The sequence below is a fragment of the Lynx rufus genome, unplaced genomic scaffold (genome assembly GCF_022079265.1).
Source record: "Lynx rufus isolate CCGP_SWC_20201006 ecotype Redwood Valley unplaced genomic scaffold, mLynRuf1.p SCAF_17, whole genome shotgun sequence".
Classification (NCBI taxonomy): Eukaryota; Metazoa; Chordata; class Mammalia; order Carnivora; family Felidae; genus Lynx; species Lynx rufus.
Window position 1 is genome coordinate 15,925,538 of NW_025814831.1, and position 128,207 is coordinate 16,053,744.

General features: G+C 39.9%; 1 protein-coding gene, 1 non-coding gene and 1 pseudogene across 6 annotated transcripts; 2 read left to right on the top strand and 1 right to left on the bottom strand.

The window, feature by feature from the left end:
* Positions 1-34,833: 34,833 nt before the first annotated feature.
* LOC124512732 (U6 spliceosomal RNA) lies at positions 34,834-34,940 on the top strand. The gene has a single exon (XR_006962242.1). It is a non-coding gene; the product is annotated as a U6 spliceosomal RNA (small nuclear RNA).
* Positions 34,941-44,337: 9,397 nt separating this feature from the next.
* On the bottom strand, positions 44,338-103,098 carry TTC8 (tetratricopeptide repeat domain 8). Of its 5 annotated transcripts, XM_047079855.1 has the most exons (15): positions 102,985-103,098; positions 92,074-92,103; positions 86,637-86,757; positions 85,233-85,296; positions 84,966-85,125; positions 84,676-84,765; positions 82,495-82,539; positions 73,582-73,667; positions 69,265-69,352; positions 66,794-66,904; positions 52,703-52,842; positions 51,226-51,400; positions 50,721-50,843; positions 47,515-47,598; positions 44,338-44,940 (listed from the first exon to the last, which is right to left on the bottom strand). In XM_047079855.1, exons 1-15 carry the CDS (start codon positions 103,096-103,098, stop codon positions 44,824-44,826), a joined length of 1,548 nt encoding a protein of 515 aa, XP_046935811.1. In that variant the 3' UTR covers positions 44,338-44,823. The 5 variants fall into 5 exon arrangements, with proteins under 5 accessions (XP_046935811.1, XP_046935810.1, XP_046935814.1 ...); XM_047079854.1 differs by lacking the exon at positions 92,074-92,103; XM_047079858.1 differs by lacking the exons at positions 84,676-84,765; positions 92,074-92,103.
* On the top strand, positions 103,097-120,209 carry LOC124512242 (tripartite motif-containing protein 59-like; annotated as a pseudogene).
* The last annotated feature ends 7,998 nt before the right edge of the window (positions 120,210-128,207 follow it).

Genomic DNA, 128,207 nt, shown 5'->3' on the forward strand with positions numbered 1-128,207 from the left:
GCATGTGATGAAGATATGAGTGAGCTCCGGCTGGTTTCCACTACCTGGAAAGGAAGATCCAGGGTGGTCAGTGTCTCTAAATCTTCAAGAGAAGACAGAAATGTGAGTTTTTATATGCAATCTGCAGCTGTTTTAAGTGTTAGCAACCAACTGAGAAGCAACCAAGTGAGAAGGTCATTTTGACCTTCTCAGTTAATTCAGAGGCTTGCAGATCCTATCCACATCGTCTCCCCACTTACACTGAGAATCACAGGTTTCCAAGCCCAACTCCTGGATCTGCTGCTCCCAGTTCAATTTTGAAAGCACAATTAGGAACACAGAAGAAAAAAGACCTGGAGACATTCATTTAACATGGATTTTGTGCCAAACATTAAAAGGGCTGTGGAGTACAGAGCTTGTGAGGTGGCAGGGAAATGGCACTTGAACTAACATGAGACGTTGTTTCTGGGCAGCCTTTTTATTTCCATCTGTATTTTCTCAGGAAGTCACCGGGGAATCCGTTTTGTTCCCTGCATCAAGTTTAAAGCCCAGCCTATAGAATATATGCAGTGCTCTGCTGTTGCCATGGCAACCATTAATCTCCTAATTCCTTTTCTAAAAATAAAGTGCCCTTTCTCAGAGTGTCTGTTTCCACTTTTTATTTAAATCTCACTGTCTGCAGAGGCTCCATCTCTGTTTGACCTGAATGTTACTTTTGTTTGGCTCCAGAAGAGATGGTGATAACACGCACTCTAGACCTGTTAAGGTAGAAGGCTAATCAGAGCTACAGACTCAGAGGCCATAAAACAACCCCAGTGATTTCACAGAGAGGGGTTTATGGCCATGTTCCTTCAGCACAGGTGCCACCTGGACCAGTGTCTCTCCGGCCCATTATTTCATCTGCTCCTTCCAAAGAACTGTATCTCCGCTACGTAAAGAAAAGTCGGAGAGACAGACAGACAGGCTGAGGGCCCAAAGCCCAAAGCCCTGATGCAGGATGGAGTCTTTCACCCTCACTCCTGATCTGTAACTAGACAATTGTCACAGGCTTTTCTTCACCTCCACACAGGTCTTGATGATCCACTTTTGAGGCATTTGAAGAGCTGAAGGGAAAGGAAATGTTGAGTATTGACAAAAATTCTGCAGCCTTTGTACATCAAAGACCAGGCCTCTGTCAAGATGTCTGCTAACTGACTGCTTGGGACTTCCGACCTGAGAGGGAAATGATCTATAGACTGTCCTTCCTGAGGCCACTTGCCATGTTGAGATCCTACGAAAATAGGGCTTGTCAGGAGATAAGATGAAAAAATCTACCCAAGATGAAATAATAGGTGTGATCCCTGCCTTCTATAAGCCCGCACCCAAACTAGCCCACACTAAAGTGCCCAAGCAAATGACTAGAAGGCATTCATAAAGTCACAGTGGCATCCCTGGTTTTCAGGGGAATGTGTGCTTGGAATTTTCTCCACATGTGGGTGAGCCATCCACATTCCTCCCTCTCCATCCTTGCTGTGGCCAGCCTGCTCCTTGACAATCCAAGCTTGTCTGTTAACTCTGTGATGATGAAAAAGGCATGTTCCTCCCTGCCAAACTAAGTGGCCAAGGCAGAAATGGCAAGTGTGAGTTTGGCTCATTTATACCATACACAGCTTGTGTTTGAAACACAGACTGTCTAATGGGAGTCTTAAAGTTTGCCTATTATAGATAATACAAAGTTAGGTGAAATCATTATTTTCTTTCTCTTCCTCTTGCAATTTTAAGAGCTAGTTTTAGCCGACATTCTATCCTACTATAATGTTGTTCACTTGGATGATGGCCCTTTGGCACTGCTAATGTAGAGCCTCAACTCTGTGGTGTTTTTACTGAGGTAATGTCACCTGCCATGACCCCAACTGTACACAGTGGCTGGGGGTCAGGCTGGAGGTGATGGGTCAGCTATTGGGGACTGAAAACAGTTGGTCAAGAATTGGTCCTTGGAAAATTTCATATGACTTCATTCATATGTGGAATTTAAGATACAAAACAAATGAGCATAAGGAAATGGAAGCAAAAATAATATAAAAACAGGGGGACAAAACATAAGAGACTCTTAAATACAGAGAACAAACTGAGGGTTGCTGGAGGGGTCATGGTTGAGGGGATGGGCTCAATGGGTAAGGAGCATTAAGGAAGACACTTGTTGGGATGAGCACTGGATGTTACATGTAGGGGATGAATCACTGGAAGCTACTCCTGAAATCATTATTGCACTATATGCTAACTAACTTGGATGTAAGTAAGTAAATAAATAAATTAAATTAAATTAAATTAAATTAAAAAAAAAAAAAGAATTGGTCCTCGCAGAAGTCCAGGGCAGCACAAGGGATTCTGGACCATATCTCCAAATGGACAAGTTGCTCACAGAAGAGAGCATTGAATTAGGTGTTGGTGGCACTGGCCAGTCCTACTATGAGGAGGAGAGAGTCCAGGGGCAGGGACTGCCCTGCTGGAGGATGAAAACACCTGCACAGAAAGCAGGAAGATGCCTCCCTCTGACTACTTCCCCAGGAGTCTCTATGATCTGATCCCTAAAGACTCAGACTGACCTTGGCTTTCACAACGCTTTTTCTAAGGTCTCATCACATGCTTGATAATCTTCATGTTAATACTTAATCTTAAAACCCCTGTGCTTTTATAGCAGCATTTTCCCCAGCAGCCAAACTGTAAAGCAATCCAAGTGCCCATCGACAGACAAAAGGATAAACAAAATGTGGCGCATACACACAATGGAATGTCATTTCGCTTTCACAAGGAAGGAAATTCTAGCACATATTACCACACAGATGAACTTTCAGGACATGATGCTAAGTGAAAGAAGGCAGTCACAAAAGGACAAATACTGTATGATTCCATATATATGAGGTCTTTGGAATAGTCAGATTCAGAGAAACAGAAGTAGAATGGTGGTTTCCAGGGGCTGGGGAGCAAGGGCGAGTGGGGTAGTATGGAGTTGCAGTTTTGCAAGATAGAAAGATTTCTGGAGATTGGTTGCACAACACTATAAATGTACTTAACACTACTGAACTTAACACTCAAACATGACTGAGATCATAAATTGTATGTTCTGTGTATTTTACCACAGTAAAAACAAAGGAACAAAACCAAGAAAAAAAAAACATCACTTGTTGAATGGCCTCCCCTCTCCTTCCCCAGCTACTCCCCTGAGATGAGTTGAAGACATTGGGTCCTAATCCCAGAGCTGCTGTTCAGAAACCAAGTGGCCCTGGGAAGCTCACAAAAACTTTGTGAACCTAACTTTCTTCATGGATAATTGGGAATAATAATAAGTACCCTGGAGGATAACATGAGAAAGGGTTTTGTGAATTAAATAGGCAGTACATGAGGGGTAATGAACGTTGTAAAGCCATCGTAACCCATATGACACCCAAAGGAGATCTTGTATCCCATTTCAGGACTCAAATATAGGGACTGAGGGGATGGGTGAAGAAATGTGCACTAACCAGCAACCGACCCACTTTGTTGAGACAGAACAGTGAGGCCCCACCACCTGCTAGTCCCTCAGCGTTCTCATTCTCTCCATACCAGAAAATTAGGTGAAGTTTTACACTCAGATGTTGATTCACAGACATTTTGCAGGGGTATGTGCACTGTTATAAGAAGCACTGTGGGCTACAGAGCACTAACCCAGAAGAATAAATACCAATGATGAAAGTTCAGGCATTAGCTTTTTTTTTTTTTTAATTTTGAGAGTGAGAGAGAGAAAGAATGCGAGTGGGCAGAGACAGAGAGAAGAAGAGAGAGAATCCCAATCAGGCTCCACACTGTCAGCATGCAGCCCAACTCAAGGCTTGATCTCATGAACCATGAGATCATGACCTGAGCTGAAATCAAGAGTTGGACGCTCAACTGACTTGAGTCACCCAGGTGCCCCCAGGCATTAGCAATAGTACAACATGGAATATATACTGGGGCAGGGACAGAGGTTGGGGTGGGAGGGGATTTTTTATCAATCCTTTGTCACATCATGCAGACAGATGCCAGGTACACCACCAGAGTCTGTCAGTGGCTAAATGGGCAAGAAAAACCAAGGTCCTCGTCTTTAAAGCCATGCTTCCATCTTGGTGAGATAAGCAACACAGCTTAGAGTTAAGGACAAGGATATGGGAATCTAACTAACGGGATTGGGATTCTGGTTCTTCCACTTAGCAACTGTGTGGCCTTGTACATGTCATTTAACCTTTCTGTACTTCAGTTTCCTCACCTTTAAAAATGAGGATGAGGATAATAGCACCCACCTCATAGGCTTGTTGTAAGGAATAAATGACTATATAGAGTGAGTACTTAGTGCTTGGCACATAGGAACCACTCTATAAATATTTGTTAAGTAGAACCCAGAAAGATTGTCAACCACCAGGTTTATTCTCTGGCTTCTCCATTTCATCTTTTCTTCTCATTGCTCTTATCACTGTAATTCCCTGCATGGAAAATGTACTCCCCACCCATGCCCTGGCCACAATCATTTAAGTCTCTCTTATATTCCTGGCTCCTAATAAAGCTGGCTTTCAGACCTCATTTTCTAGTTAGTTGTCTAATTTAGAGACCTTGTCAATTTGCATTACATAGAAATAATGCAGTAGGACTTCAAAGCTACTTGGAACTGTGCCCTGTAGCCCATAGCTCTGAACCTTCCAGAGTGGGCTGGAACAACTATAAATTATTTGACTGAACAAAACTTCTCCCTTGCTGATTCTCTTAGGATCACTGGGCTGGAACACTTTTTGGGGTAACTGTATAGAAACAGATGGGCCCAAAAAAAGTGAAGTTTTCTATCCATAGATAGAAGTTGAGTGAAATGTAATGTTTTCATCATAATGATTTGGGTTTCTCTGTCTGTTATCATTGCTGCTCTTTTTCATTTCTTTCTTCTACTTTTTCTCTTATGTTTAATCTAATAAATCCTTGTTGGAGTTTTAGATAAAATAACATGCACAACTGCAATCTATGCCCCAAAATTTTTCAGACAATATTACAAGCCCCTTAGAAGCCCCATCATGACCCCTTCTAGTCACCCTGCACTCCCAAGCATGACCTTACTCCCAAGAGCACAGAATGGTTCTGACTGTTCTGATTCCCTGCATGAATAGAATCCTACAGAATGTATGGTTTCAGGTATGTTCTCACTGAACATTATGTTCGTGGGATTCATCTGTCTTATTCGTGCATGTGTTTGTACTTTGTTCCACATTGTACATTGTACATCTGTACATTGCTGTGTAGTATTCCATTGTGTGATTATACCACCATGTGTTTATACATCCTATTGGACAGATATCTCAATAGTTTCTGGCTTGGCGCTACTTTGAATGGTGCTTCTAGGAGCCTTCTGGAACACGTCTTTTGGTAAATGTGTGTAATTGGTCTTGTTTTGTACAGTGGGTTTGTCTCCCCTCTTTTCCAACAGGGGTCCTCCCCCCTTGGCACAGTGAGCCAGAGTAAGTGGTGGGTAGGAAAGGAGAAGGGAAAGGAATTCTGATAGCCTGACAACTAGCTCCCACCCTCCTTCCTCCCCTACCACCTTCCTCCACCAGCTCCCTCATACCTGGTATTCTACCTACTCCAGCCGGTGGCTGCCTTCCTGCTGATGCACTTGCCCCTGGGGGCTCCAGCTCTTGTGCTGGGGTCCCTTCCACAGACCTACAGGTCAGAGTTCTTGGGCCCTAGGGAGAGCCCCCTGAATCAGACACCTAACCTCTACTGATAGCTCTCTAGCATGCCCCTGTCTTCACTGGGCGACATGACTCAACTGCTTTATTGGACTTCTTACATCCTTAATAGCTGTGTCTCCTGGGCTTTTGTCACCCCAGAAAACTCATTGTAACCTCTTTTAGTAGTTATGAGTGTGGGATTGAAGGGCAGGAAATGTAGATTTGAACTTCAGTTCTGGGTTCTAGTTGTGTGACCCTGGTTAGTCATTTAATCCCTCTACACCTCAATTCTTCATCTATAGTAACAGTAATAACACTGAATTCATAATGTGGCTACCGAGTTAAATGAGATAATACACTTAATATTATGAAGTTATTGTTATACTACACTCTGTATTATATTTTATCTTGAGGAAGTCCCAATAGTTCACATTTGTTTGCCTTGCTTTTGGCAATGTGTCTAGTAAGAAGTTGCTCTGGCTGAAGCCAAAGAGTTTGCTGCCTGTGTTCTCCTCTAGGATTCTGATGGTTTCCTGCCTCACAGTTAGGTCTTTCACCCATTTTGAATTTTTTTGTGTGTGTATGGTGTAAGAAAGTGGTCCAGTTTCATTCTTCTGCATGTCGTGATCCAGTTTTCTCAACACCATTTGCCGAAGAGACTGTCTTTATTCCATTGGATATTCTTTTCCGCTTTGTCAAAGATTAGTTGACTGTATAGTTGTGGGTCTGTTTCTAGATTTTCTATTCTGTTACATTGATCTATGTGTCTGTTTTTGTGCCAGTACCATACTGTCTTGATGACTACAGCTTTGAAATATAGCTTGAAATCCAGAATCATGATGCCTCCAGTTTTGTTTTTCTTTTTCAGGATTGCTTTGGCTATTCGGAGTCTTTTTTGGTTCCATAGAAATTTTAAGATTGTTTGTTTTAGCTCTGTGAAAAATGCTGGCGTTATGTTGATAGGGATTGGATTAAACATATAGATTGCTTTGGGTAGTATCAACATTTTAGCAATGTTTGTTCTTCCAATCCATGGAATATAGAATGCTTTTCCATTTCTTTGTGTCCTCTTCAATTTCTTTCAAAAGTGTTCTATAGTTTTCAGGGTACAAATCTTTTACCTCTGTAGTTAGGTTTATTCCTAGGTATCTTATTATTTTTGGTGCAATTGCAAATGGGATTGACTCCTTGATTTCTTTTTCTATTGCTTCGTTGTTGGTGTATAGAAATGCAAGATTTCTGCACATTGATTTTATATCCTGTGACTTTGCTGAATTCATGTATTAGTCCTAGAAATTTTTTGGTGGAGTCTTTCAGGTTTTTTCTACATACAGTATCATGTTGTCTGCAAATAGTGAAAGTTTGACTTCTTCCTTGCCTATTTGGATACTTTTTATATCTTTTTGTTGTCTGATTGCTGAGGCTAAGACTACCAATACTATGGTAAATAGTAATGGTAAGAGTGGACATCTTTGTCTTGTTTCTGACCATAGGGGAAAGTTCTCATTTTTTCCCCATTGAGGATGATATTAGCTGTGGGTCTTTTGTATATGGCCCTTATGATGTTGAGGTATGTTCCATGTATTCCTACTTTATTGAGGGTTTTTACCAAGAATGGATGCTGTATTTTGTCAAATGCTCTTTCTGCATTTTGTTACACTTTTTAAAAAGAAGCAGGGTACTAATACTTATGTGTAGTTTTTCATTTTAGAAAAATTAAATTCATAGAGAAAGAGATAGCAAAAGGACAACAGTATTTCCCTCTGGATGGTAGTATTCTGGGTCATTTTTATGGTGTTCCTTATATTTTTCTAAAGCTTCTGATACATATACATATACATATACATATACATATACATATACATATACTTTTATACCCACATACACATAATTATCAGAATTTTAAAATAAGCCTAGTTTGAACAATGGAAAGGAAATCAAAATAGTGAACTGGTTATCTGAGGGTGAAGTTAGGAAATGGTTTAGTATTAATTTTCAGGATTTCACTCACTTTTTTTCTGTGCAAAACCTACTAGGGTTGCCACCATGCCATGGGGGCAAGAAGGAATATGTTTCACACGCAGGTGATCCACTTGAGTACCTCTTGGCACTTGCACCATTTTGACAGTAAGTACAGCAAGCCCAACCTGAGAGGGACATGGTGACCTGGGGCAAAGATCCCTCAGGGATACAAATCTGGATCACACCACTAAGTAAGCCCTCTAGATCAGTAGAGGTGCTAGCTGAGGGTGCGAGGAAATGGATGCTAAAGGAGAGAGATGATGAATATCAGTTGTGGTTCTAAGACCAGATACAGAGCAGGGGCTCTAGCTCATCTTACAAACCTTCCTCTTCTAATTTTCCTCCTGGGAAGAGACCCACTGGACCATGGAAGGAGCTGCTTCCAGAATGCATATGAAGAGTGGATCCAAATGAATGAAGGGTGGACTGTGGTGATCACCTAGATTCCCTTTCAGGGAAGCCTTGTTCCCCAGCTGCTGGGAGTGCTGTTGTGACTGCCTTCAGCTGTCATCCCTTCATGGCAGAGAACTGACAGAACCAAATTTGTGATTTGGAAAGATTTCGCTGACAGCTCTTAAAGGGAATGCTCTAGATCCATACATATCCACATGGAGAGAGATCCAAAACAAATCTTAAATGTAAAAATCAAGATGTAGAAAAATAGAGAGACAGTGTAACCATTTGGAACACCTACCAAGCAAAACCATATACTACTTGTGGATGCATATGTATGTATATCAAGATATACAAAATGAACGCATATGTGTATATCAAAATATATATAATGAACACAGTAGATATATTTGCATTCATTTTGTAAACTTCACATACGTAAATATTTTGAATTAGTTAGCTTTTGCTGTGTAACAAATAACCTCAGTATATTGGTAGATTGCAATACCGAATGCTTATTTTTATTCACATTACATAAGGACTATAGGTTGGTCAGGGCTCTGCTCAACTCTGCCCAGCTCTGCTGGACTATGGTGGGTTTATGTTCTGCCTCCAGGGAGAACAACAGGATGAGGAGGCAACAAATTATTGTGGAAAAAAAAGTGATTCAATCTACCCTACACACCAAACTTATGATGGTAATTGCCTCCGAAGGAGCAGGAAGGGGAATACAAAGAGGAGTTAGTGAATAAAGGGGATGTTGTCTAGACTGTTACATAGTTTTATAAATGACTTGATGCAATAATGACAATTCTGGATGATGGAAATATAGATAATTGTTTAAATATCCTTGGTATTTAGCTTTCTATTGTTGCAGACATGATGGATTGTTAAGGGATGAGATTAAAGGTGGAGTTGGGAGGGGGTAGTTAGGAGGTAGAATTCCAGGTAAAATGATAAAGACCCACATTATGACCCTAAGAATAGAAATGATGTGGGGCGCCTGGGTGGCTCAGTCGGTTGAGCGTCCGACTTCGGCTCAGGTCACGATCTCGCGGTCCGTGGGTTCGAGCCCCGCCTTGGGCTCTGGGCTGATGGCTCAGAGCCTGGAGCCTGCTTCCGATTCTGTGTCTCCCTCTCTCTCTCTGCCCCTCCCCCGTTCATGCTCTGTCTCTCTCTGTCTCAAAAATAAATAAATGTTAAAAAAAATTTTTTTTAATAAAAAAAAAAAAAAGAAATGATGTAATAGAGTTATTTAAAAGCTAGAGCTGACCAGACTTGATGATCAACTACATGTGAAAAGTAAAAGAGACATAAGTGGAGCATGCCTACAGAGATGAATCCTGAGTGACCACAGGTGTCCCAGCTCGGGTGCCGTTCTCTGTGCTGGGGAACAGAGGAGGAGCAAGCAGGTCATGGTGTGGGTGGATCGAGAGGAAGTGATGCCTGTCGTTTCAAGGCTTGGTTGATAACTGAATCTTACTATTTTCCTTTTGCCCTGTTTGTTTACTTATTTGTTCCCTTGCTTCCTCTCTCACTACTGGTTTGCAAACCAGGAAGGCATACACCTAGCTTTAGCTGTTATTATCTGTAACAAGGCTCTTTGCTTAAGGATGTGAGTTCTATAGAGATAGGGTTGGTGAGATGGTGTCAGGCTGATCAGGGACTGTGTTGCTCTGAAGAAAGAAAAGTACCACAATGAAAACTCCGTGACTGATCAACACAAACACTTTGTAGACTTCTTAATTTTGCCTGGAGGACTCATTGACCATCATTCAATACCTTTATGTATTTATTTCATATGAACCTGGAGCGTCCCTCAGAGAGGCCTCCATGAGAGCCTGCTAGACAGCAAAACAAGCCTTCTAATTCAGAGCCTCAGTCCTTGTGACCTTTTGATTTGGGGTTCATATCTGAAACCATGGTTCATTTTTCTCTGTCATTTTACCTCACCTTCAGACATTCTGGAGGGAGCACCCTCGCCCTGAATTCCTGGGACTTCCCAGAAGAAATATTTAACCAAGCCAATCAACATTTAATCTCCAAATTGTTAAAAATCTCTGCAACCCTTTCACATGATGAAATGACAAACAAAAGAAAAACAGAGCTGCATATGCATATAAATAGATCCTGGGCAGCAAAATGACCTCCTTCTCTGGTTAAAAGCCAGACTGACATTACATCTAGCCATGTCTTAATTCCTCCTCACTCCATGTACTTGAGGAAGAGACTGGAACTAATAGCTAATTCCCTACCTGCCCCTCCAATTCTATCCCATTCCACAACCCATCTCCACTATCACTTATATCTGCAGCTCATGTTTCCAGCAGCAAAGTGCTGTGATCTTACTCCATCTAAGACAGTACTGGAAGAAACAGTGGTGATGAAATTGCCTGGAACTAGACTGTTCTACTATGTGCAATAATAGAAAAAATGCTGGGCTTGCGGACAGTCTCTCTTTCCCTTTTGTGGTTTTGAGCAAGTCACATAACCTTCCAGAGGCTTAATGACTTCATGTCTAAAATGGGAAGACTCATAACCACAATGTGGATTTTTTATGAGGATCAGGTGAAATAAAGCCTGTGGAAGTGCTACCATTGTTTTAGAGCAGAGCTTCTCTGGCGTTGAAGTGTGTACAAATGCATGTGAATGGAATACAGATTCTGATTCTGTGGGTCAGAAGTAGAGCCTGAGATTTCTGAATTTCTCACAAGCTCCCAGGTACAGGCATGCCCTGTTTTACTGTACTTTGCTTTATTTACTTTGCTTTGCAGATACTAATGCCAGGGCTGCTTGTCCACAGATCACAACTTCAGTTATAAGCTCTTTGCTGTGCTGGCCATTACGGTAGCCACCAGTCATGTGAGGCCACTTCGATTTAAATTATTAAAATAAAAGTAAATTAAATTAAACTTAAAATCCACTTCACTGACTGCAGTTGCCACATTTCAAGTGTTCAGTAGCCACCTGGGGCTAATGGCTACTGTATCAGACAGCACACATATAGACCATGTCCATCATTATAGAAAATTCTACTGGGCTCTGCTAGGTTAGAGCACTGTAGAGATGTTAGAGAGCCACTCTACAACACTCAGACTGTGTGTACTGAGCACCATTCATGGGAGCTCTATGCCTTTTCCTCATACCTTGCCACATGCCTTCTGGCAGCTCCTGAATTATATCATTTTGTACCAAACCAGTAATCCAGTGAGTAAATAGGTTTTCTAAGCTCGGGTAACCGCTCTAGCAAACTAATCAAACCCAAGGAGGGGATCGAGGGAACTTCTGGTTTATAATAGCCATTCTGTCAGAAGTACAGGTGACAACCTGGGCTTGCAACTAACATCTGAAGTTGGAGCATGGGACAGTCTTTGGGACTAAGCCCTGAACCTATGCAACCTGATGCTATCTCTGGATAGATAGCATCAGGATTGAGTTCAATTGTAGGACACCCAGCTTGCGTCTGGAGCATTTCTTGGAGGTGTGAGGACACCCTCCCATCCCACGATGGAATTGGGTTCCGAATCACCTTATGGCCCAACTTCCCCAGCCTTACATCCAGCTATGGCTTTTACTTCTCTGGGTCCTACCACAACTTTAATAAGAGTGAGAGATGAAGTCTGCTTGCTCTGGCATTGTTGACAATGAAACACTGACAGTGTGCTGGAGCCTGCTCACCGTGACTCTCAGGAGCCAACAATACACATCTCTTCTCAATTTTTCATTCAGTGAATTCACATTGGAAGGCTTGGAAGTGGCCATGGTGGGAGTATTTATACCACAGCAATTGGCATAGACTATAAATCCTCTCCCCAACCCCCAGAGAGCCAATGGTTAGACATTTATTAGCATACCATCAGGTATAGGAATTGTGGGGAGAGGATGTGGTGCTCAACATAATTTAGAATTTATTTGGAGGACTCTGTTATTTTTCAACCCAGATGCTTCTTCCCCTCTGTTTTCTCCTATGAGGCCTAAAAGTTGTTTCATTTCTCAGAGCAGAGATTCCCTGGCAATATACAGGACAAGTGGCCACTTTGGCAATTCAAAGACACCATTCCATGGCTTAAGACAGAGTGGTCCCCAGCGTAAGAGAGACATCAGAGAGATGTCTCATGAGAGACATGAGCCAACACCCCCCCCCACACACACACACACCCCACATCTATTGGCAGGCTGCACCTGACACTCACTTCCTTTGGTGGGCTTCCTTCAGTTTGGTGATCAAACCAGCTGATTTCATTTTCCTCTGTGACTATTAAATTAAGAACCAAAGATGTGCAGAAGTGATAAAGGAAAAGTGGGCTTGCTTTTTGTATCTCACAACCATCCTTAGTGGGCTGTAACCACCATGGAAACACTCTGGAAGTTATGGAACACCAAGAACTAGGTGATAGGCACTTTTGCCCAGTGCTGGGGCTGCGGTGGGAAATTAAGTCCAATGATGAGAAAAATCATTTGGAGGACTTGAAAGAAGCTCTGAGTAAGGCAGCTCCTGGGCAAGCTTCTCTTAAGCTCCTCTTTTCTCTTTCTTGGGTCAGTGATTGTTGGTAAAGCCAGCTCTGCGGGACTGCAGTGGGCAGTGCCTCATAGGAAACTCCTACCTCCATCCCTGTTGTTTTTATTCTTCCCTTTTCTGTTTCTTTCGAAGGTTGACTCTGACACTCAGCGAAGCCTCTTTTGCTTTGGATCAAAGTCCTGGAAGCAGAGGGACAGAGAGTAGGAGACTCTCCAGTGATTTATCCTGTGGTTTCAGCAGGGCCTCAGACTCACCCACTCACACCAGCACTGGATGTTAGGTTCTTCCCTACCCCCCACCACACCCTAATGTTTCAGCAGAGGGTAGCATCCATGATGACACTTCCTTGTCTCCTTGGCCTTCAGTTCACTCTCCTGCTCCTTTATTCCATTTGGATCAACTATGGGCTCTTTCTCTCCTAATTATAGTCTACAAAGGCCAATTTTTCAATGAGTTGGCACCTAAATTGAGCCTGTACTTTTTCACACTGCAGTTTGGTTTTTAATAGCTTGATTAAGTAAGATAGCCAACTCAGGTGAATCAGCTTGCTTGGAAGAAGGTATTTAGGGCTACAGAAGAAAAAGTCTTTATAAATGGCCCACTTAAAGGTAGATCCAGATGTAGCATGTCAATCAGAAATTCCAAGTTGGATATACAGAGTTCAAAATATGGAGCAGATATCCCACATGCGCCCCATGTGCAGTGGGGAGGGAGTGTTAGAATCCTGTTTGTATGAGGGGGTCTCACTCTCTTGAAAAAAAAAATAACTCTTCTGTGAACAAGAACAACAACAAAAACCTGGATCATAAGGTTGGTCCAGTAATCTGACCCCACTGATGGATGGAGGATGACTTAAATGTTGCTATTCCCTCACTTTCACCTCATTGGCACCCCCAACCCATTGGTCCTACCTCTCTTCCACTGTTCCTTACCTCCTATTGTCACTCTACCCCTTCTAGGCTTAATTCCAACAGTGCATCATCATCACTGCCTTGCCTCTGCCATTTTCTCTTTCTCCAATGTGCTTTTCTCGCAAAAGCCTGCCCCTCTACGTACTCCGCACCTGCACCCAAACCACTGACTGTGGCCAGAGAGAAGCCCATGGCCACACTGTCTGTTCTCACACTCAAGTCCACATCAGTCCCCAGTGGGGCTCTTGCTGCCAGTTAGCAGTCCCATCTTGCGTTCACCTGAATAGTAACTTCGCACTTTCTCCTTTTTCCTCAAACCTCCAGTATCTCCTTACTTCTCCTTACTCTCAGCTGACGACCCTGAATGGGAAATAAACATTTCCCAGAAACAATGGGAGCAATTAGAAGAGAAAGTCACATGCTCCCACAAACACACCTGTCCAGATGGCGGTGCCTGGGCCCTTACGCTCTGTCTTCCCTCTGGAAGTTACTGTGGTTGGAACTGTCTACGCTTCATCTAAAGCCAAACCCTTCCCTGGAATGCTTCCCCTCTCACCTGCAGTGGTCTCTCTCCTCCCTGCCAGTCAGTGTACAGACATGAAATACAAGCAAAGCAAAACAAAATATAGAAACAAAAACCACCCCTGACCTCCTATCTCCACTCCTAATACTCTCCCTCTCTTTCTCTCCTTTACATAAAAATACCTTGAAAAGGTTATTTACTCTTGCGGGCTCTCCTACCTCTCCTTCCAGTCTTTAGTGAATCCCCTCAGGTCAGACTTTCATCACTACCTGTTTGGTGAGAGAGCTGTAAATCCAATGGTCAGTTTCAGCTCTCCGGTTACTTCAGAGAAGACTCATTTTTATGCCGCCGAGCACCTTCACTGCTGAGACACCCTTCACTAGTTTCCACTGCTCACTCTCTTGTCTCCTTCTTACTCACTGGCAACTCCTCAGCCTCTTTTGCTGCATCTGCATGGTGTTCCCATCCCCAGAGTTTGGAGAGTACAGTCACCAGACATCTTCTCATCTCTATTATGTATTTCCTAGGAAATCTCAGCCTGATGGCTTTAAGTACCACCTATCCACTAACGACCCCCAAAAGTTCCAACCCAACTCTTGTAACCAGCTGTCTCCTCAACAGCTCCATTTGGATGACTGATAGAAATTTTGAGCTTAATTTCCACTCTTGATTTCTCCCCTCCATCAGGTGTCTCAATTGCTCAGACTAAAAAGCCATGGAAGCGTCTGTACCTCCTTTCTCTCACTCACTCTTCTACATCCAATCCACCAGCAAATCCCTGGCAGCTCCACTTCCAAAAATATATCCAGAATCTGCTCACTTCTCCCACATTCCATGGCTACCGCACTGATCCCAGCCACCACCACCTCTCACCTGATTGTTACTCCCATCCTGTGATTCCCTTCTTGGCCTCTGACAGCTAGGATGAGACTTTAACTCAGGATGGATTGTGTCATTCCTCTTCTCAGAACCTTCAGATCACCTTCTGTCTCTCTCAGATAAATCTAAAGTCTATACCATGGCCACCAAGGCCATGCAGAGTGTGCCCTGGAACCTCCCTGTCCTCACTTCATCCCACTCTCCCCCTCCTGCCTCAGTCAGCATGCACTGCTTTAACAGAATACCACAGACTATGCAGCTAAAACAACAGACATTTATCTTCTCATAGTTTTGGAGGCTGCAAGTCCAACATCAAGCTGTCAGTAGGGTTGGTTCTGCTGAGGCCTCTTTCCTTGGCTTGCAAATGGCACCTTCCCCCTGTGTCTTCACATGGTTGTCTCTCTGTACATGCACATGTCTGTGTCCAAATGTCCTCTTCTTACAAAGACACCTCTTCTTACAAAATCATATTGGATCAGGGTCCACCCTATGCACCTCATTTAAACTTAACTACCTGTTTGAAGACTTTCTCTCCAAACACAGTTACATCCTGAGGTACTGGGAGATAGGGCTTCAACATGGAGTAGGGGGTAGCATAACTCAGCCCGTAAAGTCCATGTCATTTCACTCCAGCCACACTAGCATCCAATTGTTTCTCCGATGTGCCAAGCCTTACTCCCAGGTTTTTTGCTCTTCTCTTTATCTGAACATCCTTCACCCTTGCTCATTCCTTTGCTCATTCTATCTTCATGACATATGGCATAACCCTTAAAATCATAGGCTCTGGAGCGAGACTGTCTGTATGTGACTTTAAGTGAGGAACTCCATCTCTCTCTATTTCTATTTTCCCATCATGAGATGGAAATAATAATGGTACTTTCTTCATATAACTGAGATAAGCATAAATTAGATCCTATATCCAAAGCACTTAGAGCAGTGTCTGGCACATAAGAGATGCTTGAAATATATTAGCCATTGGAGTTGTGACCGTGGTTGTCTAATACAGTTAAACCTTGGTTTGTGAGCATAATTCATTGCAGAAACATGCTTATAATCCAAATAATTTGTATATCAAAGTGAATTTCCCCATGAGAAATAATGGAAACTCAGATGATGCATTCCACAATTAATCTGGCCCCCTTATTTCTTCTTCATTCTTTAATATTGTATAAATTGTCAATGTAAATTTCTTATAAAATCTTGCAATTTCAGCCACTTGGATACCTCGTTCATAATTCTTGATGATTTCCTTCTTAACTTCCACTGTAATCATCTCTTTACCACCTTTGTTTTCAACCTGTTTCTGCATGGGGACCATTGTATACACTTGCATGGATGTTGACTACAGTACAGTATTAATAAACTCTTGTCATATACTGTATTTCATGTACCTGGAAATAAGGCATCATAGGGCAGGGTCTATATCTGCAGGCAGCCTGAACTAGAATGAAGCAAAGCATTCCTGAGCTTATTCTTATATTGAAAAGCAAAGGACTGTCCATAGATGCTTTGATGACGTGACCAAAAATACACTAGTGCCAGTTGGGGGTACCTTCCAGACTTCTGAAAAATCACTGATTTCTGCCAAACACTGCAGCCTGAGACTGAGCATCCGAGCATGGGAGATGATCACCCACAATCCCACAGCACAAGAGACAGAGAGAGAGAGAGAAGGAGAAGAACCATTGGCTCAGTTGTGATCATGTGATGTTCAGTGTCACATACTACTCATATTGCAAGACATCACTCATTTATCAAAATAAAACTTGGCGCACCTGGGTGGCTCAGTTGGTTGTCCGACTTCGGCTCAGGTCATGATCTCACAATTCATGAGTTCAAGCCCCGCATCGGGCTCTATGCTGACAGCTCAGACCCTGGAGCCTGCTTCGAATTCTGTGTGTCCCTCTCTCTCTGCCCCTCCCCCACTCACACTCTGTGTGTGTCTCTCTCTCAAAAATGAATAAATGTCAAAAAAAATGATCAAGATAAAATTTATTAGAAGCATTTGTTCATCTTTTTTTTTTTTTTCAACGTTTATTTATTTTTGGGACAGAGAGAGACAGAGCATGAACGGGGGAGGGGCAGAGAGAGAGGGAGACACAGAATCGGAAACAGGCTCCAGGCTCTGAGCCATCAGCCCAGAGCCTGACGCGGGGCTCGAACTCACGGACCGCGAGATCGTGACCTGGCTGAAGTCGGACGCTTAACCGACTGCGCCACCCAGGCGCCCCAGCATTTGTTCATCTTGCACAACACTTGCAGAACAAGTTACTCGCAATCCTAGGTGTTACTGTATTCTATTTGATGAACAGATATTGTGCCCGGAGCATCCCTGAGGACTGGCTGCTGGAGGGTCACTGAGATGATTGGATGCAGACAGAAACAGCATAAATAGCAACAGCCAGTATATAGAGAGCTGTCTCAGTTGACTTTGGCTGCTATCACAAAACCTCCATAGACCAGGTGGCTTACACAGCAAACATTTCTTTCTCATAGTTCTAGAGGCTGGGAAGTCCAAGATCAAGATACTGCAGATTCAGTGTCTGATGAGAGCCCCTTCCCTGGTTTGCAGACAGCTACTCTCTTGATGTGTCCTCTTATGGCTGAAAGAGAAAGAGAGAATCTCTCTGAAGGTCAATTTTATAAGGGCGTTAATCTTGCTCATGAGGGCTCCATTCTTATGATCTAATCACCTCCAAAAGGCCCCACCTCCTAACACCATCATATTGGGGATCAGGGATTCGATTTCAACATATGAATTTGTTGTGGGGCGGGGGGAGTGGAGGTGGGGACACAAACATTCAGTCCATAGTAAAAGTAGAGGTCAGATGTCACTTTATCATGGAGGTCTTCCCTAACCACTGCTAAAATCAACGTCTGTGTCTCTCTGTCTCTCTGTCTCTCTTTCCCTCCCTCCCTCCCCCATTGGGATACATGACATTCATTACCCCTGATATATTGTAAGATTGTTTATGATCTGCCTTTATTATCAACCTCCAACCTGACTTATAAGCTCCACAAGAGCCAGAACTTTGCTCTGGTCATGACTTTACCTCCAGAGCCTAGAATGGGACTGGCAATGCCAGGTCTCAACACACATTTGTTGACCAAAGGAATGGGTGTACTGTTCTGGGCCCCAGGCTCCCATCATCCTGTTCTTAGAGAAAAATCAGCAATGAACTTAAAAAACGAAGAGTATCAAAAGGTCACTTTTCAAACAAAAACGGTGACATATGGTAGTGGGGTTACATGTGGCCATAAATTTGGGGCAATGAAAACAGCCATCTCCGGATGTGCCATATGGGTGCAAGGCCACTTCGGCAACATCCCCAGAGTGTGCTGCTGGAACCAGCAGCAGGTGGCAGGGCTGGGTGGTGACCTGGCCCCGTGATGATGCACAGACTTAGCAGATGGCGATAGCAGTGCCGTGCGAGGGCAGAGCCGTGAGTCAGACAGCCTCAGTAGCCGATACTGTTGTTTTCAGCTGGCATATTGCGGTGGCACTGACACCTCCTGTAGATGGTGGCAGCGGCACCCCGGGGTGACAGGTGCAACCGTAGATGGCAGAACCTGAGCTTTACGGGGTGCAGACCCTGTGGTAGCAGAACCAGCGGAAAAGCCACCGTAGCAGCAGCCTCGGAATTGGCCGGCAGCACAGAACCCCCGCCGGGGCTCCAGAGAAGACCAGGTTAGCGACACGTGGTACCCAAGAACGGTGTGGCCACCGGCCCTTAGAGACACTCAGAAGACCCACAGGAAGACCAGGAGGGTGTCTCAGTGAGAGCTGAAGCCCCCATAATTGTGGAGGGGGCAGAGCCAGAGAAATACTGTCTGGTTTGGTGAAGGGGACAAACCGAGAAAACTTGGATTAAACATTATGCTGGGCATCATTTGTGGCCCTTAACCACACTCCCGACTTGGGATGCTGTCCCCAGCCAAGCAGAAAAATTCTGTTTAGGTGCTGCTGACAAGAAGCGCTGACCAAGGTCAGAAGGGAGGAAGAAAGCAGAGACCGTTCTTCTTCTGCTCGGTTATCAGCTGTTAACCAGCGAGTGCAGAAACCACGGGCCCCTGCTGTGGCCGTGGCGTGTTTGCTTCTGCATTTTCTGGGCTCTGGATCACATCGCCCTTCCCTGCTTCCTACTCCCCCAGCCCTTCCAATAATTCTGTGACCTAAATCCCGTGTTAAATTCCTCTTGGCCTAAAGACCTAGAGCAGTTTCCAGTTGGTCCAACTTTGGCTCCCGTCGCGATCTCGTGGTCCGTGAGTTCGAGCCCCGTGTCGGGCTCCGTGCTGACAGCTCAGAGCCTGGAGCCTCCTTCAGATTCTGTGTCTCTCTCTCTCTGCCCCTCCCCCGCTCATACTGTGTCTCTCTCAAAAGTAAATAAACATTAAAAAAAAAAAAGCGTAGTTTCTGTCTTCGGACTGATAACCCTGACTGATACCAACATGTACCTTGTGTTTGTCTGATGGTTTATGGTTTAAAAATAAATCTAATTCTGCAACAGTTCTGTAAGGTGGAAAAGAGGAATTTTAGTGGCCATTTTTTATACGGGGATAGAAAAAGAGAGTAGCAGGAGCCTCCCTGCTCGCTCTTTTCTTCTCAACAGCTGAGTGAGTAATTTTGGCCAATTTGCTTCCTCTTTCTATGCCTCAGTTCCTTCACCTATAACATGGAGGCTTGAGACCACAATCATTAGCCTTCAAACAGTTTCTCCTGCAACTCTAAGAAATATATTTTACATCACTGCCCAGTACTTACATCTGCATGCATGTAAAAAAACTAAGACTAGAGTTTCAAGGTGTCTGTGTGGCTCAGTCAGTTGAGCATCAGGCTCTTGATTTCAGCTCAGGTCATGATCCCAGAAGTGTGGGATCGAGCTCCATGTTGGGCTCCACGCTGAGAGCGGAGCCTGCTTAAGATTCTCTCTCTCTCCCTCCGCCCCTCTCCCCTACTCACATTCTCTCTCTCTGAAAAAAAGACTAGTTTCATGAAATAAGACCCCTGAGAAGCACAATGTACTCTGATGTCATTCTATTTTTCTGTTAATTCTTTTGAATGCTCTTGGCAGTTATTATGGACTGAATGTGTTCCCCCCAAATTCATATGTTGAAATCCTAACCCCCAGTGTGATGGTATTTGGAGGTGGGGTTTGGGGGTGGTGATTCTATCACATGCGTGGAGCTCTCATGAACAGGGTGAGTGCTTTTATAAAAAGATCCCCGTGAGTTCTCTCACTGCCTTTGCACTGTGTGAGGACACAACAGGAAGTGAGCAGTCTGCAACCCCATAGAAGAGCCTCACCAGAACCCCACTGTGTAGGCACCCTGATTTCAGACTTCCGGCCACCAGAAATAAATGTCTGTTGTTTAAGCCACCCAGGATTGGCTAATTTGTTCTAGCAGCCCCAACAGACTTCAGCAGTGACCTACTACTACCTTGATTTCACAATCCAAGTACTTGGGCAAGTAACACCAGTTTCCTGAGTCTTTGTTTCCCACCTGAAAAGTAGGGAAATAACACCTCCTTTATAGGGTTATTGGTAGAATTAAGCAAGGACTGATTCTAGCTCAGGGTGTAGCCCAAGGTTGATGCTGGCTTTTATCCTTGGAACCCGATCAGCAGAACTAATCATACCTGGTACAATGATTACATTAAAAGCGAAGAACAGGCCATGAACACAGTCCAGGGGAGAAAAAAACCTGAGCTGTTTATAACACAAGAATACAAGCTCTGCCAAGTGGTTCAAAACCTCCCCTTCAGTTGCCAGGAATTCAACGTAGAAACACTCACCATGGCTTTATACATGCTCAGGGGTCTGCAGGCAAAGAGAAACAGCTCATGCTGGAAAAGGATGTAATACCATCAAGCAGCATGCCAGCATAAGTGTAAGTGAGAGAGTAGCCTCATTCTGTGCCTTATCCCACTGGGGTACTTTAACAGTCAAAATGTCTTCACAAGTTTCATGTTGCCAAATACCCACCTCCCGTCTTAAGGCAATGCTATTTCCATAGTTTTGCTCTCCAAGAGGCAATGAGCAAATTGAATTTTTATAAACCAGCTATCATGCCCCCACTGGCTTAAATTATAACTTGCAGAGGTTTTGTTTTTAATTCCTGATTCATTTTCAACCCTAACACTTAAATGAAAGTCTCCCTGCCATCTGCAGCCTGCCTGCACCAGAGGTCTCAGTTGAGAAAAATAGAAGGCATACCGGCCATTTACACAGAAAGGGAATTTATTAAAAGATATGAGATTGCCTACAGAAATTCCTGGAGGGCTAGAGTCAGGCTAAGAGTCAATGAACATGGGAGCCCAGGCTGCAGGGCAGCTCAGACAAGGTCATGTTCCCTATCGCTAGATGCAGATACTATGACTGCCACCTCTTACCCCCGGGGCTGGATGCCAGGCTCTCCCTCCTCCTCTCCCCAGCTTATTGAAAGCTGGATTCCTTCACTGCCCTATCATCTGAGAATTGCATTCTGGGGAACAGCCGTTTCCTCACTGCTTTCTTCCGAATCAAAGTGTCACACGGGTGCATCTGATTGGAGAAGACAAGGTCATGTGTCTGTCTGTACCCTAGATGCCAAAGGAAGGCCAGCTTCTACCTTGGTTAGTGGGGGGGGGGGAGGATTTATATTTTGGGACATTCTCCCCCAAATGCTGGGGGACCATCATTTACTGCACACTATCTTTACACCATCCCTGTCAGTGTAAGCAAAGATTTTTGAAGTAGAATTATTTAGAGACTCAATAAGCTTCAACAATGAAACCAGTTTTGTGCTGTGTGGAAGTTTACGTGCATAGTGATTCCGTATTCAGAACCTACCTTTGAAGGATTTTATAATTTAGTTGAAAAAACAGACAACCAGATTATAACCCAGGTTGGTAAATCATGGCAGAGTAGACCTTTAACCATTCAGGAGGACCATATCTGGAGACTTTGGGGTGTCTAAATTTGCAAATATGGATAATATGTTTGCTGAGAATCCTGTTTGAACATGTTTCCTGTGCGTATCCTCACTGCCTTTTCAATTTTCATTTATACTCTCTCTTAATTTAGTGCCATTTTAAAACAAAGCAACAGTTTGTCTCGTTTGCTAAAAATATATGCAACAATGGTCAGAGATCCACAAAGAAAGTTGAGATGAGAGTGCTTTATGGCCAGCTAGTGTTCTCAGTAGTAGCATCACTTAGGACAGAGACGTCGCTTAGGATTAAGTGTCACTTAAGCAAAATTGTGCCTAAAGAATTAGTGGAAGAAGGTCAGTGAAGGTTCATCAGAGAAAGCGAAAATCCAAAACTCCTTTGATACGTAACACATGGTCTGATCCGGCTCTTACTCTCCGGGCTCATCTCTGTTATTCTCCCCTTCACTCACTGGACGTCGGCCCCCTGGCCGCCTCTCTGTTCGTCCAATGTAACAGGTTTTCTTGCCTCGGGGCCTTAGCACTCGCTCTTCCCTCTACGTGGGATGATCTTCTTCCCTGATCTTTGCACGCTAGTTCCTTCTCTCATTCAGGTCTCAGAAAAAACAGCACTTTCTCCAAGAAAGCCTTCTCTAAACACAAGGGTAAATAGCCACCCTGCCCCCAGCTCTCCAGCACACGTTGTTTTATGTCTTTAAGCATGCTTACTGTTATCAGCCGTTACCTCACTCACTTGTTTCCAATTAATTGTTGGGTCTCTTCTTCTGAAACATCGGATCCATGAGCAGGAATCCTGTCTGACGAGCTCACTCCCCCCAGGAGAGTATGTGACACACATTAGGGACTCAGTAATTATGGGCTAAATGAATGGTAAATCATTTAAGGGTAAATAAGGTAAATCTTTAAGGGTAAATAAGAGTTTGTAAAGAAGAAAGATATGGGCAGGCATTCTAGTCTGGGAGAACACAAAAGCGTACGTAATTGGCACTGAGGAATAAAACAGCTTTAGACTGTGTGGAACAGGCCGACTGTAGGCAGGCACAGGTGCGGAAAGCCTAGTGTACCACATGCTCCATCGGGGAACTTATTCCTGCGGGGAGTGAGGGGCAATGGAAAGATTCCAACCAAAGGTGAAAATGTACTGAGATGGGAGCATGACGTGTGCACGCGAACTTGCGGAGATGAAGACAAGCGAAGGAGAGACACTTACCACCAGGCTAAAGACCTTGTGTTGGGTCTGCCACAGAAATTTTAAGAAAGCCAGGTTGTTATTGGGTTTGGCAAACACCATGTCAGATGGGGTGGATGAATCAGGGCAGGGAGAAACTAGAATCAAGAAGAATGCTTACGAGCTTTATGGATCTCAGGCAACATGTCACTAGGGTCTAAACAAAGATGGTAACATTAACAATGACTAATAAGGAGCCAAGAGACATTTTACAGAATCAATAGAACTTGGCTATTGGGGTCAAAGAAAATGGTTGGGTTCCAGTGAAAGCCCTCTTTTAGACTGCAGACTGCAGACTCCTGGTTGTATCCTCATAGGGCAAGAAGAAAGCTACAGAGCTCTGTGGGGTCCGTTTTTTAAGGGCACTAATCTGATTCATGAGGGCCCCATTCTCATGACTCATTACCTCCCAAATATCCCATGTCCTAATACTACCACACTGGGATTCAACATATGAATTTGGAAGGAACACAAGCATCCGGTCCGTCACAGTGGCCTTGGCCGTCCCTTTCCTCCCCTGTCCCCTACCTGTCCTTCGAGGTTGATTCTCCAGCCATCTCGTCATTTCTGGGCTCTGTCTCACGTCTTCTGACTCACTCTCCACCCCACTCGAGTTAGCCAAACTTGATTTCTGTGGTTCACAACCAGGAATCCTGACCGGCTCAGCACCTAATAAACCGAAGAGACTTACAAAAGGAGATCCAAAACAAAAACAAACAAAACTTGAAGATTTTAAAGCAGTGAAAATAAACATTCTTCTGCGTATACAGTAGTTTCAACTACACTTTTTTTTTAAATGTTTATTTATTTATCTTGAGAGAGAGAGAGAGAGAGCATGAGTGGGGAGGGGCAGAGAGAGAGGGAGAGAGAATCCCAAGCACACTGTCAGCATAGAGCCCGGCTCGGTACTCAGTCCCATGAACCATGAGATCATGACCTGAGAGGAGATTTAAGAGTCGGACGCTTACCCGAATGTAACTACAGTTTAAATGGCTCTCAAGCAGAAACCGCTGCATTCAGAACGAATGTTAACAAAAAGCAGCCGAAATAATCGCAAGATGCCAGCCGCTTCTGCTCCAACACCCCCGATATGGTTGTGTTTGAAACCAGAGCAACAATCTCCAAGTCTTGTGTAAAATGGATACCCATATATGCCCCGAAAACAGCTGAGGTTTCGTTCAAAAGTCATCAGAGGCCCTCAGAGATAGAAGCGGGGCTGTTATATAGCAGTTCAGAAGAGACAGATTGCTACAGAACACAGAAGTAAAGTATTTTTTTTTAAAGAAGTGCTTAATTGGTACAGCATGTGATAGGACACGTCCTCCCAGATTTAATGAAGTTTAGATCGTATGACTCAAATTGTGAGGTCATTTGCAAATCAAGTTACTAGATGGCTTTTTTTTTTTTTTTTTAATGACTCATGTTACCAGGAACTGCTAGGGCACAAGTGATTGCCTGTCTTATCCCTGAAGGGTGTTCCGCTTGTCAGGAAGCAAAACTGCTGGAAAACCCATCACACGTTCTATATAAAATATGGCTTTGTGATGACCGCCTCTAGCAGTGGGGGTAAAGGAGAAACTTAGAGGACATGATTTTTTTTTTTTAACATTTATTTATTTTTGAGACAGAGAGAGACAGAGCATGAACAGGGGAGGGGCAGAGAGAGAGGGAGACACAGAATCTGAAACAGGCTCCAGGCTCTGAGCCGTCAGCCCAGAGCCCGACGCGGGGCTCGAACTCATGGACCTCGAGATCGTGACCTGAGCCGAAGTCGGCTGCTTAACCGACTGAGCCACCCAGGCGCCCCAAGGACATGATAAAAAAATAAAAATCCGGTGGAGGTGGAGGTGGAGGAGGGTCGTAACCCTAGAATCTGACCACTTCTCATTTGCCCAGCTTCCGTCTGGGCTTCTGCAGTGTTCTTACACAAGAACTTATGTTCTTATTTTCACTCTTTAGGGTCTATTCTTATCACAGCAGCCAGGGTTCCTTTTAAAACCTAAATCCAGATTATATTCCTAATCAGAATTTAGCGGTGATGCCCCACCTCACTCAGAAAAGCCCTTGCAGGGGCTTACGAGACCCTAATGATCTCTCAGAACACCCCTCCACACACGTATGCACGGGTGCACACATGGATGCACACACACACACACACACACACACACACACACCCCTCTGACCTTACCTTTGCTGCTCTCCCCCTCATACCCTGCAGCCATACTGGTCTGTTTGCAGCTCTCGAACAATACCAAACATGTTTCTGTCCTAAGGCCTTGGCTTGAGCTGTTCCGTCTGCCTGGAACACTCTTCCCTAAGATACCCACTTAGCTTATTCCCTCAACTTTCCTTATGTCTGTGCTCAAATGTCACCTCCACAAGTCTTACCCCATCCTCTCTCTAAAATTGCAACTCGCTGCTTTCCCTCCACCCTCCTGGTCCCCCTGCTCTTGTTCTATTTTTCCCTAGCGTGTATCTTCTCCTTTATTTGTTGTTACATTTGCTGACTGTTGTCTGTCTCCCCTGGTAGAGCATGAGCCCCATAATCACAAAGATTTTTTGTGTATTTTTTCTCCTACTCTGTCTCCATAGCCTAGAACAGTACTTAGCATTTAGTAGCCGCTCAATAAATAGTTATTGACTAAATGTCTCAAAGGAGAAATAGAGCCGGGCAGAAAATAGTCTTTCTGAGTTTCTAAAACTCTAAGCCCATGGTCAGGAGAAAGGATAGGGTGTAGACAAAATGCATGGGAGACCCTTGAAAGGGAGAGATTCCTTCCTACTCAGATACTAGAAAATATTTGAGGGGACTGAAGGAAACTGATGAAAACTGAGTTTGATGAGTTCTGCAGGACCGAGGACAGCCACGTGGACAGGAAGGAGGGAGGTCTCAGTGGCAACCTGTGTGTCTAGATGTTCCCTCCTCAAACCCGGTAGCCTGTAACCAACCCCTACCCCCCACCTCCAACCCACACCTTCACACAACCCTGAGAAAGCATGGTGATCCCTAAAGACTGATGGGATTTTCACACTATCTCATTGGGATAAAGATAGAAATCATAACCGAGTTGAGTTACGTAAAAATAAAATTCTGTTTCCTTCATGCCAATGTTCCAACCTGCCTCATTTTATATCATGTCAAAACGATCACTAATATTTGAAGGAATGGAATGAATTTCAAAGACATTTAGGTCATGTGCCAGGCAGAGCCCAACTTTGTCCCCAGGAGTCTGGGACAGGCATTGTGTGTCCTCTGCTGACCTTGGGTGCACTTCTGCAGGAAAATTAGACGCATTAGGTGCTGCACACAGCTGAGTGATTGCCATGGCAACCAAAGGCCCATCACCTGAGCTTTAGTCAAACTGCTTTATCAGGAGGGAATTGCAGACCAGCTCAGAAAATGGAAGATGGAAAATTCATATTCTCTCTCATTTTCTCTTCTTTTCTCACGTTTTGGTACTGGAGTTCTAAAAGTGGCCCATCCCGTCTCTTCCTAAAATTATTCTGAATGCCTTTTTATTTCCATCTCTGAGTTGTTGTCTGATTCATGGATCCTTGCACTTGATGAGGTGAGGGATTGGGATAGAATTAGCACACAGCATTTCCCTCAGGGGTCTCCCTGCCATGTCGCACGTGGGCAAGGCTGGCAGAATGACGATGTGTCCCTGAAGAGGCCACTCGGGAGCAAGCATATCTCTGGTCTGTTGAAGGGGATCCACGACCCTGTCATTCTGTTGTCTGGAGGCGACCATAACCAAGATAGAAAAGTTGTCATGTCAGGCTGTTTCTGGACGTGGAGCTGTGTTAATGAATAAGTGATGGCTTGCCCAGATCCTCGTGGGTTTTATTTCTCTCTGATCTATCACTTAAAGTAGGAGACAGTAAACATGAAATCACGGGGAATACAGTTCAGGTGATGGGTCCCTAGGTTACTATGGTGATTACTCTGCTATGAATCAATGTCCTTTCTAAAAACAGTTCTAACGCCTTAATAAGCCTAAGCATCAACCACAGAACATGTCTACGATGTTTATGCCTGGGACCCTTCCCCACAATCTGATTTAGTAGGGATGGATAGACAGCCTAGCAATTTGTGTTTTTAAAAAGGACACCCTTCCCAGGGCACCTGGGTGGCTCAGGCGGTTGAGCATCCGACTTCAGCTCAGGTCATGATCTCATGGTTTTGATTTCGAGTCCCACATCGGGCTTGCTGCTGTTAGCACAGAGCCTGCTTCGGATCCTCTGTACCCCCCCTCTCTGCCCCTCCCCTGCTCACACTGTTACTCTCAAAACTGAACAAACATTAAAAATAAAGCCAAAAAAAAACAAAACCCTTCCCAAGGAGATTCTCATTCAGATGGTCTTCACACAACATTGTAAGAAACACAGCACACTCAAAAGCCTTCCCCATGAGTAAGATTAAGCTGTATTAGTACAGGTTTGGCAACATGCTAATGAGTCTCAGATGACTTTGGGGTAGGACAACATGGCTACAGTAGCGTCAGCTACTTAAGTATGTGTTCTTGAGCCACTTCCAAGCCCTCGATTTTCTTATCCATATTTCCTTTATAGAGGGGATATCTGGTATCTGCTTATGAGTGAGCACCTGATACAAAATGACTAACCCCTGAATGTCAAACATATGCACAGACAGGCAAAGAAAAGTTAATTCCAGATTGGTTCATATGAAAATAGATATTACTATTTCAAAAACCTTATAATAATGATTTGGGCGAGAAGATTCCTATTCTCATATAGAAGGAAAGCCCAATCTCCTAGCTTGATGTTAAGATTGCATTAAAAAATGGATTTTATATTTTCAAGTCTCCGTAGCTGTTGAGATAAGGAGTCATATAAGTTTTATGGAAACTTTTGTTACTTTGCCTTAAGGGTATATACACACACATTTTGGTGTGAAAGACATAAAATCATTACATATATGGTTATACTGGGCTGCAGAACAGTGGATGGAATTGAATTAATTGTTAGAATTTAATCAAACCTTTTGCTAATTATCCCTTGGAAAAGAGAAAACTTGTGGGTCAGTTATACCATGTGAGCAAAATTATGGGTTTCAAAAGGCAAAAAAAGGAAAAAGAAAAAATTGGATCATGGAATTTTAGTTTGGAAAAGCCCTTAGAGATGCTGCATTCCTATTATTTACACTCACAGATTTTGATCGTGACACCTGGGCAAAATTCGCAGCACACCTGGGTTGTAGCATTGCATTAGAGCTTTATCATGCTGATGATAACTTCAAATAGGTTCGCTTGAATTCAAGTGTCTTTGTCATTTAGGTTTTAGTTGTTTGTTGTTTCTTCATTTTTCATTATTTGGATTTGACTTCTACAAGTATATTTCAAATTCTGTTTTGCTTTTTTTGTTTTGCTTGTTTTGTTTTGCTTTTGAGAATGGGGTCAGATGGAGGGAGTTGTTTGAAATAATGGAAAAACAAGCCGATACCAAGACTTTAGCAAAAAAAAAAAAAAAAACCAAAAAACCACAATAATAATAAGGGATAATAAGGCTGTCTTAGCTCTACTGTTGTAACAAAATACCATGCACTAGGTGGCTTAAAGAACAGACGTTTATTTACAGTTCTTGAGGTTGGGAAGTCCTAATTTAAGGTGCCAGCAGATTCCATTACTGGTGAGGTCCCTCCTCCTGGCTCACAGAAGTATGCCTTATCACTGTGTGCTCACATGGTTGAGAGAGAGAGTGGTGGTCTTTTGCTCTTCTCAACCTCATGACCCCATCGAAACCTAATCTCACCTCCCAGAGGCCCCACCTCCCAATACCATCATACTGGGTGGTTAGGGCTTCCACATATGAATTTGGTGGGGAGCACATTCGGTCCATAACAATGGCCTTGCACAGAAAGCATTCAACATGGCTCAGAACACCTGGTCCCTCTGGCTGTGGTGGTGTTGAGCCAGGACTTCAACATCCTGAGCAGTGTCCTCATCTGAGACATGAAGGGGAGGGACCAAACACTTTGCACAAGCTCTTCTGACTCCCAAATGCTATGACTTCATGAGCAACTAGTGCCTGGCTCCTGGTAATCACTCCAGAAACATGTCTGAATGAGTGATTACTTGGATCAGGTGCCCATAAAGAGAAAGAAATCCCCTCACCTCTACAAGCTTCCAGAGCCTGGATCAACAGTCACACTTTTATTTTTATTTATTTTTAAAAAATTTTTTTTCAACGTTTATTTATTTTTGGGACAGAGAGAGACAGAGCATGAACGGGTGAGGGGCAGAGAGAGAGGGAGACACAGAACCGGAAACAGGCTCCAGGCTCCGAGCCATCAGCCCAGAGCCTGACGCGGGGCTCGAACTCACGGACCGTGAGATCGTGACCTGGCTGAAGTCGGACGCTTAACCGACTGCGCCACCCAGGCGCCCCCAACAGTCACACTTTTAAAGGCAAAAGACATTACCCAGCTGCGGAGCACATTGTTAAGGTTTATGTGCCAGGTTGTCTTAGAGGAAGATGTTTCAACTTTCTCCTTTTAGCAATTCTCTTTACATAAACTCAAAAGGCAACACATTTTCTGGAATATATGATAAAGTTTATGGTTTCTTTTTTCTAGGCTTTTCCACAAAGCCTAATGTAACCCTGGCTAAGGAATCATCTTAGGTTCGTAGATTTCAGGGGCATCTGCTCTGGACCCCATGTTGATTTCATCTGCCTTTTGGAGTCTCCTACAAACTCTGACATTTCCCATTTAACTCTCAGCCCAATTCCTAGTTATTTTAGGTCAACATCCTATGCTTTGGTTAACTCAGCTTGAAGCAAAGCTATCTCAACTTCAGATGAGATTTTCCACACATTTTGAGGATTTAGCCATAGGACATATGCCTATACTTCATATTTGAGTTATACTGAAGAAGGGATACAGTACAATACAGCGCCTAGCATAGTAAGGGTTTGTTGAATAAATAACTGCCATCTAAATATTCAAACCAAGACAAACCTTTCCCCGCTGTCCACTAATGTCCCTTCACCTGCCAGCCATTCCTGCCCCAGTTCACCACAAAGGCATGGGCCACTATTCACACAGATTCTGCCACATACATAATAGCCCTAATTCCTCCCAGCAGGCTTCTGTTACTGCCATGTGGACTTAACTGTAAACATGGCCCCTGGCTGCCTGTGTATTTTTCCTCTGAGTCAGAGCCCTTTATCAAGAACACAAAAAAGAGGGTGAGGAGGAGGTTCATTTTTCCAGGCCCTGTGGGGTGTGCAGCCGGTGACTTTCCAATTTGCAGAAGGGAACTTCAGTCTCTCTTTTATTAGTACACTTCCCCGTCATGACCTGCTGTGCCCAGAGCAGCATTCTACCCTCCATAACCTATCAAGATATTTGCTCCGAAGATTACCCGAAAATCCCCTTCCAGAGAAGGCTGGCCCCAGCAAAGTGATGGGAAATGACAGACTTCATTCGGAGAATTAGACCATTATACCCCATCTGCATCATCCTCTGTGGTGGGATGACTAGTGTCTTCCAAATATTCACGCCCACCCAGAACCTCAGAATACTGCCTATGTAGAAAAGGGTCTTTTGCAGATGTAATTGGTTAAGACAAGGTCATGGTGTATTAAAGTGGGTCCTAAATCCAATTACTGATGTCCTTATAAGAAGAGGAGAGGACACGTACAGACCTGAAGGGAAGGAAACCACGTGACAGTAAAGGTGGAGTCTGAAGTGACACAACTACCAGCCAAGGAATGCCAAGGATTGCCTGCCTTTGAGGAAGACTTCAGAGGCAGCAGAGCCTTGCTGACAGCTTGATTTTGGATGTCTTCCTGCCCTGTGGGATCCCCCAAATGAAAGCATATTAAGATAAGACAACATGGTTCTAGATTTTGTGCCATGCCATTGTAGGTCAACAAAGGCTTGGACCTTTATGGGGGTTGGTGTGGATCAAGAGAAGGACGGAAAAGATGGCACACACTGGCTAACTGAGCTAGATGTTACCACGTTAAGACTGAAGGGTTTCAAATTACACAGGCAAAGTCTGGAAAACATTAGAGACTTAAATTGAGGATGCCTCTAACTATTAAGAATAACTACTAAAAAGACACAGATAGAACTTGTAAAACTCCCAAATCAGTAGAAAGAAGCTAAAGGGAATGTTCTCTGACTCTCCTCCGGGACACCTCAACTCCTCTCTGCCTTTCAGTTCTAGTGCCCTCACCATGTGAGAAAGCCAGACCAGTCCTGCCTGGCCAAGGAATTGGCTACTCTGCTCCCAATTGCAAGGAGGGGAGAGGCCGAGGGGATGGGAGGGGAGGGGATGGGGATATGTTGTTTAAACCTGTCTGCAGATAGGGAGCAGATATGTCCAAGAGAGATCATGGGTCCTGCTGGAACCATAAAAATACGTCTATTCATGTAGTTGATCGATGCAGCTTACATGAGGCCCCATGAGTATAAAGATTGTTTCTGTATTTTATTTTATTTTTTTTTTATTTTTTTAACGTTTATTTATTTTTGAGACAGAGAGAGACAGAGCATGAACGGGGGAGGGTCAGAGAGAGGGAGACACAGAATCTGAAACAGGCTACAGGCTCTGAGCTGTCAGCACAGAGCCCGACGCGGGGCTCGAATTCACAGACCGCGAGATCATGACCTGAGCCGAAGTCGGCCGCTTAACTGACTGAGCCACCCAGGCGCCCCTGTTTCTGTATTTTAAAGCAAATAGAAGATATTGATTTCCCAAATGGTATCTACATAGCAACTTTTAGGATCTTCAGATTAATTTGCAATTAAAAAAAAGAATATGATCCCCCCACCATATATACACCTACACACACACACACACACACACACACACCAAGAAAACACTCCGCAGAACCCCAAAGGTGTAATGTGTGTGGCACCATGTGGGCAGAAATGGATGTGTGAACAAAGCCAGCACAGAAAGTGTCTCGAAACACTTATTCATCCTCCCACCCCCTTCCAAACACATTGTGTTGAGTTTACAGCTTTGAAAATGTAATTAACACTTTTATTCATGGGAGAGTAGGCCCTAAGAATTTTAACAGGATGTACTAGAAACAGATTCAGATCTCAATGAGCAATGGTTGACCTGAAGGATAAACCAAGTATAGCCACCATTTTCTGGGCTCCTAGGAACCTGGATACCATCATGGGCTTAGGTCAACCTTTCTTTGAATCCTGCTGTCATTGTTGTCATATCCCTGTATCACATTTGAAAATTAAACTCCACCGAGTACAGCTCCAAGCATACCATGATGAAAGCCCAGAAAAACTATTTGAATAAATGGGATCTAAAGCTTTCTGTCTCTTTGCTGTGATAACTTCACCAGCCACACTCACGGTTTGGGGATCGGCAAGAGCAATGCCCTTGCCAAAGTGGCTGCTTTTATGGTATGAGCTTAGGGATGCCATGGAGTTCCTCTTGCCCCCAGATATCTCTCGGGTAATTCTGCCATAATGCCTGAAATCCCATGTAAAATTACACGTATTTTACTTAGGAGGGAGAAACATATAAACCTCCAACATTAAAGAGAAATCTGACATCATCTTGAGGGAAGACAGAACTGGCAAGTATTGGTGAAGGGACACAAAGGTCTAGAATAGGAGATACTGCCGGGCAGGGCAGGGCAGGACCCCAAGACCTGACTGCTGGGAAAGGAGGCAAGGTGAGCCAGAGCGGGAGGGGAGGCACTAAACAAGGCAAACTTCATCCACTTAATTCTTCTCCCTAGAGCTGAGAAAATAGAAGGATGGTGTGGGTACTGCTGAGGAAACCACAGGCTAAATTATAGACCTTCATCCTGGAACAACTACTTTGTGTGAAGATGTGAGGGATATATTATTTTTGTATTAAAACAAATACAGATATGCTTTGGAGTTAGTTGCAAGATCCACATAGCTATTTTAAAGACAACAAACCAGAAGGCTCCAGCTTCAAATGCCATGCTCACCATGGACTCTTGGGGTGACCTAGACTAGAACTTTCTCAGCTCTTGTCATCTTGCTTGCCCCTATGTCACTGTGCACCTGGAAAAGCTGCTTGCTGAAAATCTTCAAGGATATGAAACTAAGGAGCTTTGTCCTGGGAAATCAGTATCAAGACCTGAGAATCAGTACAGCCCTGAGAATACATGTTCTTTTCAATGGAAGTCGCTGAGAAATTTTTTTCTGATTGGAAATCCATTATAAAGGGGCATAAAACCAAAATAAGCCCTCTATAAACCTGGCAGGTCAGAATGGAAGGGATGTAATGCCTCCTGTCTCTGTTGCAGCCATTTGGGATTTTTTTCTTGCTTCCTTTCCAACGAATGAACATCTTCCATGCTTATTCGGTGTAACGAAACTAAGACGTGCTCAACGCTGGTTGAGGCGACGACTTCCGGTCACAGGACTCCCTAGCCTGGGAAGTTTAAAATATTCAGCTTTGCCTTTCAGTTAGTGTCTACGCTATTAGCAGGCTGCATGGTTGGGAAAGTGGAAATGTATTGGTATAGTGGGGAGTAGAGGTATTTAAGTCCTCAAACTCTGTCTTATAAATGTGTGGCTATGGCAGGGGTGGGGGTGCATTATATGTCTCTGAACTTTGTGTTTCTCATCTGTAAGATAGAGATCCAAACTGCTGGACTGCTAGCCCCACAGGGTTGCTGAGAGTGTCAGAGAAGATCATGAAAGCACATTGTGACTCATAGAACTCATGGAACTATCAGGACACAGTCTGATGGGAGACCTCTCATTGCGTGTGGACCATTTGTTGCATCACATCTTGATGTTTATCGCGTTCGTGGAGAGCTGCCACCTTGTCTTCTACTTTTGCCACCTTATCTGTTCTTAACTGGCTGAAAGGAGACAGCACACCAAGAGGCTGAGATTCCCAGCTCTGCCTTTTACTATCGAGTGCCCTTGGACACAGTATGTAACACCCCTGAGGTTATCGCCAGGAAAATAGGAATCATGACTGTTAACTTGGGGAGTTGTAAAGATTACAAGCAATGAACACTTAATACATAGTCATTACCTACCATTATGATGTCCTCTCTCCCCACCTCTGTTCACAAGTATTTCATGAGGGTCTCAAAAGGTAATCTGGATCCTTCAGTTTGAAGGCCTCTCTCTAAAGAAAGCTGGGACCCTTCCCATTGGAGCTTTACTGGACACCTCCCATTTGAGTGGTAGTAATAGGTGGATTTTTTTTAAATTTTTTAAATGTTTGTTTATTTTTGAGAGAGAGAGAGAGAGAGTGAGCAGGGGAAGGGCAGAGACAGAGAGGGAGACTCAGAATCCCAAGCAATCTCCAGGCTCCGAGCCATCAGCACAGAACCCAGTGTGGGGCTTGAACCCATGAACCATGAGATCATGACCTGAGCCAAAGTCAGAGGCTTAACTGACAGAGCCACCCAGCCACCCCTACGTGGATTCTTTAATAGCTACAGGTCCATTTGGATTATCTATTCTTGAAGGTGCTTCAATAGTTTGTGTCTTTTTTTTTTTTTTGAGAGAGAGAGAGAGAGAGAGAGAGAGGAAGAGAGAGAGAGCATGCAGGTTGGGGGGGGGGGGAGAGAATCTTAAGCAGGCTCAGTGTGTAGCCAGAGGCGAGGCTTGATCTTATGACTGTGAGATCATGACCTGAGCTGAAATTGGGAATCAGATACTTAACCAACTGAGCCACCCAGATGCCCCAATAGTTTGTGTCTTTTGATGAATTTAAAGGTAAAGGTGCTCTTAGAAACCACCTGGCGTACTGGCTTCGGCAGCACATATTCTAAAATTGGAACGATACAGAGAAGATTAGCATGGCCACTGCGCAAGGATGACACACAAATCTGTGAAGCATTCCATTTAGAAAGAAAGAAAGAAAGAAAGAAAGAAAGAAAGAAAGAAAGAAAGAAAGAAAGAAAAAGAAAGAAAGAAACCACCTGGAAAATTGGTTCTCAAACTTTAGATACATCAGGCTACCCACAGCCTTCCCCTAGACTCTAATTCTAATGTTGTAACAAATATTATAATGGAAAAAACTGTCACCTGGGTAAGTATTACTGTTTTTATTTCCCCCAAATTCATGTTTCATGAAATACAAAATATCACATAACCAGTAGCCCTGCGTTTGTTTTTTTTTTTTTTTTTAAGACAGCAATCTTGTTAAAACTGTTTGTTGCAAGCCATGATTAGTGAAGCACCATCTGTGACAGTCAGTGTTCTTTTCATGAGTTGGGACTATCTAGGCAAATTTTTATGCATTTGAGTGCAAATGGGAAAGAGAAAAGGGTGAAACCAAGCAGAGATGTGGCATATACTCTCTGATCAGATGCATGTACTGTGCAGTTGGGAAATTTTTATTTATTATCTAATGTAAATATATTCATTTTCACACCCTTCCTAGAAAACTTAATTTAAAATCTCTGTCTTTATCTTCTCCAACTGATCCTCAACATTGCCTCCAGATCAATTCTTACAAAACACCTGCCTCCTCTTCAACCTGAACTCAGGTAAAGCTTGAACTCCTTAACTAGGGAATCAAAACCTTCTATATTCTGGCACAAGAACAGACACTCGGATCAATGGAATAGAATAGAGAACCCAGAAATGGACCCACAAACATATGGCCAACTAATCTTTGACAAAGCAGGAAAGAATATCCAATGGAATAAAGACAGTCTCTTCAGCAAGTGGTGCTGGGAAAACTGGACAGCGACATGCAGAAGAATGAACCTGGACCACTTTCTTCACCGTACACAAAAATAAACTCAAAATGGATGAAAGACCTAAATGTAAGACAGGAAGCCATCAAAACCCTCAAGGAGAAAGCAGACAAAAACCTCTTTGATCTTGCCCACAGCAACTTCTTACTCAACACGTCTCTGGAGGCAAGGAAAACAAAAGCAAAAATGAACTACTGGGACCTCATCAAAATAAAAAGCTTCTGCACAGCGAAGGAAACAATCAGCAAAACTAAAAGGCAACTGACAGAATGGGAGAAGATATTTGCAAAGGACATATCAGATAAAGGGTTAGTATCCAAAATCTATAAAGAACTTATCAAACTCAACACCCAAAAAACAAATAATCCAGTGAAGAAATGGGCGAAAGACATGAATAGACACTTCTCCAAAGAAGACATCCAGATGGCCAACCGACACATGAGAAAATGCTCAACATCACTCATCATCAGGGAAATACAAATCAAAACCACAATGAGATGCCACCTTACACCTGTCAGAATGGCTAACATTAACAACTCAGGCAACAACAGATGTTGGCAAGGATGTGGAGAGAGAGGATCTCTTTTGCATTGTTGGTGGGAATGCAAGCTGGTGCAGCCACTCTGGAAAACAGGATGGAGGTTCCTCAAAAAACTAAAAATAGAACTACCCTATGACCCAGAAATTGCACTACTAAGCATTTATCCATGGGATACAGGTGTACTATTTCGAAGGGACACATGCACCCCCATGTTTATAAGAGCACTATCAACAATAGCCAAAGCATGGAAAGAGCCCAAATGTCCATTGACGGATGAATGGATAAAGAAAATATACAATGGAATATTACTCAGCAATCAAAAAGAATGAAATCTTGCCATTTGCAACTATGTGGATGGAACTGGAGGGTATTATGCTAAGTGAAATTAGTCAGAGAAAGACAAAAATCATATGACTTCACTCATATGAGGACTTTAAGAGACAAAACAGATGAACATAAGGGAAGGCAGACAAAAATAATATAAAAACAGGGAGGGGGACAAAACAGAAGAGACTCATTAATATGGAGAAAAAACTGAGGGTTGCTGGAGCGGTTGTGGGAGGGGGGATGGGCTAAATGGGTAAGGGGCATTAAGGAATCTACTCCTGAAATCATTGTTTCACTAGATGCTAACTAATTTGGATGTAAATTTTAAAAAATAATAAAATAAAATAAAAATAAAATAAAGTAAAATAAAATAAAATTCTGTGTTAAAAATTAAAAAAATTTTTTTTAATTTCCTTGTTCTATGTTCCATTTCTTTCTGTGCCTCCAAATTTTGTTCTCCTTCCCAGCCTACTCCTGCTGCTACTGCCCAACTCCCATTCAGACAAATTTATATTCTAGCGCCCCCCAAATATGTTCATGCACTAGCATTCCCTGGCCTCTCCCTAGCCCCTCTCTCCTCTGCTCACAGTACTACTCTGCCTGACATTAATATAGTATGGTGTATCTTTTCTTAAACTTGTAACCTACTCATGTCTTCACATTTTAATGTGTGGTTTTTCCAGACAGTAGGTTTTGTGATTTGGCAGGTAGATTGTCCAATCTGAAAATCTCTGCCTTTTAGCTGAGAAAATTGCGTTTAATTTAGACCATGCTATGGACCAAATTGTGCCCTCCCAAATTTAACCCCTGACAAGACTACCTTCCAGATAGGGCTTCAAGGAGGTAATTAAAGTTAAATGAGCTTTTAACGGTGGGACATTAATTCAATACAGCCGGTACCCTTGGAAAACGAGAAAGACACACCAGAACTCTCTTTCTCTCTGCCACGTGAGGACACAGCAAGAAGGCAGCCACTCACAAGTCAGGAGGAAAGCTCTCACCAGGAACGGAATTGGCTGGCTCCTTGATCTTGGACTTCCCAGGCTCCAGAATGGTAAGAAAATAAATTTCTGTTGTTTAAGCCACCCGGTCTGTGGTGGGCTTGTCATGACAGCCATTTACATTTAATACAATTATTGATACGGTTAACTTTAAATGTACCATACTGTTTGTTTATAGTTTGTGCGTCTCTTCTCTGTTCCCTTTCTTCTCTTTTCTGCTTTCCTTTGTTCTCTGCATGGTACAAGCACACTGTTGTGGGATTTCAGAGGCAGGGGACAATTAGGGCGCACTGCCTGAGGGAGCTGGATCTGAAGGCGTCCTAAGCCTTGGACACACAGCTGAGGTTAGGAGCGTTCAAGGCTGAGAGAAAACCACACCTCACAACCTTAATGCACTAAATATGTTGAAAACTAATAATTATGTTTGGCTGAAGTACAGGTGGCATAAAGGGAAGGCATGAAAAGTGCAGAATTCAAAGTAGGTTTGAACCTGATGCCAGGGGGATGCAAATAGTTGAGAGAGTTCAATTTATAACAAACTATTTGCCTTTAAGTTCTATGTATATTTCTTGAAATTTTTGAAAATTAGTAACTTGCCTAGAGATTCCTCAACCAACACATAACCGTGAAAGCCTTTTCATCGGAAGAAAATGCGCTTCTCTAACTTTTCCTTTATTTACTCTGCCAATGCCACCCAAAAGTCTTACTTGCACCTGGGTTTTACCTACACCTGTTTTCCTCAGAAAAGAGAAAGTGTAAGTCCAAATACAATATAGTAGGTAGCTCTTAGATATAAAACTAGCAGGAATAACTAAGTAATTCCTATAGGAAAAATTTACAAGTGTGTTTGATCTGCTAGGATAGGCTTTTAACATGCAAAAGGTCATCATTTCATGATATGAAACATTAAAACTTCCATTAATTTTTTTAAAAATATTGAGATATAAATGACATAGAACATGTTAGTTTCAGACGTACAATATGATGATCTGATATATGTGTATATTGCAAAATGATCACCGCAATAAGGAGTTAACATCACCTCACATAGTAACAATTTTTTTTCAATGATGAGGACTTTTATAATCCACTCTCTTATTCACTCTCAAATATACAACACAGCATTATTAACTGTAGTCACCATGCTGTACATTATATCCCCAGGACTTATTTTATAATTGGAAGTTTGTACCTTTTGTTCATGTTTACCCATTTTGCCCACCTTCCATCCCCATTTCTGGTAAACCCCCCCAGACTGATTTTTTTTTTTTAATCTATCGGTTCAGGGTTTTTTTAGAGGGAGGGGTAAGATTCCACATATAAATGATACCATATGGTATTTGTCTTTCTCTGACTTATTTCACTTAGCACAATTCACTCAAGGCTCATCTGTGTTGTTGCAAATAGCAGGATTTCCTTCTTTTTTAAAGCTGAGTAATGTTCCATTGTATACATAGCCCACATTTTCTTTATCCGTTCAGTGGACACTTAACATTGCTTCCATATCTTGGCTATTTTAAGTAATGCTGCAGTGAACATGGGGATACAGATCCCTTTTTGAGTTGTTATTTTTGCTTCCTTCAGTCAAATACCCAGAACTGGAACTACTGGATCATAGGACCACTCTGTTTTTAATTCTTTTAACAACCTCCATACCATTTTCCATAGGGGCTGCACCAATGTACACTCCCACCATCAGTGCACAAGGGTTCCCTTTTCTCCACTTTCTCACCAACGCTTGTTTCTTGTAAGTTGATAGTAGCCATTCTAGCAGGTATGGGGTGATATCTTACTGCGCTTTTGATTTGCATTTCCCTGATGGTTAGTGATGTTGAACACCTTTTCACATACCTGTTGGCCATCTGTGTGTCTTCTGCGCAAAAATGTCTATTCAGATCCTTTGCCCGTTTTTAATAAGATTTTTTTTTTTGCCATTGTGTTGTATGAATTCTTTATATATTTTGGATATTAACCCCTTATTAGATATATGATTCTCAAATATTTTCTCCTGTTCGATATGTTGCCTTTTCATTTTGTTGATGGTTTTCTTTGCCGTGCAGAAGCCTTTTGGTTTGATGTAGTCCAACTGGTTTATTTTTGCTTTCGTCGCCTATGCTTTTGGTGTCCAATCCAAAAATTTGCGAAAACCAATGTCAAGGAGCTTACTGCCAGTTTCCTTCTAGGAGTTTTATGGCTTCAGATATTACATTCAAGTACTTACTTTGTTTGGACTTGATTTTTGTGCAGGGTTTTGATAGTGGTCCAGTTTCATTCATGCGACTGTCCAGTTTTCCTAACCCCATTTATTGAAGAGACTGTCTTTTCCCATTGCACATAGTTGGCCCCTTTGTCCTAAATTGATCATATATGTGTGGGTTATTTCTAGGCTCCTTATCCTTTTCCATTGATCTGTATATATGCTTTTATGCCAACACCACACACTGTTTTGATTATAGCTTTGTAATATAGTTTGCAATCAGGATGTGTGATACCTCCAGTTTTGTTATTCTTTCTCAAGATTGATTTAGCTTTTTGATATTTTTTTGTAGTTCCATACAAATTTTAGGATTGTGAAAAACGTTTCAATATCTATTTCTGTGAAAAATGTCATTGAACATTTGATAGGGATTGCAAATGAATTTGTAGATTGCTTTGGATAGTATGGGCATTTTAACAGTATTCCAATTCATGAGTATAATATCTTTCCATTTACTTATGTCTTCTGTGTTTTTTGTGAATGTCTTATAGTTTTCTTATAGTTCCAGTGTACAGGTCTTTTAAAATTGATTATAGTTGGGGCGTCTGGGTGGCTCAGTCGGTTAAGCGTCCTACTTCAACTCAGGTCATGATATCATGATTTGTGAGTTCGAGCCCCGCATTGGGCTCTGTGCTGACAGTTCAGAGCCTGGAGCCTGTTTCAGATTCAGTGTCTCCCCCACTTGCACACACTCTCTCTCTTTCTCTCAAAAATAAACATTAAAAACATAAAATAAAATTGATTATAGTGATGGCCGTTCAACTGTAATCATATTAAAAATCACCAAATGGTACATTTTAAAAGAGAGAATTGTATGGTATATAAATAATATGAATAAAAAGCTGTTATGTTAAAAAAACAAACAACTCTGGATTTGCTAAATGGGAGTAATTAGTGACCTCAATGGAAGGGCTCCCAGTAGTGGCTGGATTTGAAGCCAGACTGAAGAGGGTCAAAGAATAAATGAGATGAGGAAGTAAGCAACAAACATCACCTGCCCTTTCATGATGTTATGACAAAGGAGCTAGGGTTGTGCTAGAAAGGAAGAGACTTAAAGGGACCATGATTTTAAAGACAGAGAGAGACAGGGTGCCTGGGTAGTTCAGTGAGTTGAGTGTTCGACTTTTTATTTTGGTTTGAGTCATGATCTCACAGTTCGTGAATTCAAACCCCACATCAAGCTCTGCACTGAGGGTGAGGAGACTGCTTGGGATTCTCTCTGCCCCTCTCCCATTCACACTCTTTCTCTCAAAATAAATAAACTTTAAATTTTTGAAAATTAATTTATTTATTTGAGAAAAACAGAGTGAGTGGGGGAGGGTCATATAGCAGGAGAGATAGAATCCCAAACAGGCCCTGCATTGTAAGTGTGCAGCCCAATGCGGGGCTCAAACTCACAAACCACAAGATCATGACATGAACTGAGACCAAGAGTCAGGTGGTTAACTGACTGACTTACCCAAATAAATAAATAAATAAACTTTAAGAGAAAGAGAAAAAAATTCTATAGAGAAAGAAATTGAAGCTATCAGAGCTGCTATCTGAAATTGAAGCTATCAGAGCAGGTGAGAGGCAGTGGCCGTGACCATTATAAAGTGCTGGAGCCCATAGAAACTTGAGTTTCAAACATTGGAAAAGGGTCCACTTTATTTAAATACAAAAAAAAAAAAAATCTTCCTAAATCTGTCTAGGTTTGGCTTTTCCTTCCCTAGGATAATATGGTTGCTGTCTCCAGAAGTTTCTGTCATTTACGTTTCACCAGCAAACTACTCCTTACTAGTCAGGATGCAAGGAGGGTGAAGGATCACAGTGCAGGAAATATTATAGTCCCTAAGGATTATAATTTAACTTTTATTAATCCCTGTTCTTTCATCTCAAGAATTTGGCTTTAATATCAAGGACATAAAATCACAGCATCTCTCAAAAATGTTGCTTCTAGTCAGCCAAACATAGGACTAATGCCATGTATATGAAAAGATGTACAACTGTTTTCACATTGCTAAATAAAACTTTCCCCCTAATATCTGAGCCTAGGTAACTACTTTGGAACTCTGGAACATATCCATGGACGATTCCAATTTATATGTTCCCTAGAACTTAAAACTATCCAGTAATGGCCTTTAACAAAATTCAATTTCTGGGTTCTTTTCCAATGTTGAGTCCTACACAGAAGTTTGGAAAGCTTGTTGTTTTTCTGAACGCTTAAACTCAATCCCAGTTGAAAGCTCTTGATAGAAAACCCTCATGTTAATAAAGAGTTAGTGGTGGAAACCACATTAGAGATGTAGTGATATGCTATCTTTATTAATTTTCTCATCTCGAGGCCATAAAGTCTGTTGGGTGCTCTGATGCTGGGACATACTATCCGGAAATGTAACAGAACAATGAGTAGGTTAGGATGTGACATATTTGGGAAGGAACTTCCAACCTCAGCAATTATTGTGCAGGCAATGGTCTTGCCAGATCCTATCTTCATCAGTGGGAAGCTGAAGTTAACTTTGCTCGGACAATTTGTAAATGGACTGAACACCTTTTTAGCCAGGGTAGAAGACAACTGTTAGCCTTCCTTCTATAGAGATGTTGGCACAGGTGCTTAGGTGGCTCAGTCGGTTAAGTGTCCGACTTTGGCTCAGGTCATGATCTTGTGCCTAGTGAGTTCAAGCCCCCGCATCGAGCTCTGTACTGGACAGCTCAGAGGCTAGAGCCTGCTTCAGATTCTGTGTCTCCCTCTCTCTGCCCCTACCCTGCTCACTCATGCTCTCTCTCCCTCTCTCTCTCTCAGAAATAAATAAACATTAAAAATAATGTTGGCACAGAAGCCAGTTATGCAGTCCAGAAGTAATTTTTGTTGCGAAGATATATGTAGCTCTTGATGCACAGTGTTCTCTTATGCCATCATTCTGCCTGGAGCCATCCTGACTCATTCTTTGCATTGGTGTTCACATCGAATTAACATAAATTCAAGACGAAAATATCTTCATATTACCTTAGGAATACTGACTCATTTATTTTTTGCTGTTAATATTAGCTTATTACCCAATTTTACTAACGCATACGTCATTCATTTTAAACAGTAGTAGCTTTAGGGGCACCTGGGTGGCTTAGTTGGTTGAGCATCTGACTCTTGATCTTGGCTCAGGTCATGACCTCATGGTTTGTGAGTTCGAGCCCCGTGTTGGGCTCTGTGCTGATGGTGTGGAGCCTGATTGGGATTCTGTCTCTCCCTCTCCTACCCCTCCCTCACTCACACTTGCACGCATGCTATCTCTCTTAAAATAAATAAACTTAAAAAGCAGTAGTAGCTTTATTTATAGAAGAAACACTAGGTGATTTCATATAAGGGGTAAGAGCACATCCTCAAGGACCACGCTGCCTGCATTTGAATCCCACCTCTGCCGCTTATTAGCTTTATAACCTTGAGCATGTTAACTTCTCTGTGCTTCATTTTTCTGATAAGTAAAAGGAGAGTAACGGCACCTTCTAGGACTACAGTGGGAAGGAAAGGATTAATCCACATCAGGTACTTAGAATAGGGCTGGGTGCATACAACATCCACGGTAAATGCAAGCCTTTGCGATTACTTTTATTTTCGATTAACTAAGAAAATGACTCACGTTATAAGGTTTCAGCCTAGATATTGAATACAGTATTAAGACATGTGATCGTGCTTGAGGAAATTCTCATGAGCTAAGAAACAAGCGCTAGCATATATCCTGGGGAACCAAGAAGAGTAAAAGCACAAGAGTGAAATCTTGGGTTCTAGTCATGGCCATACCACCAGCCCACTGGGCTTCGCTTCCTTCATCTGGGCCGCCATGATTCATCTACGTCTTCTCTAAAACTCCTCCCAGCCTCTCATACTCCATAATGCCTCCAATTCACATCTTTTTGTTCTGTCAGCTAAGCAATCCTACTCATACAAATCTGAACAGAAACAAATAGGTATCTGTAAGTTAGTTTTCACAGAATTAAAACCTTTTTGAAAAATCACATGGATGGGTCCCAAAGTCCAAACTACAAATTTGGGTGGCTTTGTTCCTTTGACACATTTCCTTGTGTGAACACGTTAATGAGAATTCCACAACATGTAGGAGAGACAAGTTCAAGAGCCTTTGCAGGATTTTGCAATATGTGGTCCAGTGATCTGGCCTAACCCTCTCGGGGCTGACCGCCCATGGGACTCCGGGCCTGTGACTCCATTTCTAATCCTGATACTCTTCTATTGAAAGTGTGATATCCCATAAATAGCTTCTGAGGAAAATACAAAATTGGTGGTACATCATTTCAAGTAAAATTAAAATAATGACTTGATTTCTAAGATTACTGGACTTCGGAAAAAACTTGTTTTTTTCTGAGATAACTAAAATAAAAAATCATGGAAAATGACAGAATGATGGTGTTTTACACACTGATTTATTTTAAAGCATAATACATAAAATGTATAGTGTCTTACAAAGCATTTGATAAAGAGTTTTAAATACAATTTTAAGCTCTAAGTAAACTCTCTAACTGGAATATATATATACACATTTTTAGCCATAAAAGTGGAATTTTTATAGCAGGTTTCGGACCTCTAAAGCCACATGCTAGCTAATGGCCAGGTCAGGGACATTAAAAATGTGCATTAATAAAAATTTGAGGAAATTCGTGAAAATGTTTCAGAAACATTATAAACAAACACGTACCATATAACGTGGGAGAAGTTTTCACGATCTACTTACAAATAGCACATCCTGTCTTAGAAAGTTGTTATTATAAAGTGTTCATTACGCATTCTTGTGCAAACTCCCTTATGCCATCTTACTAATATCAAGCATGGCGTGTATATCCTATACATACAAGCACACTACTTTTTCCCTTGTGCAATGCCCCATCGTAAGAATATACTTGGTCTCAGGGACAATCAGAGCATAGCAAAATGCTGCTTTAACTGTTTAATTAAATGTTGGGTATCCACATGATCTGGAAATGCTGCTTCAGATTTCTGAGCAGCAACATAGCTTCTCTGGAGATCTCCAATCTGTAAGAAATACCAGAATAAGACCAGAAAAAAATGAGTAAGAAAGTCAAAAAAAGATGTGCTATCTGTACACTGTAGAAAATCAAAGGGGTCTTAAGGGTAAATCGCTCGATTATGCTCTTTGATTCTAGAACCCTTTCACCTAGATTACAATTCAGTCTTGTAAAATGTGAGAAATATAAAATAACCAATCATATAAATTCTGCTCCATTACAGCGGTCTAGTTATGAATTCATAAGCCTGTGTTTTCGTTTCCTATCACAGACAGTGTTATAAAAATAAAATAACATTTGCATACTACAACACCCAGCTCTATAGTGTTTCAGAATGTCTTAGGACAACGATTTGTAATGTGCCACAAAGACAAATTTTGGCTAGGGCATTATCTTCTTTTTTTAAGTTTATTTATTTTCAGAGAGAGAGAGAGACCGTGTGAGCAGGGGAGGGGCAGAGCAAGAAGGAGAGAGAATCCTAAGCAGGCCCCACACCATCAGCGCAGAGCCTGACCGGGGGCTGCAGGAACTCACAAACTGTGACATCATGACCTGAGCCGAAATCAAGAGTTGGATGCTCACCTGACCGAGCTACCCAGGTGCCCCTCGGGCATAATCTTTTAGACAGAAAATTCAAGCAAAAACTATTATATATAAGATACAATAATGGGCACTAGGGTGGCTTAGTCAGTTAAGTGTGAGACTCTTGATTTCACTTAGCTCATGATCTCAACAGTTCCTGGGTCGGAGCTCCGCCCTGGTCTCTGCACTGATGGCACGGAGCCTGCTTGGGATTCTCTCTCTCTCTCTCTCTCTCTCTCTCTCTCTCTCTCTCTCTCTCTCACTACTTCTCTCCCTGACCCTCCCCCATGTGCACCTGCATTCTCTCTCTCTCTCTAAATAAACCTTAAAAAAAAAAAAGATACAATAACATGCTCAGGGAGGTTTTAAAGGGTGCCAGTGATGTGGGGGTTTTAGAAGTTTTTAAGTAATCAGTTGTCTCTGATTTTCAATACACTTTTGTGTTAAAGTCCAGTCCCAAAGAAAAGCACACACAGTATCTGGATCCATCTGAATAGACCTAGATTCATGCATGCGTTCATAAAAAAGTGAGAATTTTTTAGCGTGTGCACACACAAACCTAGATAATTCAAATCTGGCAGGGTTTGTTTTTTTTTTGAAACATATAACGCATATTAAAAACATGAGTTTCTTTTTTAAAAAAATCATAGCATTTCTTTTTAACATACCATTTTCTCTTACAGAAAGTATAGCCTTCTGTGTAAAGAAATCTCTCATTTGAGTTACAGATTATTAAAATGTGATATGGGAAAGGAAGGTATCAACCCTTTGTGGTTTAACTAAGTGGCAGCACAGTGCAGTGGAAAACACCTGGGCATCGTTGGGGTCTGGATACAAATTCTGAACCTGCCATGGCCATGTGACTCCAGGGGAGTCTTTTAAGCTCAAGCAGCCCTGGGTTCCATTAGAATGTAAGCTGCATGAAGTAGACGTTTGTTTTATTCACTAACATCCTGTGCCTACAACAGTGCCTGATACATAGTAGAAGTTCAGTAAATGAACCAACAGTTGTATAAAAACACGAGTCAGGAAGGTGAGGGAAATGTACGTGGCAGGGTTGTTGGGAGAACTCGAGATGGTGTATAGGAGCACCTGGAACAGGGGCTAGCACTTACGAGCACTCAAAAATGACGACTTCTATGGGGCGCCTGGGTGGCTCAGTCGGTTAAGCATCTGACTCTGGATCTCGGCTCAGGTCTTGATCTCACAGTTCGTAAGTTCAAGCACAGAGCATGCTCAGGATTCTCTCTTTCCCTCTCTCTCTCTCTGCCCCTCCCTCCCTCTCAAAATAAATAAACTTAAAAAAATAATGTTTAAGAAAATGACAACTTATTTCCAAGCAGAAATGCAAGTTAGGATAGCTTGATGTTCGTGCTATAAAAAATGACATTTTTATAATGTCTTCTGGTCTATAAAGAGTCTTTACACAGCAAATATTTTTAGCCATTTCCTTACCCTTGAAACTCACCTTTCTTCCATGTTAAAAAGAAAGATTTCCAAGTAAAACTTATCAGATACTTTTTATCTGTTTTTCCTCTTGTTATTGGAAACGGTGCTCCTTTTAGCTCTTGGTTATTAACTGACTTGTAACACAGTATTAACAGTTGTATTTTCCCCACATTGTTCACCCATATCCCTAATTTTATAGCAATAATGACAGACAGGATTTCTTTGCAATAAAAGCCAATTACTAAATCCTTCCTCAACCAGGCGTTACTTAATGAGTATTTTTTCATGACTAAATATCATATTTTAAAAATAAAATAATTCTGTAATCTATAACAGATCATCTATAATGCAATCTACAATATTAAGTTTAGTCCATATCCAGTGATAAATTTCTTTACAGTGTATCAAACTATCCCTTCAAGTGAAAGACATGTGTATATAATGTTTAAAAAAATCGCTTCTTTCAAAACGTTAGAATTTCCTTATCTGTATTTTAAAAACCAAGAAAAAGAAACAGATCAGATGAGGAATTGATAAAGAAAGAAAATACCTTATCAGAGACCGTTGCAAAATTAAAATGTGGCTCGTACATATGGGGTGCTAAGGATGAGGCAGTTTGTAACAGTGCTCTTGCCTGTATTTAAAAAAAGAAAAAAAGGAAAGAAAAGAAAACCAAGGATACATGAACATCTATCAGCACTATATTTGTAATTATGGGTTTTTTTGTTTTTTGGTTTTGTTTTTGGTAAAAGAGTCTTTTATCCAAGATAGGACCTTAATAAACATGATCCTGTGATAAATACAGATGACACGCCTCATGAAACACAACTTACCGAAATACAATACTTATATATTGCCAAAATTATATTAATAATAAAATTGCTTCAAAATATGAAGAAAATTAAGAGTAGTTATAAAGTCAAGAATCATTGTTCTTGTAAAGTTCATATTTTAATACGACAAATGAAAAGACAATCTTCTCAATGCAAAAAAAAGGCTTATTCTAGTTTTATTGCTGTTGATTGATTTCTTAGGCTTCTAATGACTCGTTCTCTGATGCTACAAAAAACAATTAAAAAAAAATAGTAAATTTCTAAGCCCCAAGTTCTGTGCTGGAGAATGGTGATGAGCATTTAATACACTGTTGACCTCACAGTAACAAGTGAGTGCAACTGAAAATGACAAGCTCTCTGTCATCTCATGTACTCAAGAAGCAAAATTCGCATCGTTTTTCATCCCCTACAGGCTCAAACGATCATGCATTGCAGGGACCACTGATAGACAACAGATGCTCACACATTCATTGTTAGAACCACAGACTCCCCCTTCCACACTGCTGAATATCCCTCCAACGTGTAACTAAACCCAAAACCTCCATCCATGACCTGTGGACAAATTGTGCATCTTTTTTTTTTTTTAATGGAAAGTAACACATGGGATGGTAGATATTGATTTGTTTGTTTGTTTTATGATTAGCTATTTTTCTTTCAATTGATGTATAATTTTTAGTAATAAAATAGGGGTTAGCAGCATGAAATCTTTCACCAAAACATTTCAAATTGGTTGAATACTAGAGAAACTGTAATAAGTAGGAAACAAAGATCACTGACATGGGGACAGAGAAAAATCACAAAAGCACTTGCTTCATATGGAGATAGGTCAAGTTCCATGGCAGAATAAGTTCCCATTTGGAGTACAGTTGACCCTGGAACAACACGGGTTTGAACTGCATGGGTCCACTTGCATGTGGATTTTTCCAATACATACAGGACAGTACTATTAATGTGTGTTCTCTCCCTTATGATTTTCTGAATAACATTTTCTTTTCTCTAGCTTACTCTACCGTAGACTACATGTAACATACAAAATATACGTACATATAACACACAAGATAACATATAGTACATATAACATACAAGACAATGTGTTGATGGACTGTGTACGTTCTTGGTAAGGCTTCTAGTCAACAGTGGGTTCTTAGTTAAGTTTTGGGGGAAGGTCAAAAGTAAAACTTGAATTTTCAGCTACATGAAGGGGTCAGCACCCTTAATCCTGTGTTGTTCAAGAGTCATCTGTAGTTAGTTTTTGTTTATAAAATACAAATCTGTCTTATTTGGGGGAACTGATGACATAAAGGTAATGTCCAAGGATGTTCATTTCCTTGTTTTGTTACAAGTTTATCGCTGTACTTAGGAGACCAGGTTAGAGGTTAACATTCCTGCCATGGTGTTCACTATGTCACTTACCTCCTGGAGTCCCTGTTTCTTCATCTCTAAAGTTCGGAATACAATACTTATCTATCCTCGATTGTCACTAGTACTGTATAAGTGCATTTAGCCGTTTAAACTTCTTTTTTATGATAAAGTGATTTTTTAAGCGTCTGCCCCGTGCTCAATACTATGCTACCAAGCCAAGTGCTTTACGTGCATAACCGGCGAATCCTCCCCAAACACCTGCAGGTTCTGTTATTACCCCCATTTTATATACTGTTCATTCATTTCACAAATACTGGCCCAGCACCTACCACCTGCCAGACACTGTTTTTGATGTTGAACATCTGGCAGCTGGAAGAGAAACAAGGTCCCTATTTTCATGTGGCTGCCATGCCACGTTACATATACATATGAACATATTTGATAAAATAAGTACTGTGAAGGAAAAAACAGTACGAGATGTGACAGTGGCGGAGGGCTCCTTTAAACCGATGTTTGAAATGACCTTTGTAGGGAGGTGGCAATTAAGCTAAGACTCAAATGACAAAAAGAAGAAAAAGTCGCCGCAGGATCTGAAAGAAGAACATTCCAAAGGCCGTAAAGTAAGAACAGGCACAGTGTATGTGCAGAGCAGACTTCTGGATGTGTCCAGAAGTCTGAGAGTTGGCAGGAAGGGAGAAGTAACAAAACATGTGGTCTGACAGAGAGCCAGAGGCCAGATGATGCGGGCCCTGTAGGCCAAGGTTTGAATCCATATTTCATTCCAAGCAAAAAGGAAAGCATTTGGAGGATGCTGAGCAAAGCAGTAGAAAATTATTGTTTTATTTGATTTTTTTTTTAAGTAGGCTTCATGCCCAGTGCAGAGCCCAACATGGGGCTTGAGCTCACAACCCTGAGATCAAGACCTGAGCTGACATCAAAAGTCGGATGCTTAACTGACTGAGCCACCCAGGTGCCCCCAAATCTTTCTTGTTTAAAAACAAAAATCCCTTCAGCCGTCGTGAGGAGGATGTGTTATAGGGTACAATTACTTGCTGATGCAAGCAGAGACCAAAAGAGCAGCTAGGAGACTCCTGTAGTAGAGTTCAGGCAGGAGAGGAGTACAGTTTGGAGAAGGGTGGCAGTGGTGGAGAAAAGTGGCCACATCTGGGATGTGACCTGGAGAAAGAACTGACAGGGCTTGCCAGACATGATGGGGTGAGGTGGCAGGAACTGAGCGCTTTCAAGGTTGGCTCTTAGGATTTTGGTTTGAGCACCCAGCTGGTGGATGGGGGACTGCGAATTGTGTCACAGTTCACTAAGACAGGGAAGACTTGGGGCGATGCAGGTTTGTCCTGACAAAACCAAAGGTTAAGAAAAAACCAGAAAGGTTAAGTAACTTGTCCAAGGTCACATCACTAATGTGACAGAGCTGGGATTCAAATCCAGGCCAGTGAGCCTCTAGAGCTCATTTTTATAAACTATAGCATGTAAAGATAGCTACCCCTGACGACGTTTCTGTGGAGAAACCGGGTTAGCCACTGAGCCACTGTAGTTCACTGACCTGCTCCACGTGGCCCTTCCGCATCTCCAGCACGGCCAGGTTGTTGTAGGCCTCAGCGTGGTTATTGTTGTTGACCAGAGCGAGCCTGAAGCACTGATGGGCCAAATTCGTATCTCCGATGCCCTTGAAAAGAAAAGCATACCCGTTGGGAGGAGCACTGGGTGTGGTATGGAAACCAATTTGACAATAAATTTCATATAAAAAAAAAAAACGAAGAAAAAAAAGCTTGTATTTGCACCCGCGGATCCACACGCTTCCTCCCTTCTTTCCTCACGTGAGTCTTTGCTGCTACCAAGCAACAAGTACCAATCATAATCAAGTGTGAATTGTAGGTAAGAGGATTTCACTTGAGAAAATAAAATGAGTTCTGGTGACCCTGAGAAATCGCTACATTGCTACACAAGCCCATAACCAAACCTGGATTGATGGTATCTGAAAATGTCTTCAAACTAATTTATGGCTACCTTTTCTACACCGGAAATAATATTAGAGAGAAAAAACCTACCACAGCCACATGTCCCAAGTTGTACCAGACCTCAGCTGCCTCTTCCTCGTTTTCAGCCAGAGCAAGGGCACGTTCAAATGAGGTCAGAGTCATATCATACTGCTGGGCATAGAAGCAGCAGAGTCCCAGATTGTTAAAAAGCTGGCAGTTATAGACACCCATCTGCAGGAGCCGCCTTTTTGAAAAAGAGCATATATTGGTGTCAGACCAACTTGATAAATATTAAGACCTATTTTTTTTTACAAAGTTAGAAATGAATGTTTTATAATTTTTACCATGCCCAAGGAACAGAAATAGAAAGCATTATAGTAAATGAAAAAACATTCCGCAAATACAAAAGTGTGTCTTTTTTAATGGTACTAGTCACGGGAAGTATGTCCAGAGGACAAAGTCTGAAGCAACATACATGAGTTTTTTTCCTCCAAAAGCTCTGTTAGAGAACCAAAATACAAAAGAGTGACCTAAAGGAAAACCCAAAGCATTTTGCTTCATAAAGTTTTGGTGACAATTAGTAAACCCCTAATACCTCTAATCTAATTTAAGAGCTGTGTTTAGGATTTACCCCCAAGTTTTCAGCTGAATTGAATCTTGGTTTTGGTTATCTGTACTTCGTCATTTAGCTGTGTCTAGGGACCTTCTGATGAGCTTCCATCGAGGAAGACAAGACCATCAGTGGATCCCTACATTATTCACTTAGCTTTCATGCTAGGGCTCAAAAAACCCATTTGCTTCTATGCATCATTAATCCCAAAGGACAATGGACACTAGAGTTCAAATAAGCCAAAGAGAATCCACCCCAGATGCCCTGAGGAAAATCCATGACCCATTTGGGGGATGGAGGTGTAGAGTCAGCTGCATATGCCTAAGGCAGCATTCATTTTATATTTTATGCTTCTAACATATATTTGGAAAGAACTCTCGTCAGCTGCCAGTTATCTCCTGGTATATTACCTAGGGGTGGAAGAGAAAATCAAAATTTAAAAATTAATCTCAGAAACCATCTGTAGGATGAAATAAGGATGTTCTCAAAAGAGAACCAGAGATAAGAACATATTTAGACTTTGAAAAATCATTTGGACAAGAGTTGGCAACACTTCACAGAAGAGGGGAACCTGTTTCAGGTCCTCATCAGAGCTCAGAAGCTGGCATCCACTGCTCTTTGCAAATCTTGTCACTATTTCAGCTTCGGGGCCTTTATATTGTATGTGGTGGGATTAATGGAAGCAGTGGGTGGCTGATTCATACAATGCTATGGTGTTAAAAACTCAATTATCCAGGTATGTTTCTGCAAGATGCCAATATCTGAGCATGTTCAAATTATTAGATGTCCCTTTAATGCTCATCAAACATCTGGGTGCTTGAACTTTTAGTCTCCTATAGACGTGGTCTATGCATTACCTGTCTACATTTTCATTCCATTATAGTTTCACCAGTATTTCACAGGAAAGGAGTTCTACAAAAAGACTGTAAAGCACACCTGTAAAACCGGAGAGCTATTTCTGGTTGATCAGAATAAAAGTGGTTGCTTCCAATGCATGCAATGGCTTCCACATGAGTATTGTCCTGTTTCAAAACTTCTTTGTAGTATTCAGCTGCTGATGAAATATTGTTCATTTCCTATTCTCCATCAAGAAGAAGAGTGATACTTTATTGCTGAGAAAAAAAATTTTTTTTTTCTGGCTGATTTATTTTACTTGATTCAACAAATATCGAGAGCCTATTATGTGCCAGACTCTGTTCTAGGCCCTGAGGACACAATGCAAACAAAAAGATAAAGTTGCTATCCTCAAGGTTACAGTGGGTAGGAAGAGAAGCAAATGAACAAATAGGTAATATAATGTCAGGCAAGTCTAACGGATGTGAATAGAGGCGAAGAGAGAGGGAAGGAAGGATGGAACCAAGAAGCAACATGGTTGTATTTACATTTTTAAAGAATAACTTGGTGGCTACACACAGGGGACACAAAAGGGGAGAAGAGCGGTAGCAGAGAGACCGGGAGTCCCCTTGATAATCATAAATCAATGCATTTAATGTTATTACTGTCTTAGCTCTCAAATCCACCTTCAAGGCCAGTGCAGGCTCCACAGCCCTCATGGAGATATCCCTAAGGCCCTCACTTCACATAACTCTTTCCGCCTCTCAATTTATATGACACTCATTGTGGGAACCTCTCACTCATTCTTATCAGATGACAACTCCTATCTTTTGTTAGATTTTAATCATAACATATTTTATTGTGAGAAGCAAGCACCACACAATGCTTTCTTATTACACAGAATTTTTTTTAACCTCTGTGGACCTCAGTATGGTTTTTTATTTCAGGACTTTATTATTTTTAGAGCAGTTTCAGGTTCACAGCACAGCTGAGGGGACGGTACAGAGATTAAATGCATTTTGTTATTCAGTATCAAAAAATGACATCCATTATCACCAATATCATCAATATTTAGCAACATGAAACCAGTTTTGACCTTGTGGACCCTCTGACAGGGTCTTGGGGATCCCTGGGAATCCCTGGGCCACACTTTGAGAAATATTGATATTAAAATATTTGAGGCCTTTCTTCCCACTCCTACTCACTCATTCCCAGAAGGCAAACTCAGCATGCTTGTCTCAGCCCCTTCTGGACCTCTTCGGAAGCCAACCTGCCTGTCACATGCCCCCCTGTTCTTCCCTGCCAGGTGGAGGGGGCTCTCCCAGGGACAGAAGTTCTGCAGGTTGCACAGTCATGTCTGGGTGGATAAGGCTGTCTAACTCAGAGACTATCAAGTCCTTTTGGTCACACAGCTAAAGCCACATGCTCCAATTCTGCTGTTATCAGTAATAAAGTTAATGGTTTATCTTCCATTTTTCTGAATCTTGTATCTATCACTTGGAGTGATGAAGGGGGGTGATATTGATTAGTTCCATAAAACCCCAGTAAAACATTTCTGAGTTGATCCAAACTCATTCTGGATGTATATCTGTTCCCATACTTTATATTTGAAATTCTTATTCAAAGTCCTGCCAGGATTTAGTTCTTTAAGAGAAGAGGCGTTTTCATTCATTGTTTGTAGCTAAAAAAATAACTAAAATTTTTTTTTTTCAAAACACAAGGCTGTTGATATATTCATTAGTTGTGAGGTCATTCTCTCCTGTATTTTACACTGCTTTTACGTGGAGCTATTCCAAATATCCTTTAATATTTTAGGAATATAAGAACCCATTGAAAAGCATGAATAATAAAGACTTTCATTAGAAGTGTATTTTCTACTTTTTGGTAAAACAAAAGCCTTGTAAGACTTGAAAGAACACATGACATTGAAAGCACCTCACTCCTCACCCCCGCACACACACCAAATCCTTCCTTCCTATAGACTGAATGTTTCTGTCCCCCCTAAATTCATATTCATATTCTCCAAGGTGATAGTATTTGGAATAGAGTCTTTGGGAGGTATTTAGATCATAAGGCTGAAGCCCTTAAAGAAGAGACATCAAAGAGATGATCTCTCTCCCCACCATGTAAGGATGTAGAAAGAAGGAGTTTGTCTATAGAACAGGAAAAGAGCCCTCCCCAGGAAATGAATTGGCCAGCACCTTGATCTTAGACTTTCCAGCCTCCAGAATTGTGAGAAATAAATTTATGTTCTTTAAGCCACCCAGTTTATGGTATTTTGTTACAACAGCCTGAGCAGATTAAGATGCTATCCTTCCAAAGAAGAATCTCCACACCTAGGCAGCAACCTGACCACTGAATTTAATGGCCCCATGAGACATGGGCCCCATGAACATGACTTTTCTGGTTTCTGGGGTAACAACATCCCACAGTGCAGGGCTTCAGTGTTAGAGCTGCCAAAGTTGGTGTATCAGTCTGCTTGGGCTGCTATGACAGAATACCATAGACTAGGTGGCTTAATCAACAGAAATTTATTTTCCCACAGATTTGGAGGCTATAAGTCCAAGATCAAGATGCCAGTATGGCAGGAATCTAGTGAGGACTCTCTTACTGGCTTATAGAGGGTCACCTTCTCACTGTGTCCTCATATGACAGAGAGGAAGGGAGACAGAACTAGCACCAGCACACTCTGGTGTCTCTTCATTCAAGGGCATTAATCCTACCATCAGAGCCCCACCCTCACAACCACCTCTAAACCTAATTATCTCAAAAGGCCTCAACTCTGCCATCACACTGGGGGTTAGAGCTTCAACATAGTAATTTGGGAGGGACACAATTCAGTCCAATCAAAAAGACTCCAGCCTGAATGGATAATTGTTTCAAGACTTTCAGTTCTCTAAAATTAGTCCTATAAAATTATTTGGGAGTGTTTGTACACTTGATTGATGGGCACATAATTAATTTATGTAATCTTGAGGAGTTTTAGACTGAAACTATTTTTTTTTGGCAGTCTCATATGTAGTCAAATGTGTTATTGTAAAATGTGTGTTTATGCTAAATAAATGTAAACATCGCAAAAAGTTGTAAAAGTCCCCTCCCCAAATCCAGTCACAGAGGTTCTGTGAATAGTTTCTTGAGTATTTTTCAAGAAATTCTGTTCATATATGTGCACACATATATATATGTGGGAGCAGCCAAATATATAAATCAATCACAAACATAAAGAAACTCATCGATAGTAATACCATAATGGTAGGAGACCTCAACACCCCACTCACAGCAATGGACAGATCATCTAATCAAAATATCAACAAGGAGGGGTGCCTGGGTGGCTCAGTCAGTTGAGCGTCTGACTTCAGCTCAGGTCATGATCTCACAGTCCGTGAGTTCGAGCTCTGCATCGGGCCCTGTGCTGACAGCTCAGAGCCTGGAGCCTGCTTTGGATTGTGTGTCTCCCTCTCTCTCTGCCCCTCCCCACGCTCAGGCTCTGTCTCTCTCACTCTCAAAAACGAATAAATGTTAAAAAAATTTTTTTTTAAATCAACAAGGAAACAATCGCTTTGAATGACACACTGGACCAGATGGACTTAACAGATATATTCAGAACATTTCATCCTAAAGCAGCAGAATATACATTCTTCTCCAGTGCACATGGAACATTCTCCAGAATAGACCATATACTGGGACACAAATCAGCCCTAAGTAAGTACAAAATGATCAAGATCATACCATGCATATTTGCAGACCACAACGCTATGAAACTCAAAATCAACCACAAGAAAAAATTTGGAAAGGTGGTAAATACTTGGAGACTGAAGAACATGCTACTACAGAACGAATGGGCTAACCAAGAAGTTAAAGAGGAAATTAAAAAGTATATGGAAGCCAGTGAAAATGATAACACCACAACCCAAAACCTCTGGGACGCAGTAAAGGCAGTCATAAGAGGAAAGTATATAGCAATCCAGGCCTTCCTAAAGAAGGAAGAAAGATACACAACCTAACCTTATGCCTTAAAGAGCTGGAAAAAGAACAGCAAATAAAACCCAACACCAGCAGAAGACAGGAAATAATAAAGATTAGAGCAGAAATTAATGCTATCGAAACCAAAAAAACAGTAGAACAGATCAATGAAACCAGAAGCTGGTTCTTTGAAAGAATTAACAAAATTGATAAACCATTAGCTAGTTTGATCAAAAAGAAAAAGGAAAGGACCCAAATAAATAAAACCAAGAATAAAAGAGGAGTGATCACAACCAACACAGCAGAAATAAAAACAATAACAAGAGAATATTATGAGCAATTATATGCCAATAAAATGGGCAATCTGTAAGAAATGGACAAATTCCTAGAAGCATATACACTACCAAAATTGAAACAGGAAGAAATAGAAAATTTGAACAGACCCATAACCAGTAAGAAATCGAATTAGTAATCAAAAATCTCCCAAAAAAACAGACTCCAGGGCCAGATGGCTTTCCAGGGGAATTCTACCAAACATTTAAGGAAGAGTTAACACCTTTTCTCTTGAAGATGTTCCAAAAAATAGAAACGGAAGGAAAACTTCCAAACTCTTTCTATGAAGCCAGCATTACCTTGATTCCAAAACCAGACAGAGACCCCACTAAAAAGGAGAACTATAGACCAATATCCCTGATGAACATGGATGCAAAAATCCTCAACAAGATATTAGCCAAGTGGATTCAACAATACATTAAAAAAATTATTCACCACGACCAAGTGGGATTTATACCTGGGATGCAGGGCTGGTTCAATATCCGCAAAACAATTAACATGATTCATCACATCAATAAAAGAAAGGACAAGAACCATAAGATCCTCTTAATAGATGCAGAGAAAGAATTTGACAAAATACAGCATCCTTTCCTGATAAAAACCCTCAAGAAAGTAGGGGTAGAAGGAGACTACCTCGAGATCATAAAAGCCATATGTGAATGACCCAATGCTAATATCATCCTCAATGGGGAAAAACTGAAAGTTTTCCCCCTAAGGTCAGGAAAAAGACAGCGATGTCCACTCTCCCCACTGTTATTCAACATAGTATTGGAAATCTTAGCCTCTGCAGTCAGACAACACAAAGAAACAAAAGGCATCCAAATCGGCCAGGAGGAAGTCAAACTTTCACTCTTCGCAGATGACATGATACTCTATATGGAAAACCCAAAAGATTCCACCAAAAAACTGCTAGAATTGATTCATAAATCCAGCAAAGTTGCAGGATATAAAATCAACGCACAGAAATCGGTTGCATTCCTATACACCAACAATGAAGCAACAGAAAGAGAAATCAAGGAATCGATCCCATTTACAGTTGCGCAAAAAAACCATAAAATACCTAGGAATAAATCTAACCAAAGAGGTGAAAAATCTATACACTGAAAATGATAGAAAGCTTATGAAAGAAATTGAAGACACACAAAAAAATGGAAAAAGATTCCATGCTCCTGGATAGGGAGAACAAATATTGTTAAAATGTCGATACTATCCAAAGCAATCTACATATTCAATGGAATCCCTATCAAAATAACACCAGCATCTTCACAGAGCTAGAACAAACAATCCTGAAATTTGTATGGAACCGGAAAAGACCCTGAGTAGCCAAAGCAATCTTGAAAAAGAAAACCAAAGCAGGAGGCATCACAATCCCAGACTTCAAGCTATACTACAAAGCCGTCATCATCAAGACAGTATGGTACTGGCACAAAAACAGACACTCAGATCAATGGAATAGAGAACCCAGAAATGGACCCACAAACGTATGGCCAACTAATCTTTGACAAAGCAGGAAAGAATATCCAATGGAATAAAGACAGTCTCTTTAGCAAGTAGTGCTGGGAAAACTGGACAGCGACATGCAGAAGAATGAACCTGGACCACTTTCTTACACCATACACAAAAACTCAAAATGGATGAAAGACCTCAATGTAAGACAGGAAGCCATCAAAATCCTCAAGGAGAAAGCAGGCAAAAACCTCTCTGATCTTGGCCACAGCAACTTCTTATTCAACACGTCTCCAGAGACAAGGGAAACAAAAGCAAAAATGAACTACTGGGACCTCATCAAAATAAAAAGCTTCTGCACAGCGAAGGAAACAATCAGCAAAACTAAAAGGCAACCGACAGAATGGGAGAAGATATTTGCAAAAGACATATCAGATAAAGGGTTAGTATCCAAAATCTATAAAGAACTTATCAAACTCAACACCCAAAAAACAAATAATCCAGTGAAGAAATGGGCAAAAGACATGAACAGACACTTCTCCAAAGAAGACATCCAGATGGCCAACTGACACATGAGAAAATGCTCAACATCACTCATCATCAGGGAAATACAAATTAAAACCACAATGAGATACTACCTTACACCTGTCAGAATGGCTAACATTAACAATTCAGGCAACAACAGATGTTGGCGAGGATGCAGAGAAAGAAGATCTCTTTTGCATTGTTGGTGGGAATGCAAGCTGGTGCAGCCACTCTGGAAAACAGGATGGAGGTACACACACACACACACACACACACACACACACACACACACAATGGAGGATTACTCAGTAATCAAAAAGAATGAAATCTTGCCATTTGCAACTATGTGGATGGAACAGGAGGGTATTATGCTAAGTGAAATTAGTCCATCAGAGAAACACAAAAATCATATGACTTCACTCATATGAGGACTTTAAGAGACAAAACAGATGAACATAAGAGAAGGGAGACAAAAATAATATAAAAACAGGGAGGGGGACAAAACAGAAGAGACTCATAAATATGGAGAACAAACTGAGGATTACTGGAGGGGTTGTGGGAGGGGGGATGGGCTAAATCGGTAAGGGGCACTAAGGAAATCTCCTGAAATCAGTGTTGCACTATATGCTAACTAGTTGGGATGCAAATTTAAAAAAAAAATTAAATTAAAAAAAAATTCTGTTCATATATGTGTACACATACACACATGCATTTTTTACCCATAAACAGAATCATTCTACACATTCTGATACATGGTTCATTGTTTTCACTCAGTGTCTTGACTCTTTCCTTATCAATACAAAGGGCTCTACCCTATTATTTTTTCATTTTTGCACAGTTTTCCACCAAGAAATAGACCACAATTTATTTAATCAGCCCCTTTTTGATGAAGTATTAGTTTGTTTCAATTTTTTTTTTGCCAAAAAAAAAAAAAACACTATAAAACCATCCTTGTACATATCTTTCTGAACTTGTATGAAAAGCCTTAAGGAAAATTCCTACAAGTGAAATTTCTGGGCCAAGGAACATACACACTGGAAATTTCATCAGTACTCGTGAACTGCCTCCAAATGGATTGTGACAATGTACACTCCCAGCATCAGTGTTCATGTGTGGGATTCGTTCCTCCACAACCTTGACAACCCTACATGCCATGGAACTTCTCCATCTTTGTCAACCTGATTAAGGGGAAAAAGTCATCTCATTTTTGTTTTAGTTGTTTTTTCTTTAATTATGACTGAGGTGAGGCGTTTAGTACACCACATATTTATATTTCTTTTCCTGTGAACTGCCAATTCATGTCTTCTGCCTGTTTTCCTATCCTATCTTGTGCTATGTGGGGCTTGGGTGGAAAACTGCCCTCCTGGATACAAGAGAGCTGAGGGCAGAGATGTGGCTCTGAGGGATCTGTGGGGATCCCTGGGCACTGACTCGGCTTTCTCCTTTCAGATTTGACCAGTCTGCTGATGCGACTTAAGTTCAAAACCAGGAAGGCCCCGTGTTTATAAATATTTCCTTCAGAGGAAAAGTACAGATGATTTAAGTTCTTCCCAGATGGGTGTTACAAAGCCCCAGTATGAAAGGTGGTGGTGTGGCCAAAATGTAGCAGGAATTGGCTGTTGTCTCATCTCTAGGGTGACTTTATTTGCATGGAGAGCATCAGCAGCCACTATACAGGCAAGTAGGAAAATGAAGGCCTATGCAACAGCCACACCATGATTTTGACCCACAACTGCTCTAAGAAAATACCTCCTTTCCATAGGGGCTTACAATCTTGACTAAATGCGAACCTGTAAGTTTGTATGCATGCACATTTGTGTGTGTATGTGTGTGCACAGATATGTGTCTAATTCTCCCACCAATCTGCCACCACCTGAAATTCAGCAATTTTTAAGCAACATACAGACTGAGGAAACTTAAAAAAGTAGTCTTCTGTCTGTCTCATGTATGACAAATATTTTCCCTGTTGGGTATTTTTACACTTTTTTTTGTTTGGTTGGTTTTATTTCTCTTTTCGTTTTTATAGAATATTTAACTATATAGAAAACTTATTTAACTATCTAGAAAATTTAACTTTTATGTTCTCAAATTTATTAATCTTTTCTATTATGGCTTTCAGATTTCTATCATGCTTAGAAAGGTCTTCCCATTCCAAGTTTATACAACTAATTCATCTGTGTCTTTTTGTTCTGAAACTTTCATGATTTTATTTATTTATTTTTAAGTTTATTATTTTGAGAGAGAGAGAGAGAGAGAGAGAGAGAGCGCATGAGTAGGAGAGAGGTAGAGAGAGATAATCCCGGGCAGGCTCCACACCATCAGCACAGAGCCTGACGCAGGGCTCAGACTCACAAACCATGAGATCGTAACTTGAGCCGAAATCAAGAGTTGGACTCTCAAATGACTGAGCCACCCAGGTGCCCCTGGAACTTTCATGGTTTTAAATCTTTGAGTCATCTGGCAGTAATAGATTCTTTTAGTATAATCATTATTCATTATTCATCCAGCTCTATTTTTTCAATAATCCGATAATCCAACTGATTCAATAAGCAATCTTTATGATATTATAAATTTTCATATGTATGAACATACATAGACTCTATTTTGCTCCTTTAATCTATTCCTGCATCAGAATTGTTTAAATTACAGTAACTCTAGGATAACTTTTGTTAATGTAGATTTTTTAAAAAATTTTTTAACATTTATTCATTTTTGAGAGACAGAGACAGAGTGCAAGCGGGGTTGGGGCAGAGATAGAGGGAGACACTGAATCCTAAGCAGGCTCCAGGCTCTGACCTGTCAGCACAGAGCCCAACTCAGGTTCGAATTCAGGAACTGTAACATCATGACCTGAGCCGAAGTCAGATGCTTAACTGACTGAGCCACCCAGGCGCCCCTTATTAATGTAGACTTAAAAAAATATTTTCAAATATGTAAATGTCACTTCAAGTCTATGAATAACCATGGTATCATTTAAGTGATGTTTATCGGGGTTGTTTTGGAACTAATTTATAAAATACGAACTACAATTCGATTTTAGTTATTTAAATTAAGTCGCTAATAACTTAAGGAGGTGAATGTTGCAGTGGTTCTCAAACTCCGTTTCTACATCAGAAACACCCAGTGAGCTCAAACATACAAATGCCTGAGTCCCGCCTTCCAGGGCATCTGATTCAGGAGGCAGAAGGTGGGCCATCCTGCTCAACCTCTCCTAAAGTCAGTTTTTCAACACAGTAAACCTCAAAAACCACTAGAATAATATTTGCTAGGGTAACATTTCTAATTTCAAACATCTTTAACAAAGAACAGTTCAAATTAGAGACCTGCCTGTTAAGTGGATAAACAGAATTCCTTGAGAATAATTAAAACCACAGCCAAATAAATTTAGCAAGAATACATTATTTTAAACAAGTTTTCTGTACAAAATAAGCAATGAACAATAAACATGTTCATTTTAAAATAGGAAACACTGGAAAGACACAGGATCAAAATGAAAGAGATAAAAAGAACATGATGGAAGAGGATCCCTCCAGAGAAAAGCCTGATGTACATACAAAAATCCCTAAGGTGTATGTAATGTAGGCTGCAGTGCTAAGGAACAAACTTTACTTATTAACTCTGAATCTACAGTCACATAAAGAGAAAAAGAATACAATGGAAATCTGTCTTTATATGGTAAACTTTGGCACCAGGGAAATTAACTGTTAGATTCCAGGGGAAATACTGCATCTGACTATTTTAAGTTCGCGCATAGTCTCTGATCATGCTTCCTGCGGATGACAGATCGTCCCCACGATTTGGATGCTTTCTTCTCCACTTCGAGTGCCAACTCCAATTCCACTTTCCTCCCCAAACTTTTTCCTGTACACTTAGGAAAGGATATGGCCCTCCAACTCCTGGCTGGACCCAGAGCTGGAAAGGATGAAGGGAGCTAATTAAAGGGTCTATTCTCTGTCCCAGCCATAGCAACAGTGACTATAACAGAGGCTCGGAAGGAATTCTTTCAACCAGCAAACACGCATCAAAGATTCCATAGTATGTCTAGCTGTTTCTGCCAGCACCTCCTGCCTAAGAAGGACAGAAGGACTGAAATATGCAGAAGGCAGATCTTAAAGGTCAGAGAGCTCCGACTGTATTGAGGCAGTCCCCACTATGCCTGAATACCACTGCTCTCAAAAATTGATTCTCTTTTATTTCTTGAGCTTCTTGGTCAAAAGTTTGTTCATGTTCAACTTAGGGTTACACAAGTACAGAGATACTAATACAGTATTTCATTTTTATTGAATCACCAAAGCCACCTACTTATGTGTTTATCAAATTTACATCTCAAAAGGGGAAACAATATTTTGAGACAATTTAAAAGTAAAATTTGTGGGGTGCCTGGGTGACAGTTGGTTAAAGTGTCCAACTTCAGTTCAGGTCATGATTGCACAGTTTGTGAGTTCAAGCTCAGCGTCAGACTCTGTGCTGAGAGCTCAGAGCCTGGAGCCTGCTTTGGATGCTGTGTCTCCCTCTGTCTCTGCCCCTCCCTTGGCTCTGTTTCTCAAAAGTAAACATTGAAAAAAAATTTTTTTAATAAAATTGTTTTTCATTTTATTTTTTTAAATGTTCATTTATTTATTTTGAAAGAGTGTGGGGGAGGGGCAGAGAGAGGAGAGCCAAGAGAATCCCAAGCAGGCTCCACACTATCAGCCCAGAACCTGATGCGGGGCTTGATCTCAAGAACCATGAGATCATGACCTAAGCCGAAATCAAGAGTCAGACACTTAACTGACTAGGCCACCCAGATGCCCCAGGATATTTGTTTTTAATTTTAAAAGTAATGCATGTTCATGACAGAATATCTGGAAAATACAAAAAGTATGAAAAAGACAATAAAAATGATTCACATACTACTACTCAGATACAGCAACTATTAATACCTTCCACTCTTTTCCTAACAAAATAATTTTAAAATATTGTCCCAGCATTTCAAGTAATTTAAGAGAGAACAGAGATGCTTCTTGACAGCATTGTACTGGAAGTCCTAAACAGTAAAAAAATTTTTAAGTGGCAAAATAATTGATGTGAAGAGATGAAACTGTGTTTGCAGATGATGACTAATGTATTTATTTAGAAAATCTAAGAGAATCTATGGGTAAGGTATTAAAATTTAAAAAAGGTATTATGCCTGTTTTCTAATATCAAATCAACTTTAAAAAATTAATGTATTCCTACTCACCAGAAATAGTCAAATAGAAAATAACAACAACAACAAAAAAAGGATTCCATCCACAGTTATACTTAGGAATAGATCTATGCAGGAAAGAGCAAAATGGGTCTGAAACTGCTATTCTTAGAAAGGCCTGCTTGTTATAAAGAACTTAATCAAACTCAACACCCAAAAAACAAATAATCCAGTGAAGAAATGGGCAAAAGACATGAACAGACACTTCTCCAAAGAAGATATCCAGATGGCAAACAGGCACATGGAAAAAATGCTCAACATCACTCATCATCAGAGAAATACAAATCAAAACCACAATGAGATATCACTTCACACCTGTCAGAATGGCTAACATTAACAACTCAGGCAACAACAGATGTTGGCGAGGATGCAGAGAAAGAGGAACCCTTTCACACTGCTGGTAGGAATGTAAACTGGTGCAGCCACTCTGGAAAACAGTATGGAGGTTCTTCAAAAAATTAAAAATGGAACTTCCTTATGACCCAGCAACTGCGCAACTAGGTATTTACCCAAGGGATACAGGTATGCTGTTTCTTTTTTTTTTTTTTTTTAATTATTTTTTTTCAACGTTTATTTATTTTTGGGACAGAGAGAGACAGAGCATGAACGGGGGAGGGTCAGAGAGAGAGGGAGACACAGAATCGGAAACAGGCTCCAGGCTCTGAGCCATCAGCCCAGAGCCTGACGTGGGGCTCGAACTCACGGACCGCGAGATCGTGACCTGGCTGAAGTCGGACACTTAACCAACTGCGCCACCCAGGTGCCCCCAGGTATGCTGTTTCAAAGGAGCACATGCACCCCAATGTTTACAGTAGCACTATCGACAATAGTCAAAGTATGGAAAGAGCCCAAATGTGGTGTGTATACACACACACACACACACACACACACAATGGAGGATTACTCAGTAATCAAAAAGAATGAAATCTTGCCATTTGCAACTATGTGGATGAAACTAGAGGGTATTATGCTAAGCAAAATTAGTCAGAGAAAGACAACTATCATATGACTTCACTCATATGAGGACTTTAAGATACCAAACAGATGAACATAAGGGAAGGGAAGCAAAAATAATATAAAAACAGGGAGGGGGACAAACCATAAAAGACTCTTAAATATAGAGAATAAACAGAGGGTTGCTGGAGGGATTGGGAGGGGAGATGGTCTAAATGGGTAAGGGGCATTAAGGAATCTACTCCTGAAATCATTGTTGCACCATATGCTAACTAACTTGGATGTAAATTAAACAATTAAAAAAAAAAAAAAAGGCCTGCTTATAAGGTTGGCCCTTGGCTGGCATCTGAGAACTTGGAGGGTTTCTTATATTGATATAAAACTTCCCTCAAATGATAAGAGGGGCTCACACACCTAAACTATCTGTGTAAACAATGTGGTGCATAAATCTGATGTGGTGTGTGAATACCTGCTTTATTTCTTGGAGTCTGGGATTTCGGTACATGGTGGGCAGAAGGTGCCCATATGACCAACCCCCAGTAATAACATTGAGTATCAAGTCTCTGATAGACAATGCTTCATACATGTTGTCACAACTTGTTACTAGAAGAATTAAATGTGTCCTGTGTGACTCCACTGGTGGAAGACTCCTAGTAACTTGTGTGCCTGATTTCCTCTGAACTTTGACCTGTGTGCCTTTTCCTTTTACTGAGTTTGCTTCATAGCCTTTTGGTATAATAAGTCTTAGCTGTGAGTGCCACTGAATGCTGAATCCTGAGTCCTTCTAATAAAGCACTGAACCTCAGGGTGGTTTTGGGAACCACCAAAATAACATCTTCCTGGAGAGAATTACAAAATATTCACTGAAGCACAAAACAAGATCTAAATAAGTGGAGAATTATACCATGATGGAGAGTGGGAAGAAAGGCAGCCCACCCACCCCATCATTCATATATCCAATGAAATTCCAATCAGTATGCCTGCAGGAGTTATTCTGATTATTGGTGGTTCTCAATAAGTCAATCCTAAAATCAATATGGAAAAACAAAGGATCAAAAATAACCATCTGTGAAGAAGAACAGGTGGTAGAATTTGTCCAACTTGGTAGAGGAATTATTGTAAAGCTACAGTAATTAGGCAACAGGAAGGTATCTCAGTGGGGCTTCCATAGAATCTGACAACATGATTCCAAAATTTGTAAGAATAAGCAAAAGTCCAAAATGGACAAAACATTCCTGATAAAGATGAACACAGAGTTGTGCCAAATGGCATTTGAGGCTTCAATACATAGGTGGTATAATATTGGTACAAGGATAGACAAACAGAAGAATAGAATAGAATAGAATAGAATAGAATAGAATAGAATAGAATAGAATAGAATAGAATAGAATAGACAGCCCCCAAAACATACCTACCATGTATAGAAAAAAAGTTGATAATTTGACATTACAGACTTTGGAGAAGGATCAAAAGATGTGCTGGACAAAAAGCTATCTATAGGGGGAAACTCATTTAAACCCCTACCTCCTACCACACTTTATAGTCTTTTGTATGTTTTAAATACTTCATAATAAAAACTTAGTTGACTAAACACATACACTAAAACTCTCTGACTCTGTTAGTAAACCACAGGCCAGTGATCATAATTTTATAAACTGTTCTCCTTCCTAGGATCCCAAGGGCCTATGAGCTTCTTAAGTAGCGTTTAACTTCAATTTTACACCAACTTTTTGAATAAGCCTTACCTCATAGATCCTGGCAATTCCACAAAGTAGGGTTACTTCTCCTGGAAACTTATCTAAGCCTTGTTTGAAAAGATTTAAAGCCGTCACTGGCTGATCCAATGAGACGTAAACCTAAAACCAAGATACATTTCAATAAAAGTACTGGCACTTAAAATAACAGTATTTGTTACGACAAGTTTATAATTACTGCTTAGTGACACATGATCTCCTAGATGTTACAGTAAGAAGTTAATTTCCAATAGTGATGTTACAGTTTTACCTTCACGTGTCGTATCTGAAGCATTTATTCATTTATCCCTTCAACAAATGCTCATTGTGGCCTTGTATTGCCACAGAGACTGAGCAGTAACTCAGCAAGAAAGGAACAAGGGAAAATCTGTTTAGGATAGGACAGATACAAGTATGTCTATAAGCGGGCACTAAGGAACCAAATTCGAGACTGAAGTTGAAGACGAAGAAAGAGGAAGGACCCAAGGAACAACAAAGTCTGCAAGAGAGCAGCAGCAGAGACTCTGTGGAGAAGCTGATTTTCAAAAGGGGTCTCCAGAAATAGAGGACGAACGGACTTGTGAAGAATGGCGTCAGGGAGTTGAGAAAGTCATCACTTGATGGCTTCCACTTAATTAGCAATTAGAACAGTAGCGTGGATAAACCACACACTTCATAGAAATTTCTAAAGTAGAGAATTATAGTTTTAGGGATGGAAACATAAGATTATGACATTTTTTTCTTCATGATCTTGGATCCTCTGTTTCTTTCCAAATTGTGTTTTGAAGAAGGTCTTCATGGGAAAACTGTGTATAGCGTCTAATGCTTACGTATGAGATTAAAAGGAGAGGTATGGATGAAAAATTTTCAATATTTACTTCATACACTACTGAACTGCTTTTTTAAATAAAATAAATAATTTAATATACTAAGTAATACAAAATGTTTGATAATTTTTTAAATTAACAATCTAATATTTGCAGAAATAATACTGTTCCTAATCAGATTGATGTTTATTACCTAGCAATTACTCTTTTACATATTAAAGAAAATAAGAAAATTTTACTTTTATACAGTCATGAAGGCAACAAGAGATTTAAGCAAATCAATTTATGGAAAAATATGTCAAGCCATGTACTTAACAATAGTTAAAAAGCATATTTTTTTTAACCACCGGGCAAGTGATTATCAGTTAAGAAAATGACAAATAGCGTGACCTAAGTTTTCATTTCAAGGTGTCAGAAAAGTTTAAAAGTCTACTGTGATGCTTAGAAGCTTCCTTAAGAATTTTAATATGTAACGTACCGAAGGTGGACTTAGTTTCAAACATCTCTGAAAACTACAGTAAATATATCAAGATTATTTGGCACCGTAAGATTATATGATGTAACTTTCATTGTGTCCTTTTAGGACACAAATTCTTAAAACCGTATTTAGGAAGTAGTTCTTCCTTTTATATCTCTTCTTTTCAACCTCCTTTACCACACTTTTTCATTTTAAAGTGTTTTTTGTTTTCTGTTTTGTTTTGAGAGAGCAGGGGAGGGGCAGAGAGAGGGGACGACAGAGGATCTGAGGCAGGCTCCACACTGACAGCAGAGAGAGCCAGATGCAGGGCTCGAACCCAGAAACTATGAGATAGAACATGACCTGAGCCAAAGGCAGACGCTTCACCAACTGAGCCACCCAGGAGCCCCGGCACTTTTTAATTTTTAAAAAATTCTTCAAGATACAGTATGATGATGTCCTAACTGCCACTTCATCAAATGTTTCTAGAAGCCCTGGTGAGGGGCCAAGATGTAACTTTTCTCCCAGGACTGAAAATTCTAAGTGGCCCTTCACCTCTTTTGTGGCTGTGGGGGGCAGCAGGGGACAGTGAGTAGGAAGACCTGCGTTTCAGTGCTGGCTCTAAATAGCCAAGTGACCCTGAAAACCCTACTGGAGCTTCTTTAAGTCTCTGTGGCCATAAAAGTACAATGGAAATGTGAAACCTACCTTGTAGGGTTGCTACGAATCATACATTAAACTGTGTGTGGAACAGACCTGATATAATACCTTGTACTGAATAGGTGTTCACTAAAGGGGAAATCTTTGTTGTTATGGCCAAGCCAGGAAATGAAGGACCTACGTAAAAACAGTCCCCGTTCTCTACCGTGTGCTGAGGTGGGAGTCTGGCAGGTTGTAGGAACTATGGCCTCTCTGGGGCCTGTTACCCATGAGGGTGGTGACAAGCCTACGGCAGCTTCTTCTACTCTGATGGGCAATCTTTCAAAGGGGTTTTCTTATTTTTCATGGCAATCAATTTCTCCTGAGACCGTTAGCCTCCATATGTTCTCACTTTTCCACTTGCTATAAAGAAAAATATGTCTGAGCACATTAACTTGCCAAATATTCCTGAAGAAACTGGCAACTCTCCGTGTATACTGGCCAGAATTTGAACCTTTATTTTGAGAAGACAGATTTCACTCTGGTTTAAGAATACTTACTTTTGCCAAGTAGAGAAATGTATCTACCATTTCCTGCTGCTTCAGGGCTGATTTAAACTGTTTTTCTGCTTCACGATACATTCCTAACCTAAGAACAGTCATTTAAAAAATTAGACATTCAACTTAAAAATACTCTAGCACTTATTCACACACTGAGGATATGAATAGAGACAAGTTACATTTCTATCTCGAGGAGTGAGTGTGTACTAAAGAAGGTAATGTCAAACACACATATAAATTAATATTCGCATTATGTTTATACAGTTTAGCAAAAAGTTGCCTATTTCCCATGTTCACGGCCGTGCAACCCTCAAACGGTGTGTAGAAAGTCTGTCTGGACAGCAGGGCTAACAGCTGCCGGTGAGCCAGGTCATACCAGTTTACCACCCAAAGAGCTTATGATCAGCTGGACATATGGCAAGTGACCTGAATAAATGCTTAAGGTCTCCATTTTATTAGAAGAACTTGATGGCATTTCTATGAAAATATTACCTGCTCTGGGACAAAGGCCCATTTTTAAAGCCATTCTTAAACAGTTTTGATGTAAGTAGTAACTGCTACTTGAGGGAAACAGGTATGCCATGTTGTGATTCTAGAAACATTTTCTTCTCCTTTTTTGTCTTCATATCCAATACAGATTGTCCTAGTCTACAAATCTGAGATCTGTTCCTTGTCTCACTGAAGCCGTCCTGATATCAGCCCAGGGAACGTTCTATTACCACTAACTCAATCGTGGAAGCATACTTGAGCCTGTCCTAGATCTGTCGGGCTTTCTCATAACTACTCATTGCTCGCCAGCCAAGAGCTACTTGGGCACCTTACGATGCTTTTACTTTGTGAAAGTTGGAACAGTACACAGTATGTTCCCTCAGTCTACTTCCGTTCATAGTGAATGAAACAGCTGTATCCTAACAGCTGTTGGAAGATATAAGATTAATGGGGTTCAAAGCAACCTCCTCCCAAACACTGCCCTAAAATTAGAGAGAATGTGTTAAACGGCAGAAGCCCCCATATAACTTTTACAAGAGTATTCATAAAATGTTACCAAAGAACTCTAAAGTTCTGAAAAACGGCATAACTCTCTACACAGCTTCGACTGAACATTCAAGTCTCAAGCATATGGCTAAAGTTCAGCCACTGAATTCTGTGAACACTTAATTATCCACGAGAGTCTGGATATTTTTATCTAATATGATGTCTCTTCCCAAAAATGATTTAAAAGGGATTACAATGTAATCCTATAAAACACATGCAAAACAAGAATGAGAAAACAGATTTTTTTCAAACAATGGTGATGGAAAGATAAACAAGTTAAAAAACAAAAAAGCAATCAGAGCCATTTAACTTCCCTGGAAACCAAAGAAAGGAAGGATGGATCATACATATTTTTTTATTACCACACCCTCAAGAGAGAACTTCTAGTACTATCAAAAAGGAATAACCACATGGGTTCTTGTGCAAAGGAAATTAACTGGGCCATGTATAAAGAAAGACTAGGAATAATGAAAATATCAGTCAGGTTCAGGAACAACGGCCAATATCAGAGAGTCAAAGTCCAGAGATAACCCACCAACTGCTGAGCTTTTCTCTCCAATTTAATTCAATAAATACTGTCAAGCACCAACTGCATGCACATTTCATAACACAAAAATGAAGATCGCAACAATGTCCTAAAGGCACAAATAAGCATGAAACAAAACGTTCACAAATAAATGGAATCATATTATGGCCAATAAGAGGAAAAAAAAGTGTTTTGAGAGCACAGAGGAGGAGTGAACCAAGATAGTTTCAGGGAGGAAGAGACAGGCAAGCCTTTGAAGGCTAGAGAGGGTGGGATGGGGGTTGCGTAACATCTCTGCTGGAAACAAACTAAACTGTCAGCACAGGCACACAGAGAGCACAGTGCACAGCATGGTAGGGGAATGCTGAGTTGTCTAGGGAGGTCGGTAGGGTGCAACTGGAAGGAAGGACACAATAAGTAATGGGGGAAGAGAGAGAGATGGGCAGGCGTGTGGACTGGACAAGATCAGGCGTGCCACATTTAAAATCCAGATTTCATCCTCCAGGTGGTGGAGATTAACCAGAGAATCCAACCAGAGCTGTTTTTTTCACAACACTGTTCTGACGGTCGTTTCTAAGAAGGGCTGATGGAGCAAGAAAATGGGGGCAGAGAATCCAGATTAGAAGCCAATGGAACAATTCAAACAAAACGAAAAGCCAGAATTCAGGCACTGGTATGAGAATGGGTAGTAAGGGAACAGCTGTGAGAGCTACTTGTAGACAAAGAATTGGCAGAATTTACTGATCAGAGCAAAATTTGGGGCTACATCCTCTGGTAATCCACCCTTGACCTCTCCAGTCCAACGTGGGAGCTCTTTTTCTGGGCTTGCTTCTATCATGGTGGGAGCTAGGCTTATAATTGTTTACTGTCCTCTCTTCCCTCCCCTTTCTGCCCTCCCTCCCCTAATCCCCTATGATTTTTTTAAATCATTTATTCTGTTTATGTTTGAGAGAGCGAGTGTGCGTGGGGGAGGGGCAGAGAGAGAGAGAGACACACAGAATCCAAAGCAGGCTCCAGGCTCCGAGCTGTCAGCACAGAGCCCAATGCAGGGTTCGAACCCACGGAATGCAAGATCATGCCCTGAGCCAAAGTCGGATGCTCAATTGACTGAGGCACCCAGGTGCCCCAACTGTAAACCATTTAAAGGAAAGACTGTCTAATAAATATTGGTAACCCTTGTACCTGGCAGGGTAGCAGCTCGTTACATAGCTTAGTGAGTGAATGCAGGAGTGCTGAGCACAACAAAGATGAGAGGTTATTAAGGGACAGAGAAGAACTCTGACTAATACGGCAAGGTGCACTCATTTAAATGCCATCTTACACGGACGGCAGAAGGAGTCCAAATTGTGCTTGTCTTTAATTATTAAAGATTTCTTAAGTTTTTGTTTAGAAGCTCAGGATTTCAAGCTTGCCTTCAGAAATTATACTCATAAAAATTTAATGGTATAATGCTACAAAATTACCTTTTAGTAGAAAATACTTCCTCAATCTAACAGCAGAGAAAACACGTAAGTTCTATGTAAAAATACCTAAGTGGAAAGTAGTCTTAATTTCAACCGAAAAAGAATAAGCATTCTTTTTATTCCATTTATATATTTCCTTTTCCTCACAGTGTTGGACTGATAAGTTCATCTGAAGGATGCTCAGAGTAACCGGTCTACCTGGTTTTGAATAATGAAAGACATATTTATCTTTATAAAATACAATTGCCCGTTTGTCTCTATTTTTCAAATGCTTCAAATGCACTTCAATTGTAGAAAACAAGTTTTAGATCATTTACTAGTTGCTGTACAGTATTCATAAAACTAATTACAACTTTCCTGACCTCGCAGCTAATTTGCTTAAAAAACATGTTTAAACATTAAGTGAATTAATGGAAGATTATTCAGATCCTAGAGAAACACCATGGAATTGTGCAAATAAGAGAACTGGCCTCAGAAAACTGAGCTCTAATTCTTGTCCTGCCACTTACTAGCTGTGTGAATCTGGACAAGTCACTTTTTCTGAGGCTCAATTTTTCCCATCTGGACAAAGGGCTAATAATTGCAACTACCTCCAGGTGCTGTGAGGTTTAAGGTAAAGTAACAAATGGACAAGCTATCTCCCAACTGTAAAGCACACTACAGATGTGAGGCATTGGGGGAAATAAAAAGACTTGAGAGCAAGAGGAGAAGAATGGGAATCAACAGCCTCAGCTCTAACTGCTCCGTTACTGACTGGTCTCGTATTAACTAGTTCCTGATGCAAATCACAGGCTCTCTCTGGCCTCAGCCTCCTCATCTAAAAAGTGCTGTCGTATCTGATGGTCTCACAGTTTCCCTGGCCCGGCACTACAATTTTACTATTCTAAATTTTCTTTAATGTTTGTTTATTTTTGAGAGAGACAGAGACCCAATGCAAGCAGAGGAAGGGCAGAAAGAGAGGGAGACACAGAATCCGAAGCAGGTTCCAGGCTCTGAGCTGTCAACATAGAGCCAAACACAGGGCTTGAACCCACGAGCAGTGAGATCATGACCTGAGCCGAAGTCGGAGGCTCAAACGACTGAGCCACCCAGGCGCCCCTACAATTTTATTATTCTAAAGGTATCAGTTCTTGGTGTTACCATGTGATTGTTCAGGAAGTGCTTTCTCAAGTAAGTCAAAGGCCCAGTTCTTATTTCTTCCTGAGGAAATCTACCCAGAAAAATAATGATCAGAGTTGAGACTCTAAAATATGTCACTACATCTAAGGCCTTCACAAATCATCAAAATTTTACCTGTAGTAACACTTTCCAATCTGCACTTTCCACCACCAGTCCTTGTACTGAGAGTACTCTGTGGAGAGGGCAGCCAAGTCCAAAGCCTTTGAAAACAACTCATTTTAGATTAGGATTTTCTTTTCTAACAATAAACAGAAACAATAAATAATGAAATGAACCATGTAATTAGCATCAATCAAAACATGCATTAGAAATCAGACAGAAACTCAAGTTGTTCATGTTTCCAGATGGCTCCACCAATTTTCCCTAAATAATCAGTTCCAGACCAGAGGGCTGACAGCAGATGAATAGTAAAAACTGATCAAAGAAAAGAAGATGGACAATATGTTAGAATACAATGCTAATATACAAGGCTTAAAATGGATATTTAAAAATCCCCCAAGTTGTACCCTCCCCCCACCCTTTATCTACCATCCAATGATCCCTGTAAAGTCAGTGGTGGTCAAGTCTTTGGTGTGTCAGCCAGGTCCAACTTCAGGCCCCACTTTATAGACAGATGTAGAGAAATAGAAAAAGGTCAAGTAAGCAGACAGAAGAAGGCCTGGAAAACAGGATCGTGAAGAAGAGTCAAAGGACAAGGGCACTTGGGTATCTGCTGTCTTCAACCACCATTGTTCCATCATCCTGACCTCGCCTCACGTCCAGTGATGCTGAGGGTCAGACCTGCCTTTGCTGCAGACTGAAAAAGATCTGAGTTGCTTGCATATTTTACATGGGTTTATCCCTCTCTCTCCAACATCTTCTAGTTTGTTCCTTCCAGTGTTTATAGATGACTAAATAGGAATTCAGATTTTATACAGAAGTAGAAACCATTTGGACAAAAAGGAAAGCAAATCAATCTTTCCACAAATTTGAAGCTCATGTAAAGATCTAGTGAATAAAAACTCAAGTTATTAGTTAAAAGAGAATTCTCACGTTTTATGATACGAGTCTTTCTCTCAAGATTGGAAAACTCTTACTCTTTAGCCAGTGTTAGTATAATCATTATATCCAACAGTTAAAGTATCTCTCAGATTTTCAGTTCTGTGATCTCAGAATATATCCCATATTACTGTCCATGTCTTAATGTGAACTCATTGCTGAAATGCAAGCCAGATGAGTTCCTTTGATGTCCCACCACAGAATTAATAACTTTTCCTTGTGTTTCCTCATCTTCCCTTACTCCAGGGGAGACTTCTAAAGATGCAAACTCTTTATAAAGGAACCGTGTCACCATGCTGAGGTTCTAATGCACCTGAAAATCAAAACCTCTATTTGAAAGCTATGTGAATTAAAAACAAGCCACATGCTACTCTCGTATGCTTATTTTTCTTTTTTCCTCCAAGCCAGAAATAAAAGTGGAAGCAAAAAATGGGGAAAAATTATAACGTCAGTTAGATTCTCTCCCAAAATACTTGAAAAACATATTTTCAATCAGCTCAATTTGGGACTGCATTGTAAATATCTGAACATGTTAATTTTAACTTAATCTTTATAAAGAACTTTTCTAGCAGATAGATCACATACACTCTCATGTTTAATATAAAAGACCTTCTATTTTTTCAGAAAAATATGTCTTTCTCAATTTGCTACATATTCTAATTTTCCAAGGTTAGATTTAGTGCTTGTTACAGGCTGCTGATTTTGTTTATGGTCCTAAAACAAGTCTTCCTATGTAAGACCTCTGTGTTTGTTCTCAACTGATTAAGGAAATTAATATGACTTATTGATATGGAATAAAAATGTAAAAAATATACATTTTAATGATCATTCCTCAAATGAACACTGAGGCTGCACTAGACAAAACTATTTATGACTATTTCAAATGGGCTTTAAGTTCCCTGAGAACAGGCACCCCTTCTTACACATCTCTGTGGTTCTGATATGTTGCCATGCTGTTAAGAGGCACTCAAGGATGATGTGTTGAGTGAATTAATTCTATTCCTTATTTCTGACTTATACTGAAAATAACTTAAGAGCCAAACAAAACTCATAGTAGTAAGATTTATAATTAAAAGAAACTAACATTTTAAAATGTTAAAGTGATGACAGATCTTTATTTCTTTAAAGTCTTTCTCAATTTTTCAAAATAAATGACTATGTAACATTTAAGAATCTTTGAAAAATCAATCTAATATCCAGATATTCATAAAGGCCTAGAATGTCATATAAAAGCCATAAGTTTATAAAAGTCCACAGGAGAGGGGACCTTGGCAGATCTAGGCTACATAATGTTTGTGAATACAACCAACCGAGCATCACAGTGTATTTCTTTTTTTTTTTTAATGTTTATTTATTTTGAGAGAGAGAGAGTAGGGTAAAGGGAGAGAGGGAGGATCCCAAGCAGGCTCTGCACTGTCAGCACAGAGGCAGGGCTTGATCCCACAACCGTGAGATCATGACCTGAGACAACATCCAGAGGTGGACACTTAACTAAGCCCCCCAAGGCATCCCATCCAGTGTATTTCTAAGCGACAGTGCTCCAACCATTAATATTTTTAAAAACCAGTCATCCTTTAGCTATTGTTATAGTTGCAACAACTTCAGGATGATGAAATTAAAGAGAATATGGAAATAAAGATTCCAGAATCAACCCACATGCCACTTTAATTTTGCCAATACTGCCAATATCACCCCAAAAGGCACAAGCGAGGAGGGAAGGGAGTTATTAAGAACTCAGAGGCAGAAATACGGTTTTCTATAAGTCAGCTTTACTTCTTATCATTTAGCCATTACTTCATAACATTCTCTATATTTACCTCCAGTATCCTCCATATTTGTCTGCAGATAAACACAGAATCAACCACCCACATGGCACTTAAGTTTTGTCAACACTGCCCCCACAAATGGAAAAAGCATTAAGAACGGAAAGACACAAATATAGTTTTCCATGGGAAGATCAATTTCATTCTTTCTTAAGTACCACTTCACATTATCCTCATTTGTCTATTGTATGTTCGTGTTTGTGTGAAATGGTTTATTTAAAAAGAAATCTGGAGGCCACCCAAATTAACCAGTATAAAAGCACCTCTGATTTCTTAAGAATGTTAAAAAAAAAAAAATTCCTCTTTTCTTTTTCCAGATAATGTCATAAAACAGAGTTTGTGGAAAAAAGGCATGAAAATGCATGCTTTCTGCTCATTACCTAAATCCTTCTTCCTTTCAGAAAATAACATTTATGATAAAAATCTAAAGTGACATCTTAATGGGACAATCTGATCCATAGCAGAACTATAATGCAATGAGTCCATAACAGAGTAAGAAAACAGAAACGGGGCATCTGTCCTGCTCGATCCTCCTCACATCCGTCACAGTACCCAATAATTATTTGTTTCAAGAATAACCCAGTCGAGAAATAAACCAATCAATAAATTCATGAATAAAAAGGAAAACAGAGGAACCAACAATTTGTGCTTTTTGCAAAATAAAAACAAAAATTTCTTAATTTCATGTTCTATAAAATATATGTATTGAGGGTAAGCAGATGAAAATAACAAGCAGGATATAATTAATTACAAATATTTTATTTTATTACTGCCCCTAATTTATAGCTAAACTTATAAATGAAAAGTTGCTATAACATTATTGAAAATTTTGGAAAAAATTGGATAAAGTTTTGGTAAAACTGGATACTTTCCATTACTGCCACAAGGTATAGTTTTTCAATTTACTGTCGTACTCTTTTCAATTTACCGTTGGCACCATGGAGGCATTTAACAAATATCTGTAGAATTAACACACCTTCGTTCTATAATACTTTTATTTCCTTTTTTTTTCTTTTTGGTAATACCTTCTAGCATATGTTATAGTATATATTTAGACTAATAACTATTTAACATACGTACTAAATGTTATACTCTGTGGGCTTAACATTATAAACACTTTTCTGTTTCTGCCCGAGTTTTGTAATTATGATTTTTTTAATGGCTGCATAAAACGCTAGGATGCAGTGTAGTGTAACTTAGGTTGTTAATCCGGATTGCTTAGTTACTACGGCTAATGCTACAATGAACATCTGCAAATAGAGCACTTGTGAAATTTCTTAAGAAGTTAAAATTACATACACAATAGGAATATGTTATCTTATTCTGTTTTATATTACCATACTCTTTTCCAAATTATTGTACCATTTAAAATACCATCTATGGGGCGCCTGGGTGGCGCAGTCGGTTAAGCGTCCGACTTCAGCCAGGTCACGATCTCACAGTCTGTGAGTTCGAGCCCCGCGTCGGGCTCTGGGCTGATGGCTCAGAGCCTGGAGCCTGTTTCCGATTCTGTGTCTCCCTCTCTCTCTGCCCCTCCCCCATTCATGCTCTGTCTCTCTCTGTCCCAAAAATAAATAAACGTTGAAAAAAAAAAAAAAAAAAAAAATACCATCTATATCAGGGTAACAATTTACTCCACTCTTTCCCAGCATTTTTTTTTCAAATTTCAGAAATGTGAAATTGAAAGTCCAAATTCTTTAAGTTACTTTTTTGTGTTAGAAAGTGCATCTCTAGTGTGCTTGTTTACTGGCATTTTCTCTAATGTCAATTTTCTGTCACTGGATCATTTCCATTTCCACAAAAAATTTCCTAACAAATTTAGATAAGCTTTTTCCTATTTAACAAACACTAACATTTTTAAATCATGCTTATGTACATATTTCATCCTTCTGTTGTCCTTTTACATTTGTTTGGTTTTGTTTCTGTTCACTGTGCAGAGATATATATAAGTCAGTATATGAATATATACTGAGATATATATGAATCAGATATATATGAATCCATAAGTCTCTATTGTTTGCTAGTTTAAATTATTTTTCATTCTTCACTAATCAAATGTCTAAAAGAAAGTCTTTAAACAAATTTTCTCAACAGTGTTGTTTAATGAAGCATAAGGATCTGTTTCCAAAAAAGTAAAAAATTGTGCTCAATGTTGCTTGTTTCTAGAGTATTGAGTCTTTCGCTGTTCTTAAGAATAAAAATACAGGGGCACCTGGGTGGCTCAGTCGGTTAAGCGTTCAACTTCTGCTCAGGTCATAATCTCCCAGCTTGTGGGTTCAAGCCCCACATCGGGCTCTGGGCTGACAGCCCAGAGCCTGGAGCCTGCTTCGGATTCTGAGTTTTCCTCTCTCTCTGCCCGTCCCTGGTTTGTGCTCTTTCTCTTTCTCAAACACAAATATTTTTTAAAAATTTTTTTTAAAAGAATAAAAATATAAAATTTGTAAGTGGGGACTCCAGCTCTCAACAGTAGTTTGTATCACTTCCTTGCTACTGAGATCTATTTGAGAGTCATTTTTGCTGTGCTTTTTCTCTTAATTTATGGACTTCCTTCATTGAGCTAGGAGACACACACCCTCCTATTTGTTTGTTATATCAAGCTCTGGTCCTCAAGTCCTGTTCATGCTCCCAGTTCTATTATCCTACACTAGGAGGCCTAGCATTCCAGCCTTCGATTTTTAATTTTTTAAATGTTTATTTATTTTTGAGAGAGAGACACACACAGAGACAGCATGAGCAGGGGACAAACAGAGAGAGGAGGAGACACAGAATCCAAAGTAGGCTCCAGGCTCTGAGCTGTCAGCACAGAGCCCGACACGGGGCTCGAACTCACAAACCACGAGATCATGACCTGAGCCAATGTCAGATGCTTAACCGACTGAGCCACCCAGGTGCCCCCCAGCCTTCTATTAATCATCGCCTTTCAAGCTATATTCTTCAGCAGTAGTTCCCAATCCTGGCTGAAAACTAGCATTGCCTGTGGAGCTTTTACAAACAACAGATTGACCAGACATACTCGTGGGGATTCTGATTCAGAAAGTCTAGCAGGGATCCAGAAATCCATGACATTAAAATTCACCAGGTAAGCAGTGCCTGGGTGGGTCAGCTGGTTAAGCGTCTGACTTCAGCTCAGGTCACAACCTTGTGGTCCATGAGTTTAAGTCCCGCATCAGACTCTGTGCTGACTGCTCAGAGCCTGGAGCTTGCTTCTGATTCTGTGTCTCCGTTTCTCTTCTGCCCCTTCCCTACTCACACTCTGTCTCTCTCTCTCAAAAATAAACAAATGTTAAAAAAAACTTTTTAAATAAATAAATAAAATTCACCAAGTGATTCAGAAACAGCTGGATTTAGGAACTACTTAAGAGCCCTAGGATTTGAGGGGCAGGAGCTCAGAGAGTGGAGGAGTAAGGAGGTGGCCCAGTGGGTGTATTCTTGGTCTGTTACTTCTGCTTGAACTCCTGCAGCCCTGCTTTTTGTCTGTTTTCTACAGCAGGGTCTGGATAAGATTTTGTTTGAAGAAAAAGGTTTGTGTTGTTTAAATAAAAAATTTGAAAGTCGCTGCTCTGTTTAAGATCAAATGTTTTTAATCAATGAATATGAAGAACTGTGAAAGCATTCTATAATACATCATACGTAAAGGTTAAAGTGGTAGAATCTTTAGAGTCTTTAAGATCCTTAGGATCTTTAGAAGAGAAGCTCAGTTAGTGCAGAGAATAAATCCTATTTTATTTCACTGTGGCTCCTATTCCTCAACACCATTATATCAATGCCAAGATGTAGAATGACATCCTTGAGATGAATGTATTGATAAAGACGTCATCCCTGTGATCTCCAAACAGCATACGATCTGTCTTTCTGAACCCATGGTCTGCAACTCCTCCCCTCACAGACCTCACTACAGCCACCCTTGCCTCCTTCCTGCTCCTCGAACAACCCACGCATGCTCCCACTCAGGGTTTTTGCGGTTATTCTCTCTGACTTACATATTCTTCCTACACAGAACTGCACGGTCTGCCCCCCACCATCAGGTCTCCGATTAAGTGTCTTTTCAGAGTGGATTTCACTGACCACCTCCCACCCCATCCAAAATGGCATCTTCCCCCATGTCACTGTATTCGCTTCCCTGTTCTTTCACTTCTGTAGTACTTACTATCCCATGACATGTTACGTGTTTCTAAATGTGCTAATTATCTCTATTCCTTGCACAACCAGAATATAACCTCCAAAAGAGCAGAGATTTTTGTCTGCTTGCTTCACTCTGTAATCTCAGGGCTAGATCAGGGCCTGGCACACCACAGTGGCTCAGAAATTTGGGGATGAAAGAACAAAGGTCTCTTCAATAAATAAATCCTCCAAAAGTCAAGATACAGCTTTATGTTATGTAGAGATCGACTCATTTATGAATAGGAACGGTGTTTGGATGTTTCTTTATAATGATGGTATAACTCTATGATTTTACATGTCATACTGTGACTCTGACCAGCTTTACATGAAGTGAAAAAGGCGTGTACTGACTTATTTACAGAAATGTGCATGATTTCTGCTCCAACCTTAGCTTCCTCTCTTCCCTACGTGGCCACGTCCACTAGCACTCATCACAGACAACTTCTACATTCTGTGTATTGGGCCTAGGCTCTCACCTACATTTAGTACCACATCTTCCAGTACATGCAAGTATCTGCACTTGGATAGCCTGTCATAGTTTCAAACTACAAATGCCTTCAAGTGCATTACCCAGCTTCCTTAGAAACTGACTTCCTTCCCTAATTATCCCATTTCTGTTAGTAAAACAATCATTCTTCTTGTAGCATCTTTAGGAGACAGGTTTGACATGTTTCTTTCCTCTGTCCTCCACATCAAATCTATCATCAAGTTCTGCCACTGCTTTCTTTAAAAATGTCTCTCTGATGCTCCCACTTCTTAGTATATGGCCTATTTATTTCTCACCCCGTATCTTGCTCGTGTTTTTAACCCTTTCTTTACGTTTATTTCCCCTCCTTCCCAAAAATCTGACTTACTTTGTGGATCTTTACTAATATCACCCTTTTGAATTTTTTTTTCCCTTTGCTACCTGGTGACAGTTTCACAGCTTGGCAAGTACCTCTTTAATTGCCTCATTATGCCAATTTTATTTTCTCAGCTGGACTGCATGCCTGATAGAGTCAGGAAAAAATATATTTTTATTAGTTTTCCTAGTATATGGCATTGTGGCTGACACACAGAAAACACAACTGAGGAAAACGTTTTTATTTCCCTGAATATTTAACATATGCATATAAAGCTTTTTCCCTAAACTAATAAGAAAATGAGGGAAAGTACTATCATTAGACACTGCAGAATTAACTACGTTCAATTTGACAAAATTTGTGAAGTTACTGGTCATTTGCATATTAGCATGTAAAAAGTGAGGGGGCGCCTGGGTGCCTCATTCAGTTAAGTGTCTGACTTCAGCTTAGGTCATGATCTCATGGTTCATGAGCCCCACATTGGGCTCTGTGCTGACAGCTTGGACCATGGAGCCTGCTTCGGATTCTCTGTCTTCCTCTCTCTCAGCCCCTTCCCTGCTCATGCTCTGTCTCTCTTAAAATAAATAAACGTTAAAAAAAAAAACAACTTTTTATAAATGAAGAAGTCCTATGCATATAACCTTAAAAGTCTGTTAAGAGACTACAAAGATGTTTAAGTATTATTGAAGCTGGGTGATGGGTGATACTGGCTCATTATATTATTCTCTGCACTTGTGTGTTTGAATTTTTCTATCATAAAATGTTAAAGGAGGGATAAGGGGCGTGCTACAAAAAAAAACAGAAATACACATATTAATAAACCTATAATTCACTATATGGACTACAGAAAAAAATGGATCAATAACGCTATTAGTATAAAAAATAAACTGTAGCAAAAGCACATTATACAATATTCTCAACTATCTATATCTTGCTTTTTAGTGGAAATCTATGTAGTCTATGGACTAGGCACAGTTCTTACCTCTTCTATATTTATACAACTTTTCCTATTGAAAATAACAGTGGATTTGAAAGTATTAGTAATGCTCCAATTTTTAATAATTCCGTCTGTTTATAAGGTCAGAAATAGAACATTTCAGAGTTGAAATCCCCAAAGTCAGAAAAATTACAATAAAAGAAAAGAGCATGAATTCAAAACTTACAGTCTTAACATCATTTTCATGATGAAAGATATATTCAAACAAAGCCTATGAAGAAAAAAAAAGGCCAAAAATACATTAGATTTTATTTTACCAAAAGCACTCTATTGGTATATCTGATACGGATATACTCAGACCATTTTGACAGCAGCTGGGTTGAACCAAAATAACAGGTACACTAAACGTGCCTTCATAAGTAAAGGGTCTATCCATCATTTGTTATAATCAGCATTTTAAAATACAGTGATTTATACTTGATTCTTGTTTTTACAAACTGGAAAACTGAAATAACTGAACAAGGTTTTTCGTATTATATGCACTATTTTACTACAAAGAGAGATGAAAAGACCAACTCTGAGATTATCCTAAAACAGATTCAGCCCATTTTTTTATACACTCTGCACATGTTATACAGTCATTATGATAATGATAATGACACTTTAGACATGGGAAAAATCCGGAAATTCCTTCTGAAACAAAGTAGATCTTAGGCGTAAAGTGGGATGTGTACATGACTCTAATGTGCAGCTAGGTCTGAGAACCATTATTTTAATACTTCTCCCAGCTCATCTGGATAAATAAGCATTGACCAAATTACCTCTTAGTGGTATCATGTTTGTCCATAAAACCATCAATGTACCCTTGCAAAGAGGTTAGCGTATCAAGGTTATTAACAAAGAAGACTTAAGAGGCAACCAAAGGAAGAAAAAAGAAATCAGGACAAGGCCCTTCTTTTAAAAACTATACCTGACCCTCCATTCGCTCGGTGATCAAGAAGAAAAGTTAAGAGTACAGCTTGTGCTCCCGTTGCTATGAAAGGAGTAGAGACTCAAGCAATCAATGCTAGAAATGAGTCTTGATGAGTAAAGGCAAATTGGAAACCAAAGACAGAAAAAAAACCTGGCATTACTTCTATAAAAAAGCACAAAATCTGATTCAGTTTAAATCTAGTAACAGACCAGGTCTGTCCTGGAAGCATCATAGTTTGAGGGAGATGCCTCCATGGGCTACACTCCCTGAATAGAAAACAGCAATGGTACCAACCAGCCATCCAGCCACCTCAAATAAATGGCCGAAAAGGGCAGGGGAACTGGATACTCCTTATGAGTTGCTGTTAATACTTCACTCTCATGAAGGTAAGGGAAATACACATAGCTTTACAATTTTGCTAAATGAAGTTGACAGGATTGCTGTCAAATGAGAAATTAAAACATCACAGGCATTATTATTCCCTATCATATAATTCCCTATCAACTGACATTTCTTTTTCAGCTTTTAATTTCAAGTCTGTATGGCTCATGTCCATTCTTATATAACCTCGTGTTTGACATTTAGTAAATATATTAAATGCCATTAGAATTCAGATTCAGAATGAGCTCAGCACTGATGCATAGAATTCACAGACATTACAGCTAAAAACTTGAGCTAGGGTTAGACCAGTTTCAGCAACAGCTAAGCGCTCATGTCTCTGAATTATTCCAAGCTCAACTTCAAGTTTATTTTTACACTAGAAAGGTCACGGGCCCCACCTTTCCCTCTCAGTCTCTCTTTTTCTCACTCTCACACATACACACACTTACTTTCACTCTCCCTTTCTCCTTAACATAAAGGAGCATCTAATCTTTGAGTAGTTAGAATTAGTAAGGTAATTCTCAATGAGGATCACTCAAGCCAGACAATGGCTTATGGAGATGCTTGCCTAATTAGTAATTAAACGAACATATTTTTTTCATCTTCTTTTTGACAGTCATAAAATTCTACAAGGATAGAAAATTATTTTTCTGAGAATAGTCCAAGAGGGAAAAGGAGAAAACACACACACACACACACACACACACACACACGCGCGCGCGCACACACACACACACACACACACACACACACAGATGACCTTATAAATTTCATTCCATGAAGATGATGCTGCTTGTCTGCTTTGTTTATCAATTACTATTTTTTGTTATAAGTGACTACAATTTCCTATGCAATGGTATTGTATACTTTATTTCTGACTGACTTTCCTTAACTCAAAAGACTAAGAGAAATTTTATACAGTAATTAAACATTTCCATTTCAAGCAAGATATGGCCTTTCCTTCACAAAAGAAATTTTTATTTCCTACAATGTTATCAGGATAACATATCTAACATTACTACTTCATAACATAAAATCATTTTAAGTACATACCTTTGCCAATTTAGGTTTCTGGGCATATTTTGTTAAATTCAGTCTAGATAAATTTATAAAAGGTCCATCAGGACTTGTAAGCATGGAAGCCTATGGGGAAAAATGACAGAACAAGAAATCTGAAACTCCCTCTGGAAATATAAATTGAGTGTAATGAGCATAAGTAAAAAGAACCACCTTCAAAAAATCTGCCATGTGACTTTCCACTATTAACAACAGCAAAATAAGATATAACGTAACACCAAGCTACTCTGGTAATACAAAGATAGGGTAAAGCTGACAGAATTTACCGTTCCCAGCCTGACAAATCTTCCAGTTGTGCTGGTGACTGGGCGAGCTGTGTAGGCAGTTCTGGGTGTTCTGATGGCCTGTTCCATAGTGCCAGGCCTTCCGCTCTGTGTGCTGGGTCTAAGGAAACCTGTAATGGGCCTTCCAGCTTGAGTGATTGGCCTGTGAAGAGTGTACATTGTGAAAATACCAAGAAGATCAATAAGGGAAGATTCTCATACAATCTGGTCAGTATTTAATGGCAGAAGGTATGAAACAGAAGTACATACCTGATGGCTGGACTAGGCCCTCCTGTCTGATTAGTTCCAGGCAGTTTCAAGGATGTTCCCGGGCCTACGACATGAGATGGCAAATTCAATTTATAGATTAGTTATTAATCTGTAAAAACTGTCAGCTGTTGTAATTTTCAGAAATGTGCCGGCCTGGTGAAAAAGACGTTAATAACAGGAAATATATTAGGGAAAGGTGTTTGAGACTGATATTTATTAAAAATCATGGTATTTTATGTTCTTACTTTAATCTTCACACTAAGTCTGTAAGGTAGGCTGTATTCACCCATTTAGCAAAAGGGTTTAGTAAACAGGTCAACCTATTAATAGAGGTGGGTTTCAAACTCAAGGCTGGCAGACTCCAGAGCACCCAAAGACGGTTCTATGCTCATAGTGTATTTCTGATACAAACTTCTCCCAACAAAAGATCATGTACCCACAAGATACAGAATTTAGAAATTTTAACTCCAAAAGAACAAAATGATGGGGGGAAAAAGGAATTTTAGCATGAACCATATGTATTTTGTTTCCTCAATTTCCATTTGAAGCTTTAAAACAGTTATTATCTTGGGGCACCTGGGTGGCTCAATCAGTGAAGTGTCCGACTTCAGCTCAGGTCACGATCTCGCAGTTTGTGGGTTTGGGCCCCGAATCGGGCTGTGTGCTAACAGCTTAGAGCTTGGAACCTACTTCAGACTCTGTCTCCCTCTCTCTCAGCCCCTCCCCTACTTGCATTTTGTCTCTCTCTCTCTCTCTCTCTCAAAAATGAACATTAAAAAATATTTTTAATTTATTATTTTTCAAAACATAAAAATGACTGACAACAGTTATAACTAATAAATACCAGCAAGACCACCATACATTACGGTAATCACTAAATACCATTTGCTCCAACACATCTGCAAGCTGGGGGCTGGGCCTCTGCGGCAATCCCAGTGGGCATTCACAGGCCAGTGTATTACCCCATCACCTCATATCATGCATTAGAGCAAATCACCTTCAATTATTACAGTGAAGTGATGTTGTCCAAAGATCCTTTTTTTTTTTTAATCCTTTTAGAAGACTTGAGTTGTTTGGATGCTTCCTGTGTTTCGACTCTCGGATAAACAATTTTCTCTTAGATAAGCAGTTCAGCTAGAATCCATTTTAAATATAAAATCTGTTTAAATGCATAACATAGCTTGTATTGAAAAATTGTTTTATACAGCAATCCCACATCTTAAGTTTAAGATAGTGTAATTGAATTGTGGAAGGAAAGTCTTTGTACTATATGACAGGATAGAGACCATTAACCTGAAGCAGTGTTTTTTTCATGTATATAATGTCTTGTGTTTATTTTATACACATGTAGTATTCTTCCTCCTAATGGCATTTCATTTGCTTAAGTGAAAAACCAATACTTACGTGGAACTTGAGCAATAGCATTTTCATCCAGCATCATTTCTGCAATTCCTTCCTGATCTACGTCAATTTCATCTACATATACCATTTCAGTGAGTGCCCGTGCCTTCAAAATCCAAGCTGCCTATAAACATGGATAAAATAAAGCACACATTAAGTAGTATTAGAAGTACTGCCTAGCCTATAGAAGATTTATTATCATCTAAATTTTATTAGACATGTTTACCGTTTAATACATTATGCTAATTTAAAGAGCTATTTCAAGAAACTAATACAAGGCAAGGTCATTACTAATCAAGAAATGCCCATTAGATCAATTACCTAGTAGTCTTCTAACATGCCTTTTTGTAAGTAAAAGAAGAACTTCAGAGAAAATTTTACTGGAATAATAATTCGAAAATCAATTAAGAAAGCTCTGACCACAGTGCTCTTTCTGCCTTCCTCCTTCAGGACCAAAGTCCCTCATGAAGACCTCCCTGATGGTTTAGTTCTAAACCTACTTTCCTCTTGTCTTTCTCACAGGGCATTCTCTTTACACTTCCATCAAATGTACTCACATATTCGAGAAACGCTGTAATTATCAGGCATAGGTTAGCTCCCTTCCCCAAAACACAAGCCTTTTTACCTTGTTCAGTTCTGAATTTTCCGTAACACCTATGGTTTTTGCACATAATAGGTATTCCAAAAATGTTGAATTGAACTAAGAGCAATTTCTCCCAATTCCCAAGAAGCTAATCAACACAGTCTTGGCTGCTTCGTGATCTAGCCAGTAGAAAACCTGCTAGAAAGTGGGGGGGGGGGGGGGGGCAGGGAATGGAAAAGGTAATTAAGGAATCTGGAAAATATCAACTTCACTCTACCTTGAGAAATTAGATGTCAAGGTGTGCACCATTAATTAATATCTTGCTCAACATTTAAAACAGCTTTATCAGAAATGTTTACCTTTCTGCTTCACTACAGAACAGAAGCAGAGAACAAGAAAGCTCGGTGTCCTTGAGCAGCAGCACAGACCTGATACTCTATAGTGCAGAGGAAGCAGCAGCAAGGGAAGTTTGGTGGGAGGCAGGGTAGGGCTCACCATACTAGGGAACCGGCTGTGAAGCCGGCTGAAGGAGGAACAGACAGAGAGGAACAGACGAAAGCTACAGAGTTCCAAAAAGTCCTCGCGTAAAGAACCCAAGATGCATTCAATCAGTCGGTCCATACCTACGGAGCACTTCCTAGTTACATAGCATTGGGCTAGGTTCTGAAGAGGAAGCATGAGAAGATTAAAACTTGGATCCTAATTTCCCTGAACACATCACCTACTGAATTAATTGACAAGGCAAAGCAGGGCATGATAGGTGGCAGGTGTGTGGTATAGACAATAGTTTTATAGGAATTAAAAAGTAGAGATCCTTTTGTGGGCTAAAATAACTGGAATGCATGCATTAGACAAAAGTTCTTAAGGAAAAGGAAAATTCTTCATGCTTTCACTTTAATGGGAATAAAAAAGGCGGCCTTCATAGCCGTAGGTTCCTAAAATGAAATTATATTTGGTTAGATGATTGGGTTTTTTAGCTTCTACTTTCCTGGGTGAGATTTACTGGATTCAGATAACTTAAAATGTTTCAACTGTGTGGATTTAACACAATTGAATAAGCAGAATATGGAATCAAAGAATTCATTTGTTAAATAAATAAATAAATAGATAGATAGATAAATTCCAGTCGTAACTGCATCTAACTGTAAGAGCCACTAAAGTGTGGAAACAATTGGAGGTTTTCATTCATCAAAGATCAGGAAGGTCGGCAGATCTTTATAACTCTGCTCAGGGGTCAGGGAAGTCATCTCTGGCTTCAACTCATGGTTTAATTTAACTTCAAAGATGGAAATAAGTAATCCTGATTTATCTTGAGTCTCCACAGCTCATACTGCCCTGCAAGGATCTGACAGCTTTCATTTCTCAAAAGGGCATTCCTTGCTCAGCATGCTGGTGGACAGGAAGGATTGCAGCATTTTCTTTGAAACAGTAAAGCAGGATATGGGCGCCACTGGTTCACTCCCATATTACTAGGGAGCACCAATGGCATGCCAGGTCCTGGCGACAGAGAAGTAAGCCACGGCTCAACTAGCTTACACAAATTTCGGTGTTGTAGGGAAAGCGCAGTGATAAAAGTCTGGAGCATGCTACGGGAGTACAGAGAGAGGCACCCAGCCGCCTGGGAGTAGAGGAAGGGTAGGAGAAAAGAGTTTGCTAGTGGCAAAGACGGGAAAGCATGTATTAGGCCAAGAGAACGGGACAAGGGCAGGCTAGCTTGAGGGCTCAAGGCATGCTTGGTAACTCCAAAACAGTTGAGTACGGTTGAAGAATCAGGTTCAGCTGAGGCAGCAGTCAGAGAAGAAGCTAGAGAAAAAAGGCAAAGGGCAGTTGAGGGACCCTGTATGCTCCAGTAAGGTGTAGGGACTTTTATCCTGATGATGAGCTAATGAAACTTTAAAACTCCAACTTGGAATCCTAGTTAAATCGACCTTCTAAAAGTCAACTTTTTATTATTATCGTATCACCTATATGGCTGGGTATTAATTATCCCTGCACATATCTTTTTAATAATTAGCATGTACATACCGTTATCTCATAGTTAACTCCATCATTCTTCCTGACATCCAGCCTCCTACTAACCTCTCAGATATTACGGAGGTGCAAATTTTTTTAATATTAGGCTAAGTAAAAGAAAAGAAAGTAAATCTACTTTTCCCTCACCACCAAATGAATAAATGCTTCAGAAGCCAAATAGGAACATCTTTTTTAAAAGGTTATTCTATAAGATTTCACTTTTTCAAAAAGGTAAATGGATCTATATTTCAGTTTCTAAAATTTAATTCTTCAGAAGTAGAAATCGTGGTGGGAATCTTTTATATTTAAAGATCTATAATAAAATCTACTTAAACTATTATTTAATTTTAAATTTCATCATTTTTTGAGAATACTAATCTTCCTGACTTTCCTCTTGTCCTAACACAAATGACCTTGAAAATCACATATCACTGCTTGCTTAAACATCAGATTGTATTCAAAGAACTGCTCTTGGCAATGTGAACAATTCTTGAGATTTTAATGAAAACAGCAGATGGGGCTTTGGCTTTAAAAAAAATTTTTTTTAATTTTATTTTGGAAACAAGCCAAGTATGTTTTACAGCCCTAAAATCCTGTTAAAGTTTTTCAAAAAGTTCAAAACTAATCAGTGATTACATTAAAATGCATAACAAAGCACAAGGGGATGATCCCAAACTGGTCCTTGAATCTAAATAAAAAATACAAATTGGTTTTATTAAATATGTTTAAGTTGTTACTACATGACAGGGTCATGCAGTTTATGTAAATATATTTGAATGCCTATATATTGGAAAGTACTGTGAAATCAACAAAAATCACAGAAGTGCAGGAACTTTTTTCAAGGGAAAAGCATGTGAGTCATTTATATCGTTCTTTATCTGTAAAACATAATCCCATCTCATTCACCTACTGAGGTAGTCTACAGGACATTATTCTTGAGGCAATGATGGAAAGGAAAGGAAAATAATGCCTTACTTGTACTACCTTTGGTGAGGTTGATTCAATTTTAGTTATGAAAGTAAACATATGAAAAGTGAAAAAGTCTACTGACTGAGCAAAACATGTTGAAATTGTCTCATTCCTTTTAATACAGAATTGGAGGCCAAGAGTTTAAGACATAAAAGAAACAATTTTGCTAGATTATTAGTAGAATAAAGCTACCAAGGAACAGTCTGTCTAACCTGAGCGAGCCATCGTAAGAATCGGTATAACATCTGACACTCTGCCTACTCTAGGAAAATGAAAACTTAGCACAAAATATTGAATTGTTATTGTAAAGCCTCATTTATTTTGAAGTTGTGCAAAAGAGGAAGGCAAAATGTATGACTAATGAGTTCAAAAGAATCCCATCAGCCTTGTTCCCTTTTTATTCTTTTAGATCACTATCCAGATAGTGATAGATAATGAAGTCTACAGTAACAGAACAAGAAAGTAATACTAAATACAGGTCCTTCATGAAGTCCCTGCATGGTTTGAAACTTTCAAATGCCATTTACAGTTTTAAAACCATAACAACAATGTCAATTATTGACATTTTAATTTAATTTTAACAAAACCAGGGCACCTGGGTGGCTTAGTTGGTTAAGCATTCGACTTCAGCTCAGGTCATGATCTCACAGTTTGTGAGTTCGAGTCCTGCATCAGGCTCTGTGCTGACAGCTTGGAGCCTGGAGCCTGTTTCAGCTTCTGTGTCTCCCTCTCTCTGCGCCTCCCCTACATTCACTCACACTCTCTCTCTCTCTCTCTCTCTCTCTCAAAAATAAATAAACGTTAATTTTAACAAAACCTTCCAAAATCACTGAAAAGAAAAAGCACATTACTTACTCTATTTATAATTTAGGTCCTTCTCAAACGAATTGTGCATATATTACGCAAAAAATAGTTTAGTACCACCTATCAATTTGGAAATCAAAATTACGAACACTGCAGACAAATTCCTTTAAAATCCTTTTCAAGAACAGAGTGCTTCATTTTAACCTATTTACGGTGCTTGCTTGATAATACTACACAGGCCTCCATCACAGTACTTTGTATTCTGCTCTCTTGGAAAAGGTTGAATGATTACTCAAAGGAACCACATATGAGGTTCAAATTGTTTACTTACTGAAAACCACTGTTAGCATTCTCTCTCATGTGGCAGGGCCAACACCTGGCAATATTTAGGGTGATTTATAGCACTCTCATCCCTTCTTATTCCCAGACTTACTGGAAACTCCCTTGTGTTAAAAGCTTCACTGGCCCGCGTGTCCCCCTAACCACACTTCCTCTCCTTGGGCTCTCTCCAGACTCATTCACTGCGTCTTCTCCAGTTAGCAGGTCTCTCTGGCCACCTCCCATCTCTAACCAAGATAGTTTGGTAGACAAGGCTATCTGGCCAGTGTCTCCTCCTGTCTTCTTCACGGTGGCAGGCACCTCGCTCTAAAATCGAGCCCTTCCCAGGCAGGGTGAGCCTACTCTTTACTCAAGATATACCATCCTGTCCATCACAATCTTTTCAGACATTTGGGGCTCTGCTGACTTCTTGGCCCCATTCCTAAGCTCCTGGTTTCCCTTGCTTCCTTCTCTATTTTTCTCATCTTTCTGGTCAACATTGGTCACTTCAAGTCTTAAGACTATAAGACTACTCACCCATAGACACAAAAATATTGGAAATAGAATACTCTACATAAAAAAAAAATACTCTACAAAAAAAATATTGGAAATAGAATACTCTACAGAATGGTAGAGAAGGCTGATTTTATAAAAGCATTAATAGATATGCAGCAGGTTTTCTAATCTATAGGAACGAGTAAGCAACAGGAATTATTGTATTCTCTAAACTAACAGTTGCAGCTAACCCTTTACCTGAGTCACTGGCAATTCAGGATCCGGTTCCTGGAAAGCATTAAGAAGGTAGTAAACATTTTTAGGAAATACAGTTTCTAAAATAAAAAGTCTTAGTGATGAATTAAGTATTTGTAGACGGACTCAAACTCATTGAATAAAAATCCGAATATCAACTTTAATCTTTCTCCACAAGTACTCAAGAGTTCTGCATATACTAATACTAATATTGGTATTAGTGTGTAACTAATATACACTGAAGAGTGCTGAATTTGCTATGATCAGAAAATTCTAATTACTCGAACCTCATTTAAAGCACAGAGAAGTTATCTTAACTACTTGTTTAATGAAGACACAAAATCTCAGAAATTAAAAACAATTTTACAGCTATACCAAGGAAACACTTCCTTATATTCATGGTGGTTAAAGCATTCAGACTTTAATCACTTGGGGAGGAGGAAGAAAATCCACAACATACTATAAATCTTTCTACTCCACATAAATGGGATTAGCAGCTGAAGATATAAAAAAGTAATTCCAACTGTAATGTGCTCCGAGAAATGTGTATGAATAGACTATGTCATATATATTAGTGTCGGGTGCTAACAAACTCAGGGTTTTTTCCTGTCCAAATTAAATAGAAATCCACTGGGGAAAAGTCAGACTTGTAACAAATTTATTTACGAAATAATCTATACTTCTACATCTACAGTTAGCAATCTGTGCTGAACACTTAACTGGCAGCATGTTTTATTAGGGAAGCTACTAAGAAAAAAGGGAAAGGGGGAAAAAAATCCTTCCTAGCCTTGCTTTCTACAGCTCTAAAACCCAAGGAGAATACTCAAAATATTTTTTAAAGAATATATTATGTGTGCAAGCAATGTTGAAGCCATCTGGTCACCATGCAAGGATAAGCAATTTCTATAGCACGATACACGGTAGGAACACGAGAAGCAAAGATGAAACTAGGCTACAAAAGCAAAGGCCCTGGAGGGTGGGATTTAGAGAATATTCGGCAAGCAGCTGAACCGAACACAAAACAGCAACTAAGAATACATGGCAGTTGGAGGTTTTCAATTCCAGCGTGCATCAGGAAGATCTGGAAAAGCACAGATTGCCTAGAACCCACAGTCCAAAATTAAAGAAACACACCGACACAGGCAATGAGATGACAGAGGAGTAACCCCTTCTATTCCTTCTTCTGTTTATTTGTATACATGTCTGTATGACCCATTATCTCACTTGAGTCTCATAACAACCACCGGAGGAAGGCAGGTGTTATCCATTTGACAGATAAGGAAACAAATTCAGAGATGTCATGTAATTTGCTCAAGGTCACACAAAGAAGCCAGGCTCTTCCTTGCCAGTGCATCTAGGAGATTAAAAAATGAGTTCAAGATAATAAGGCAGGATTGAAGCGTCAAGTGTAGGAGAGATAGAAGATAAATTCCACACAGGGAAAAAAAAAGTTTACCCATGGTCACTGCAGACAATACTTGAAAAGGAAAACAAAACACACAAGGGCTGGAAGCCTCTAATAGGAAGGAAAAGCTAGAGGCCTGTCATTCTGCCAAGGACAGGAAGATGCTTCCCAAAGTCAAACGGCAGCTCAGCCTCAGTGTTCTGATCACTGATGAAGGCCTTCGTGCTCTATCTGGTTCTTCTGCCCCACAGGAACACATCTGTGATTTGCCACACCATGCAGGCGAGGTGAGGTCAGAGAAGATGGGCAAGTATAAAGACAGGTGAGGTTGTGCAGATGGAAGATGGAGACAAGGCCCAAACAGGAAGTGAGGCCGAGATCACGATCACGTTAGTTCCACAAGCTTCCCCAGACATTCCTGCACCCTGCTAGGTGCTGAAAACATTCTGTGGGGAATGCACATAATTAAATAAATGCCAATACAATGTATGAAATGCTATATTCAAGTTATAGACCAGTTATAGACGACTTAGATGGAGAGAAGAAAAACAATAAGGGAGATAAGAAGGGTGTCAGAGAAAAAGAAAGATATTATTCCAGAAATTACTGAGTGCCAGTGATCTATGAACTATATTCATCATCATTTTTTTTTAATGTTTATTTAGAGAGAGCTTAAGCAGGGGAGGAGTAGAAAGAGAGGGAGAGAGAGAATCCCAAGCAGGCTCTGCACTGTCAGCACAGACCCTGACGCAGGGCTTGAACTGGCAAACAGAGAGATCATGACCTGAGCTGAAATCGAGAGTCGGATGCTTAACCGACTGAGCCACCCAGACGCCCCTGTTCAGCATCATTTCATCAATTTCACTGAACACTTTCCTCACAGACACTTTCCAGATTACCAACAATCTTTTCAGAAAAAGATCAATGCCCAAATCCTACATGTAAATATCTCTAGCTATACAGAGACAATAGCAGCTAACATTTTTGATCACTTACTATACATTAATGAGCTTAACCCTCACAACAACCCTTTGAGGTAGGTGTATTATCATCCCCATTTTACAGAGGAGAAAACTCTGAAGTCAAAGTGTACAGGCAGTATTTGAACCCAGACACTCTGCATCGAGAGCCCGCACTTTGCTGAGTATGTGAGATCATAGCAAGGCATGAAAACAGACTGCTGTAGGGTGTGCCAGACCAAGGCTGCATATGACTGGCCTGGAGATCCATCAGGAGTAGCAGGATTAAGAAGGAAGAGTTGGGATGTTTTAATTTAGAGATAGGGCAAAACTTTTTTTTTTTTTTTTTTTTTTTTTTTTTAAAGCACTGAGACTTTCACCTTTGGGTCTCTCAACTATAGTCTGTTATTTAAATTAATCCAACCAAATAGGGAACGGCAAGTTAGGTTCATTTGGTCTAGCAAATCATTTCCATGGGTATTGACAGAGTTGAGTACAAAGTAGTTGGGTACAAAATACCCTGGAGTCAGAAGGGCTGGGCTTGATCCTCAGGGAGCCACTTAGCTACGTGACCTTGAACGAGTCACACGACCTCTATAACCTAGTGCTCCTCTCGAATTGGAGCAAATAGTGTCTACTTCATAGCATAGTTTTAAAAATAAACCTTGGGGGGGGGGGCGCCTGGGTGGCTCAGTCAGTTAAGTGTCTGACTTCGGCTCAGGTCATGATCTCATGGCTCATGAGTTTAGCCCTGCGTCGGGTTCTGTGCTGACAGCTAGGAGCCTGGAGCCTGCTTTGGATTCTGTGTGTGTATGTCTCTCTCTCCTTCTCTTTCTCTGCCCCTCCCCCACTAGTGCTCTGTCTCTCTCAAAAATAAATAAACTTTAAAAAATAAATAAATAAAATAAATAAACCTTGTATTTTTAAGAATATTTCATAGTTTTGAGGTCTTCCCCATATGCTATCATAATTAGTGAAGTGTAAGGTGGTAGCACTTTCAATAAGAAATATCAGTTGCACAATTTCTTTATAAAACCATTTCTATAATGACCAGAAAAGCCCCACACTCTCTATTACTTCCCTTTCCCAAACCCAGAACTAACTCCCACTTGTGTCTCATCAAATTAAAACTACCTTTTGACCCTCCTTCAAAGCAAGTGAGTAAGGGGACAGAGTGGAGTGACACAGCCTGGAACCAACAAATGCTCATTAGCATCAACTTCAATTCACATCAGTTTACTTCCTTCCTTCCTCCCCAGGGTAAGGCTTACTCTTAGGTCGTTGCTATTACTTCAGGGTATCACATCTCTAGATAATTCCGAATGCGACTTCTTAATTGCCACCTTACTTACTCTGGCTCGTGAGTCTGACCCAGGTTGGCCCTGAAACTTCTGAGACATTATTCAGAAGTTAGCAGTCACATGAAGGAAAACAATGAAAGAGAACACAGAAATTGATGGATATCAGAAGGTTTAGGGAGAATCCAAGGACCAACCAAGAAGCCAAGTAGGAATGTCATCTGTGTAATTCAGCAGGAATACAAATTCATAAAATGAACTCCACATAGAATCAAAAGATTAAGTCTGGCTTAGTCTCCATGGCCCCAAAGAGGAACTAAATTAGATAATCACACAGAAAGATTTGTTTGTTTGTTTGTTTTGCTTAGAGCACCAGATCATTGTCTCAATCAACTAATAACACAGAGCTCACTAGGGACCCCTGGTTCCATGTCTTTCCCTTAAGCCAGTGGCTTTCAGCCTTTTCTCCATCTTCAAATCATTTACAATAATAACCCCTTCCTCTCTGTAACATATCTCATTATAAGTAGAGACTGGGGAGGAGAATGTGAATTCTTCCTGTTCTGATATATAGCCCCCGCTCCCACTCCCAGAATCACTGATTTTCATAACTTGAAAATCTATCAGAAATCTACTCCATTAATAAAAGCATATTGTCTTAAAAACCTCACTGCCTGAAAAACCTGCACGTTTTATGAACTGTTTAATTATAGTGGAGCTAAAAAAAAATTGGGGCTGGTTTTAAAGCCATGTATCTGACATATGGAACACAAGGAACAGTAATCAGATTAAGCAACTAATCGGGATGATGGACATGAGCTGTAAAAGCAAGCATTCCCTCTAGGTCACATTGCCGTGTGGAAGACCATTTTGCCTTTCTCCCTTTTATATCTTACAACTTATAACCACTTTTTCAATCGTGATTTAAAGAACACTTTGAAAAAAGACAATGTATCTCGATGAACTTCTTGTTCGTGCTGTATTTTATCAAACAGGGAAGCTACAATAAATTAACCAGTTATCTTTCTTTCTCTATATTCTCAAGAGATCAGAATCTTAAATGTCCTTCATGGTTAGACACCCTGCCCTTTTAAGTCTCACTATTCTGAATCTGGGAAAAACAGTTTACAATCCATCTTCTTCAAGAACCTTTCCACATTACCAAATACCATATTATTACAGTCAACAACCTATCCTTAAGTCTCTTTGTGTCCAAATAAAAATGTATGACTCTAAAGAAACATGCTATTTCATTGTATATCATACCTCTCTGGCCAACCTGACTACCCTGACTTTGGCAAGAATCAAAATTAACTAAAATCCAGATGTCCTAATGGAAAGTACAAAGCACAACCTAAGTATTTTTGATGATACTATACCAAAATTGTATCTTATACAGGAGAAATAAATGTAGAAGACATAGTCTCAGAGGTGGACTTATCCCAAAAGGTTGATATATCACAACCAAAAGAGGTTTTTTGGGAAGCTCTGTGGACCAACTTAAAGAAAGATTAACACATAACAAATCACTTTAGAGAGGCTCTCCTCACCTGGCACAAAAATAAGCAAAACCAAAAGTGAAAAACAACATCTAAAACAAAAGCTATTTGGGGCATCTGGGTGGCTCAGTAGGTCAAGCTTCTGACTTAGGTTCCGGCCATGATCTAGCCGTTAGTGAGTCAAGCCCCGTGTCAGGCTCTGTGCTGACAGCTCAGAGCCTGGAGCCTGCTTCGGATTCTGTGTCTCCCTCTCTCTCTGCCCCTCCCCCACTCACATTCAGTGTCTCTCTCTCAAAAATAAATAAACGTTAAAAAAAAATTTTTTTAAGCTATTTTTGTTTTAGGGGCAGGAAAAAAAAAAGCAAAAATGAATCCATTTGGCCCTCAGAAAAAAATATTTTAATTTCCTTGCTCTTCCATGTGTCCAGGAACTGCTTCAGAGTCATTCATTTGTACTAAAATCAGTTTGGTGGCACAGGAATGGTAATCGGAAGTTGTGGGGGAAAAGTACTCTAAAATGTTGAAGCCTCAAAAAATTCGTAAAGGTTAAAGGAGGATGTGAAGATAAACCATCTGACTGCAGAGCTGAGGACCATCTGCTTCTGCTCTGATCACATTTCTGTTAGCTTTTCATAGATTGGTAGTCTCTCCGTCAATTACCTTCCTCCACTGAAACGAAGACAGCATCACAAGAAATCCCAATAACAAAATTACTATCAGAAATGCCCTCCTGGGGGCGCCTGGGTGGCCCAGTGGTTTGGGCTTGATTTTGGCTCAGGTCATGATCTTACGGTTCATGGGATCAAGCCCCAAGTTGGGCTCTGTGCTGACAGTGCAGAGCCTGCTTGGGATTCTCTCTCTCCCTCCCTCTCAGCCCCTCCCCTGCTCTCGCTCTCTCTCTCTCTCTCAAAATAAATCAACTTTAAAAAATAAAGGGAAGGGGCACCTGGGTGGCTTAATTGGTTAAGCATCCAACTTCGGCTCAGGTCATGGTCTCACGGTTTGTGGGTTCAAGCCCCGTGTCGGGCTCTGCGCTGACAGCTCAGAGCCTGGAGCCTACTTCAGATTCTGTGTCTCCCTCTCTCTGACTCTCTCCTGCTCATGCTCTGTCTCTCTGTCTCTCTCTCAAGAATAAATAAATATTTTTTTAAAAATTAAAAAAATAAAGGGAAGAATATTTCATTGTCCATTTTTAACATCTAACAGATAAAGAATAAATAAATATGAAGAAATACATTTTTCTCATATCTCTTCCCAATTTGTTAAAATCAATTAAAAGCTTTTAATTCTGAAAGAATTCAATGTATATATTTCTGATAAACTGCATAAAGAAATCTCAGTGGGAAAAAGGAAAAAAGAAAGGAAGGAAGGAAGGAAGGCAGGCAGGCAGGCAGGCTCTCCTGGAGGAATCCAGGAAGAATTTCCTTAATTGATTAAAAAAAAAAAAAAAACTGGCCCTCAAATCAAGAAATGAATTAAGAATGTCCATAATGCAATTACATTTATTTGAAAAGGTAAATATATGTTTAGGAACCTATGGGGCTGAGAATTAAGGATGGGAGTGGAGGGACACAAAGGTCAACTCTCATGTAGTGTTGGTAGGAATGTAAGTTGGTGCAGCCACTGTGGAAAACAGCATAGAGGTTCCTCAAAAAATTAAAAATAGAAATACCATATGATCCAGTAATTCCACTACCAGGTCTTTACCCAGAGAAAATGAAAATACTAATTTGAAAAGACAGATGCACTGCTGTATTTACTGCAGCATTATTTACAATACCCATGATATGGAAGCAACCATATAGATAGGTGAATGGAAAAGGAAGATATGGGATATATGTACAATGGAATATTATGCAGCCATAAAAATTAGATCTTGCCATTTGCAACAACATGGATGGATCTTAGAGGGTATTATGCTAAGTGAAAAAAGTCAGACAGGAAAGACAAATACCATATGATTTCAGTTATATGTGGAATCTAAAAGACAAAACAAAAAGCAGAAAGGGACCCAAATATAGAGAATAAACTGATGGTCGCCAGAGGGGAGGGTTGGAGAGGGATGGGCAAAATGGGCGAAGGGGAGCCAGAGATACAGGCTTCCAGTTATGAAATGAATAAGTCATGGGAATAAAAGGTACAGCATAGGGTTTATGATCAGTGATATTGTAATAGCATGGTATGGTGATGGATGGCAGCTACACTTGGGGTGACCACAGCATAGCATAGAGAAGTTGAATCACTATGTTGTACACCTGAAACTAAGGTAACATGGTGGCAACTATATTCAAATTTTAAAAATTTAAAAATTACCTAATTAAAAAGGAAAAGCACACAGTGAAAAAACAGTGTTTAAAGGCTGAGTCAAAAAATAACTAACACATAAGTGAACCCTATAAACTTTTCAGCAGCCCTATCCAGCTATCAAAAGCCCGGTTTGGTGGGGTGGCTGGGGGGCTCAGTTGGTTAAAAGCTTCGGACTCTTGATTTTGGCTTGGGTCATGATCTTACGGTTCATGAGTTCGTGGAGCCTGCTTGGGATTCTCTTCCTCTCTCTGCCTCTTCCCTGCTCATGCTCTCTCTCAAGATAAATAAATAAAACTTAAAAATTTTTAAAGCCCAGTTTGATAAGGTAATATCAAGTTAAACTTCGATTCCCAATGAAATACTGCTCATTGTTCTGCCAATATATATATATAGTTCCTACTTAAATAAACTACCTCAGCAAAACAAATAAAAAGGATTAGAAAGGAAAGGAGTATCATAAATTTCTTCTAGATCTGGTACTCATTCTCCTAAGCCTACTCTGATATTTACATCAAACCCATTAACAACCCCTGCTCATAACAAGAAAATAGTAATAAAGCATAACATTTTTTAATGATTATGGCAGTATACATTAATTATGTATCACATTATGGACGATTATTTCAAATCCACAGCAAATAGGACAATAGAATAGGCCAGGACCCAACAAAATCGACTGCCCTAATGATCTTAACCATGTCAAATGGTTAACCAATGACAACAGAAGTATTTCCCAGTATAAACCTATGTCTTTTTTTTCTTCATTATCATTATCAAAATCACGGTTCTACCAAACATGCCTTGTAATAAGTCTTTAATCTTTCAAGAGGGCCAATAAGGCCTAATGACAGCTGTACAAGAAACCAAGTAAAAAGACACAAGCCCTTACCTTATTTAGCTGCTAATTCAGGAGACTGCAAAGCCCTAAATCTGTTTATCTTACTCTTCCTAGATAAAAAGGAGCAAGGTCCCTCTATGGCCCCATCTTCACCATTAATGAAAACACTTCTGCTTTGACCATGCACTTTCCAAAATGGCATCTCTCCAAAATAACAAGGGAGAAATCTATCTCTCTGTCTCCCCCATCCACCCCCCACCCCGAAGGCACCAGGGATCAAGTAAGTTTCAGAATACTGTCTTTATCAAAATTAGATAGGTCACCTTCCTTCAGGACTTTCTAAAGCCTTTAATCCACAAGTATGTTAAAATTCTTTACCATTTAGCTAACATCTTGAAAAAGGCACAGTAGATGGGAAAATGTACTGGGAAAAGTTGAGAAACACACAGCTTTGAAATATTAGGCTACATCAGGGCCAAAGAGGGAGCACAGTATGGACAAAGTAAATGGATTTATCAGCTTTGTAACTTTGGACAAATTACTTAACCCTGTGCCCCAGTGCACTTAATCTGTAAAACGGGTGAAACAGTACCAATTTCCTAAGAGGGATGAGGATTAAATGAGATGACTTCTAAAACCCTCCGAACCAAGCCTGACATAGAGTAAATACTCAATAAATGTTAGCTACTATTTTTGTTACCTATTTTGCAAGGTTATTCTAAGCATACAAATACCCATAATTTACACAACTTAGTAAGCAGTAAGCACTCAACAAAGGTCATTTGGTTGAACACATATAAAATCCTGCTCACAGTGCCTAGCACAAACTAAATCTGAATTCACAGGCACAGTACTCTACTGAATGTGCTATGATTATATGTTATTAAGAGTATAGGATCTTAACCATTAATAAAAACACTGCTCCTTTGCTTATAACATCTCACCATGAGACTACATCTCCCTAGTACGGTAACAGTGAAGATACCCGACCCTTGCCCACTGCCAAAAGAGTAACAGAGGTCAAATAAGTTTCAGAACTATTGTATTGCCAAAATTACATTTCTTTTCTTCAGAACCCAGAGGCTTTCGTATGAATCTTGAATCTTCAACTAGGAAATATACTGTTCCCAGATGAATTCACTAAGCAGCTCTTGGGCAACAGCTCTGTGGAACACAGAATGGAAACTACCCTAAATTAATGGAAAAACAGAAACAGCATGTAAAGCTGTTGCAAACCATTGTGCCTAGAGCAGTGCCCTACATCATAGGGTTTTAACAAACTTGTTGTACGAAACGAAAAGGGGTCAATGTATTGTAACAGTTCCCAGACATAGTTGATTGTGGAATCTGGAACCTTGTTTTTTGTTTGTTTGCTTGTTTTGTTTTGTTTTGAGTACCACCTGTGGGACTAACTGTGCCAAGAAACACACTTGGAAAAATGCTTCCCTGTGGAAACACAGTCCTATTAATGAACACGAACTAACCCAAAAGAATCGAGCTTAGCATTCTCACTAACATGGATTGTTACAGGAGAGATGTTCTACCTATCTGAAAGTCTGTATGTTCACCTCAACAGGTTATCTGTCATCCACTTGCTCACATGCAACAAGGCAGAGCCTAATAACAGTATTCACACATAGGCCTCCACTTATGTAACTCCCCTCAATTCTCCTTTTTTTTTTTTTCCCTAATATCTCCAAGGCAACACTACTAAAGGAAAAGCTGGGAAACCAGCTTTTACTAGAAGCACTGACAAACTGCCACAGCTCTCTCCTCTTCTCCCTTTTTCTCCAGGAACTACCTGCCACCGGTGTTGTTCCTCTCACACACAGTATATGGCCATCCTCACTCTCTTGATTTAATCTCTCACTTCATTTAAGAGAACAAAACTAAACTAGCACTGTAGTTTATTTAAGGTCTTTTAATCAATGCCATCATTCCTTCTTTCAGGGAAACTCTTTTCTCATCCCTCCCTCCTAATAGTAAATGTATCTCTTCCCCTCCTAGATTCTCATTTCTCTAACTTTGCATTACCTGCCTCAAATTGCACTCATGTCCGAGAATCAAAGCCTCCTTCACTCCTGGGCAACAATCTTCACATGAAGTGGGAGGATCACAACGTTTGATCCAAATAACAACAACAACAACAACAACAACAACAACAACAAGGCAACTATTTCAACAAGAGGTGAGAAGTTACAGATCTTTATACATAATTGTTTTAGAAATTAATAACGCACACGCAGAGAACTTAAGAGCCCATCCATATGAAAGTATAAACGAATCATCAAAGTTCTGCACCAAAGTGAAATTCGAGACTTTTAAGTGTTCCTTTAAGGGACGCGTAAAGGAAAGGGGCTGCTGAAGTTTGAGGAGGGGGCGGTTCTGGCACAGCACTCGGGGGTTCCTTGGGGACACGGGGACGCCGCCGGCGGGGAGGTGCCGGTCACGGCTCTAGGGGATCTCGCGCCAGATGCCTGTGCTGACCACACGATCAACTTAGCCCCGGGCCTTTCACCCCGGAGCCCCCACGGGGCGGCCCCGGGACCCCCCCAGGGCCCTCTGCCTCTCGCCGGGATCCACAGGGCTGACGGGATCCGGCAGGTACCTGGTCATAAGGGGACTTCTCCAGCATCTGCGTGCACAGATCGGCGCAGAGCTGGAACTTCCTGCGCCTAAAATAGCTCCAGGCCAGGAGCAGCGGCTCCATCTCCGAGCCCATGGCGGCCGAGGGCGGCCCGCGAAGGACCGGGGCCGGGGCCTGGGAGGGCGGGGTCGAGGAGCAAGAGGCGTCCAGCTCTGCCCGGCAACGCGCGGAGGCAGGGGCCTAGCCTGAGAGGTGCCCGCATCGCGCCTGAGAACAGGAAAAAGAAAACCCACCACGAGTCGAACTCAGCTACGAGGCTTGTCAAACCTTGGCTGCAGAAAGTGTGTACTTTTAAAAGATACATATTTCATTAACCTCGAGAAGAAGGCACCATGGCTAAATTAAGAGGTAGTGACTTAGACACCTCCGACTGGGGTCCTCCACTCTCCCAAAGGAGGACCGGTTGCCTAGCAGCGAAACGCTCTGCTTCCTCTGCCAGGCTGAGAAAAATCCCAGGTGTTGACCCTACAACGGGTGTCCTACTCTTCCTTGCACGCTTTCCTGCCCCTATCATTTATCCTTCCAATTCTAGAAACACAAACATGAGACCAGTTTCTTCAATACCATACTGCCCACCAGAACCCAAGGATTCTAAAAGCCCTCAACAAATCTCAGTGTTCGAATAGAAAGGGGTATTGGATACTGCTTAGTCCTATCGAGGCATTTTACAGATGAAAAACTGAGATCGGCTCAGAGAAGAGAAATTATTCACCCAAAGTCGCATGAAGTTAGGGAGCGGGACTGTAATCTGGGCTACAGATTAGGCTGTTACAGATAGGCTGTTAATGCCGCTATTATACAATGCATAAGGATTCTGGATTACAAATTGGTGACTTTTTTACAAACAAAATAACATAACACAAAATTTTAAAAAGGAGCTTTTTGAAATGCCATCTCCAACCAATTGCTGTTTGTCAAATGCTTACTCGTGCGGAATGATTTCTTTAGGCACAATTCTGGCTTCTCTCTAGAGATTTACACAGATATGAAAAAAGAAGTGTGACTGGGCTAAATCTAGGTAGACTTCGTTAGGAAGGGTATCTTTTTTCCTTGCCTCTTTCCTACCACAGTGGGAGAGGCAAGAGGAAAAATAATACTGAAGAACTTTCTGGTCAGGTCTAAATCTCCTTTTACAGATAAGAAACAACAACTCTTAGCAAAAATAAATCACTCACAGTTTTCTCAAACCACTAGGGTACCATAATGCAGACATTATATTTAATCCCAATATTTATATATTTCATAAATATCAAAATAAAACTACCTTTCTAAACTGACTAATGGGTTGGGAGTAGTTTTCTTCTCCTTACTAAGCAGTATTTCTTGTATTTCTTGAATTTTTGCTTTTTAGAAGCAAATAGTAATCAGGGTTTTTTCTTTTTTAAAAAATGTTTATTTATTTATTTTGAGAAGGAGAGAGAGAGCATGAGTGAGGAAGGGACAGAGAGAGACAGGGAGAGAGAGAATTCCAAGCAAGCTTTGTACTGTCAGAGCAGAGCCCTATGCGGGGCTCAATCCCACTAACCATGAGATCATGACCAGAGCCAAAATCAAGAGTCAGATGCTCAACCAACTGAGCCACCCAGGTGCCCCTATCCAGGTTTTGATTATTACAGTTATGTTTATTGTAATTAGTCCATTTTTGTTTCCCTCAAAGTGCTTCTAGAAACGTATTCTGTCCTAAGACAATAGCCTGTTGTTTTTGAGAGTCAGGTTGTAGGACTACACATGCTGGCAATTGCAGTTGGGCTCAATATTTCAAAAGACTTTTTGTTTTCAGATACAATGTTGCTATGTAAGTGAGTCTCAACTCCAGCTCCATGTTAGACAGATTTTTAAATAAAATTTTTATTTTAGAACAGATTTAGATTTGTGAAAAAGTTGTAAAGAGAGTACAGAGAGTTCCCATATACTCCTCACCCACTTTCTCCTATTGTTAACATTTTATGTTAGTACAGTACATATGTCACAATGAAGGAACCAATATTGACACGTTGCTATTAACTCCACGGTATATATGGATTTCAATAATTTTCCCCTGATATCCTTTTTCCATTCTAGGATCCCACTTTGGATACCTTATTACACTGAATTAGTAATGTAAAGGTTAAATTGTAGTGTTAGGGCTAACCTGTAGCCTTGAAAAATAACAGCTTTGTTTTAACACTGTAGGTTAAGAGATACCAGCCTTATCCTATCAATCAAGGGAACAAAAGTTCAAGGAAAATCAACTGGATTAGTGTTTGATTGGATTGGGGCAAAGGCATGTCAGAACTGTTTCCACCCCCATCTGGAAACTATTTCTTTGTTCTGTTCCCAGGTGATGATAAGACGATGTGGTGGGCTATAAGAACTCTGTACCCAGCTGTTCAGGCCGCACTCTGGTCGAGAGTGTCAGGCCTGATCGGTCTGCCTTGCCTCTCATTGCAATAAACTTTGTTGTGACTGTCACTGGTGCCCATAGCATTCTGTTTCAGGAATCGTGTGGATGCAACAGTATGTCTCCTTCCTCTGGTCTGTGGCAGTTTCTCAGGCTTTCCTTGTTTATGATGACCTTGACAGTTTTGAAGAGTACTAGTCAAGTATTTTGTAGAATATCTGGAAAACTTTTAAAAATACAGATACTCAAATTCCATCCTTCAAGATTCTGATTTAAATAGCTTGATGTAGAGCTAAAACATCAGTTTTTTGTTTTTCTTTTTAAGTTTCCTGGTTAATTCTACTAGGCAGCCAGGGTTGAACAACTATCGTGTTGAGTTCCACATGGTCTTGCATATATTGAGATTATTGCCAACTTCCTAGACAAGAACAAGATTTTTATAAGTGGTAAAAATAAAGAGACATATAAGTATGGAACAAAAAAGAGGCATTAAAAATATTGTAGGACCATAATAATTCATATTAGCTTCTTTCAGAAGGCTGTTAATTTTTTTTTTCCTTTTAGAAAAGTCAAATGGAGGGGCGCCTGGGTGGCTCAGTCAGTTAAAGTGTCCGACTACGACTCAGGTCATGATGTCTCAGTTTGCGAGTTTGAGCCCCATGTCAGACTCTGTGTAGACAGCTCAGAGCCTAGAGCCTGCTTTGGATTCTGTGTCTCCCTCTCTCTCTGCCCCTCCCTGCTTGCACGCACTCTCTCTCTCTCTCTCTCTCTCTCTCTCAAAAACAAATAAACATAAAAAAATTTAAAAAAAGAAAAGTCAAACGGCTTGGAAAATTGTAGAATACTTAGCAAATTGCAGGATGTGAAGCATGTCTAAATGTAGCATAAACTGAGCCTTTAGAAGATTATAAATTGTGTAAATTTTTAATTGTGTAAATATGTTAATTGATTATGTGAATGTGTAGATAGACTTTATTACATTTTTTATAATTTCTAATCCATAATGCAGAAACCATTTTTTAATGTTTACTTATTTATTTTTGAGAGAGAAAGACAGAGAGAACGCGTGCACAAGTGGGGGAAGGGCAGAGAGAGAGAGGGAGACACAGAATCCGAAGTAGCTCTGGGCTCTGAACTGTGAGCACAGAGCCCGACTCAGGGCTCAAACCCACAAACCTGTGAGATCATGACCTGAGCTGAAGTCAGACACTTGACTGACTAAAGCCAACCAGGCACTCCAGAAACCACTTTTTTAAATGGCATGCTAGTAACAGGAAGAATAGTAAATGTAACAGCTCCTAGTGAAAAGGGTAGATAGGACTTACTAGGGCCATTTTCAAACTGAGGAAAATGAAGCACAGAGAAACAACTTAATCCCTTTGAAAGAAAGGGTCAGTTTCACAATCAGAGCTAGATCTCAGTTCCTGGATCCTTATCTTTTGCTCTCCAGCAACTACATATCCCTTTAGGTTAATTCTGTTTAAAGTCAAATACTATAGATATGTAACTTTAATTGTCAAAAGTTAACTTTTCTTAAATGTTACATTGGTATTATTCAGGCCATTTAACGTTAACCCAAAAGAAAAGCAGTTAAACTGGGATCTTCTCTTAGTCAACAAGTATTTGTGTAGGCCCTATGCTTGGTGATAAGAACAGCAGAGAGGAACAAGAGAGGTCTCCAGTCACAAAGATACTTAGAATAAAGAGTAGTTAGGGGAAAGAGCATTGAATTTGAGGTCAGACTTACTGGCTGTGTTTTCTCAGACAAATTAGGAATCAATATAGGATGGTAGTTAAGAAGTCGGCTCTGGTGCTACAGTTCCTATATTTGAACCCCTGACTCTCCCATGCACTAAATGTGGGGATCGTGGGCAAGTGGCTTAATAGTCCCATGCCTCAGATATGTGCTTCATCCATAATGTAAATGTTTTTTAAGAATTTTTTATTCTGCATTAAAGGACTAGAAAAACACACATGATGGATGAAACTCATAAGAAATGTTAACTATAGATAGTAAGTATGTCATAGACCTATAGGACATGCTAAACATAGAATAGACATTTATGTGTTAAACACATTAAGAGAATGAAAAAATGAGTGTTACTTGTAGATAGAAAGAGATGGAAAGCAAAATAAGCCTTAAATACTCATAAAGCATGGATCAGCTTTATCTACCTCAAATTGGCCACCCGTTGGTATCATCCATTCTAGCCCACTTGTCCTCTGCTTAAAATACATACCGTTGCTCATAAGGTTATCACAGAGCTATAACTGTAGCTATGTATATTTGCCTCTTCTTCTCTCCAATAGAGCAAACATCTGGCACCACAGATCTTCCATCTCTAAACTTTCTTGCCTGCCCTTGACTCTGGTCCTTGTAACAACACCATCTGTGATAAAGAAAGGTGATGTAAAGAGAGTCAGGACACAGGCACTTTGAGCAAACCACAGGCCATGCGGTCCTTTCACCTACTTGCACTAAATATCTTAACCTATTCAATCCCATTCCCTTTGCTTCTCACTGTAGATTTTAAGTTGATTTAACAAACTAGCCATTTTGGTCTATGAGCCTTTCAATTTCAGGACTTCCAGGATAAGCCCACTAGTTAGTGTACTTAGAAGCCACCATAGCATTTCCCCACTACATATAAAATGGGAATGAGGATGATGACTACGAGAACAATGATGATGATGGAATGACTATTTTATGGGATGGTTGTAGAGATCAAGCCAATTTCATTTAGGCAAGGCATAATTACATTGTCTATTCAAAAAACACAGAAACACATTGGGATGGAAACCAACAATGTATGCAACCAGGGATTGCCTCAATTTTCAGTCAGACACATTTATTACATCCTAGAGAAAGAGTATTTTGAGACAATACCAAAGAAACTGGAAGTCGTTCTTTTTTACCCATTCTTGAGAAAGTGCTTAATAAATATCTATTGATATTTTAGCAAAAAATTCTTTTGAATACATAGTATGAGATGCCAGGAATACAGACTGAATAATGGAGGTGAACAAACAAGTGCAATAGAAGGAGGTGGGAGCCATGATAAACCCAGGAAGGGACAAGGGTACGAGTGAAGGCACGGGGCTGGGTGATTTTACATCTTCTCCATGGTTGGTAAAGAGCTTTGTGGTCAGCAGGTCAGGGAAAGCTTCACAATATGAAATCATGTGATCAGGAAAGAAGATGTGGAAGGAAAGAAGCAAAGGTGGGCTCAAGCCAGATCATCAAGAGCATGGAACATCACATAGTGGAACTTGCACATCCAATGAAAAACCACCAGGGAAATTTTACCAGAGAATAAGAACAATTTGGCTGATTTAGAGTGAAGGTAGGAAGATCACTTAGGATACTCCTGTCATAGTTAAGGTACGACATGCTGGAAGTAATGGGCATGGACGCAAGAGGCAAACAAATGTCGAAGAAATAAAATCAGTAGAACTTGGACACTGATTGGATATGTGGAGGGCATTTGGCTAAGGAAAGAGAGAAAACTAGTCTAGTTCTCAGGCTTCCAAGTGGTGAGTGTACGGATAGGGGGGCCAGTCACCAAGATCAGAATGAAGGAGAAGGAATGGAGTGAGAAAAAATGAGAGTAGTTCAGTCTGGGGCATAATGATTTTATTGCCTCTGGGACAGCAGGATGGAGATGTTCTGTTGGTTACTGGAAAGAGATGCACAGAAGAGGCCATGAAAACAGTTCAGTGATGGAGATAAAATTTGAGACTCACATAATTATATATCTGTTCATCAAAGGCAATAGAGAGAATGAGATTACCCCCATGGAGAGTTTGTGGAATGAGAAAAGAAAAGAACCAAAGCAGAACCATGCAGATTACTAACATTAAGAGACAGGTAATGGAAAGAGGAGAGATAAAACATACCAAGAAGGAATGCTCAGACATGTAAGAAACCAGATCTAAGAAGACAAGATGAGTGTGGGATCGTGAAGCCAAACTATAGAGAGAATTCCAAAAAAGAAGAAGCAGTTCAACCAAGTTAAATTCTGAAAAGATACGATGAAAACTAAAATAAAAAATAAAAAAAAAAAATACCAGGTTTGGCCGTAAGTCACCCATTTACAATATTTGTCTCCATTTGACTACAGTGGAGTCAAGAGAGAACAGGCAAAGAAATCTGCGTGTAATTAGCTGAGGTGAGAATCAGACCTAAGAAATAGACACACGAATAGAAGGTATTCTTTCAAGGAACAGTCACTCAAGCAAATGATTTAAAAATATTTGCAAAGCCACATGCATGTGTTTGAATTAACAGAAGTTTTATACTTTGTGGTGGTTCACCATATAATAGATGCTGTGTTCAATTTTTTAAAGCTATAGGGCTCTGGGGTGCCTGGGTGGCTCAGTCAGTTAAGTGTCCAACTTCAGCTCAGGTCACGATCTCATGGTTTGTGAGTTAGAGCCACACATCAGGCTTTCTGCTTTCAGCCAGAGCCCGCTTCAGATCCTCTGTCCCCCTTCTCTCTCTCTGCCCCTCCCCTGCTCTCTCACTCTCTCTCTCAAAAATAAACTTAAAAAAAAAAAAAGCTATAGGGTTCTACTACTGACAATTGCATAAACCACTGATTCTGGGGTAGAAACTTTTCTCTAAAATGGATGTGATTTGAGGTAACATGTTTTTAGTCTTTTTGCTCAGGAAGAAGTGGTACTTTTATACTCCTGGACTCTACTGAAAAGGTGAACTCATTATTAGTACTAGTATGGGACTTATTCTACTATTTAAGCTTTTTTTTTTAAAGCCATTGAATGAATAATTCCCAGGAATATACAAGCAAATGCCATTCAATATTAAAGTAGGAGTCACTAACAGATTTATCTATTTACCAGTATAACAATGGCTACCATTTATTGAGCTCTTATTCTGGGTGGATTGGGCACAATATTAGGTTCTACACATGTTCTTAAGTCTCCTCACTAACTCTGCAAGCTTGGTTCTATTATTGTCCCCATTCTACAGAAGAAGAACTAAGACTTGAACTTAGTTGTTTGCTCAGTTATCCAGTGAGTCTGTGCACAACGAGGATTTGAATTTATGTGGAGTCAAGATCCTACACCCTTCACCGGATGAGCAACTTGTATTTTTTCAAAAGTACAAGATGCTCTAGTCACACTGAATTTCTCCCTATTCCCTCTACACTTGATGTACTTGAAGCATTCTGTGCCTTTGCACATAGCTGCAGTGTCTTATCTCCATCCCCCATGCCTTTTGTCTGGTTGGCATAGATCCAAGCCAACTTTCAACCCTATTTTGAACTCTACTGATTCTCCAAAGACCTATCTGCAAGATGCTCTCAGTACCCCTCTTATAAAACTTCTTATGCTACACTATAATATCTGTCTCCTTGTAGACTTTAATGTTATTCATCCCTTTCCCAGAAGCCTAGCATACGGTGCACACATGGCATAGACATTTCATAGATTCTTGGTGAATGAATGGCCGAATGAAGTTCAATAACTACTATACCAAATTCAAAATTGATGGTTATATTTTGAAATAAATAATTTAATCTTTGAATATGCATTGTGGCATCTATCTAAAGGCTTAGGGAACCAATTTAACCATGCCAAAACTTAGTGTCAAATAACTTGTTTTCATTAAAATACCAAAGCCTTTGGAGATCAGTCTATATTAATAGAGTCTACCTAAAGCAATTTGAAATTTCTTTTCAAAAAGAATTAAAAAGGGATAATCCTTAAAGGGAATAAAAGTCTGATTTTGTAAAGACTGATTTTTGGTTTTTATTTTCTAAAATGATCCATTTAAAGATCTTATACATTTTTAAAGATAGCTTAAATATAGGGGCGCCTGGGTGGCGCAGTCGGTTAAGCGTCCGACTTCAGCCAGGTCACGATCTCGCGGTCCGTGAGTTCGAGCCCCGCGTCAGGCTCTGGGCTGATTGCTCAGAGCCTGGAGCCTGTTTCCGATTCTGTGTCTCCCTCTCTCTCTGCCCCTCCCCAATTCATGCTCTGTCTCTCTCTGTCCCAAAAATAAATAAATAAAAAAAAAAAAGATAGCTTAAATATTATACAAGTTATCAGAAAGTTCACTTGCTTTAAGCTAGTGGATATTTTTTCTAATACTTTTCTGTAATTCCAATATTACTAGGTAAATGTTTCTTAAGATCTCAAATAAGCCTTTTTTTTTTTTTAGATAATTTCTTGGACACTTCACGTATCTTCTTGATACAATCAATCCTCTTGATAATTAGTTATTCACCAAGCATTTATTGAATGCCTACCGGTGCCAGGCACTTTCTAAGCTATGGGTACAGTGATTATTAGAGCAAAGACTCTCTCCTCTCGTGGATGGGGAGAAGAGATTACGACTATTGGTAAACTAGTAATATACCTACCTTAAACCACAACCAACGTCATACTCAACAATATACCCTTAGAAGCATTCCCAGTAAAATCTGGAATAAGCGATGCTAGCACTACTGCTATTTAATACTGTTCAGAAAATTATAGCAATGCAATAAACAGAGTAAGAAGTTTGGCTATCAGAAAGGAAGAGCCAAGATATTATTGTTTGTCAGTTGTAGATAATTGTCTTTCTAGGAAACTTTGTTATTTGGAAAGTTCTTATTTTTTTAATGTTTATTTCATATTCCATAACTTCTTGGACCCTCTGATTCAATGATTTGAAATGTTACCTTCATTATATGCTAAATTCGAGTATAGAATGAATATTGTTTCTGGGTTGTGTGTTCAGGGTCATTGACATGAAGGTCAATATTTTTGAAAGTATAACACTGTTTTAATTTCTGTAGCTCTATTTACAAATCTTTACATTTTTTTCAAGTCCTCGAGTTTATGTGAACCTTTATTCATAAACTATTTTCAGTTATGAAGTTAGTCACAATCCAATATTACTGGCATTTTAAGTATGTGAATAATGATTTTTCCTAATCTACTGGGAAATATTCTCTTAATACTCTGCTCCTACTATAGTAAACTCCAAATCAAAAAAACTCTATAAAACTAGTGACTTCCTTGAAAATAAAGAAAATGCTTCTCAATTTCTGCACATGAGCTACACTACATTAACCCCAAATTACTGACCATCTACCAAAATCTATTTTCTTCTTGTGGCTCTTGAATGAAGCTATTACCTGTTATTTTGGCAAAGGTCTTAAGAAAGTGAAAATACAATTATTAAATATTCCCTTTTATTCTAAATTTGCTTGTTTCAGTCTGAATTTCACACGCAATTACACATCTGCTCAGGTGAGCCATCTAGGTGTTCTTAGAAATATTTATCAAGTCCCTTTGATTCATAGCACATACGACAGCCTAAACGATTTTAAACCAAGCACATAAAGAGAGGCTGATTACATTCAATTGCTTTTTCCATCAAGCTTCTTGTACTCTGAAAATCAGATTCTAAAGTCTGAGAATGAATTAATTTTCAACAATTGAAGTAGGCTTAGAACTCTGTTGGTATAAATTCTGTTTATGTGACAGACAACCACTTCTGTCTCCATCTTGTCCTCATGCAGTTGAACATGATATGAAAGAGCACCTTATTTCCAGTCATTGGTAAGGGGTCATACAGATTCTTTAAAAATCACTTAAAAAAGGAAAATAAACCCAGGAGCTCCTGGATGGCTCAGTTGATTAAGCTTCCAACTGAAGCTCAGGTCGTGATCTTGTGGTTCTGAGTTGGAGCCCCACATCGGGCTCACTGCTGTCAGCATAGAGCCTACTTCCATTCCACTGTCCCCCCACTCTCTCTCTGCCCGTTCCTTGCTTGTTCTCTCTCTCTCTGAAAACAAATAAACTTAAAAAAAAAAAAGAAAGAAAAGAAAAAGAGACCTAGATTCTTTTCACTAAAAAAAAAATGACAAAGATCAAAGCAAAATCTACCTATCCTATGACATTTATACATAGAGAATCCTAGTACAAATATTTAAAATATAAAATAAAAACACAGTAAATTGGTACAGCCACTATGGAAAACAGCATGGAGTTTCCTCAAAAAATTAAAAATAGAAATACCATGTAATCCAGTAATTCCACTACTGGATATTTACCTAAAGAAAATAAAAACACTGATATGAAAAGATATGTACACCCCTATGTTTACTGCAGCATTATTTATAATAGCCAAAATATGGAAGCACCCTAAGTGTCCATCTATAGATGAATGGATAAAGAAAATGTAGTGAATATATTTAGATATATATAATGGAATATCACTCAGCCGTAAAAAAAAAAGAATATCTTGCCATTTACAATAGGATAGACTTAGAAGGTATTATACCAAATGAAATAACTCAGAGAAAGACAAATACCTTATGATTTCACTTATATGTGGAATCTAAAAAAACAAAATGAGCAAATAAATAAACAAAAGCTCTAAACAAATAGACTCTAAATACGGAGAACAAACTGATGGTTGTCAGAGGGGAGGGAGTAGGGGAATGTGTAAAATTGGTGAAGGGGAGTGGGAGATACAGGCTTCTAGTTAATGAATGAATAAGTCAGAGGGATGAAAAGTACAGCATAGGAAATAAAGTCAACGATATCGTAACAGTGTTGTATGGGGACAGATGGTAACTAATCTTGTAAGCATATAGCATAACATAAAGAGATGTCAAATCACTATGTGGTACAGTTGAAACCAGTGCGACATTGTCTCTCAACTATACTTCAATAAACTTCACATCTTAAAAATACAAAATAGAAGAACAGATTTAAAAAAAATTTTTTTAACGTTTATTTATTTTTGAGAGCCAGAGAGACAGAGTGCAAGCTGGGGAGGGGCAGAGAGAGAGGGGGACACAGAATCCAAAGCAGGCTCCAGGCTTTGAGCTGTCAGCATGGAGCCCGATGTGGGACTTGAACCCACAAACTGTGAGATCATGACCCAAGCCGAAGTCAGACACTTAACCGACTGAGCCACCCAGGCACCCCAAAAGAACAGATTTTTTTAAAATGCAGTATATACTGTATTATTATATCTCTGCTTTCTACTCTGACCAGCCCCAAGGACATTATATACATATATGAAAGGAGGGCAAAGAGTGAGAAAGTGTCTTTGATGTGGCTAGAACGCTTCTCATTTTTAAAAAATTAAGTTCTGGAATGTTCTACCACCACCATCCAAACTCCCCAGCAAGACCTAAAAGTCCTACAGCTCCTGGCTATTTCTCTGACCATATCTCATCCCCTTATTGACTCGCTTACTCCACTCATGTGACACTGGCCCCCTTGCTGGTCTTTGACTGGGCTTAGCGGGGCAATGTTGCACTTAGTCTTTGTAGACAGCCACATTCTTCCCCCAGATAACCTCTCAGTCACTTAATGAAGGGGTCCTTCACTCTGTCAATTCATGAAGGTCCCCACTGACGTGTCACTTCATTAAAGAGGTCCTCCCTACAAACCAGCCCCATCTCATTTCCCTGCCACTTTTTTCTCCATAGTACCTGACACCCCTTGGCATATTTCATAAGTATGCACATATACATTATCATCTATGTCTCTGCCCTCTCTTCTGCAGAATGCAAGCACCAAGAGTTGATACTTTGCTCTATCCTCAGTGCCTAAGGTAATGCTTGGCATATAATATGTCCTCAAAAAATATTTGCTGAATAAATTGCTTTCTCTCCAATAATATTAGGCTAAATAGTACAAGTTGTGGGTCACTATTTAGGTTTAAAGATCCAATTATTAATTAGCACGTTGATAAATATTAGCACTTGACAGTATGAATTATTTAATTGAACATAATGTCTATACCTTCTCATAAAACCACATAGAAAATTGTCAAATCAAGAACCTCTGCAACTCTGTCTCATTCTATTCATAATCTCTGGCCTTAGCCCTCTCTTTGCTGTTAGGGTCAATAGCAGAGTAGTCCCCTCACGGTATTCATTACTAGACAAATTTAGCAGAGAAATGAAGAAGAGTCATCTACCCAGCAGACTGCCTACCCTCACTTACATCCTGACTGCCCATCCCTGAACCCCCACTGGCCCTTTTTTTAAAAACAATTTTTTTAATGGTTATTTATTTTTGAGAGTGTGAACAGGGGAGTGGGAAAGAGAGAGGGAGACACAGAATCTGGAGCAGGCTCCAGCCCCTGAGCTGTCAGCCCAGAGCCTTGATGCGGGGCTGGAACTCACCAACTGCGAGATCATGACCTGAGCCGAAGTCAGATACTTAATCAACAGAGCCACCCAGGAGCCCCTATAGGAAGTTTGAACCCCTACTGACCCTTGAGAAGAAGAGAATGGCTAGAGGTGCATGGAGGAACGTATTTTGTCTTCTTGTGAAAGTATCATATTTATGCTCACTGGCATTCCCCTTCCTTCCCTCAATATCCTAAACAATTATCCACTTCACTCCGGAAATTCTAAAGTTCTAAGCATTTGTAGGGTGGTGAATTACATTACACGACTCCTTTTCCTTCGGGATATTATGGCAGATTATATTATTATCCCCACTTATTCACTCCTCCCTTGCAAGAAGATTTAACATCCTCACCCATTGTTGCCATGTGATTCAACACTGAGTTGGCCCCCATTGACATTGGACCTGGCCATGTGACTTGCTGTGACCAATGGGTCATGGGCAGAAAAAGTATACTACATGCTCTAAAACTTTAAGAGCCTTTCCGTGGTTGGCTTTGCTCTTTTCCCTCTGCTCCTTCAGCCTGAGACCTAGAATGAGAAGAGATGTAAAGCAAAGTATAGCCAGGCCACGTCACTGTAGCTGACCCACAACTACCCTGACCCACAATGTGAACAGGAAAGAAATGTTGGTTATTGTAAACTACTGAGATGCTTGGATCATTTGTTATTGCAGCAAAGCTAATATCTTCATACTCTTCTTTTTTCTCCCATGATTAGAATTCAAATATCAATTTCTACAAAATCAACAAGATGTGAAGAAGTCCCACATGAAGAACACTACTAATTTTACTGAAGGGCATATGAAAAGAAAAATAAACAAATAAAAAAAATACCATGTTCCTAGATAGGTAGATTACACAGTGAAAAGTTTCAGTTCTCTTCAAATTAATCTATAAATTCGGGGTGTTTTCAACAACTAGAATAGTTGAATCTGACATTCATCAGGAAGAACAGTCCCCCCAAAAAAATTTTTGAGAAATAATAATAATGACCGTCTTGCCCTACAAGATATTAAAAAATGTACACGGGTGCTATAGTAATCAAAATAAGATGGTACTAGAACAGGTTCACAAGTAGATGGATGGAATAGAATAGAAAAGCCAGAAATGGCTACATATATGTGATGATTTAACAGATGATAAACATGGTAGTTCCTCCCAACACTACCCAACCTGTTCTTTCTGAAATCATTCCAATCTCAGAAAATGGTACATCCATCTTTCCAGTTGCCTAGACCAAAGGCCTTACATATATGCTTATCTTCTCTTTCTTAAACACACACATCCAAATTCATTAGCCAAGTGTGTTAGTTCTACCTCAAAAAAAGATCTAGAATCTACCTCTACTAAACCGCTTTGCCCCAACTATCCTTATCTCTTGTATCAATTACTGCTTTAGGCTCTTGGGACCTTTGACACTACTCAACACAGCAGCCAAAGTGACTCTTTCAAAATATCCTAAATCAGATCATGTCACTTCTTTCCTTAAAACCCCTCCAGTGTTGGCCATCTCACCTGGATTTGAAAGCCAAAGTTCTTAATGCTAACTCATAAGTCCCTAAACGATCTGCCCCCTCTTCCACCCCATTAGACTTATCTAATCGATAAGACTGATCGATTAGACTTATCTAATCGATAATCGATTAGACTGATCTTATCGAATGCCGCCTTACATTAGCTTATTATACCGGAGTCACTCGAGCTTCTATGTTAATCCTTAAGTGGATCAAACATGGTGCCATAACAGGTTATTTGCACTTAGTCTTTTCTCTACCAAGAATGCGCTTTTCCTAGATATCCACGTGAATTGCTTCATCCCCTCCTTCATGGTCTACATCTAATGCTATCTTATTAGAGTGATCATCCCTGACCACCAAAATTAGTCACATAACTTTCCCAGTGCAAAATGAAAATGCAAGGTTTTTCATTTTCGGAATTTCAAGACAACAGAGCATTATAATATTGAACATTTGGAAAGGTTCAAAGCTAACATGTATTTTTCTATCACTTATCAACTTGTACATTAAGCCACTAATTTTATTAGGAAGACAACTAATTTTTATTTACATAAAATATAAACACAACATAAATCTAGTTTTGTTTCTGTTACATACAGTAAGACACTCTCTATGATCATGTGTCAATCTCTTTTATAATTTGTCTACACAGTATTTCACAGGATATGAAGGAATGATCATAAGAAAAATTAATGGTGCTCAAAAATTGTATCAGATGATGTCAATGATTTAACAGTACACTTACTAAGCTTTTCTTAAAGGTATATTATGTTCAAAGGCTATAAACCCCTCAATTTATGATTATTGAGTTGAGAACCATTCTGTTTTCTTCCAAGTACAGAATGTTTTATTTCTGTCACTTTTTCTGAAATCAGTACTTAACCCATCTCATTTTTTATTTGTTTGTTATTATTTTTCCAGAAGGCCCATCTCATGATAATGTGTAACTAACCAGGACTCGCGTTGTATGGCACAGGTTTTCATGTAGATGTATTACCAGTGTGTGTGTGACATTGTTTGAAACAACCTTTACTCTTCACGTCTGAGAACAACCACCACAACAACATAATAATAAGCATTTTCTAAAACCTTTTTGAGATGCTGGACTTCTTTTTTGATCTTCCAGTTCAAGTTCACTTATTGTCTAACAAACAAATCAATCAATGCCATTGAATTATTTCAATTAAATCCCTTTTTTTTTTCATTTAATTCCTGTTTTGAGAAGGATTATTAATTAGCCAAATGATTCCTTTTCTGGGGAATGTTCCACAACTCTTTGGTGAAATGAGCATATTACATATGTGCCTTCTTAATTGACTACTTAACTACTTCTGCAGCAAAGTTAGAATGTTAACACTGCTTTTCTTACATATAAAGTTTATCATCTAATTTCAAAATGTTAAGAGCTTTCCCCATTCTGTCTAGTCTAGTCATCCACTCCAGTCTCTGCTTATGTTTCTACTTTTCAGCTAAAGTTCTAAGTTAGTGTTCAAATTTGTTTTGAAGTTTTAATTTAAAATTTTTCCCCAGTCCTGATCAAAAGAAAGGAAGAAATAACTCAGATAACTCACTGAATAATGACTTAAATGGGCCTATTTCTCTTGTGGTCTTCCAAGAGTCCTGTCACTATGTCAACCCCATTAGAATGTGGATCAACATAAATTATAAGATATTCATAAAGTTCCCTCTCCATAATTAGATTTTTACTCACAGGACTGGGTATTATCTGATATTTAAAAATTAATAGGAAAGGATAAAAAAAATCAACAACAAAGTTAATCTTCAGGAAAGGATGTGTTCTAAGATGTGCCAATGTTCAGTAGAGCTGTTTCAAGCCTGTGGAGGAACTCTGTCTCTTCCTCCCCGTGAATACTAATAAAAGAATCTGAACAAGTTGGAGAAGATAAAGTATATTCAGTCGCTAAGCCAGAAGATCAACAAAGTAGGAAAGGCACAATTTTGAGGATGAGTTAACATGTCCCATTTGTTAACAGTATTTTTGAGGACCCTCGTGTACTCATGCTTTCATACATTTTGTAGAAATTGCTTGGAAAACATTCCTCAGGCATCTGGGAGCTTTTTTATATGGAGACCTTTACGAATTCCACTCAAGTGCCCCAATTGCAGAAGTATTATTGAAATTCCTCTAACTGGTATTGAATCTTTACCTGTTAATTTTGCATTAAGGGCTATTATGGAAAAGTACCAGCAAGAAGTCTGTCCAGATATCGTTACCTGTCCCGAACTTTACAGACAATATTAAATGTTTACCATCTCCTAGATAAAAAATTAGTTCGTGGTCATTGCCTTACCATAGGTTAACGTCATGGTCATCCCATAGATGATCTTCGAGGTGCCTATCTGAAAGAAAAGGATACACCCCAAAAACTGCTTGAACAGTTAACTGACACACACTGGACAGATCTTACTCATCTTATCCAAAAACTGGAAGAACAGCAATCTCATTCAGAGAAGATGGTCCAAAGTGATAAGGAAGTTGTTCTCCAGTATTTTAAGGAGTTAGTGATACATTAGAACAGAAAAAAATTTTTTTTCTTCCTGCTCTGGGTAAAGTTAGCAATCTGATTAATCAAGAATACACTCCACAAATTGAAAGAATGAAAGAAATATGAGAGCAGCAGCTTGAATTGATGACACTGACAACATCTTTACAGGAAGAGTCTCCACTGAAATTTCTTGAAAAAGTTGATGATATCTGCCAACATGTACAGCTTTTGAAACAAAGACCACTTCCTGATGTTCACCCTGTTGAAATTTATCCTCGATGAGCCAAATATTGAAAGAAGATTGGAGCAGAACAGAAATTAGACAAATTAAGAAACTTCTCATTCCTGAAATGAAAATTTCTTCAAAGAGGGTGCCATGTTCCTGGCCTGATAAGGATGAAAAATAAGTCGAAGTTTTTAAGATTTTAAACATCGTTGTAGTTACATTAATTTTAGTGATACTGATGTTGATCCTCTTTTTTAACCAACACATAATAACCTGAAGTCTATCTTTTTACCAAAGTTTATCTAACAATTTGCATGATTTAAAGAATATGCTATGTCACACTTTATATTTGCTGAAGGAATTCATGTGGAAAATAGTTTCTCGTTGAAAATTCAAACCTGAATTGTTTAAATAGGCTTATTCTGTACAGCAGAGACTAACAACCATTGCTAAAGGGAGAAATAGGGTAGCATGGATAAATAGCAAACTAAACTATCAGAGTTGCAACAAATACAAATACACAGAAATGTTAAACCATCCATACTTCTCTTAGATGAAAATGTGTCAGAGCTAGAAATGATACAGAATGTGTCTAAACTAGAATAATTATCTAGTAACTACTTAATTTAATATATTATCCCATTTTATTTGATTGAGGCTGACTTTATCCCTGTGACCTTGAAACACTTCTGTACTGATACTGTCTTTCAGCATTATGCTGCAGTGGTTGGTTACTGTTGCAGTTCTTTATGTATACATAGCTTTTAGGTTAAAAGATGGCAAAATTGTTAAAGTGTATATATACCTTTATTTTGATGTGGCCCGAAGCCTCTAAATGGGCAAAACAAGGAGGGTGAGTAGAGGTTTTAATTCAAACAGCAGTCTAAAAGTAATAAGGGATTGCATACATTAAGGATATTTCTGATCAAACATACATGATACATTAATGTATTTTAGATAAACATTGCATTAAATCTATCAACATTCATTCCTAACAAGTTATTGATTTTGGAAATGTGTTAGGGAACAATGACCTTTTCAAATAATGATCTTACTTTATGGTTTGTGTAAATTTGACTTTTGGTTAGTGCTTTATTTAGTCTTGCCAGTCAAATCTATTTTTGGATAAAAACTCTGAAAACACGTTACTAGAATAATATATTGTTGATATATTCCATCCTCATTTGATTTAGGTGGCACCATGTTAACTATATTTGTCTTAAAAATGGTCTTAAGTTCTCTGCCATTTGCTTATGTGAATATCAAAGTACCAATGATTTAATCTTTTCTTCAATTTTGCTTAAATGGGAGTCTGTGTAGCTATTAAGTCAAATCCCTTTGATTAGTTCCCTTATTGTTAACAGGGACTGGAATTGTGCTTGTGGTAGGACTGTTGGCTCTTCTGTCCATGGAACCATAAATATAAGGTTATTTGCTTTCCAGAAATTCCAAATTGGCTGTTGCTCTTGGATCCATTCCCTAGGAGCCCTACCTAGCTCAAAGAATTTCAGGCCCTATTAGGGAATGCTCCTGGTCCTAGATTACATATAAAATATAATGAATTAATACGGCTATAGTTCTAAAATACTCCTAATTTTTAATTAAAAAAAAATTTTTAGTGTTTATTTTTTTGAGAGAGACAGAGCATGAGCAGGCTCCAGGCTCTGAGCTGTCAGCATAGAGCTTGACATGGGGCTTGAACTCTCTAGCTATGAGATCATGACCTGAGCTGAAGTCAGATGCTCAACTGACTGAACCACCCAGGTGCCCCTACTGAGAATAAATCTTAACACAAAGATGGCTGGCTGTATTAAATCAAATTTATGATCAGAATCAGACTTATCTAGCACAATTAACAGTCGTGTGGGCAAAGAATATTTGGAGGGTATTAATGGAGGTGGAGGGGAGAGACATATTGAGGTATTGAAATAAACACAGCATAATGACTTTACGGAAGTTGCATTAAATTTTAGTCACAACATAAAAATGTCATGTACTTTTTGAGCACGTGTATTAGTAAGCACTGAAATTTGTTAGCTGTTGTGGGTCAAGCACTTACTGAAGTAGGTATTAACTTCTACTTTTTACAGATAAAGAAACATACCCTAAAGTAATTTGCTCAAGGCCAAAAAGCCAGCATATGGGAGAACCCGTGTTTTATTTTGAGTTCTTGCTCTCATGCTATCAAAACTTTAAGCCAATAGTTTTATTTTTATTAAATTAAAGCTTCTAATTTATGTCTAAGAATCATTTATAACTAAAAATTGAAGCATATACCTATGAACATTTTAGGTTTGACGTAAACATTTTGTAACTTGCCCATTCTTAGTAGACAAAAACTATTTATAAATTTTATATAGTATGCATGAACATAGTCCAGAATACAAATAACTGATTCTTATACATGCTCCTTCTGTTTGGTAATTCTTACCAGGAGTATGAAATTGTAAAATTTAAAGTATATAATCTTGATATATTCCTAAGTTTTATACACAACAAAATATTTTAATAAACTTATTTTGCTACAAAAAAAAGATGTGCTAATGTTCAAAATGCTTCATTGTGAACTTTAAAAAAAAAGCAATTTCAGTATATAATAAACTAGTTGACTGTCCTTTGAACAAAGCCAATTATTCTAAAGAAAGATTTTTATCATAAGCATTCATGGAAAATTCTCTATAGACTTTCATGAACATCGTGAACAAACTAAAGATACTGTCATATGCATTTTTGTCAGAGATCAAAATAACATATTCTAAATCAGTAGTTTATAATCTTTTTATTACCCCTCAAACACCTCTCATGAACAGCATGCCTTGAAAAATTATGTGAACCAAACTGCAAATATTAATTATCAATTTATTTTTCAACCCTTCTGAATCAAAGCTTTATATTATAATTTTCTGATTAGTTCCCCACAAGACAGTAATTAATTGCAACTTTAGTGGAGAAACCTGGTAGGCACCAACTTAACCAAGTGACCAAAGTTGATATAACCAATAACAGAACAAATAGAAATCATCTGCCTCTGGATATGATGTACTAAGATGGACAGACACTGCTTTTATTACTGCTAAAAATGTATAATGTGATCTAGTAATGAGGAAACATCAGACAAACCCAACTGAGGAACATTCAACAAAATAATCTGCATTCTTCAAAATGTCAAAATGTTGGAAGATAAAAAAGACACAGAAACTTTTCCAGATTAAAAGAGACACGGAAATAAAAATGCAACATGTGAATAGGATCCTGGATCCTATTGAAAAATTTTAAAATTTTTCCTATAAAGGACATTAATTGGACAATGGGCAAAATTCGAATAACATTTATAGATTAAATAACAGTAATGTATCAATGTTAATTTACTCCTGCGCCACCCTCTGTTTTTAGTAATCTCTGCAGGATTATAACAGAACAGGGTCTCTCTCTATGTTCTTGCCCTTGCCCCAGCCGACCACTGATGCTTGTCACTCATAAACTTGTGGTGGGAAATAGGGTAGATGTTCCTGGTCCTTTTTGTCCAGCCTCTTGGGCTTCGTCAGGCCTGTGAGTCTGGCCTGGCAGTTAGACTTTTTTAGTACTCCTGCCCTCTCCCCAGGACAGTCAAATGCTACCTTGTATCTCTGATCTTATTTGGGGGAGTTTTCTGTTCCCAGCCCAGTAGTATCAGACCTCTGCTTTGTGTTGGTATTTATACCGTATTCCTGGACCCAAGTGGATTTCCTGAACCTCCCTGAGAGCTGATAGATTTTGTAACTACCCCTCCCCTATCAGCAGTGGATCTTTGTCTGAGGCCTATGGTCCAGGTTAGTGGGCAGAGTTGTCTAACAGCAGCCAACCACCTATCAAGCCTGTGTGCCTGTACCACAAAGGGGGCCACTGTCCATTTTCGTGCTCTCCCCCTGCTCTGATTTCTTCCTCATGAAAGCCCTCAAGGAGTTTATAGCTGCTAGGGGAGTCCAACATTAATGAATTGTGCAAGTAGGTATAAAATTACAATTTTGATAAGTCTTTAAAAAACTTTTTTAACATTTATTTTTGAGAGAGAGACACACACACAGAGTGGGCACACGGGAAGCGCAGAGAGAGAGGGAGACACAGAATCCAAAGCAGGCTCCAGGTTCTGAGCTGTCAGCACAGAGCCAGACGCGGGGCCCGAACTCATGAGCAGTGAGATCATGACCAGAGCTGAAGTCAGATGCTTAACCGACTGAGCCACCCAGGTGCCCATGACTTTGATAAGTATTATCAAAGTATTATAACTGGTGTTATAAGAGTGTATAAGAAGAGGAGTGGTGTCTTCAGGCTATTCAGGAATTGACTCAGGAATGACTACAGAGTACCAGTCAACCAGATGAAGGGCCTAGAGGAAGATCAGCATATAGAAAAGCCCTGTGGCAAGGTAACATGACTTGTTCTAGGAAACAAAAGAAAACAAGAAGTCTAGGGTGGCAGGAGGGCCAAGAGAGTGGGAGAGGGTGTGAAATGAAGGTGGAGAAATAGGAACCAGGCCCTACTGGGCTTCCTGGCCTAGTTAAGGATTTGGTCTGTCTTTTAAAACAGTAGGAAGCCTCTGGAGAATTTCAAGTTCGTGTTGGTGGTGGTAGGGGGAGTAATTTTAATGAGATTTGCAAAAACTAATATTTAAGCAACATATGTTCAGATCCTACAATGTTTGTATTCTGCATATTGAAGGCTTTGAGTTCTTGAAGATAAACCAGAATGTACTAGAAGGAACCACAAATAAGAGAGTAAATAAGATTCGAACTACTCAGTGATAGGTCAGTATTTTGTGTTTGGTTATAGGACGGGCACTGGAAAGTGACCTCTCTGCACTGTATTAGATGGAGGTAAGTTGTAATTCAAAAGAAATTTTACATTAGCTTATTTAGTCACATTGAATTACGTGGCCTTATATCGTGAAATAAATTACCAGCAAATCTATATTCAGAAACATTTAGTATAGTTTTAAAGTAAGGTATAGTTTTAAAGGGCTACATAATATGTAAATCAAATATTTATTGAATCGCATAGGGTGCATAGAACAAAATAATGTAAAATGTAAAGATACTGTTAGAGATAGTGTTTATTTGCTGATTCAAGTACTTTCCTGCTATAGGAAACTCTGTGGCTTTGAAATATATGTGGTATTTTACTCTTGTCTTTTATACATCCTGGCTTTATCTCCTTTTAGCTCCAATTATCATATCTCTTCTTTTTGGAACTGTAGTATCTACAACCAGACTGTGGCTGCCTCACCAGGAAATGTCCTCCTATATCAAAATCAGCTTCAGGCTAATCTTTTCATAAATACTTGGCAGCTAAGTTTATTTTTTTGCACAACCTATAGTAAATCTACTTTTGTTTCTTATCTTTCTTACATCTCTTTTTAAAAATAGAGTAGGTGGGGCACCTGGGTGGCTCAGTCAGTTGAGCATCGGACTTTGGCTCAGGTCATGATCCCATGGTCCATGAGTTTGAGCCCCACATCCGGCTTTGTGCTGACAGCTCGGAGCCTGGAGCCTGCTTCGGATTCTGTGTCTCCCTCTCTCTGACCCTCCTCTGTTCATGCTCTGTCTCTCTCTGTCTCAAAAATAAATAAGCATTTCAAAATAAAAATAAAAAAATAGAGTAGGTGTTAATGATCAGTAGAATTCAATAAAGTCTCTTTTGATAAGAGCGTGATTACTCTATGATTATTTTGTAATTTTTAGGTATGGTATTTGATCTATTAAAATGTATATGGGGCACCTGGGTGGCTCAGTCAGTTAAGCATCTGACTTCGGCTCAGATCATGGTCTCATGGTTTGTGGGTTTGAGCCCTGCATCGGCTTTGTGCTGACAGCTCAGAGCCTGGAGCCTGCTTCAGATTCTGTGTCTCCCTCTCTCACTATCCCTCTCCTGCTCACGTTGTCTCTCTCTCTCTCTCTCTCAAAAATAAAACATTAAAAAATGTATACATATATTTATATATAATTCACTTATTAACATACATTTTCACTTGTTTTTAAAGGTACTTATGTCTTTATCTTGTTTTCTTCTTTGGAACATAAATTTTTCAAAGCACAGACTGTGGGTTCATTTTCCTTGATTGCTCCCCCATAGTACCATAGTGATTCACACATGGGTGCTCCATTTATGTTTCGCCATGATTATGGCAGTGGTTCTTAACCTTTTTCTTCCTGTGGCATGCTTTTGAACAATGGAAGTTTTGGTGATCTATTTGAAGGCATTACAAACATGAAGTGCCTTGAAACAAGTCAACAATAATGAGAGCAATCAGTACTACTGTATATAATAATATCTTTCAGTATTTGTGCAAGCATCTATGGCCTTGAAGGTGTTCTATTAAAAGTTCATTGAGCAAAATGGTCTCACGTTTTCTTTATCAGATTGATGTTAAGATGTGCATCTTACTTCCTAATCGTAGCTAGTTATACAACTGCTGTGCTGAGGACCACAGGACACTTGGCATGTAACTATGCCGTCCAAATCTTTGCACTAAGAGACTTGACAAACTCTAGCATGGCTTTAATAGCTTAAGACCATGATTGTAGAATTACTCATCCCCCTTAAAACGCCTGCCCGAGAAAGCTCAATGCTGCCAGCAGTATTTACTGTTTGTTCCAGCCAACACCTGGTAATAGGGCCATGTACTCCCTCTTAGAGCAGTTACTTTAGAAAGCTTGCAATTATATGTCCGTTCTCTGCCCTTTGAGATGTAAATCTACCACCCCAAATTATTTCCTCAAGGACTGGAGAGTTGTCTCTTTGAAATGCAAGCATTCTAGGAGACAACTCTCACCCTCAGTCCCTGCATCTGCATAAATAAACAATTTCCTAAAATTCAATATGATAAATACTAAATGGAGGATAAGGGACTAACTTTGGTGCCTGCCTTGCTTCAACTTGTACCGACACCTCCTGTCATAAAGATAGAAGTTTAATGGGGCACGTGGGTGGTTCAGTCGGGTTAAGTGTCCGACTTTGGCTCAGGCCGTGATCTCATAGTCTATGAGTTTGAGCCCTGCATCAGGCTCTGTGCTGACAGCTCAGAGCCTGGAGCCTCCTTTGGATTCTGTGTCTCCCTTTTTCTCTGACCCTCTCCTGCTCATGCTGTGCCTCTCTCTCTCTCTCTCTCTCTCATATAAGTAAAGGTTAAAAAAAAATTTTTTTAAAGATAGAAGTTTCTTCTCCAAATAAGCTCTAATTGACAAAGCCAGGTGTCCTAGTCATATGGACTAATGCCTCTTAACACCCTGCCATTCCTTTTCCTTAGCACACGCAGACTTTTAAAAAATCGCTATCCTGGGGCACCTGGGTGGCTCAGTCGGTTAAGCGTCCCACTTCGTCTCAGGTCATGATCTCATGAGTTCAAGCCCCACGTCTGGCTCTCTGCTGTCATCACAGGGACCATTTTGGATCTTCTGTCACTCTCTTTCTGCCCCTCCCCACTCATTCTCTCTCTCTCTCTCTCTCTCTCTCAAATAAATAAACATTAAAAAAAATCTCTACCCTTTAATTTCAGGGAAATTGGGTTCAGTATACACTGAACCCTCTTCCCTACTGCAATAATATTATTGAATAAAATCTGTCCTCACTGCTTTAACTAGTGTCCAGTTTGTCTTTGACAATAATATATTGCATAACCTGCTTAAGTCAATGTTCGCAATTGCTGCAGAAATATATTTTATGTGTTGATCATGGTTTGGTAGCATTTGCACTCAGGAAGTAAGCACTTGGCTGCTGCCAGGTGGATCTATGTTAGGAGACAATGTTCCATGGTTCTCCTGTGCTTTTGCACATCTTGTTTGCAGAGGCACTGACTGCCTTTGTCCCAGACTAGCTTCTCAAGGATGTCTGTGTGGTAAACAACCTTGGAAGATAAAGACAGCATCTCTGTCTCTGGAGCAAAGGGCAGGCTTATTTATTGTCCAGTATAGTAAAGATCACATCTCCCTTGTGGACAAGGGTTAAAGAGGCTTATTGCCCATTATAATAGACTTAGGATCTCTGACCTTGGTTGAAATTCCTCTCCTTAATGCAACTCACTGTGTGTGCAATTACCATTGGGCCCTCTTTGTGATACTCTGTGGGAATTGGGGCTCTCTGAGCCCATGGCCCAGAGATCACAGAAGAAGCTGGGTGATGCAACATGGAAGTGTGGGCATACCCATCATGAGGTAAGCCTCAACCAGTGGGAGAGGAGGGGGCTGGACAAATAAATGACCCCTCTTTCCTCTTTCTTCTTTTCTCTCCATTTTCTAAATCCTGATTTAAAAAATCTTTTTCAATATTCTATTACAGGAAATTTCCAATGTTACCAAAATTTATTTGAAAACCTAATTTTCAATGGTTTATAATATTTTTCATATGGGCTGAA

Excerpts from the sequence above, each read along its gene's own strand:
- TTC8 (XM_047079855.1), bottom strand. The coding sequence starts at position 103,098 with ATGGGCTCGGAGATGGAGCCGCTGCTCCTGGCCTGGAGCTATTTTAGG. Across the intron at positions 85,126-85,232 it reads GGGCCTAGTCCAGCCATCAG|GCCAATCACTCAAGCTGGAA; the intron begins GTATGTACTTCT and ends CACTCTTCACAG. Across the intron at positions 73,668-82,494 it reads ATGAAAATGATGTTAAGACT|GCTTTGGACTTGGCTGCCCT; the intron begins GTAAGTTTTGAA and ends TTGTTTTCAAAG.